This window comes from Sceloporus occidentalis, unplaced genomic scaffold, assembly GCF_023333645.1.
Source record: "Sceloporus occidentalis isolate IW3139 unplaced genomic scaffold, rSceOcc1.0.p SCAF_4, whole genome shotgun sequence".
Classification (NCBI taxonomy): Eukaryota; Metazoa; Chordata; class Lepidosauria; order Squamata; family Phrynosomatidae; genus Sceloporus; species Sceloporus occidentalis.
The window spans coordinates 78,941,471-79,063,366 of record NW_028316984.1 but is presented as its reverse complement, the minus strand read 5'-3'; the positions used below and the strand labels follow the sequence as shown (position 1 = coordinate 79,063,366).

The 121,896-nt window shown below is 43.2% G+C and overlaps 1 protein-coding gene and 1 pseudogene across 1 annotated transcript; both read right to left on the bottom strand.

Annotated features, from left to right (window-relative positions):
- Window positions 1-4,162: 4,162 nt before the first annotated feature.
- LOC149314052 (protein Wnt-6-like) lies at window positions 4,163-62,139 on the bottom strand. The gene is made up of 4 exons (XM_089523366.1): window positions 61,969-62,139; window positions 18,122-18,342; window positions 8,194-8,495; window positions 4,163-5,402 (listed from the first exon to the last, which is right to left on the bottom strand). The coding sequence occupies exons 1-4, from the start codon at window positions 62,043-62,045 to the stop codon at window positions 4,941-4,943; spliced, it is 1,062 nt and encodes a 353-aa protein (XP_089379492.1). The 5' UTR covers window positions 62,046-62,139; the 3' UTR covers window positions 4,163-4,940.
- A 47,375-nt stretch (window positions 62,140-109,514) lies between these two features.
- Window positions 109,515-111,107, bottom strand: LOC149314051 (A-kinase anchor protein 4 pseudogene; annotated as a pseudogene).
- Between the last annotated feature and the right edge of the window lie 10,789 nt (window positions 111,108-121,896).

Genomic DNA, 121,896 nt, shown 5'->3' with positions numbered 1-121,896 from the left:
AGCCCCAATCTGGCTCTGTAAGGGTTGGCTGCAGCCACCCTTTAGGGGCAGTCTGTACAGCCCCTTACTTAGGGGAAAAAGTTCAAATAAGGATATGGCAAAATTTGATGAAAATGCTTTCTCACACTGCATTGGTGATAACAGGACTCAATGCTGTGAAACCTTCCTTTCCAGATTTTTCTTCCTTAGAGCTTTTACAGCTCCAAGATTGTCAGTCAATGTTCTTTGGGTACTTGGAGAGACTACCAGTTATGCTGTGTCAGGAAAATAAGCTAATTTTCAGGCAAATAAGCTAATTTTCATTGTATTTTGAGATGTTCCATTCATGCCTTCACGAGATTCAAAATTTTGTCCCAATGGTTAGAATTAAAAAAATTATCATTTACTGGAAGTTCAAATATGCATCATCCATCATATTGTTTCATTTGCTATAGCAGCACAGAAACCTAAATATTGAGAAGTCCCATGAAGACTTGATATTTTGACTGTTAAATCTGTATGTTACCATTTGCACTAATATTGTTTTATACTCTTGTTTTATGTTTTTAACAACTTATGGTTAGAAAAACAAATAAGCCTGTTTTCAGGGTGACACAAAGAAAGACACTATAACTATCCAGGGTCATCTTTGACATAATTCTAAGTTTTTAAAAACAAGCTACCCAGTGTGGTGCCATCAGCATAGGACTCTGGGGACAGAAATCCTGGGATGCACTTGACAGACTCATGAGGAAGGCCTTCAAATGCAGCTTGGATGGTCTATCACATTTTGAAGTAATATAAACAAGCATCTAAAAAGATGCTCTGTAAGACTTAATGATCTAAACACCACCCCTCAAAGGTCAACATTATCTAATGGCATTACTGATACCAATAAGAAACTGCCTTCAAGAGCTAGGGAAGGTGCTTTTGCTTAGGGTGGGGAATGATCCTGCATCTGGAGTAAGAGGATTGGTTTGGGACCTTAGCTGCAGTGGCTAAAAGAGATGAACTGGAACAGTCGATAATTAAAAACCGTTGTAAGGGGAACTGGGACAAGCATTGACACTGAAAAAAGATGCCTTGGAGCAACTGTATTGGGAGTGCCTTTGAGCAGGTTGTCCTATAGATGTGGGCAGGGATGTATCCCTGAAAACCCCAAAACCAGCTGTCAGCTTTCTGCTGTCTCTGTGTGTACCCTCCTGCCCTGTTTTAGGGAGTGGTCTGAAAGCCACAATCTAAGATGGGTGACGATGATGGTAGGGAAGGTCCAGCATGACCTGCAGTGACCCCCTCCAGTTATGCCTGGGGCAACAGGGCCCATAGGAATCCCCTTCTGCTGCTCCCACCAGGCTGGCAGAAACCTCTCATTATCTGCTTGTGTTGTGGTCAGGTTGACACATGGCTTCACTTTGGGAGAATCAGAGGTTCCTATCCTTGTCATGGTACACTGAACTGTCCCCCTCTGTGCAGCCCGGTTGTAGCACAAGAGAAGCAGTGAACCAACAGAGGCCAAGGAGAGGTCTGTGCATGTGTGCCTGCAGGCATGTACATATTCATGTGCAATCCCTTCTGTGCAGTCATGTATAAATGTATGTCTCACATGAGGGCAGTCACTGCCTCCCATGATCTAATTACCAGCCATTCAATACTAAGGCATGGGAGGGCAGCTTTATTTTTCTTTCTTTCTTGAAACACCACAAATACACTGTGTTTACCTGTTGTTGCTGAAATTCTCTGAGGCTGCATCTACACTGCAGAATTAATGTAGTTTGATACCGCTTTAACTGTCATAGCTGAATGCTATGGAAGTCTAGGATTTGTAGATTTTTTTTAGATATCTCACAAATATCAGTCAGAGAACTCTGGTGCCTCAACAAACTACAAGTCCCAGGATTTCATAGGATGGAGCCATGACACTTAAAGCAGTGTCAAACCAGGGACGTAGCCGGGGGGGGGGGGATCTTGGGGTCTGGACCCCTCCTTCCATTAGAAAAATGAATGGTGTGTGCTGCTGTGCCGCTGCACTCAAGCCCCATTATAATGGTGGCACTTAGTCTGGACCCCCCCTTCCTAAAACCCTGGCTACGTCCCTGGTCAAACTGCATTAATTCTGCAGCGTGGAAGCAGCCTGAGGCTACTGAACAAACCAATATGCTCTCACACATGTCTCTGAAAGCCTATGGTGCAGTGAAATGAAAGTGAATAGAGTTCTCATAGGCATTTGCATTCATATTCTGTAATCTTAAATCTCCCCACAGTAAGGCTCCCTAAAGTAAAGTTGGGATAGCCCTGGCTGGTCTCAACTTCCCAACGAGCTTTCTCCGCAATGGCTCCTAAATTGTGGAACAGCCTTCCAGAGGAGATCTGTCTGGCTGCCTCCTTGGAGGTTTTCAGGGGGGCAGTCAAGATGGAACTCTTCTGATGAGCCTACCCACCCCACCTCATTTAAGATATACAGTCCCACCCTACCTAAGATTGGAACAATTCTACTCCACCGTTGCTCTGATAGAACTAGTTTAATTGGCTCTGAAGAAGCTTATTGCCTCTTATTGTATTATACTGTATTTTATTGATGAGTTTTGTATATTTTTATCCGGTTTTACTCTTGCTTTGATCCACCTGGGAGAAGCAGGAAAATATAAATAAAATTATTATTATTATTATTACTATTATTATGCCTTTATAGCAAGTTGGGCCCATGGGGCATGATCACTCTGAATTACCAGGGCCAGCATAACATTACAGAAACATAGAAAGAGCACTTGAAGAAGAAGAATTTAGCAAAAGTGCAAGGGAGGTTTGACCACATTTAAGGAGAGCTCTTCAGCTGATATAGCACAGTACAGGCATCCAAGAGCAACAAAAAGCCATCTACTGGTCTCATCAGAAACAACACAAAGACTTTTAAGTCCATCCCTTTGCCAGATTCCAGGAATAAGGAAAGATGTAGTACCTTTGTATATGTGATGAAGAATACCGTCAATCAGGACAGAACTCTTGCAAGTGTCCAGCTAAGGCATCTCTTATATTTCAGATGGAACTAGGGGGTGGCTGTAGAAGATATCAAATAATACATATGATTGCATGCATGTATTCCTTCTGCATTCCCTTGGCACACACACCTGGGAATTTACCACAATAGAGATGCCTCTGGCTCAGCAATCGAGTTGTACTCTTTTCAGCCACATGCCATGTTACATTAAACCCCTTGCGCCCTCTGGTGGGGCAAAGGGCTCATCAAAAAGAGTGAGAGTAAGAAACAGAGTAGGAGACAGAATGAGATTCTGAGGTCTGGTGTTCATTTTTATTCTTATGAAGGAAATTACTAGGGGGGGGGGGCAAGATTAATCAAGGAGAGATGACCCCAAGCTGACACTCTAAGAAGCAGGCTGCTTTAAGACTAGGATTCCTTAATATGCGTGTATGAATTTGGGCATGTTGTTTCTCTAGTGGAGATGTTTCCAGATGAAACTTTTTCTGTGAAATTATATTGTTTCATTCATGGAGGTATGCAGGAGGTTCAGATAGTGTTTTCTTCAATTTGTAATCCCCCTGTGTTTCCTCTTCATTTCTGGCATCTTTTTTTTTTTGGGGGGGGGGGTTAAATCAGAGCAAAGCTGTTAAAAATAAAAGATGGAACACTTGCACAATGCCTTTTCACTGCAAGCACTAGGAACCATCCACTTGTAGCTCCTACTCAACATCTAGAGTTTCTTCACAGTTTATTGTGAACTGACTGTTGATACTCAAGGGCACTGTGTTGAGTTTAGCTTCAGAGGAGAAAACACGTTGCTTTAAACATACACGCAAGTACTTGTCTCTTTCTGCTGTACTAATTTTAAGGACACAATCTTATCGGATTTATGGTAGAAGTACAATTTAAGTGTAAACAACAAATCTTATAAAATGAGAACTTCCTTTTTGAATGACAACTAGTCATCCAAAATGGCCTCTTGTCATGGCCACTTTAATCTAAAAAACAAATAATAATAATTAAAAATGCTTCCAAGCTCTATATCAAAGGTACAGGATTTACCATTAAGACTAAATTACTCCAAACCCTATACAGGCTTTCTTGGCACTAAACACATCACCATTCAACCCCAGTGTCTGTAGCTCCATAGGAGTTATTTTTTATTCTCAACTGATTTGCAATAAACACTATTATCCTAGTCACGAACAGAGATTAGGATCATTTCCCCACACTTTACGACATGCTCCCATGTTGTTGTTTTTCAAATGAAGATGCTGCAATGCTAGAAAAACCCCACCTTCATATCACTCATTGAGTAATTAAGTTACTAATGTGTATTTAATGCACTTGTTAACACTACATTTTTCAACATTGGATAAAAAGCACTGACAGTTTTAAATAACTTTATTAATATAGAGAGAAATGGCAGCCCCAGCTGATAGGAAGCATGTTAGCCATAGGAGTGACTATTCTGGAAATCTCTGCTCTTCTCTCACAGTAAAGGTCCATTAATAAGTGAGGCTCAACACATCTCTCCAAGCAATCTGTGCATGCACCATGGGCAGGGAAAACCCACAAAGGGCCAGACTTCATGAGCTGGTGATGATAGAACATAGCTGACACAGTTTCCATGTTTTTTTTTTCAGGAGTCCAGGCAAGCAGGCAGGTTGGGAGTGTGGGCACCTTTGGGAGCCCTTAGCTTGACACTGAATGCCAAGGACCTGCATACAAGAGGCTATAACCCAGTGCTGGGAAGGATTTGGAGACAATCTGTGCTGAGGTTTCAAGATGGCCTACATCTGGGATCAGTTTCTGGGCTCTCTTCCAGGCTGCCCTCTGACTCCAGGCTAGACCAGTTTTATTCCCCTCGTCCCCATAAGGGCTTTATTAGACTTGGCTGTCTCTGCAGTTTTGTGGCAGGTGGAATACATTCCTCTTCTGTGTGCTCTGTGCCATCCCTGTCCAGTGTCCTTTACTTGGTCCCTCAAATGCACAGGCTGAGTTCTTTGCGCACCGTGCATTTCCGACATTGCACGACACAGCACCAGTGAAAGCGGCAAAGGCAATTCTCTTCTAGGAGTAGTGTGTCATCCCGATGACCACGTCCACAGCACAGCAGGTCACATCCGCTCATGTCCAGGGCAGTGCTGTTACACACTCGCCCACGTGTGCCCAGTGAACCTGTCTTGCGGTTTGCAACACAGAAGTCAGGTGAGTCAGCAGAGTAGATGAGATCCTGCCGGTCTGGTGGCTTGATGTTCCGGCCCACAGGGATGAGCGTTTTGCCATCATTGCCACCCATTACTTTAAAAGCCCCATTGAAGCGTTCAAGCAGGCGATCACCCACCTCCCGGAAAGGGGGCATCTTCTTCCAACAGGTACGTAGGGCACAGGAACCTGAAAGGCCATGGCACTTGCACTCTGTCCTCATGTGGTCCTTCACTGCCTGCAAAGAGGAAAAGGGACAGCCACTGAAGAAATCCATTCATATCTCCAATAATGCTCTGCAATAGAGTGATTGTTGAAACCAAGGCCAGCTTTCGATGCAACCAGTTAGAACAGAAGTGAGAGCAGATTGACAGAAAGTCTAAAAGAAAGAGTTTGGGGACATTCTCCTCCAAAGTGTCAAGATCCAGTATCTGTTTAACACCACTGCCAAGAGTCATGTAAGTGCAGCAAAGAAACATTTATAAGAGCACAAGAAGAGCTGCACTAATGTGACCAGATCAAAGGCCTATCCAGTCTAGCATTTTGTTCACAGTAGGGCTATTCAGTTGCTTATGGGAAACCCACAGCAACATGAATGTCACACACACACACACGTGCTGTTATGGCTGTTGAGACTGGATATGTCTAAAGGGCCAAGAAGGACTCTAAAGAAATACATCCAAATGGATTCCCTACTAACACTTCTGGCATCTATTGTCTTAGACCAGGATGACTAACTGGCATCCCTCAAAAGAGCTCCTTCCCCCAGGACAATTTTCTGTTGTCCATACCAAATCTTAATCATATGTAATTTTTTCCCAATTGCTTAGTTTCACTTTGAAGAAAAAAGACAGCTATGGGTATGCTTTAATATTGTATAAACAGATGATTATTGTATTGCAATCTCAACTGTGTTTCAATAAAACAAAAGGTCACATTTTATAAAGCACATGTATTCCTTGGCTTCCTGAACTGACAAATGTCTACTTTCAAGCCATTTTTAAGCCTTAGAGGAGAACACCAGCAGGCAATCTGTGAGAGAAATCAGATAATTCTGGTCTTCAGAGCAGTGTATGGGGAATATTGATTTGCCAAAAAGTGCTCTCTCTCTCTCTGTATTGATAGCATCATGCTTCTGAAATTAGATGATCAAGGGGTTCATATTAGAAATGAAAGAGATGTCACACCCATGCAGGTTGTGATAATCTAGAAACTGTAGCCCAAAATAACAACAACAGCAACAACAACTTCTCCAAACTCTGAGATATCTCAGATCACCATCCTCTGTCATCTGACATGGACCAAAGAACTCTGTTTGTGTTAATCTCTTCTGGAATGAACCTGCCATTAATGTGTTGCCTTCAAGGCTAATAAAGATGGGACCATGAGAAATAACAATAAAATATAGCATTTATGTAGCACTAAACTCTGTAATGTAAATCAGTGCTATTACAGTATTTTCATATCGCAACAATAGACTTAAATTTAAGCCACTTGGCCAAATCCACCTAGACAGTCTGTTGTTCATATTTCTGTGATATCCTCCCCACTGTTGAGTTCTCTATGCATGTAATCATGTACATCTATGTGGGGTATCTGTTCCTACACTTACTATCCCCTCTGGCCTCATTTATTTATCTGCATTGTTATCTATTGATGAAATAGAAATGGTTGTTCTGCTGGGGATCGTGGACTCTCCCTGTTTTGTCTGCAAATACACTGTTTAGTGGCATATTCAGGATGAGTGCCAGGCTTGATTGTAGGTATGACAGGGGTAAGAGTGAGAGCCTACCTGACAATGCATCACAGAAAACTTCCGGTGGTAGCAATGCAAGCAAATTGGGGCAAGTGCCCAGCCTATCAAAATAATATGGTTTAGTTCTGGGTCATTCAGGGATGAACAAGGCAGTTAGAATATGCAAGTCTGGAAGCAGGAGTAACCAAGAGAGAAATAGCTTCATACATAAAACCAGGGTGGCACAGAGATACTTTAATCTCTTCCAGCATTTTTGAGCCATTAAATATTATGAACAAATAAAGGTGAGGCACGATAGCCAAAATCAGTTTTAGAAGGTGAAATGACAGATTAGATGACAACAGGGGTAAAGGATGACCCAAAAGCACCTAGGAAGTTAGCACATGTGTTCAAGGGACATAGTCTAGCTCAGTAGTAACTGTATGTAGAAAGTATCCCACTACCTTCCACACTTGTGTCAAATGACATCATAGCAAACCAAAGAATACATAACAGGGTACTGGGGAAATAGATTTGGCTAACTGGACATGGATTTGAGTGAGTACCACTGGGGTGAGGTCAGAATGACCAAATTGTTGCAGTGACATCCTCTGCAATCCTCACCCTGTTTTTGTCACTCATTTCCCTGCAATGATGTCCTCTTTCTGGTGACCCTGCTTTGTTTATATGCCACATGAGCCTTTACAAAAAATATGTGCATGTGCAGCCTTAGCAAAGAACATGGTAGCAGAAGGAATGAAGCTGGTGGACAAGAGACAGTGCAGGAGCAGAGGCAGGTGGCAATGGTGACGCTATGTTCTCCCCTTTTATTGTACAGAAATGTACACAGCTACCTGCACAGGATTAACAGGCAGTGCTCTCAATATTGATGGCTGGGATTTGAATGATGCTCCAGTTACTGTTGGACTGCAACACGCACCAATCCCTCACCAGTAACTATGTTGGCTACAGCTGATGTGTGCTGCAGCCTGGAAATAGCTAGAGGATCCTATCCCTGCAGTAAAGCTTAGCCCAAGAACTGGGTCTGGGATCAAGACTCCAGCTGTGTGTGAGCTCTGTTAGGTTGGGCACATTACCCTGAACACATGAAGTTGTCTGGAAACAAAAAGATGTTATCAGTGGAAAGGGAGGGAAGATGAGGCAGGCAGCAAAGCAAGTCCGAGACAGACAGATCCAGAACAACTAACGGTTTATCTATAAGGAACAGGTGGGATTGCCTATAGGGAAAGCATTCTTGATACTCAACAGGAAGTAGCTGGGAGGCTACCCTTACCAGACGTCCTGCTTCATTGTTGTGCAGGTCAATAAGTGTTCGAATGTCGCTCTTGCCACGCTTGCGCTTGGCGTCCATGAATTGGCGGGACTTCTCATAGCCAAAGTCCACATCATCCCCACAGCCGCCCCATTCCCAAGCAGAGCCTTCTGACCCTGTCAGGGCAGGGGGCAGAGGAGGTGCTCGGCTCCGGGTTGCCTCACAACCACACTGCAGCAGCTCACCCATGCTGCAGGCCTGGGTCACTGCATGGCTCACACCAGCGGCTGTGATGGCATAGACAAAGGCTGTCTCACGGATATCTGTGCAAGACAGTGAGAGGGAATAAGAGACAGAGAGACTGTGCATCAGAATAAGACAGGTTTTTAAACAACCATCACATCCTAAGCCATAACTACATTTAACAAGAAATAAGGACAGGATGTGCCAAATTAGCCAGTTTTTCCCTAGCAAATTTCCACGTGAATTGCATCTGCTTCATTTTGTAACAAGGGTAGAATGGGCAGGAGAATATCCTATTTTTTGGTAGCACCAAATAGAATAGATTCCACTCTTCATCTGCTCTGGCAGAAAGGAAGCCCAGTCCTTCAGCCTTGATTTTGTTCATTTGTTGGGCATTTAGCCACATTTATTTATTTATCCAGAATTTCAAAATCTGAAATGCTCCAAAATCCAAAGTTATCCACATGAGTGACTGGGAGAATTTCACCATGGTTTTCTGATTGTTCAGTGTTCACAAACTTTGTTTCATGTACAAAATTATTTAAAATATTATGCATAAAATTACCTTCAGGCTATGTGTATTACGTGTATATGGAACATAAATGAATTTCATGTTTAGACTTGGATCCCGTCTTCAAGATACGCCATTATGTATATGCAAATATTCCAAAATCTGAAAAAAATATGAAATCCAAAACACTTCTGGCCCCAAGTGTTTTGGATAAGGGAGACTCAACTGGTATGTATTGGTTCACGGTGTACAAAGGAAATAGTAAAGTCTTACAAATAGATTCAACTGTGGGTGTGATGGTTTGAGTTTTGGACTATGACTCTGCAGACTAGAGTTCAAATCCCACCATGGCCATGGAAACTGAGTGCCCTTGGGAAGGTCACACTCTCCCAGTCTCAGAGGATGGCAATAGCAATCCCTCAGTGAAGAAACTTGCCAAGAAAACTCCAAGATAGATTTGCCTATCATGAGCAGGGATCTGAGAGCCAGTGTAGTATAGTGATTTGAGCATTGGATTACAACTCTGGAGACCAGGGTTTAATTCCCTGCTCGACCATAAAAAGCCCTGGATGACCTTGGACATGGAGCAATGGATGCAAACCACATGTAAAGAGATTCCACCTTAGGGAATTCCACCTTTGATTCCAGCCTAGGGAGTGCTGGGTATGTTTAGCCTGGAGAAGAGAAGGTTAAGAGGTGACATGATGGCCCTTTTTAAATGTTTGAAAGGGTGTCATATTGAGGATGGAGCAAGCTTATTTTCTGCTACTCCAAAAACTAGGACAGGGAGCAATGGATGCAAGCTACAGAAAAAGAGATTCCACCTCAATATTAGGAAGAACTTTCTGGCAGTAAGAACTGTTTGAAAGTGGAACACATTCCCCTGGAGTGTGGTGGAGTCTCTTTCTTTGGAGGTTTTCAAACAGAGGCTGAATGGCTTTGATTGCAAGTTCCTTCATTGCAGAAGGGGCTTGGACTGGATGATTCTTGTGCTTGCTTCCAACTCTAGGATCCTATTCCAAGTCACACTCTCTCAGCCTCAGGGCAAGGCAGCTATGGCACAAAGCTTGCTAATAAAATAAAATAAATAAATACCGCACTGGCAGGTAAAAACATTTCTCTGCAGGCAGGCTTTTTAAAATCATGCAAGCCTGGTTTTATTTCATTTATTGGGAGGCGGGGGTGTTGTAGTTTTTTAAATTATGTATGGTGAAATTTTAACTTGGTAGTGTTTCAATTAGGTTATTTTAATAGGTTTTTTTTTTAATTGCTTTAATGTGTTTTTTATATTGTCTCTCTTTTGGGAGAAAGCTGGCATCCCTCCAGTCTATCTGCCATGGTCCAGGCCTCAGAGGGAAAGAAGAACCACTGGACTTGATCCTCTTCCCCATCACCATTCCCTTCTCCTTTTGTCTCATGTCTTTTTAGATTGTAAGCCTGAGGGCAGGGAACCCGCTGTGCTGAGAGCCTTTAAGGCTGAAGAGCAGGGTATAAATACTGCAAATAATAATAATAATAATAATAATAATAATAATAATATCAATAGAAATAAATTAATAAAATTAATAAACAAATAACATAATAAATAAAGTAAAATAATAATAAATAATAAAATGAAATAAAATGAAATGAATAAAAAAGTGGTCAAGACGTATCTCTTCTGGCAGGCTTTTCCAGATAGCCTCTCAGTGGCCTCCCATCAATTTCTCCCCCAATTGTCCCTGTTTAGTTTATAATTAAAATGTATTTTTATTGTGAACGGGAGGGTTTATGGGTTATGATGTTTTACTGTATTTTAATGTTGCTTTATTATTGTTAGCTGCCTGAATCTGCTTGGAGAAGCGAGATATAAATACATTTTAATAATAATAATAATAATAAGTTAAGTTAAATTAAATTAAATTAAATTAGCTTACAGTTGTGAACTGCTTAGAGGCTGCTTGCTTAGGTGGCATGAGGCGGTATATAAATGAAGCTGCTATTGCTATTGCTAGAAGTAAAATACAATACAACAAATAAAACCCCATGGTTGGGTCAGAAACGAGGTGAAGGCCCCCAGCAAGAAGAGCCAGGGACTGGAGCCCTGTTCCCTAGAGTGCCAGTCCCCAAGGCTCCAGCCCCTGCAACCCCTGGGAGCGAGAAGAGGGAGACTGGCGAGGAAGGAATCCCTCTGGCAAGGCAGGCAGCCCACCCTGGCCCTTGCCTGCCTCCTCCTCCTCCTCCTCCCATCGGGAGCCGGGGGTCGGAATGCACTCCTTGGGCGCCAGCCTCCCTCCGCCGCGGGAGACGAGTTCCAGGCATCCCTGGCCCTGCTGGGACCTGCCAGCGCCCAAGGGGCATTCTCCCCTCCCTGCCTCCCTGCCGAGGAGCATCCCTTTGCAGCAGCAGCACTCGCCAGGCTCCAAGCTGGGCACCTGGCTTTGCTGGTGGGGCTGCATCCCCAGAGGAAGGCTGGAAGGGGTGGGAGGTAGGATGGGGGGCAGGTAGGTCCTCCTTTCCCAGGACACAGCCCTCCACTGCAGCCTTGGGTCCAGCAGGAACTGGTAGCAACATGGACAGCCAAATAGGAAAAAGAAAGAAGACCCATGGATCATCATGCACAGTGGGAAAGGACGATGGTGTCCCCCTTCTCTAAAAAGGGGGTTTTGCTTTTTGGAATATACACACACACACATACATACACACACTCCTCCCTTCATATTTGCGGCTTAGATAGATAGATAGATAGATAGATAGATAGATATGATTGTTCATGGATTGGATTAATATGTTCTTTCTAGGAATATCTAGGTCCTCCACTGCAACTCTACGGTCAACTTTAACTAAAAGTTGCACTGAAAGACCTAGACATTCCTACTAGGCCTTTGTAGCTCCTCCAGCACAGTTCTATGGTCAGTGTCTGTCAGACATTGACCACAGAGTTGGACTGGAGGACCTAGAGATTCCTAGAGAGGTATCCTCTCAGGTAAAAATATGGTGTTTTTGTTATTTGCAGTTTTTCCATATTCACAGAAGTCTTGTGCCTCTAACCCTAGCGAATATGGAGGGACAAGTGTGTGTGTGTGTATATGTGTGTGTGTGTGTTTTCAAGCCATGGATGCATGAATCTATGAAGATAAGATCCCTGGACACAGAGAGCTGACTGTATAGTACAGGCATGAGTCTGAAGCAGCATGGTTCTAAACATTTTATTCAGTGTTTTTATCTTTTTCATTTGATCATGTCCTATATTAATCTCCGGGCACAATACAAGGTGTTGGTTATAACCTTTAAAGCCCTACATGGCTTGGGCCCAACCTATTTGAGGGATCGCCTACTCCCACATAATCCGCTCCGCACCCTCAGGTCCTCTGGGAGGAATCTATTGCAGCCTTTAAAAACCAGACTAACTGCTACCTCCCAGAGGGCCTTCTCTGCAATTGCTCCCAAACTATGGAACGGTCTGCCAGACAAGATCCATCAAACTACCAGCTTAGACAGCTTTAAAAAAGCTGTCAAGACGGATCTCTTCCGGCAGGTCTTTCCTGAATAAAGTGCCCGGCCACAGAATCACTGCCCCCCGCATCATGTATCAGCCCACCGCTCTGTCCTCGCTGTATTTTATTGTGTTTTTAATAGATGTTTTAACTGTAACTTGTTTAATCCTGTTGTGAGGGGGGGGGGGAATTTGGGACATAAATTTGTAAATGTGGATTTTAACGTGTTGTAAGCCGCTTTGATTGTCCTGTCACAGAAAAGCAGGATATAAATAAAAGTTTTATTTATTTATTATTTATACATTTTGTGGTGCCTTGGCCTCTTTTGCAATTAGGACATTTGGTCACCCTGTTTTCAGGACATGTCTTACATTTCAGGAGAAATTTCAAAAATATCCTCCATTTTGTGTATGATTTTTAAGAAGCATGCACTTACGTTTCAAAGGGGTTTATCACATGAAAGAGATCAGGAGTTTATCCTGTGAATAAATACAATGGCCTAGTAAAATGGTGTCTCTTATATAAAATGGCAAAATCAAGTATTGCTTATTGGAATTTATATATAATTTAAAATATTTTCAAGCTGTGGACGCTTGAATCTGTGGCTAAAAAATCTGTGGATACAGAGAGCTGACTGTGTAGTGCAGGCATGGATGGACTCGCATGTGACTGGCCTCTCACTTTTCTGTCTGCCCAACTACCTCAGTTCATCTTTATTGGTGAGGGAGCCTTGGCGTCTTCCACCGGCTTGGCCCTTCTGCACTTGTTCACCAGAGCTGTGTTGGGTGGCAGGTTGAAAATAACCACTAGGAAATACTGAAAGGTGTCAAGACCATTATGTTATCATCCTAGTAAATCATGAGATCTTGGTGGAACCATCCACAGTTCTGTGTGTTTTGTACATTAGTAAAAGTTATGAAGATTGGTTTCCTCCAGATTGCTGTTCAAAATGTCTGGGGATAGTTTTCTCTTACATACCAGTATTTAAAAATTTTATTTTAATTTATTTTATTCCTGAAGGAGACTCAAGGTGGCTCACTCCATGCCCACAAAGAGACTTTTGCTGTTACAGTGGGCCCTAGGTATCCACTGGCATTTGGTTCCATGACTCCCTGTGGATACCAAAATGCTCAAGTCCCATTAAATACAATGGCGGAGTAAAACAGTCTCCCATATATAAGATGGCAAAATCAAGCTTTGTTTTTTAGAAAATGTATATTGGTGTGTGTGTGTGTGTGTGTGTGTGTATTCTGAAGGCGTAGATGGTTGAATCTGAAGAAATGAAGGACTGACTGTGCCTTCAAGTTAATTCCATCTTATGTCTGTTCCATCATAGGGTTTTCTTGGAAAGATGTATTCAGAGGTTTGCCATTCCCTTCCTCTTTGAGGTCAAAGGGGGTTTACATGGCCAAGTCGTGATTTGAACCCTGGTCATCTGGAATCCTAGTCCAGAGCTCAAACCACTATCCCATGCTGTATAGCATTCACCATACCTATACTGAGTCCCCTGGCACAAGGGCAACATAGAAGAAAGATTCCCTGGCCACTTTGACCTGTCTTTTCCCTCCTGTTTGGGACATAACTGTGGGGGAGGAGGTACTGCCATTCAGTATTATGGCAAGGGGCCTCTCTGTATTATTTATTGCCCAGCTCAACTCTTGTCAGGTTGCTGGGGAGCCTGGAGGAAACTATAAGGACATGTAGAAGCACAGTCTATGGGGAGGATAGGTGGGGGCAGCAGTAAATCACTCCCAGACAGGGATACATTCTTTGGCTTTATTAAAAGCTGCTGTGTTGTCTGGGAGCATCCATAATTGCTTCATTACAAGGACAAGGAGACATGTCACAGCAGTAAACCTTTGGCCTGTAGCAATAACCCGTGTCTCCCCATGGACCCAGCAATCCCTCTACCTTACACTGGAGCAGCATTGGCCCTGCCCTCTGAGAGAAACAATGAAAACCTGTTCAGAAGGTCCGTCAGTTTTCCTCCCTGCTAGCATAAAAAGTATAGAGGTAATTAAAAAGCATGGCCCTTCAGATATTGTGGCTGGATTGCAACTCTCATCAGACCTAGGTAAGTAGGTAGAATTCCCAGTGGTGACAGATCATGGGAATTGCAGTCCAGGATGTGGAAGGCCACATGTTGCTCGCCCCTGTCTAAAGTATGGCCAAGCAATGATTCCCACACATGTGATTTCTCATCCCCACTGGCTTTTCCCAACTGTTGCTCTATTGCACCCCCAGCAATATCTACCAACATCCCCAAAAGAGCCAGCATGGTCTAGTGGTTTGAGTGTTGGACTACAACTCTAGAGACCAGGGTCTGATTCTGTGCTCAATCATGGAAACCCACTGGGTCACCTTGGACAAGTCACAAACTCTCAGCCTCAGAAAAGCCTGTTACCTTAGGGTACACCCTCCACCCCATATTGGAATCTGAGTATGTTCATTTCCTCATGTCTGCATGTTGTCACTGCCCTATTTTATTAAATCTATTACATTTACATTTTGCTCTTTGCTCTATGACAAGAGTGGGCAACTGAGCCAGGACAGGGGGATAGTTTTCTAAGGGCTAAGAGCAGCTAAACATTTCAGAAAACTAAACAAAAATGAAAAACCAGAAGTGACCAGGAGTCCTCTTCTGGTTTTGAAAAGCAGTACTGCAACTATAAGAAAGATGATGTACCTCTCTCAGGAAATCCAAGGGCAGGCAATTTACACTTTCTTTCTTTCTTTCTTTCTTTCTTTCTTTCTTTCTTTCTTTTTGGTTGGAAAAAGGGTGGTATGGAAAGTCTTGGGGAATTGAAAGGCTGTAAAAACCTTGAGGGGCCCCCAGACTATACTTTGCCTTAGTTCTACTTTGTGAATGTCAAGATAGCCTCTGTTTTCCCACCCTAGAATATTAATTTTCCACAAAAGCCCTGTGAGGTAGATTAAGCTGAGAGGTAGTGGTTGGCGCAAGGTCATCCACTGCATTTCATGGCTGCGGAGGAGGATTTCCCCACCCTACTACAACTCCAAAAGAAGCCAGGAGGCTATGGGAGCTACAGTCTAAAACACTGTACCAGATTAGGGGAAATGCTACTGTAATCACTACAGTGACTACATGATACTACCTGTTCCATTGTGGTAACAAAAGGTGTGGTGTCCCCCACAGTCCTTTTGCCTTCTCTTCATATAGAGAAAGAAGAGGGAAAGTAACACCCAGTTTTATGGATTTAAAAGAGAGTGGTCACCACACTGAAGCAGTTCTAATGGCTTAATTATAAGCTTTAATTATTCCTTAACTACTCAGCTACTTTGTTGTTGTGTGCCTTCAAGTCATTTCAGACTTATGGCAACCCTAAGGCAAGCCTATCACAGTGTTTTCTAGAGGCTGAGAGTGTGCGACTCAACCAAGGTCACCCAATGAGTTTCCATGACCAAGTGGGGAATCAAAACCTGGTCTGCAGAATCGTAGCTCAATACTCAAACCACTACACCATACTGTCTTACATACATTTGCATAGGAGTGAAATGACAATTGTACAAGATAGTATTTTTGTTTTAGATGATCCAGGCCTGACTCACATCAGGATTACCTTAAAAGGGCCATTTCTCCTATGGTATGAGAGATGGGGAAATGCTTCTAAGAACCTGCTACTGTGGTTTTCATAAGTACATTGAATTAAAAAATTATAATTTCATTTGAAAATCAGATGCCCAGAGGAACTTTTTCAATGGATCAAAAGGTTTAAAAGCAATTAATCACTTAAATGTTGCAGCCTTTAATTCTGATAAAAGTTCATCTTTCCCTAGATATGACCTAGTACTTTGAGGTATGGGATGTGGGCACAGCAAAGCTTATTCCTGCAATTTGTTTAATGGAAATCATTGCAAGAAATGAGCTTAAACCTCCCTGTAGTTCATTGTATGTAAACATTGTACAGATATGTACATTTTAGGACAGCATACATATACAGCTAAAATGAGTACCCAGACTGTTGGGGGCAAATTAGCTTACTTGCCAGACTATTAACTGGAGCAAGTTATATCACTCCCTTGTCACAATAGCTACAGTCTAGTTTGTGGGTACAATTCAAAGTTCTGGTTATAATTTATAAAATCTTATAGCTTTATACAACTTTCAGGGGTGTAGCTACAGGGTAGCAAAATGATATCATTGCCACACAGATAAGAATTCTGTCCCACAAATGAAATCGTCTGACAGTTCCCAGACTTTCAGTGTTGCAGCAACTTCAAACTTCAGTTGAGCATACAGCATTGCAGTTTGGGCATTCTAAGGACTTTATCACATGGGACGGGTCCCGTGCAGAAACTGGATTTAAAGTGAAAACAACCCACAAAACTGGGTTGTTTTTCACATGACGTTTGGGGTTAACCCAAACAAAGTAAAAATAACCCGCAAAAGCGTGTAGTTTTTCAGATGACGTTGACATCAATGGGAAATAACACAACATTAATCGACAAGGAAAGTTGACAAAACCCGCTCCTTTTTACTTTCGGGGAATTTCCGAAAGTAAAAAGGAGGGGGTCTTGTCGACTTTCCATTCGGGTTAATGTTGCATTATTTCACATTGACATTAATGCGTCTGAAAAACAACCCGCTTTTGTGGGCATTTTGCAGACTTTTAAATCCCGTTTCTGCACGGGATTTAACCAATTTGCCCCCAATTTGTCTGTGTGTGATAAAGTCCTAAGAAAAGGAAAAGGTAAATTTCCCAAAAGAATGTGAACACAGTACATGTCAGTGTTCTGTTTGAGAACAAATTTCAGTGTCTCACTTTCCATAATGCTAAAATTGAGGGCTGAAAGAAAATATGATTTGTGGGGATAGAATTCTTATTTGGTGAGAGCATCTTTGTTTAACCCCCTGTCCCCATAGCTACCCATCAAGTCTGCAGGCACTCCTAGTGCAAAAAAGAAAAAAGAAAAAAAAGAGGGTCTTCTTGGTGGCTGCACCCAGGCTCTGAAACTCCCTCCCTGAGCTGATTTCATGTTATCAAAGCTGTTCAGATTGGTGATTTACTCTTACTTCAGCACTAGAGAGAGGCCTGTATCTTTCAATGCTTCTGAAAGATAGTGGAGTGAATGCAGGGAAGCCAAATGGCACCCACAGCTCTGACCACTAACATCTCATTGCCACTGCCAGCAACTACCACTTGAGGCAACTGCCTTACCAGAACTAATGACAAGGTTGGCTCTGATTTTTTTTAAAAAACCTTTTCATCCTAGAGAAGTCAGAGAGAACTATGAAATGGTAGTATACTCTCTTATCTAATAAGCAGTTATGAAAGGATTTCTTGCCCCAGTTCAGAACAAACTTTAATATGACACTGTCTTGCATATTAAATAAAACTGAGATTTTCCCAGAGGCACCAAAACAATGTTACAGCTATCCTACAGCCCAGCAATATGTATATGAATGAAGGATCTGATTAGTGAGCAATTTTCATTCCTCCACCCTGTCTTGATATCCTGATAACTGAGAAGAGTCTTATGGAATTCGGTCTTCCACCTCATTGGTGTTGACATTTCTGGAAGTCTTTCCTCTCATGCACACTTGGTTCTCTTGAAGGATATCCCTTTTCTTTCTGGTTATGCAGACAAAGAGATTTCCATAAATTCTTAAGGGAAATGTCTCTCTTCCCTCTCCTTTCTGTGGGAGAACCTTCAAGACAGAATTTGCTTCCCAAGCAATAGAGATAGCTCCACTCACCTTGTTGTAAGATCTTGCCAAAATATTTGCTGTGACTGGTGCAGTTCCAGCGGCGAAAGCGGAACTGGTACTGGCACTCCCGCACACCCAGCCTGGCACCCTTGGCCACTTCCTGTACAATCTCAGGCTCCGTCTGACAGAGTTCAGCTTGTTTCCCAGCCAGCCGCTTGGTCTTCCGGCAGATGCTGTTGGGATCCATGACCAATGGGCTTCCCACTGCCCTGGAGAGGATGGAACAAAAAGGCAAGGAAACACTCTAGGTGAAGTGAAAGGCTTAGGTCTAAAAGAAACCGCATTGTGTCCAAAGGCTTTTACTCTGAGTTTCATTCCAAACTTTAAAGAAGTCCAATGTACTGAATCTAATTGGAATATCATTCAGGACCTTGGGCAATTTCTAGAATAAACTCAACGTGGTTACACTGTACCCTGAGATGGAAGCTACCAACCACTGCTGGCTCTACATATATTTTCAGGAAGATTCAATTTGAAAAACATTCAGCTGCTCAGTGAACCTCTTGTATCTCATATAGGCCATGGAATTTGCAGGAGCAAGATATGCATGTTATGCTGGCAAGGTGCTGCAGCATTCAGAACACAAATGATACCCCTCCTCATTATTGTGTATGTGTGTTATGTTGCCTTTAAGAGGCTTAGATTCTTCTCCAGATACAGGCAACTGCCAGCAGGTCAAAGGGGCATTTTTCTGCCCCGACACACTCCAGGGATGAATGGGCTGCCAAAATAAACCAAACTAACCGGGGGGGGGGGGATTGAACTTAATAACAAAAAAAGGAGGAGGATAGAATTCCACTTATATATATTTTTAATGTTTTTATGTTAAACAGTGAAGTGGATAGGCCCAGCAATCTATTTAAAAGTGAATTGCTGCTCTTGGAAACTTTCAGGAAAGGCAATTGATTCTTTTTGTGATGGTGGAGGAGGGAGAGAAAGGGCAGCCTAGCACATCTAGAGAAGTTGAACACCCCAAAAACAGATTAGGAAGACTCCAAGGCCCAAGTGTGCCCAGTTCTGTCCTACCTCTTTCAGATCAGCATGGAGGCTTGGCAATTTTGGCTGAATGCAGAGAAGTCTGGGATAGCCAGAAGCAGGCCAGGGACATTGAGCACTGTCTACAAAGGGTCACCAGCTTCTGACTCCAAACAGGACATGATCTAGTACAGTACTATTACTTATCAGCTAGCATTAAAGGTTGGTGCCTCCCACTGGAAGATTTTTCAGAGATAGCTACTGAAGGAATGGAGGAGTCTTGTGGTACTTTTAAGACTAATCTAATTATTTTAGCATAACCTTTCATGGACAAGAGTCTTCTTCTTTGGGTACATCTGAAGAAGTGCCTTTGAAAAAGCTGACTCTAATCCAAGAACATTTATGCTGAAATAAACTGCTTATTCTTAAAAGTGTCACAAGACTCCTTCTTGTTTTATAATGAAAGATGTAATTGAAGACTACTAGTCACGTAATATGTATGAACATATTCGAGTAAAAATTTGTATGCCACCATGATGTTATGCAGCTGGTAAATGTGCCCTGAACCCACAGTGCAAAAGTGCAGTTTGACTGAATGGAGACCAAAAAATGTGCTTTATTGGAGCTCTTGTTCCTCCTTGCAGGATCTCTCCCCCCCCCCCTTTGACCCTTGAGTTTGTAGTAAGTTTAACTCCCTCACCAAATTAGTGAGCCCTCTCTTCTTTTTGTTTTCCTCATTTAAAAATGATACAAAAACTTTGAGATCCAGTTGCCCATAGTTTTTGCTGCAACATGCATGTGTTAAAGCTACAAGAAAAAATTTACAGTAGAACTGGGGTCTTTGTTAGAGAGCCTTTCTCCCAAAGTAACTATTTCTGACTACTTGTGTTTTCACTGTTGGCCAAGTAGAGGCCCACATGGTCCCTCTGCCTGAGCCATCTTTATTCATAATAATTCAGGAGTTCACCAGCACCTCTGCTTGATCTTCAGGAAGAATTCAATCCACAGAGAGAAGTGGGTAAGAAATCATCGTCATTATCATAATCGTTCTGGCCCCATCTTCTGGGGATCTTTCCTCTGCATGCCATAACTTGCACCTCTTTTACCCACTTGTGTGAATATTGAGAGAAATTCATTCTGAAAAACGGTATGAGCTGCCACAATTGCCCTGCCCCCCCTCCCCTTTGCCATAGCAATCCAATGCAGGTCCTAACTTGCATGTTAGCTATTTTTGAATACTCTCCCATATTTTAATGTATGTAATAAACTTGAGCAGAGGGTTATACTAAATCCTTTCTCTTGACATGTGCACTCTCACTCACTTCTTGTTTTAATGTGGGATAGCATTTTTTTAAAAAAACAATGTCTCCACCTGCAATCTACAATGGATAGTCCGAGAAGTAGTTCTTCTCATTCCTCACTATCACTACTATCTTATTTTGTGCAACCTTGTCCCCAGACATAAACATTTCCATGGAATATTCTGGGAATCTTGCCCCTTTGTAACTTTGGTGAAAAACAGCTCAACACAGAATAGAAAAACAGGGGAAGCTACTTTGTGAGAGAATCACTGACTGACCTTGGAAAATGATAAAGACCAGTACACAAGCTCTGGGCCTATGCCAGCTTTCCTCCCTAGCTTCTAGATGCCTCTCAGTGCAGGAGGAGTTTCACCCTTTGGTTACTTGACTAAAAAAGAGATTAGCCCCAGGCTGCATCTTCTAAAACTAGAATCCAAGCACTGTTTTTGGAAAGCTATGATACTCACAAAATGGAATTTTACCTCTCTATTCATTATAATACAGAATCACATATATAGCATCCAAGTAATTGGATTTCTGAAAAGGATAGGATGGGTTTTTTATTGTTATTTTGCCTCAGTGTTTACGGGAAAAGTCTGAAAGCAAGTAATCTGTGTCTGCTAAATTTCAAAGACTAGAGAAAGTTTTTTTGTACACTTTCCTGTGCCCAGTGAAAGAACCCTGTACCAACTGTATGCATCCTTGCAAGAAATCCACCCTTTAACCTCTACTTCCATCAGAATTATGGCTCTCCTGAGATCCATGCAACTTTTCCATTTTGCAATCCTGACCCCTGTCCATATGTTGCACACTTTGGAAACAACTCAGTTTAGATGTGGTTGAAAGCAGGTGGACCAATAATCAACCTAAGAAAGAAATAAGTCTACATGAGTATGCTGTACCTGCTTTGCTGTTATTTTCCACTTCCTATTTGGTGGAAGAATTATACATTACAGGTTGAGTCTCCCTTATCTAGAATTCTGAAATATTCCAAATTCCAAATTTGTCCTTATGGGTGGCTGAGATAGTGACACCTTTGCTTTCTGATGGTTCAGTGTACACAAACTTTGTTTCACACACAAAATTATTAAAAAATACTGGCGGGATACATACCGCCATTTAGTACGTATAGGATACGTACTAGGGTTAGGAAGGGGCGGTGCTTCCGCACCCCCCTAACCCTAGTACGTATCCTATACGTACAAGATGGCGGTGCCCCTTCCACATGGGCGCCGCCATCTTTACGTATCGGACGCTGAGCGTCCGTACGTGTCGCAGCCTTTATGACGTAGCGAGTGCGCCCCTGGCGCCTCACTACGTCACAAACGCAACTGAAAAAGAAGCTCCATTTTGGAGCTTCTTTTTCGGTCCGCGCAGGAGCCACGCCGTCTGAAGGCTCCGGCTCCCCCACGGATCTACCGGCGGCGGCGGCAGACCGCCGCAAAGCGGCGGTTTGTACCCCGCCACTGTGTATAAAATTACCTTCAGGCTAAGGTGTATATGAAATTTAAATGAATTTCATGGTTAGACTTGGGTCCCATCTCCAAGACAGCTCATTATGTATATGCAAATATTCCAAAGTCTGAAAAACTCTGAAATCCCAAACACTTCTGATCCCAAGCATTTTGAGTAACGAAGACTCAAGATGTATTAGCAGATTATTATTGCAAGGAAAACCTCACCATGGCAACTCTTAAAATCTTGATGGCAGTCAAATTATTCTGATGCCCAGGGGGTAGATGATAAAGGTTCTGAGCTATGAAGTTTTTCCCCTCCACTTTGATCTCTGCTCATCTTGTTGAGTGATTGGCCATAGAATGGCTCCTTACTGCTTGCCAACAGAAGCTACAGGCAATGAGAACTCTTCTTCCAGCATTCCCAGAACGTTTGGGAGCAATCAAAACAAATCAGATGAATCACTACAGACAATGAGCCAGGGGATTCCCAGCAAATGTTCAGCCCAGCATTGAATGCCATAACACAAAGACCCAGAGTGAGTTTGGAACCACAGTTGGAGGAGAAAGTATGTATAGATGTGCTTATGGGATGATCTCTGTGCCTGTGATTGAAATGGATGAGAATTTAGTTTTCAGTTTACTAACATTCTTAATTTTCTACATGGGTAGGATGCAAAGAATTTTATAAAACATTTGAAGCTGAGAGAAAGTGAAACTGATAGATGAATCCATCCAGGGCCAATGTGCTGTGTGTATAACTCTTAAAAGTCTCTTTGAGTCCCTGTGTATACACATTATTTATGGTTGCTACCCTCCTTTACCCTCATCATCAGAGGTCCCTCATCTTTAACCACTATAAAGGCATGCAGATCAATATGGCTTCTTCCACAACCAAGCCTTGTGAAACTGGCTAGTGTAGATGGGGAAGAATGTTGTTTTAGTTGGGGTTTTTTAATAAGATCTTTCCAAAATTCAGGAAGATCATATTCTGTATAGAAGGAATTGAAAAGAGATTTAAAGTAATACAAACATACTCAAGAAACATGAAAAGCAACATAATGCATAAATATAAACATTAAAACCACTAACTGTGAAGTTTATGTGGTTACATATATTCATTGATTCCAATTATTGACTTGGGCACAGTATATTTTCTCATACAGTTGAAGCCAATATCCTCCTTTTAAATAACATCATTGCATTTCACTACTGTTTATACAACTGTTAATTCTTTCATTGCTTTTACACTTATACATTAAAAATTCCAAAAGCATGAGAAAGAGAAATTGACAGACCTTCCCATTCCTATATTGTGGACTTCCACGGATCCTTGCAGACAGAGTTTCACTTTTTATCTGCCCTATCTATCTGGACCATGCATGTTCCGATCTGCATTCTTCTAACAATGACTGTACTGGGAGGCATTACGTGAGATGCTGGACATGGTACAAAAATATGACCTGATGGATCAAAATAAACTCCACCTAGTTCAGTTTCCCACAGAGGTCAGCCAGATTCTTCTAGGAAACCAAGGAGCAGGGGATAAAGGGCATAATTTTTTCCCTGTTGTAGAAGTTATTTTGAGACATTTTGCTTGCCTAGCCCCACACTTAAAGGACATATAATTTAAATGAGTAAAATGTAGACGCAAGCTGAGAGATTCACTTAGTGCAGCACCACACATTCCAAATGGAATAATCACATGGCACAGTTCAGTTGAGACTATGCTGTTTTGGATTATAGATAGAGAGCAGGGATGAGGAAGCACTTGTTGACTCAGTCCAAGGACTAGTAGAATCATCCCCGAGGGTCTTGAAAGTTCAGTTAGAGCATCTTCCATCAAAGATGAGCAAAGGGAGGTTGTCATGGGCATATGGGAGTGACAGTTACCCAATGGCAGAGCTTCAATTTGATATCTCCCTATTAGAGTCATAGAAAGATGCAGCCACGCAAACATGCCTGGGCATCACAAGAATTAGTAAACCAATCTCATATCCCGTTCATGTTCCTACAGCAATTAGTCACCACAGTGAAGCCCAGTCCGCTGAAGATATAAAAGGTAATGCAGATCACATTGAAGGTCAAGAAAACCCAGGAACTAATTATCAGTTAACTCTTAAGCAGGAGCCCAATACACCTCCAAAGCAAACATCTATGCTAGATGTTTGCTTTGTGAGAGAAGAAGGGCCATTGGCTGCATGCCCTCTCCTCCACACATGACTAACATCTGTGCAATAAAAATAAAAATAAAATAAAATGAGAATTTGAATTCTGTACCAAAGACACCAAGAATATTGAATATAAATCATATGATCATCGTAAGCTGTGGCTTGATAGCAGAATTTGAAAGAGCAAGGCTGTGTTGCAATGAAGAAAATGAGTCATGAAGTACAGAAAACTAGGGGGAAAGAAACTAAATAAGCACCATGGAGAGAGGCATCCACCTGTTCAGGGCACTGAAGCTGCACTTCTGGAGGACTTGATGTATAGCCCAGCTGCCCCTGTAAATTTGAGACACCTCTGGAACAAAACTGTGCAAACACTTCCTAAATGTTTTTGTGAGTTTTCCGGGCTATGTGGCTGTGTTCTGGAAGAGTTTGTTCCTGACGTTTCACAAGCATCTGTGGCTCCAGCAATGCCAGCCACAGATGCTTGTGAAACATCAGGAATAAATGCTTCCAGAACATGGCCACATAGCCCAGAAACCCACAAAAACTATGGATGCTGGCCATGGAAGCTTGTGACTTCCTAAATGCTTTCTCTATGATCATAAGGACCAGAAAACACTATGGTGGAAATTCTTTACCATGGTGTACAGTGGGACCTTGGTATCTGCTGGGGTTTGATTTCAAGACCTGCTGTGGATAACAAAATCCATGGGTGCTCAAGTTCCATTACCAGTAAATACAATGGCATAGTAAAATGGTGTCCTTTATATAAAATGGGAAAGTCAAGGTTTGCTTTTTGGAATTTATATCTTTTTAGAATGTTTTCAAAACATGAATGCATGAATCTGTGCATAAGAAATCCATATATATGGAGGGTTGAATTTCTTTACTTAACTACAGAAGCACTAAGAAATCCTTTAATGAATTGCAAAGATGCATAGTGGGACACTGGCAAGTGTGCCCAATGTGCATCAGGCTCTACCAGTGCACATCAGCACTCCCTAGGTGGTATCTTCATGCACAATAGGACTCATACACAAAGCAATGATGCACATTGATCCCAATGTACATTGGTCATTTTGTTGGCCACCCTACATAATGACATAACAGAAGCCTTTTTATTAGATATGGATGTTACAGAACTGCCCGGTTCTAATTCCTGCAGATGTAAGTGCACTAACAAAGATGTAAGTCCTGAACATAATTCTGATCTATATATTTTCTATATAATGTTCCTTTGAGATTTTAGGTAAAAATATAGGGTTGTTGATGTTGTTGTATGCAACTCAATTTTGATTTATGGCAATCCTATCCTAGGGTTTTCTTGGCAAGATTTATTTAGAGGAAGTTTGCCATTGTCTTACTCTAATGGTGAGAGATTATGACTTGCCCAAGGCCACCCAGTAGGCCTCCGTTTTTCAGTGGGGATTCAAACCCTGGGTTTCCTATAGTCCCAAGCCCAAACTACAACATGCTGACTCTCAAATGTGTAGGTACTTCTTTCCAAATACAATATAAACCATAGACTTTGCTACTCAGTGGAACAAAGGAGGAAATAGATATAACATTTAAACAGACACTGGACATGGATGTTGTTTATACGTTATAGCATCAGTATGAGAGCTGCTAATTTGGAGTTCAGTCTCACATTCTGCTGTAATATTTAAAGCCCTTATTATTATATGCCTTCAAGTAATTTCTCACTTATGGTGAACCTATCTCAGGTTTCCTTGGCAGAATTTTTTCAGAGGGGTTTGCTGTTGCCATCCTATGCGGCTGAGAGTGTGACATGCCCAAGATTCCCAGTGGGTTTCTATGTGTGAGCAGTGATACAGACCTTGATTTCCCAGTGTCCTAGTTCAACACTCAAATCACTACACTATGTGGGATCTCATATTTAAAGGCCTAGCATTACATTAGTGCAGCCAGCTGTGTAGGTCAACTTTCCCTAACTGAGTGTGCTTCAGACATTTTGGACTACAATTCACTCACAGCCAACATGGTGGTACAACACAGATGTAGGGGACCAGTATAGCGAAGTCTGAGGTAAGTTTCCAGTTATGACAATCCAAATAATTTTTTTCTTCTCTTATCCAGCTGCCGAACAATTGTATCCCACTCATCCCCACTTCGTGATTGCTCTTGCCCAAGTGACACTAAGCCTTTAAAATGTTAAAGAAGCAGCATAGTCTAGTGCCAGTGCTTCTGCCATAACATACAAAGTGCATCACAGAAGAAGAAGAAGAAAAGGAGGAGGAGATAAACAGGGATAGGTATCGAAAAACATGATGAAACTGCCTATGAAAATACCACAGCATCTCATTAGATAATAGTGAAGTCACTACAAAAATGGAACAATGGCTAAAATGGTGGCATGCATCCTTTCGCTAAGCCTAACCAGAATAATTTGCTGCTTAGTAAGTCAATACTTTTATGTTTTATAATTTATATGCAGAACATGCCATATGTGAAACAGGATTAGGCTCAGAGGAAGTGGGCATGAAAACTGGAGGAACATCAACAATTTAAGATACACACATGACATCACATTACTTCTAGAAAACAGCAAAGATTTGAAATAACTACTGATGAAAATTAAGATTACAGTTGAATATTAAGAAGACAAAATAATGACCATAGATGATTTACATAATTTTAAAGTAAGTAATGAGCAATGAAGACATTGAAATAGGTAAAGACTTTATGTACATTGGCTTAGTTATTAATTAAAATGGAGACCTTAGTCAAGAAGCTGGAATACTAAGGCTTGAAAGGGGATCTATGAAGGAACTAGATAGGATCCTCAAGTGTAACGATACATACTTAAATACTAAAATAAGAATAATCCAGGACACAGTTTTTCCAATTTCTATATATGGATGTGAAAGTTGAACAATGAAGAAAACTGACAGGAAGAGAAACAACTCATTTGAAATGTGGTGCTGGAGGAGAATTCTGTAGATACTGTAGGCATTTAAAAAGATAAATAAATGAGTATTAAGCAAATCAAGCCTGAACTCTCACTAAAAGCAAGGATAGCTAAACTGAGGTGGTAGTACTTTGGATATATCTTGAAATGATGTGACTAATTAGAAAAGACAATAACTGGTGCAGGCAACAGCGTAAAGAAAGTTGGATTAAGGGACAGCCTGCAGCCACCTCCATCTTCACCACATCAGGGCTGCGGCCACGACCCTGATCTGACCTTTCTGCAGAGCAGCTCCTTTCTGCACCCTGGAAAGGGTGCCATGACCATTGGTGCCGCCGCTTTATGGTGCTCCTTTGGTGCTGTGTCATCTAAACACAGCGCCAGAGTGCTGTGACACCGCGCACTGTGTGGTGCGGCACATGGTGTCACACTGCTATGGGGGCAGAGTTGGGGCATGCGTTGTATGGATGCCACACCCCAACTCCAGCCCCAGGCCAGGCTTAATGGCTGGTCTGCACAGGCCTTAAGTGGTCATCTGAGGGAAGGTAATTTCAGATATGTGGAACAAGGTTACCACACTCTCACCTGTGAGATAAAATCACTTTGTACCTTGTTTCTCCTACCCCAATTTCATTTTTCCAACACCGTGTGATAAATTGACTGAGATTGCTTCATGGCTGCAGGTACATTTGTGGATTTTGAATACAACCCTTCACTCTTAGCCACTACATATAGCTTCAGTGTTACAAAGTCCATTTTACCAGCCTTGAGTGTTTCACCAGCTGTGACCATGCTGGATGGGGGAGGGCTGGCTATGGTGACTGATTAATTTCAAATATTTTAAGCCACTTCTTTGGGGGTGAAGTGGCCCTCTTGAAGTGCAGTACAAAAATAAGTGATGACCAAGGGACCATTGAAAGACAATAGCATCAGAACAGATATCTACAGTTGTTCTGTGGAGCTGTTCTGTTGACATGAGCTATGGTATCAACCAAAGGCTGCCGTCAAGAAGAAATTCTCCGAGGCTTGTCTAAATGCTAGAATATTCACCACTGAGAAGGCTTCATCTCCAGTGTGTGCCATTCCTCCCCAAGTAGCAAAGACTCTGGTCCATCACTAAAAAGTTCCCGTATCTATAGAATGTGCCTCACTGATCTTAATGGGAGGCAGTAGACACTGGGTCTCCAATATACGCCCAAGCAGTATACACATTTTCCCAAGTAGTAGCTCTTAGCATATGTATGGGATTGTAAGGGTGAAGGTAGTTGATACTTTAAATATTACATTTGCTAATATTAACTTTAAAGGGGACTTGGAAAATAGTAGTACCAAATACAAGTGGAGTTGTGTTCAGATTTTTCTGGCACTCACCAATAGGTGGGTGACCATTTGTTCCTTCTGGACTGTTTGCAAATGCAGCCCTACCTAAAGTATATTACAATACTACAGGTTGAAGGTTACCACAGCACGATTAACAAGGCTGGTTTGCCAGTTGCAACTATGCCAGAGATCATTTGGCCAGAGAAATCAAATGTCTTTATCTTCCTGGTTGGATTACTGCTACATTATATTTGGAGCTGGCCTGATAGATGAATCAGGAGCTCCACCCTGTGAAGAATTCAACTGCCAGAACTTTAAACTGGACTGCCAAACTGGTTCACATGATAGCCAATCTTAAATCAACTGTACTGCTTGCCTGTTGAGTTCTGGACCCAATTCAAAATTGCAGTGCATTTTCAGCTCCAAATGGCCTGGGACCCAAACATCTAGAGTGCCTCCTCCCATACCAGCCTGCCCATGGCTTAATGTCTGCCTCCAGGGCATCACTCCAAGTGCCTTCCTTATCAGAAGTGTGCCCTATAGTGACAAAGGAGAAAACATTCTCTATGGGCAGGACTCAATCCCTAAAGAGGTACACTTGTTGTCTAATTTACATGGATCTATTTATTCAGGTATTCCAAAGTGTCAGAGTCTGCCCCTACCCCTCACCCCCTCCATGTCTTTTATGCATCCTGGTCCTTGTGTGTGTGGGGGGGAGACGATACAAATATAATGGATGATCATCATAATCATTGTGGATATTAGTTCTATTCTATTATTATACTAGATTTTAAAAGAATGTATTACAGTCACCCCCTCCTAACTCACGGATCTGAGTTAGGAGAGGGTGACTGAATGGATAACCATTCGCCTATAGAGCCCGGTCCAAGTGCTTCAGTTCATCTTCCAAGAAATGGGGTTCGCAGATGCGTTTTGCATCTTGCTATTGGTTTTGCTATGGATGCCTCCTGTGGGATTCTGGGGTTTGTAGTGTAGTGAGAATTCCAAATGCCCCTCCATGAACTACAAATTCCAGGATTAATTAAGTTTTTCCTGCCCAAGTGCTCCCCATCTCCTGAGCCTAATATCTTCATATTATTCTACCCTCCAAAATTGTAACTCTTCCTGTGTAAGTAAACCACCTTCCTTTTTTACTGAAACCTTTTGTGCAAATATTTTCTGTATTGCTTCAAAATCATTCCTCTGCATTATTCCTTTTTAAAACCTTCATTTCACATGTTAAATTATCACTGATTGCCATTTGCCGTATTTCTTTATGCCAATCTTTTATTTTTTTAAAGAACATTTGGCAATCCGTGTTTAAAGAGATTAAAAGAAATAACAGAAACTGAGTTAGAAATATGCCCAAAGGTAGCATTCTTGTCTATATACGATGAGATCAACTGCACCTAGGCTATGAAGGACTTAATTACAAATCTATTAACAGCAGCAAGGCTAATTATAGCAAAAAAATGGAAAGATCAGGGAGATTTGCAAATACAAGTCATAGCAGTTAAAGTGGAATAATATAGCGCTATCACAGCGTAGTGTGATCATGTCCCATGCAGGGACGTAGGGAAGGGGGGGTTGGGCAGGGAAGTAGCTAGGATTTTAGGAAGGGGGGGGGTCCAGACTAAGTGCCACCATTATAATGGGGCTTGAGTGCGGCGGCGCAGCAGCACACACCATTCATTTTTCTAATGGAAGGGGGGGGGTCCGGACCTCCAGAACCCCCCCCGGCTACGTCCCTGGGTTGGGGGTCTGGACCCCCCCCTTCAGGCCCTGGGGGCCTTCAAGCTCCTTCCTCCCCCCTCCTCCCCTCCATCAAAACCACTGAGAACTCAGAGAGGGAAAAGGGGAAAGACAAAAGTTGCAAGCTCAGAGAGAGAGAGAGAGAGAGAGAGGAGGGGGAGGGAGGGGGTCCTTGTGATTTCTTTCTCTTTCGTTTCCATCGGAGTCCGGCTTCCACTCCTCCGCCTCCTCCCCCCTCCTCCCTTGTGCTTTTGCCAGAATAAAAGTCTCTAGAAGGGAAGGAAGGGGAAAAAGGAAGGAAGAATGATAGGGAGGGAGGGAGGGAGAACTGAAGAAAAGAAGGAAAAGAAAGGGAGGAAGAGGAAGGGGAGAAAGGAAGAAAGAAAAAGGAAGGAAGGAAGCTTCTAAAGGGAAATATAAAAGAAAGAAAAGGTGACTTTTAACTTTCCTTTCAGCAGTTATATCCATATACAATATAGTAAAATAATAATAATAATAATAACAATAATAATAATACCCCTTACCCAAAATGCTGAGGACTAGATGTATTTTGGATTCTGGAGTTTTTCAGAGTTTGGTATATTTTTATATAGTATGTCTAATGGAATATAATGGGAGATGGGATCCATGTATGTCTCATATGCATCTCATAGACATAGACTGAAGGTAATTTAATGCACAATATTTTAAAAATAATGTTGTGCTTCTGTACACTGATCTGTCAGCAAAACCCTGAGACCACTATTCCTTGTATGATTCAATAATTCAGTAATTGATCTAAACCTTCAGGATTCCCAAGTTTCCTTGAGTTGGGGTCAGACCAGATGCTCTCAGGGTCAGTTTTGGGTTTTGGAATAATTTAGGTTTCAGAAGTCCAGAGAAAGGAGACTCAGACTCTACTCTGGACATTTCTTCTGATCATGAACTCAGGTTTTCAAAAACAGTCATTCTGGATTTTGCAACATCAAAAAAGAGGAGGGTCTGTGATACAAAAAGGCAAGAGGCTTCCTTCCAGCCTTCTTTTTTCTCTTTTTTAAAAGACAAAGAGAATAAATTATAAAATACAGTTAGCTGGCCCTTTTTAGCATGTCAGTGGGGATGCTTTGATGGAGAGTTCCTGCATGGCAGAATGGGGTTGGACTGGATGGCCCTTCTTGGGGTCTCTTCCAACTCTATGATTTTATGATTAATTAATTAATATATGGCATCAATCTAAGATGATGAATCGGGGCTGTGGAGTCCTATGGCCCTGCTCCAGGCAATGCTAGACTGCAGACCTCATCATCCAGCAGCACCACAGACTGCTGGGAACTGCAGTCTAATAAGGCTGCACACTGCAGAAATAATCCAGTTTGACACTACTTTAATGCTATGGAAAATCCTGGGATTTGTAGTATGTTGTGCCACCAGAGCTCTCTGACAAAGAATGCTAAATGTCTCACAAAACTACAATACCCAGATGTTGTTGTTGTTATTTTCTTATATCCCGCCTTTCTCCCAATATACGGACTCAAGGTGGTGATTTTCCATAGCATTAATCTATAGTATATCTTTCTACAATGTAGATGGACACTTCCATTACATAATTTGTTGGGGATGCTTTGATTGGGAGTTCCTGCATGGCAGAATGGGGTTGGACTGGATGGCCCTTCTAGGGGTCTCTTCTAACTCTATGATTCCATGATTCTGTAGCACTCTGAGCCTACTGTGATTTTAATTGTTTTTAAATGTATAAAGGTATAAAGTCTTATAATGCAAGCCATGCACTGATGGACTATTGCACTATAATTTTTTATTGATTGATTTTATACCCTCCCAAAATAGGATTCTCTTAAAGGGGTTTGTTTTTCATAAAAAGAAAGGAAGGTATAATGTCTTGGAATTTAAAATTATGATAGATAGATAGATAGATAGATAGATAGAGTCTTGGAATTAAAAATCGTGTGTGTATATGTATGTCTTGGAATTAAAAATCCCTCTTGGAAGTGGGAATGAAATGTTGTGTGGATGCAGCCTGGGTTCTTAGCTCAGCTCAGAAGTTGGAATGCAGTGTCTCAAAGCATGAACAGAGTGTCTCTGAGCATGAACAGAGTGGCTGCCGCTCATTGCGTGAGCAGCTGCACTTTGCTTTATCGAGCTGAATTTATCTGATGTAAACACTTTCAGAGGAAGGACTCAGTTTGCATCTGCACTGAAAAAATAATCCAGTTTGATGCCACTTTAACTGCCCTTGGCTCCATGTTGTGAAATGCTGGGATTTGTAGTTTGTTGTGGCACCTGACAGATGACTCAACAGGTCCTCAAAACTACAGATCCCAAGATTCCATAGCATGAAGCCATAACAGAAGTTAAAGTGGTGCCATCGAGGTGTCGAGGGTAAACGCTCGACCCTCTTTTTGTGTCTTGGGGGGGCTCTTAGCCTCTCAAAATGGTGGCACTTAGTCTTGACCCCCCCTTCCCAAAATCCTGGCTACATCCCTGTCCCATGTCCACACGTAGCTGTAGGAGCGGCGTAGGCTGGGGCTGGGAGGCTGGCCATGGCTTGACTGATCCCCTCCTCGCCCACCTTTTGGCCAGAGAACAGAAGGCTATCATTAAGGAGGGACAATTTGTCCTCCTTTAATCCTAACTCTCAGGCCCTGAGGCAGAGCATCAAAGGCTGAACTAGGCTTCACCTCTGCCAGATCCACCAAGAAGAGCCCCCTGTCCTCCCACCTGCTCTGATCTTTTCCAAAGGGCAAGGACCTCCTCTTCTCTCTGATGACCCCCCATGACCAAATGTCCTCAATGAAGAGGAGGACAAGGCACTGTCAGATGGAGGACAGCCAAGAAAAATGGAGGCTGCAAAAAGAGGCTCCATCTGGGCAGAAACAATCCTCTCTGACACCACTGCAACCGCCATGGCTCCATGCTATGGGACTCTGGGATTTTTAGTTTGTTTTCAACTCAAACTACAAAACCCAGAATTCCACAGCATTGAGCAGAGGCAGTTGCAGCGGTGTCAGAGAGGATTGTTTCTGCCCAGATGGAGCCTCTTTTTGCAGCCTCCATTTTTCTTGGCTGTGCTCCATCTGACAGTGCCAGTGTCAGACTGGATTGTTGTTGTTGTTGTTATATGTTCTTGTATCCTGCCATTATTACAGTATTATTATTTTTAAACTTTATTTATAAAGTGCTGTAAGTTTACACAGTAATGTACATGAAATAAATAGAATAAAATGAAATGAACCTGCCAGTGGCACACATTCTAGAAAATAGAATATAATACAAAATTGATTCGCAATATCGTTCAACAAAAATATACAAACAGCCAATTAAAATAAACCTCAAATAACGATCTGGAGACCCGACTCAGGGCGGCTAAGGGCAAATTCAAAACAATGTCATTTAAAAACAGTTCAACCACCTTCAAATGTGGAAAGATGATGATTTTTTTAAAAAAAACCAAACACGTTAAAAAAATCAAAACAGCTCTGAACTGAAATGTGGCACGTTAAAAAAGGGGGGCAGAGCTTTAAAATTTCCGCAGCAGCGGCTGCAACCTAAACCTGGAAACGCTCCTAGAAAGGTAGAGAGATGTATGTAGCCCCTTTGAGACTTTGGCTGAAAGGGAGACGTTGGCAAGGTCTCTACCTAACAGGGCTCTAATCTATGAATTCTGTTCCTAGAAAGGTAGACGCCTGCTTCAAATGGAGGACATTGGGGGATTCCTCCTGGCTAAGAAAGGCATGTCCGGGAAAAGGAGGACACCTGGTCAGCCTGGCTCTCGTCACCCACCCAATCAATCCGTTTTGCCCAGGCTGCAGTCGAGACCCCAGGAAGCTCCCCACTTGCCTCCTCCCTAGCGCTAGCCCTGGGGAAGGAGGCGACAGCAGGGGGAGAAAAATGCTGCCAAACTGCTAGAGCTTTGCGATCGGGGGAAAGCTGAGCTCCTGCCTGGGCCTGTCCCCAGCACAGACCTCGCCCAGGCTGGCAATTCCCGCACCCAGGGATCCTGCTGTCTCTTTGATCGAGGGGGCAGGCAGAGGGAACCGAACCAGGCGCCTCCTCCTCCTCCTCCTCCTCCTCCAGGATATGATATGAGGCAGCTGGAAAGGCCAATAGGATTCTAGGCTGCATCAGTAAAAGTGTAGGGCCTAGATCAAGGGAAGTCACAGTGCCACTGTATTCTGCTTTGGTCAGACCCCACCTGGAATAATGTGTCCAGTTTTGGGCACCACAATTCGAAAAGGATGTTGAAAAGCTGGAACCCTCAAAAGGGTGAAGGGTCTGGAAACCTTGCCCTATGAGGAACAACTCAGGGAGCTGGGGATGTTTAGCCTGGAGAAGAGAAGGTTAAGAGGTGATATGATAGCCCTGTTTAAATACTTGAAGGAATGTCATATTGAGGAGGGAGCAAGCTTGTTTTCTGCTGCTCCAGAGAACAGGACCCAGAACAATGGATGCAAGCTACAGCAAAAGAGATTCCACTTCAACTTTAGGAGGAACGTCCTGACAGTAAGAGCTATTCAACAGTGGAATGCACTCCCTCAGAGTGGTGGAGTCTCTTTCCTTAGAGGTCGTTAAGCAGAGGCTGGATGGCCATTTGTCAGGGATGCTTCAATTGTGATTTCCTACATGGCAGAATGGGGTTGGACTGGATGGCCCTTGCGGTCTCTTCCAGCTCTATGATTCTATGATTCGATGTCCTACACTGCAGCCTTCCGTCCAGGAGGAATTCCCCAATGTGCTCCCAGTTTGAGCATCACCAAAAAGCAGGAGTTGACATTTCTAGGAGTGTTTTGAGTTTTGTATTTGGCCCTGTCCTCCCTTTCTCTTGAAGGTCTTCCATTGTGTGGTGCCTTGTCCTCCTTTGTGATGAGGACATCTGTTCAACTTGGATCGGGTTCCCTTCCCTCTAGGTGGCTTTTCAAGGCAAGCATCCCTCTGGTTTTGGCCCTCTTCTTTGAGAGCCTCCCCAATCCTAAGCCAAGGTGACCAGATGTCATAATCACAAAGGAAAGGACAAGGCACTGCAAGATGTGGGGCGTTCAAGAAGAATGTAGGACGTTACAGCATAAAAGCTAAAAGCATCATTATCAGTACAAATTCATTTCATATTGTTTATGTACAGCTATATTACATATGTTGTTGTTGCTATTGTTGTTGAGCACCTAAATCTGCAGGACCTAAGCAGAGCAGTGGAGGACAGCCAACTAGGGGTCTTGGAGATGTCTCATCCATAGGATCACCATGAGTTGGGATCGACTCAGGGGCAGCTAACAACAACATCATGCTTTATTTGTGTAAAGCCAGTTTGAGCAAGTGTGATTCTGGAGATTACAGTTCGATTCCCTGCTCAGACATAGAAACCTCTTGGGCAATCTCTTGCAGCCTCAGCCTCAGAAAACCATCTGACAGGTTCACCTTAGGGCCACCATAAGTCCAAAACAACTTGAAGGCACAAGAAGAGTGAGTGTTTCAGGGGCCTTTTCACACCACACAGTTATAGCATTATGATTCTACGTCAACTGCCATGGCTGCGTTCTATGGAATTCTGGGATTTATTATTTGATCAAAGGCATCCAAGGTGCTCTTTGGCTGAGAATTTTATATACCCTCCCTCAGCTACAAATCCCAGAATTCCATAGAATGTTGCCATGGCAATTAAAGTGGAGTTATAGCACTAGAACTGCATGGCATGAAAGGGTCCCAAGATTAGAAGACCAGACTTCATATCCTTTCTTGAACCTTTGCTCATGATGAAAACAACAATGCCTTTTCACGTATTCTAAAGCTAAACCTTATACATTGATTACGTTTTAATTTCACTTTTCCTCAAAGGAATTCATCTCTTCAAAATGCAGTAAAACAAGACTACAAGATTTTCAGATCCCTAGTCCAGCAGCATTCTGTTTTCAGATGCATTCAGCCTAGAGCTTGGGAAAGATACCCTTTGACTTACAACTCCTACAATCTCCCAGCCATTGGTTAGGGCTCAAAGGTATGTGTAGACAGAAATATTTATACATTCAAAAACAATGTGTACTAAAATGCATACATTTGGAAAAGAAATTGTGCATTTTTGGAATAATATTATAAGGAATCAGCATAGAACAAATCTGGCAGTGGAAAAACTAGAATCCCTACAAGATCAAGTTTGACAGATCTTCCCATCCCTAGTAAAAATATACTGTCCTTCCCAATGCTACCTTGGAAAGATATATGTCCTTACTCAAAGTTTCTGCCAGTCAGTTTCACTGGGAGATTCTGGCCTAGATCTAATGGTCAGTCCTAACCAGGAACCCTTTCAAATTACATAGTTGTAGCACTATGATTCCACTTTAACGACCATGGCAACATACTATGAAATTCTGGGATTTGTAGTTTGGTGAATTACTAGAGCCCTCTGGCTGAGAATTCTAACTAATCCCCCCAAAACTGCCAATGGGAACTTGCTGCCTCAAGGCTTATAGAAGTTGCATTGACTGAGTGGGTCTAACCTTAGTGGGGTCTAACAACTAGATTATGAGTTTAGAAGAAAAATGTCTCTACAACATTTATGACTTTGTAAAGGTTCTACTGCCTTTCTGATTTCTGTCTATGGTTATGACAACTAGACAGTGGTTTGAGTGTTGGACTACAACTCAAGAGATTAGGGTTCAATTCCCAGCTCAGCCATGAAACCCACTGGGTGACTTTGGGCAAGTCACATGCTCTCAGCCTCAGAGGAGAGCAATGGCAAACCTCTGAACAAATCTTTCCAAGAAAACCCCATAATTGGTTTGCCATAGGTTTGCCATAAGTTGGAAATGGCTTGAAGGCACACCACCACAACAAAGAAAGCTGACAGGAAGAGAATTGATTAATTTGAAATCTGGTCCTGGAAAAGAGTTCTATGGCTGCCCTGGACTGCCAAAAACAAATAAATGAGTCTGAAGATAAATCTAGCCTGATAGCTCCCTTAATGGCTAAATGAGGCTATCATATTTTGGACATATCATGAGATGACATGGCATTGGAAATGATAATCAGTAAAGTGGAAGGCAGTAGGAAAAAAGGAAGACCACAGTTTGGATAGACTCAGTCAAGGAAGCCAAGAATTGAGTTTGCAGGATCTGAGCAGGGCTGTTGATGACGGGGTGTCTAAAGGAGTTTATCAGACAAGGGAAATTGGAAGTATAATCCAATGGCAATCCGAATGCAATCATGGGGTTTAACGTTATTGCGTGATAACCCACTACACACAAATTTGGGCAATGGGAAATCAGTCCGAGTGCAATCATGGGGTTTCATGTTATTGCGTGATAGACTACCACATGCAATTTCGGGCAATGGCAAGCTATTTTCAGGCAATGGGAAGTCAGTTCAAACACAATTTGAATTCACATAAATTTGCTGAACTAGCCCCACTTTCTGGCCCCACTTTCTATTCATTCGAAATTAAGAGAAATTCCTATCATGTGATAAACTCCTGAAGTGTCTCTCATTCATAGAGTTGCCATAAATTGAAGGTGGCTTGACTGCAGTTAACAACAACAAGAAAGGTGTATTCTTATGTACTGTTACACAGAATATATCTTATATGAGTGTGTCTGAAATTAGAGCCTCAGAGGAGGCCCAGTTGCATGTCCCAACAGCTTGTAGGGATAACTTGGTATGCACACACAGCAGGGCTTTCTCTGTAGCAACTCCCTGCCAAAGGAAGTCAGGCAGGCTCCATCTCTTTCAAGGTTCTGGCAAGCAGCCAAAAAACATTTGTCCTGTATAGACTTTGATATTTGAAACTACTCTGTTTTGTTTTTTTAAATTATATTTTGGCTTATATTTAGGCTGGGTTTTTCAAAACAAGTTGTAAAAGAGTATTTCAATTTTTTGAACTCTTTGTACTGTTTTAATTGCTTTTATTTGTTGGATGCCCTTGTGGGCCAGGGGGCAATATATAACTATTCTCAACAAACTAACTACCTAACTGTACACAACTCTACCATCCAGTGCAAATTACATGTGAATGAACATGCAAAAATTGGAATATAAAACTCAGTCCTGCCCTTCCTAACAACCTGAATCCGTGCAGGTTTACTTGGAAGTAAGCACTGAGTTCAAAAGATAGTATTCCCAAAGTAAATGACTATAGTTTAATTCTCTGTGAGATCCAGCATGGTGTAGTGGTTTCAATGTTGGAATAGGACACTGGGAAATCACGGTTCAGATCCCCATTCAGCCATGCAAACCCACTGGGTGATCTTTGGCAAGTCACACTCTCTCAGTCTCAGAGGATGAAAAGGACAAACCTCTGAACAACTTATGCCCAGAAAACCCTGTGATATGGTCACCTTAGGGTTGCTGTAAATCAGAAATGATTTGAAGGCACGTAACATGGATTTGTGATTGGTTGACCAGCCAAACCCATAGGGTGCTCAAAAATGCTCCTTTTCTTCCTGGAGAGAAGTGACCAGTGGGGTCCCACAGGGCTATTCAACATTTTCATCAGTGACTTGGATGACAGAATTGGGGGAATACTTATCAAATTTGCAGATGACACCAAATTAGGAAGAGTAGCTAATTACCCCAGAGGACAGGATCAAAATTCAGAATGACTTTGATAGATTGGAAAGCTGGTCCAAAGCTAACAAAATGAATTTCAACACAGAGAAATGTAAGGTTCTGTACTTAGGGCGAAAAAATGAAATGCACAGATATAGGATGGGGGACACCTGGCTGAATGAGACTACATGTGAAAGGGATCTGGGAGTCCAAGTAGACCACAAATTGAACATGAGTCAACAGTGCGATGCAGCTGCTAACAAGGTCAATGCGATTTTAGGCTGCATCAATAGAAGTATAGTGTCTAGATCAAGGGAAGTAATAATGCCATTCTATTCTGCTCTGGTCAGGCCCCACCTGGATTATTGTTTCCAGTTCTGGGCACCACAATTTAAAAAGGAGGTTGAGAAACTGGAGCATGTCCAAAGGAGGGCGACCAAAATGGTGAAGGGCCTGGAAAGCATGTCCTATGAGGAAAGACTTAGGGAGCTGGGGATGTTTAGCCTGGAGAAGAGAAGATTAAGAGGTGATATCATAGCCCTGTTTAAATATTTGAAGGGATGTCATATTGAGGAGGGAGCAAGCTTGTTTTCTGCTGCTCCAAAGAACAGGACCTGGAACAATGGATGGAAGCTACTGGAAAAGACAAAGGCTTTCATGGCTGGCTTTGGAACTCTACTGGGTGACCTTGGACAAGTCACACACTCTCAGGCAAACTCCCCCTCCCCTGAACAAATTTAGTCAAGAAAACACCGTGATAAGTTCTCCTTAAGGTCATCATAAGTTGGAGAGGGCCTGAAAGCACACAACAACAAGAACAAAACTCGACACAGAGCTGTTAATGAGATGTGGTCTTTTGGAGGTCTCTCATCAGGAGCCAGTTTGATGGCTCATGACAAGAATGAAGCTCAATTCTTCTTCTCTCTTCCCCCTCCGAAATCCCTGGACAATCATTACAACCTGGATGTGGAGATCTTTTTAATGAGAAAGGTGTTGGGCTTATTGAGAGGTACACCTTTGAAGTACAGCTACAGTCCTATTTAGGCCTGTTTGAAAATAAATCCTTGTTGAATTCCATGAGAAAAACTTTCAGGCAAGCCTGCCCTGCTCCATTAATTTCTGTCTTGGCCCATCCTTTTGTAGATACAAAAGCAAAGCAAAGCAAATTAAAACAAAAACACACCCAACGCTCCCTTGTTTTGTCAGGCCAACAAAATACCCACAATCCCATGAGACCAGTTGCTGGAAGAAGATGCCAGCTTGACTATGTTGTGTAAATAAGTTTCCAACAGAGTCTGGAGAATGCTGGGAGCTGGCTGGGGGATGCTGGAAGTTACAGTCCCCCAAGTAATGCTTCTAAGCTGTGATCCCAGTATATCCAGTCTGACTTGAGCTCCTGGGACAAAGTTGAAGCAAGCTGAGTGGCCTGAATTACTTGGAGGTCAGCAACGTGTGTGTGTGTGTGTGGGTGTTCAAATCACTTGTTCAATTATGACAACCTCAGAGGCAAAGGGCAAGATGACACCCTTTCTTCATTCCACATACAGAAGCAAACTGAACTGGTAGTTGAATCTAACTTTAGGTATGGCCTTTATCACCCCTGAGGACAGCAGGGTAATTGTGCATGGAGAACAGGTTGTGTGGGATGCAGGCAGCCCTGAAGTTCAAGAGAGGCACCAGTTTCTCTCTGATTTTGGAAACTAAATAGGGTCAGACTTGATTAGTACCACCAAGGAATACCAGGTGCTGTAGGCTCTATTTCAGGGGTAGGCAACCTGCGGCCCGCGGGCCGGATGCGGCCCGACAAGGCCTTGGGACCAGCCCCAGCCCGGTCCTGCCGCCAATTGCTGCTGGAGCCTTTGGCCTCTTGCGTGAGGGCGTGGGGCCTTTGGCCTATCAGGAGGAGGCAGGCAACGGGGGACAAGCGGTGGGCAAGGGGGGCAATTGTCTATAGAAGCCTCCGAAACATGCATTTATATTAACATTTTTTTAAAAATCAGCAAAAAATTTTGTGTGTCCTCCATTTTTTTAAAAAAGTGTCCTCCATTTGAAAATTTTGTCCCACATTTGTCCTGGTTTATTTATTTATGTAATTTTTTAAAAAAATATTTAATTATTTATTTTTTTGGCTTCGGCCCTCCAGTTGTCTGAGGGACAGCAACCCGGCCCTGGCTCAAAAAGGTTGCCTACCCCTGCTCTATTTCATAGGAAGGCAGTGGCAAGCCATCTCTGAGTGTTCCTTGACTAGTGGTCTGTCTACACTGTAGAAATAATGCAGCGTCCTGACACAACTTTAAGTGCTGTAGCTCCATCCTGTGGAATGAGATTAGTAGTTTAACAACGTCTTTAGCCTTCTCTGTTAAAGAGTGCTGGTGCCTCACAGAACTACACATCCCAGGATTTTGTAGGATGCAGCCATAGCAGTTAAAGTAGTATGAAACTGCATTATTTCTAGAGTGTAGATGCACTCTAAGAAACTGAACCTACATCTGCATGCAGAAACTGAGAAAAGCACTTTGTTTCCTGCTTGCCTTTGTGTCTCATTTTGTCCAACATGCCTCTCAAGAGCAGAAGGGTCTCGGGCCCAGGCTTTGCATGTAAATAGGTCAGTAAGCAATACAGGGAGAGCATTAGACTGACATGAGAAGTGGAAAGAAAAATGCTCTGTGACAGTATTTTTTAAAATATTCAAGCAACTTTTAAAAGTTTTTGCACAATGGGCTGTTATTACTCTAAACATTGTGCCCAGAGATCTCTGCTTAGCACTAGGAAGAAATAATAGTCCCACCCCAGGAAGATGAGGGGCTCCTGGGCACTGAAAAATGACTGGGAGGCCTCCATGTTTGCATGTTCTGACCATGACTGTGAGTGTGATATATTTTCATTGGATGGGATTATGCAATTAAGGACCGGGCATGCCATCAAAAAAGCTGAGCTAAGGTTACTTGTTGCAAATTCGACTTTAGTACTTGCTCCCTTGAGTGCTACCTTAATAAAGCATGCGGATATGTGTGTGTGTGTACTGCATACAATTAAGGAGTGGGGAAAATCCAAATGTAATGTGAGTTGGGTGGAAGGAAAACAAACAGAACTTTCCAGATTTCATATAAAATATAGGAAGACTTGCAGCCTTTCAGGATCTTGAGAGGCTAAAAGCAGTACACACACACACCCACACACACACACCCATATTTCAGATGGTTAGACTATTTATAGCTGTGGATTATGAAAGACAGAGCCAGTTCTATCACTGGGCAAACCAAAGCACTGTTGCGGGTAGCAGATACCAAGGGCAACCATCCTTCCACTTGCCTTTCTTGGAAGTCAGAGCTGAATGCATCCCACATAACCTGTACTCCACTCATAACAACCCTGCTGCCCTCAGGGGCAGTGGTGGCCAGAGCTAAAGCAAGATTCAACTATCAGTCCAGTTTGCTTCTGTATGTGGAATGAGGAAGAAGTATCATCTTGTCCTTTGCCTCTGGCAACAAGTGTCTTGCACTGGTCCTAATGGGAGTCATAGTTCAGCTTGAGGCCACCAGACTGGAAAAGGCTGAGCTGCAAACGTTTTGCCATGGCATGCAAGAGATGCAGGTAAGGGATATCACTGAGGTAAACAATAGTATGGCTGGATTTCAAGATGAACAAATAATAGACATCTCACATAAATCTATGATTTAGGGTGGGGTTTCCTGATGTGGTATATTTAAAGCCAACAAACAAGCTGGCCGATCTCGCTCACACATTTATTTCATGCAGTATGTATCTAAACTGTGGAAATGTATTGCAGGCCGAATATTGATGACAACCAGAAAGCAAAACACTGAAAGACCAAAGTATCAATCGTCCCCTACTGCAGCTTTCAGTTGCTACAAGTAAGTCCAAAGATTAACATTGGATCATTGCAAGGGCTTTGACCATATTGTGAGAAGTCATGACTCATTAGAAAAGGCTGGGAAGGTAGAGGGTAGTAGAAAGAGAGGAAAACCACATGCCAGATGGATAGACTCGGTCAGGAGCCCGCAGGCCTGAGCCTACAGGACCTGAGCAGAGAGGTAGGGTGGTGGTGGTGGGGCTTGGAGATGTCTCATTCACAGGGTCGCCATAAGTAAAGGTTGACTCAAAGGCAGTTAACAACAACAACAATAACGGCTGTTTTGTTTTTAAAATATCAGACAAACGTTGGTTAAGCATCCTTGCAGCAAACCGGCATTCTTTTTATAAGGCTTATAAGAAGTGCCTGGTTGGAATGTTACCCACAGGCCATAGTTTCTCCACCTGTTTAATGGCATTTAAACTAGCAGCCATGACCATAACATGTGACAGCACAGAATCATAGCGTTGGAAGAGACCACAAGGGCCATGCAGTCCAATCCCCTGCCATGCAGGAATACACAATCAAAGCATCGCCAACAGATGGCCATCCAGCCTCAGTTTTAAAATCTCCAAAGAAGATTTTTGGAAAGTGTGTTCCACTGTCATTCCACAGTTCCATAATTCCCATAGTTTATGAGGTTACTATCCTGAGTTTCTGTGCTGGCTGCAGAAGGGGAGAAACGTCCTTTCCCACAGCCAGAATGAAAACAGGGAAGCATAAAAACAGGGGGGAAATTACTAGTTTTTCTAAATAATACATTTTGGGCTAGTAGAGGTAGGATGGGGCTACAGTAGCCAAATATAACTGGCCTTCCATATCCACAGATTTTTTTTTATCCACAGATTCAAGCATCCACGGTTTGAAAATTTTCAAAATATCCTCCCTTTTTGGGAGAAAGGCAGGATAGAAAATAAATAAATAAATAAATAAATAAATAAATAAATAAATAAATAAATAAATAAATAAATTGCAAAGAAGAAACCTTCCTTAAGGGACACCATTTTACAATGTCATTGTATTTAACAGGACTTGAGCATCCATGGATTTTGGCATCCATGGGGGATCCTGGAACCAAACTCCAGCAGATACCAAGGGCCCACTGTACTTGCCAAGATTCCTTAATCTACTTAACTGTTAAAAGCACAGGAAGTTTCGCCTTTTTTCTTTTCTTTTTTGCATCTAGCTATTATAACAGATGTAAATGGAAGGAAAAAATGGAGAAGTATCTTTAATATTTATTTAGATTAAGGGATTTTAACAAGGTTATGTTCCCCTAGCCTAGAAGCTATACCTGTTAAAATTGCCCCTACCACAGAACTATTAAAGGTGCAAGAGTTCTGTCCTCTTTTGAAGGGTCAAATACCCTAAAGGCACCAGATCCCATCTAATCTTGGAAGCTAAATAAGGTGAGCCGTGGTTAATACTTGGATGGGAGTCCACCAATGAATACCAAGTACTGTAGGCTATATTTCAGAGGAAGGAACTGGCAAAACCACCTCTGAGTATTCCTTGGCTAAGGAAACCCTATGAAATTTATGGGGTCACCATAAGCTGACAGGTGACTTTAAGGCATGCAAACACACACTATAAAAGAGATGGGCTTTCATTCCTCTGCAGTAAGCATGGGAATCAAACACACCAGTGAAGGAGAGTCAGGCTTCTCTATTAAATCAGTCCATTTAACTTGCCCCAATGGAATATCTCATTAGCTGTGGCCACTAAGCAAACTGTTTAACAGAAGGTCATATAAATACATGGATCTGAATCCAATTGGTAGTCCCACCTAGACCAGACCATTGGATCCATGGGATTTACATACATTTTGACTTACAATTCAGCTATAGATTCAATGAGCCCTTTTAACAGTTGTATGAGGAGCAGAAATTCAACATGTGGCTTTCTTCATCAGGGTACCCATTCATGCTAGAAGACAGTCTTTTAATTTCTGCTTATTGAGGAGAAATGTTCATGAGAGGCTAGCCATTTTGATTTAATCTCACAAAACCATGTCTCCCAATGTCTTCTTTCCAGCCAACAGTTCCACCTTGGATCAATGAATTAATTGTTACTTTTCTTCATGTTTGTTTTACCTTTCCACTAGAAACAGATGCTTGCAATACAATACAAGAAAACAATAGCAAAATTCATCAGTCAGAAGAGAATAAATCAAATAGATTCAAAATTCAGAATGACAAGCAGAAACACAGAGCAAAAATGCAGAATGCTCAAGGATCATTAAAGCCTTGGTGGAAGAGATTATTTTCGCTAATTGCCAAAAATGAACAACAGATTGGACCAAAAGAATTTCCCTGGGGGAGAATTCTATAATAGTAGTGAATCTTACCCTCAAACCTGTTTGTCCTGAAGCTTACTCTTAGACTCAACGTTTGGAGTTTGGAAAAGTTACTTATTTATGCTACAGCTTCCAGAGCCTCACAGTCAACCTGTTTACTTCTGGGAGCTGTAAGCCAAAAAGTAATTTTACCAAAATCTATGCCTTCCACAAATAGTCAATATCCACTGCTGCTCAGATTTTGTTGAATATAATCCACCCTTGCTTCTTTCTGAGATCTGATTTACTCCAGGTTTGAGTCTGCCAAAGGCCCTGATCATATATAAAGTTGCCAATGCCTGCTATAAACAGCATTTTTAAAATCCAAACCAACCATTCACACTACATTGTTATAGTGCTATTATTCCACTTAGCTGATAAGACTGCCTTCTGTGGAATCCTGGGATTTGTAGTTTAGGGAGGGGCATTCAGAATTCTCAACCAGACTACAAACTCTAGAATTCCACAGGAGGCAGCCATCACTGCTAAAATGGAAGAATAGCACTATAACAGTGGCATTGTCCCTAGTTTTATGGCCAGTCAATTTAGTTCTGAAGAAGCAGAATCTGTCAAAAACTGAATGTTTATTATAATTCTGTACTGCATCTGAAGGAGTGGATTTATATCCACAAAAGTTAAATAAATAAAAGCCAATTAATCTTAAGGTGCTGCCACATTTATTTTTCTTTTCTTTTTTCCCTCTCCCTCCCTCCCTTCCTTCCTCTTTTTTATGCTGCAAGAGACTAACATGGCTACTTCTTTGAAAACTGTCAAAACCATGAATGTAACTCAAGTAGGCTTGATCTTATTTTCTCAATCTCAATGAACTTTGAATGACTTTGAATAATTACATAGTTCTCCATCACTAATATGTAACTTGCAGACAAACACTTTGCTGATACTGGAGGTTCTCAGAATAGCCATTACAGTGTCAGAATTGGTTTAAGACATTTGATTCATTTTCCAGAGGGGATAATCTGTGACAGCAAACACAAAAAGGTGCCAAAGCCTGTGTGTGTGTGTTTAACAATGAGGGAGAGACTCACTTTGTGAGTTTCAGGCACAGATGTAAAGCAACAAAATGATGTTTGAGTTTATGTAGAACCTTAAATTCAAACTTTGTTTTGATTCATTTGAAAGAGAAATATGCAGAAGCTTTTAGCAGATAATTACAGGTGTGGGAAATTTGTAGCTTTGCCAATGCTCTTGTCCCATCATCGCTGACTCTTGGGTGTATTGTGCGGGGGTGACAGAAGTTGGAGTCCACCATTTGAAAGACTGTGGCTTCTCCATTGTTGAATTACATCAAAAAAAGGGAAGGATCTGTTAGGTTTTATAAGCCAGTATGAGATGTTTACTCAGTGAATTATTAAACTGTTTGTTTTATATGTGTGAAATGGACTTTCCAGAAACAACATAAGAAAAAAAATACTGGAAAGCAGCTTATACAACTGAAGAATTCTTCTACAGTATTGGAGCAGAATAATTATGGATGCAGAACATTTTCTAAATCTAAAATACAACTGAATAATAACGTTGTTGTTACCATTCATGCTCTGTTCTTTGCTAAACTTTCAAAATTAGTACAATGAAGGCAGAAATTCAACAGAGACATGTTTTGCTTGCTTGAAGATTCAGTGATAGGTTTTGAAATGTCACCTATTGCTTTGAAAAATGACAGGTAAAGTTTTACTTGCAGAAGTGGTTAATGCTAAGTGGGAAGTAAAGGCACAGAAGCCCTGACAGAAAACAATTTGTTGACTAGGAAAAAACAATGAAATTAGACATTTTTTCCTTGCATGGTTTAGTAGATCTCTTCTAGCTATGATAAAGTATAGTCCAACCTTGGAAATGTTACTTTCAGGGGACTACAGTAGGGCTGGGGGAGTTCTTGGGGTTACAGTTTTAAAAGTACCTTTTCTAATCTTTGCACAGAATGCTTATAGAAAATGAGATGCACTTTCTGAATATTATTGAATCTGACCCCCTCGCTCTCTTTTTCTCCCCCAATCTCAGTGGGGGAAAGGCCTGTTCATGTTCAGCATCACTATGCCCTGGTTCTTGTCTTGCTTGCAACCAAGGGTTAGCCTTACCCTTAGGTAGAGTGAGAATTTTTCTCAAATGGCAGGTAACTGGAAGGCAGCAAGAATGACCCAGAGGAGACAACTGTGTGCCAAACAGCAAGCCCTACACCCCCTTAGTTGACCTATTGCCTTTCATGTACTGTGGAGGAGACAGTTCCATTACCAATGCTACTAGTGCAGCCACATTTTGTACCTGGAATGGTGTGGGAGTGTGTGCCACCTTGTTGTTCACTTCAGGCAGCCAATGGTCATAGGCTAGGCCTTAACCTTATGTTTTAATAATCAGCTATTAGGCACAGGCAACAAGGAATTGCACAAAGGTAAGGCATGATGGAAACAAAGACACATCAATGCTTGTATAAAGTGATTAGTGCGAGGAAAGTCTCACTTGTATAAAGTGATTAGTGAGAGGGAGCATGCCTGTCCTTTTGTTTCACCTCTCTGTTTCTTTCTTTGATCTATGTAGTCAGGCCTTTCCCCTTCCTTTCCCTTTCTTCCAAAAAGTTAGCCTTTGGTCTCCGTTTGCCTAGGAAAGGGAGCATCCAGAAGGCTCCTACCTCAGGATGACTTATATCCACACATGAGAACCAGCTTTAGAGGCTCTTCTACTGAAATCTAGGTAATCCTCTTTTTCTCTATCTCCTTCCCTATCCCAAGATGGATTTCCTGAAACAGTAAATGTAAGTTTCCTTCATTGCCTTACTAGAGCACCCTGAGTATTTCCCCCGTTTCCTACCACAAGCCCACATTGTACAGTATGCTGCACTCTGCTTGATATAGATACCAAACAGATACAGAACAAGTATGAAGGCAACTGATTAGGTTGGTGGAGGATGGTGTCATTCTCTCTCCCTCTTCTGTCAGAAGAAGGAAGCCCTTCCTGTGCTCCTAGCTATAGGGTGCAACTAAAGGCAAGAGACAGCTCTCCAACCCAACTCTGTTTAGTCCGCATTAGATTAGCCTCACTTCTTGCAGTTTAGTAACTTTCGAGGAATTGTTTACATAGTCATTTTAATTCCTAGTAGCAAGCTGGCTAGTTTATATTCATTGCTCTCTTCAGTGGTATACTCAGCAGCCAATCTACATATTAAAGTAGCTAGCCCAGACTTGAAAGAATAAATTATGACATGCTAACAAGAGTCAGAAAATGCCATCTCATCTTTCTGTGTTTTTGATTATACACCAGGGATGGGGAAAGTGAAATCACAAGTAGCCCACAGCGCCATTTATCTGTATTTGTTTTAGTTTTTGTAAGCCGCCCTGTGTCCCAGTATTGGAGATAATGCTGTATATAAATGAGCAATTACTATTACTATTACTGCTACTGTTTCTAGTAGTTATTATGATTAGTATTACTACTACTACTACTATTTGGTGTCCCCTAAGGAGTTTATCAAATGGGACGGGAGGTTCTCAATTTCGAAAGAGAAGATAGCGAGGTCAATTCAAAAATTCATGCAATTACGTGATTACTTATCACACCTTAAATTCGCTGTAATGGCCTCCCTGAACGCGACCCAGATTCTGTGCAAAGTAAGCCATCACATCGGTGGGTTATTAATTGCGAATTGGCACCCTTGCGCATGCTCAGTGAGACTCCAGATAACTGGAGCATAGCATGTTTAGGCGAGTGAGAGAGAGGAACCAAGGAACTGCATAATTTACAAAAGAAGTTGGGGGGGAGGAATGGTTGAAAGAACATGCTCTATTCACGTTAAAATGAACATATATTCACTCTTGTCACGTTAAAACGTGAATATAATGGTTATCCAATAGCTCTGGGTCCATGCCTCTTAATTAACAGGCAGCAGCCCCCTCTCAGCAATGCTGAAGGACAAGCAGAAGCAAAATTGAAGCGGAATTGCAGTGTGACTTCATGGCAAACCCCCCCTTCTGGATTGGGGGGGGGGACCAGGACCAAAGGAGACATGCACATCACACCAAACAACAGCGCACTGAGTGCGAAGTTGCCTAGGAATAGGGTTTATGACTTTGCTAGTTCACCAAATTTACTTAACTATGGATTGATGCATGATTGTATTTGGAGTGCGTTCAGACTGCCAGCGATCGCATGTGGTAACCTTTCATGCAATAACGTGAATACACATGATTGCATTCAAGATGACACTGGATTATACTTCCAGTTTCAGTCGTGTGATATCATCCTAAGAGACCACCTGAAGCCCCTAGTCCATCCCAATTTTTAAAGCTGATTTTCACACACCTAAGTACCACCCAAACACCCTTAAATGCACAAAAAATAAAGCAGCTTACCTTTTCCTCCCTTTCCTAAATGCTAAGAATCCCCCCCCCCACTGAAAAAAGCCTGAAAAAGAACTGAGATGTACAGTTGGCCCTCTGTGTCCACAGATTTTGCATCCATGGATTGAAATAACCATGGTTCAAAAATATTCACACAAAATAAATTTCAAATGCAAATCTTGATTTTGCCATTTTATATAAGAAGCACCATTTTGCTACACTGCTGTATATAATGGGACTGGAGCATCCGTGGATTTTGGTATCCATGGGGGGACCTGGAACCAAACCTCAGCTAGTCTTGAGGGCCCACTCTAATGTGGCATCATTTCCAGTCTCTCAGGAACACACCAATGCAGCTCACCATGATTCTGTGGGTTGTAAACTGGCATCTGTTTCTGTGCAGTTGCCCATCCCTATTATATACCCTATGGATCTATATAAGGGATGATGAGTAGAGGATATGGTAAACCCAGTATGGGGATCCCACCACTCAAAATAACTTTCCCAGGGCCAGGGATCAACACAGACTCTCTGAAAGGGCATTACCACAAGCAGGGGATCACCATCCACTCTGTGCAAAGCTGTGGGTCTATTTAGGCCCAGGAAGGGAAACATGTCGCTCTGCAGATGCTGTGAGACAGAGTCCATATCCCTAGGATCCTAATCAGCATATTCAGTGGTGAGATATGCTGGTAGTTGCAGTCCATCAGAATTTGGAAAACCCCAGTCATCCACGCTTGATCTAAGCATTAGTATTGTAGCTAGAGATGAGATTTCAAGGTAGCTCTGGTTGTTTCTGGATATGTAGGCTGCCTCATTTAAGACTTGTGTTTGAAAAATACATGGGTAGTCATTGTTATAAACTCATGCATGCAGATTTCCCTTGGAATCAATAATACTGCTTGCCATGAGTTTTTGCCCAAGTCAATCAGTATTTTCAGGATCTGTGTGTAAACGGGGGAGAGGGGGGGAGGAAGGCCAAGTATTTATAATGTGAAAGATGGATGAATAAACACAAGCGGACGGGAAGTGTGTTACTCAAGATCCCCCAGAGAGTTACTGGCTAAGCTGGGAACCAAACCCAGATCTTTCAGCAGCATCTTGGTCTTAGCCACAGGTTTCCCTCATCCCAGACCTTTGCAGTGGAAAGATGGCAAATAAATACACGCAGGAGCCACAAAAGCATTTCAGGTTCTCTTAGGAGAGGGTGGATGACGACTCCTTTCCTTTGCTTGTAGGTGGCATAGGCAAAGTGGCAAAGAAATTTGTGCCTAAAAGATTATTATAATCACAAAACCAGACCCCAGGGCAATGAGCCAGGGCTCCAGGGCTTTGGGTTAAAGAGTTTCCTGAACGTCACTTGTGTGCTTGACTCATACATGGCTTTGCAACAGAGTAATTAACTAGCTTAAATGTTGTACTGATAAAACCTCAGTCCCACGATTCAGCATCCACAATTTGAGGGCAGCAACTTGTACCAAAAAAATTAAAAATAAAAATGCATTAGTCCAGAACAGAACGTGGAAAGGTTACTTGCTTAGACTACAACTTTCAAAATCCTTCAGCCAGCTGTGCTACTGAGAGTTATAGTTTAAAAACCCTAACTTTTCCTAGTTCAATTTTTTGGATGGGTGTGTGTGTGTGTGTGTGTGTGTGTGTGTGTGTGTGATAACATTATCTCCAAAGCCTGTATTCATGTGGTCATCAGGTAAAAATATAGCTGTTCACTAAAGCCTTTGGGGTCTAACTCCAAAATGTTTGTGTTAAATTGGTTCTAAATGGTTTTATCCTTCTCAACCTGTTTTTCATTTGTTAACTTGGTTGAAATGAATTCAATCTATTACAACTATTTTTATGGTTTTAAATTATTTTAAAATGATTATATTGAATTTACTTGTATGTTGGCCCAAGATCTCATGATATAGGGTGGGATATAAATAAAATAAATAAGCCAGCTTTCCCAGGCCAGCACATTCTAGTTGAAATAGATGGTAGCTCCTATCATCCCCAGCCAGTGCTATACTAGTTTGGGATTATTGAGTGTGTAGCCCAATATATTTGGAGTATACTAGATTGAAGAAATCTGCTCTGATTGAAAGCAGAACCTCTTTGGACAATCACTTGGGCAGGGGCCTCTGCTCTTAAACTGGACTGAACTGAGGCTGTCGTATTTGAGGCATATCATGAGAAGAAAGGACTCACTAGAAAATACTATAATGGTTGGAAAGGCTGAGAGCAATAGGAACAAAGGAAGACTGCATTCCAGATGGATAGATATAGTTTGAGAAGCCACAGCCATTAATCTGCAAGAACTGAGCAGGGCTGTTGAGGATAGGGTGACTGAAGGTCTCTCATTCATGGGGTTGCCATAGGTCAAGACTTGAAGAAAATGAACAAGATACTATGTAGACCTCAGTGGGTGGGGCATCAAGAAAGAAGGAGTGGCTTAAATATCACAGGGTTTACAGATTGCAGAAACTCAAAGCAGTGTTAAAGTACCACCCATTATTAATTGTTTCTTTGGCTGCCCTCTGCTGGCTACTTTTCTCCTTTCAAAACATGGTTCTGCAGTGGTGAAAGAAAGAGAACAGACTGCAGGGCCCTTTTCAGGTCCAAAATACAATCTCCTGGGGAAGTGGGCTATTCAGTCTCAGTCTGTGTTTCCCACAAGCCCTAGTGTTGACTGTCCAAGGATTTATCTGTGTTGATAGAAATCCACTCTAACTCAGATCAAGGATGGAGGCCTTCTTTGCCAAGTTGTTTTTGTGGTGGGAATAAGTACATCTCTTTAGATCTGAGATGACGCCATTAGGGCTTTCTGGTCCCCCAAGGAGCAAGATGGTGATAATGTCAAAACCACAAGGATGAGATTAATCAAATGTTGTGCCCAGAGACCATGGTAACAGTGGCCAAACTTTTTATACGTGATTAGATTACTCACAGAAGGACCAGCTCTCAACACCTATCATATCATCGCACCAGCAGACAGTTTGTCCAGTGCTGTGAAAAAGGCTTATATATTTCCCCCCAAACGATATGGTTAAATTAAATATATCCCTCATCAACTTACTTTGTGTATTACTTCCTGGAACACAAAGGACACACAGTGTGTGAGAAAATTGGCCTGGGGCACATACATATACAAGATTATTCAACTCAGATTAAGTTACAGTTTGACATTCTTCGAGTAGATGCCCTAAAATGTGACTGGACAGAAGACAGATCAAGAACTTCTGAGAGATCTCTAGGTGATCTGGAGTAGACTGGCAAGAATTCTTTAAACTTAATCAAAAATGACTCCTTTCCATCAGAGGGCTAAATTTCACTGCTGAAATCAAGGAATGTTGGGATAACTAGGAATGGGAAAGCTATGTGTTCTGTCCATATTTGGTACTCAAAGCAAATACCAAATTAAAACAAACTCAAATCAAATTAGACTTTTAAAATGTCTTTGTGTACCATCCTTGCAACTGTCACTAGGTCTCATAGCGATATTGAACGCAAGGCAGTGTCTGTGTATAAGTTATTGAGCCATGAACAAGGTTTTGTTATTGACATAAAAAGCTAGGATACCCAGAAGATTGCCTGCTGCTATCTGGGCCAAACTGACACTTCAGATTCTTGGCACAAGCCTTATCGGCTGTTCCACATCCAATCTATTGTGTTACAGCATGGTCAATCCTTCTCAGTGGTGGCACCCACCCTCTGGAATATTTTCCCCAATGTGAGCTGAAGACTGTACTGTATTTTGTTTTAAGCACCTACTGCAAATACACCTGTTTATACAGACGGACCTCAGTTTACCATATCTGCTCTATTTTACTGTTGTGATTGGCGTGCTTCTAAGAATTTCTTGTTTTAGAATTGTTTTGCATTTTATATTATATTTATATTATATATTTATAAAATTTATGTTCGATCTGAATTGTGATATCAGCTCTTTAGGGATTTAATTTTGTGAATCAATGAGTCAGTCAGTCAATCAATCAATTGATCCATCCATCCCTAGACTCAGAATTCTTTAATGCTATGTCCCTCTTTCTAGTCTCCAGCTTGCGGATCTTGAGGTATGAGCAAAATCTCAAAGCAGATTCTCTCAGGGGCTCAACAGACCAGCACTTTATGCCAGCCTGGATGCCGACTAGGGTTCAACGTTCACACACTGGAAACCCTTACCGCACCACCACGCCACCATCATGGTGCATGCCTGTCCACACGACAAGCACCATGATGAATCCATGGCACGCAATGTCTAAACGGTGCTGGCCAGAAGGGGGATCATCATGGCGTGCAAGCGCGCCTGGGACACCCCTTCCAGGAAGCTGCTCAGACCAGCTTCTATTAGGGAGTGGGTCGGTGCCGCAGTGTGTGGTTGCTGCGGCACTGACCCGGCACAGGAAAGAGCAGCTTCCAGCCACCCATCTGTACTGCCCCTCAGTCTGTCCAACCCAGCCCTAAAGCTTTATGAAAACATTATATCACTGTATCCAAGGCTGGTGATGACACCCTCCCCATCCTGCCTGGTCCTTTGGTTTGCTGAGAACATTAGTTTTCCTTCAAAATGTTTGCTATTCCCAGATATTTTTTCAAAAATACCCACTATAAGGCTACAAAGTAGGAAGAAATGTTGTCAGTGATGACCCAAGGTACTTTATTGTGTGAGGCAAAGGAGAAAGATAGCATCAATCCCATCACTATTACAATTGCAGGTGTAAACTAGAGTGGCAGTTGATTTGTACTTTAACACTGGTGACAGGAGAATTCCCTCCCTCTGCCTAAGGGTAGGGCTAGCCTTCATAGTTGCTTAGCACTAAAACACATGCCATTTACAGCTCGTGCTACTATACTCATGTCCTGTTTGTGGAGTTTATTATTTATTGCTTTGATGAACTGGTTTCATTTGATTTATGTCCCACTTTTTTCTCCCATAACAGGATCTGAAATTAATGACAAGAATTATCTCTATATATTCATTTTAATATATTAACATAAATATGGACTGAACTTAAGATTCTATACTATAATCAATTAGCAGCTTTTAAAAAAAACACCTGAATCCATGATTAAACAAGATCTACATGCAAAATATGAGTCTAGTGAAACTGTATCACTGTGTATCTTGCTCATTCAGTAGTCTAATCCTTTTCACCACCTCCGGTGAACTTTACCTGTTGTTTGAACCCACAGTATGTTCATGGTACCAATATGGAAGGCCTGCAGTGGATCAACAAATTGCACACTTGTAAAGCGTATATTTATGAATATTGTTCATATTTATGAATAAATAATATTATGTTTATAAATGGCAACCAATACCATAGAGATAGGGGTGTTACCAATCTCTGTAAAGAAAATAAATTCCAAACTACCCTTTCAGCATTGAAATTCAGATAAAATATGCAAAGAAAGCAAACACTTGTGCATTTGACTCTCTAGCATTGTGATTTCTTTCAGTGCTCACAGCTAGCACACCATCGGCTAGCCAAAAAGCTAGTATGCTGTACATCCAATCATTATCTCTTGACCACTGGAAATTCAGCTTCACTCTCTTCTGAGTCCTTCATCACCACCATCACCAATGGCTACTTAGTCATTAGTTCACTTGAACTTTTTTGGGTTTCCTGAAATTCTGAAACATGAGTGCATACAACCAACACTGACAAGGAAAATACCAAAGTTCTAAGTGCAATCCAGAGCTCAGGAGATGTTCCTCTTGGGGAGGGGGAGTTTGGGGGTCAGGTACAACTCCCAGAATCCCCCAGTTATGACTATGCTGGATGGGACTTCTGGAAGCTGCAGTAAAAAAAGGGAATATGACCAAGAGCTGTTCTTTTGGATGAAATGAGCCTTTCCATTCTACCACTGAGCTCAACAGGCAGAGCCTGGATAGGCTGTTTGTACAGTGTGTGTGTTTGTGTGTGTAGACGGGGGTTTGTTTTCCTCACTGCTTTGCAGCTGGGTTATTTTAAAAAATTAATTTTAAAGAAAAGCCAAGAAGAAGCCAACTCATGCTGAACCTCTGCCCTTTTCTGCATTATCCCTTAAGCTTCCAGCTCCAGCTCTGCCAATGCACACAAGGTAATCACAGTCTCTCCTCCAGATGACGCTCTGGTCATCTTTTGCCATCCAAGATCCCAATGGCTTTAATTCTAAATATCCTACTTAAATTAGAGCTTTGTGTATCTCTACCATATCCTTGTTGTACCTAAGTGTCCACTTCACCCTTCAGTGACCAAATATTCTACAAACAACTTCCAAATACACCCTAGAAACAGCTGCAACTTCACAGCTAGTCTTTTCATGTGTCAGTGCATGTGTTAAAAGAGCAGATATTAATATTTTGATATTAAAGCAAGAGAAGAGAAGTTATAAGCCAAGCTCAGAAGGGTTTTGGACTTTGCTTGTTGTTGTTGTTTTGTTTACTTTCAATGGACTGCAAATCCCCAAAACCCACACATAAGTTGACCAAGGGTTGAGCTGGGTGGACATTTCTGCACATTGTATTTCAAAGATGTTAACTTTTCTGAGCACTGCTGTATTGTTTGCAGTAAAACTTCCAACTTGTCAGTCACTGAGAGAAAGCTTAGCTCCAGGGAGTTAACATTGTGCCTTGTACTGACATACACAGAGGAATATACACATAACTTCCCATTCTCTTCACTGACACAAACCCTCCCATGCCAAAAAATGAAATCCCAGTGTGATCCCCTTGATGTGTATTAATTTTGAAATTCATTCAGAAATCTCCCACAGCAGGAGGTCCTCAGTCTTTGCTGTCAAGAACCTGCCCTAAGTCAAGAAAACAACAGCCCAAGCCTCCCCAAGCAGAACGAAGGGCCACTTCTCACGAGATGACCACCGGGCTCGGCTGCAGAGACTGCGTAATGCTGACTACACACAGCACTTTTGGATCTTTTCACCCGCACTAGGTCAACCCTTTACCAATATGCTTGCCTGCCTACTGCCACTGGGTGCTGCAGGGTAGTAGGCCTAGTGGGGCAAACAGAGCTTGAAGAAATTACTTTTGGGGCTTTAGCTCCCAGAATTCCCAGTGCTGACTTGGAGATAGAATCCTTCTAAAATAGTGTTTCTTTCTGTGGGACAGAGTGGTCTTTTTCGGGAGATACAGAGGGCCCTTGGTATCATTTGGAGCCTTCTCCCCATGGATACCAAAATCTGTGGATGCTCATCCCATTAAATACAGCAGCATAGATAAATGGTGTCCCTTACATAAAATGGCAAAATCAAAATCAAAATGAATGAATATTTTCAAGCTGCAAATGGTTGGGTCTGTGGATACAGAATCCATAGATATTCTGTACTATGAGGATGGGGAGGGGCAGAAGAAGGCAAAAACTGGTGACAGAATGATGTAGTAAGACTTTTTGGGATGTTGGTCATCACCAGTTTGGGACAGGTACCATTTGGACTCTGTTTTGGCCAGAAAAAAGTTCTGAAGAGGGGCTGACTAGCAACATGAAGACAGTTCCTGCACAAGAAGGTGGAGTGAAACTGTGTTTTGGGGATGGTTTTCTATTCAGATGGCAAAGTATTAGCCACTTTAGTCTGTTGTTAAGAGGAATGAGAGGAGGAAACTAAAGAATGTCAAGTCTGGGGGAGCACATGGCCAGGTTCCCTCTTGCCCCCCAGGAATTTAGATTCATAGGCTGCAGGATGTCCCTGCAGTGTTTAACCTGTAAAATAATCCAACATTTTTTCAAAACCAGGAGTTTATTTGGTCATTTCTATCTTTAAAGGGGGGCGGGGGGAATTTGGCAGTCCATGGGGTTCCTAGAGTCTCCCGGATCAGAAGATTGACTCAGGCCAATCAGAGGTACCTACTCCTACTCCAGAGCAGAAGGGCAAGGCTAGTGAGGATTGCTAAGATTTCTCCTCAGTCTTTTTACTGATCACAGTTTGGAGAGGGCAGATGAATAAGCATGGAAGTAGCAGCTGGGAAAGACAGAAGACTCCAGAGTCAGAAATGGGCCCTTCATTGATATGTGGGCCTCAGCAGCTGCCTGACAATACCAACTTCTTGTACCAGTCTTGCACCAGTATTTTACAAGTTTTTCTTAGGGCGGTAAAAACAGGAGGCATAAATTGGCAGGAGTAGGGCCAGTCCTACCATTAGGAAAAACTATACAAGTCCTTCGGTCAGCATATTTTGAATACATTAAAGAAAAACAAATGATTTGTTATAAATGGATTTTCAATTTTTTATTATAGTTATACTACTAGGGATGTGGGCAGAGGAGTTTGTGTAATTTTCTGCCTCAGGTGCCAAAGAAATTTGATTGGCTTTGGGTACTATGCACCATGACTGAGGCCTGTGTGCATGCCATTTGCTGCTCAACTCCAGGCAGAAAAATATTTAGGGGGCAGGACTGGGAATCAAATTAATGAAGAGGGGCTTTCGCCCTATGTGCCAAGAGTGTAGGATGATATAATATTTCTACCCCCATACTGGCTGCCAAGGTTTTGAGACTAAAGAAGACATTCTTCATTGAGCTAGGTCTCAAAGCATTAGCTGTCTTAATCTGTTGCAGCAAAAACAATTTTAAAAATCCTCAAGTACTTTAAAGACTGATTAATTTTGTGTGGCACAAGCTATTATAGAGTACAACCCACTTTATCAGTTGCATCAAGTGTTATCAAGAATTCCAAGTGCACACACATATATATATCTAAGTATAAAGCCGGTGTGGTGTAGTGGTTTGAGTTTTGGATGATGACTCTGGAGACCAGAGTTTGAATCCAGGCTCAGCCATATAAACTCATTGGTTGACCTTGGGCAAGTCACACTCTCTCAGCCTCAAAGGGTAGCAATGGCAAACCCCCTTTGAAGAAACTTGCCAAGAAAGCCCCATGATAGGTTCACCTTAGGGACACCATAAGTTGGAAATGACTTGAAGGCACACAACAATACACACACACACACACACACACACATACACACTGTTTGCAAAGGGAGCAGGAATATGGCATCTTCTAGGAGCTAGAGCCCAGTGAAAACAAAGGGAAAGTAAATAACAAAGAAACAATAATACTAAGAGTGACAATTACATTCTTAACATCGCTCACCTTTTGTGACCGTTAAAGCAAACATCCCAGCACCATTCAAATTACTGACACATGTACAGTGGTAGAAAACATTCATCCTAGTTTAGACCTCTGGAGATAGACTAAAACCTCCTAATGAATCAGAACTGTGTGACTGAAAAAGTTAGGTCTTCACAAATTCCTCTCTACACCTCCATGGATTCACAAAAAATATATTTTTTGTATAAGTGACAAAGCCACCAATGATCAAAGGGACACATCTGAATAAGCAAGTTTGCATATGTGGAGAGGCCAGACACAAAGAGAAGGTTCCTATGGCTTGACCTGTCATTACTTGAAATGCTGCACTTTCCAATGGGGTCAGTCCATTCACATTCTCAACTGCCAGTCACTGGGTCATGAGGAACATGCATGTGTAAAATCAGCCTGATGTGTGTGGCAAGCACCAGGGCAAGTCTACTCTCTGTCTTCTGGATGGACTGAAAGTCATACTGGGAGTGGCAGGGGTGGTGTTGGTGGTGTAGGATTGATCAGGAAATTGTTAAGTTACAGTCAGGAGACCAGACAGCCCCCCTTTCCAGGAGATGTCCTATATTTCAACTTTGTCTCCAGGAAGGATTCCAGAATGTCCTCCATTTTGATCATGACCATGTTTACTGTTCCCCTTTGAGAAATTGTCAACTAGTAGGATAGGCTAGAATGATTCTTCTAAGTTCTTTCCTCCTAGGAGCAGCAGCAGACAAGACTTGTCCTCAGAGCTCTGGGTGTGTTTGGTGCGGTACACACTGCCAGTAAGCGGCATACCAGCACCGATACTAGGGTTAGGGATCACGTGGCAACTGCACGGTCCCTAACCCTAGTACATAGGGGCAGCACAAGTAGGGCGCTTATGTCACAAGTGCACCAATGGCGCACTTGCGACGTCACTGTGGCGCCGCAGAAAGAACCGCAGTGACAGTGTGCTGTTTGGAGGCTGTGCTGTCCATGTGGAGAAAAAATGGGTGCCGGCAGGCCGCCATTTCTTGGCAGTCTGTCCCGGGCTTTTGTTTCGCAGAGGGGGAACGGACTGCAAACATGTTAGGCAATGGGCTGCTTGCAGACACAATGTAAGTGTTGAGAGGGTTCTTTCCCCTTAATTTCAGCACAGTGGGCAAATGAAAGGAATAATTTAAATGTTGTACATAATAAAATACAGCATATATACAATAGCTGTCTATGGGATGCAGTAGCTTAGTGGTTAAGACACCAATTCTGATGACTGGAAGAGTGGAAGGTGCAGTCATGCTGGCCACATGACCACCAGAACACTCTTCAGACAATGCTGGCTCTTCATGTCAAGGGACTACCTTTCTCTTTTACTATAGCTGTAAAGAAACCATATGAAATGGATTTATATTTAAATGAGTTCTTTTGGCTTTTATTGGGTAATGGCCTACATTTCTCTGGAATGTCCTCCATTTTGTGGTGCCTTGCCCTTCTTTGCAGTTATGACATCTGGTCACCCTGGTTATACCTTCTTAAAGAGACCCACTGTCCTCATCACCTAACTCACAAAAGGCTAGACAGTGACTCTCCCTGGCTTTCTCTGGAAGAACTGGAGAGGGTGAGGGGAGGGGCTGGTCTATTTTGCTTTGGTCAGGCTGCACCAGGAATCTGTGACCAGTTCTGGGCACCACAATTCAAAGAAGCTGGAGTGTGTCCAAAGGAGGGCGACTAAAATGGTGAAGGGTCTGGAAACCAGGCCTTATGAGCAGAGACTTAGGGAGCTGGGTAGCTTGGAGAAGAGGTGATATGATAGCCCTGTTTAAGTATTTGAAGGGATGTCATATTGAGGATAGAGCAAGTTTATTTTCTGCTGCTCCAGAGAATGGGACCCGAGGCCAATGGATTCAAACTACAGGAAAAGAGATCCCACCTAAACATTAGGAGGAACTTCCTGACAGTAGCTATTGGACAGCTGCATACGTGCTGGAGCCTCCTTCTTTGGAGGTCTTTAAGCAGAGGCTGGGTGGCCATGTGTTGGGGATGCTTTGGTTGTGAGTTCCTGCATGTCAGAAAGAAGTTGGATTGGCATGCCCTTGAGGTTTCTTCCAGCTCTATGATTCTATGCCTTGCCTTCGACCAAAGGCCCCGCTGTCCTGGGGGAGTTGCCTCCTCCTTGGGCACAGCCATGGACCATGCCTTGCGGAGGGGCGAGTGGAGGGGAGTCCCCCTATATTTCAGGCATATGGGGCGGGGTGGGGCCTTGCTGCAAGGGCTGCTTTTGGGGACCATCCGGAGGTGGGTGGGCGAAAGAGGCATGGCAAGGGTCGGCCCGGGCTTGATCGGGGAGACACAAGGGCTGAGATGAATCACCTTCTAGCTAATGAATTATTATGGCCCGGATGGCAGGGAAGGAAGGGAGCCTGGGGAAAGGAAGGGAAGGGAAAGGGGAAAAAGCACTTAAAAAGGGATCAGGACAGGTTGGGTGAAATTCTTAATAGATTTAAATAGGTCATGTTTCGACAGATACCTGGGCTTTTTTTCCGAGGCTGGGTCTCGTTGGTGTAATGAACTCCGCACAAGGCAAAGGGGCGCAGGAGAGGGGGAGAACACCTTCGCCTTGCCCCGATCTTCTCTTTCCCCCATTAAAGCTGAATTAAAGTACCCCCTCCTGCCTCCCTACACAGAGCCCCCCCCCCCCAGCGCCCTCCTTCCTTGGCCTTCGCAGAGGAATGTCGCCCGGGGACAGACCCGCGTTCCTCGTCCCCCTCGCCTGGCTTTCCCTGGCCATCCCCGGGGGCTTGGGACGGGGCGGGAGAGGGACCGGAGGGGGGCGGGCTGGGGGCTTTCCCAGATTTCCCTCCGCTAGCACTATGGCCCTCGTGTCTTGGGATGCATCCACACTGGAGAAATAACCTGGTTTGGCTCCGCTTTAACTCTTTCTGGTTCTTTGTTGGAGTTTGTTGTGGACCCAGAGCGGGCTGCTCGACGAGGCGGGACGGGAAGTCCTGATTTCAGGGAGCTGTGGCTGCATCCGCACGGCAGAAACAATCCAGTTTGATACCACTTTACCTGCCCTGGCTCCATGCTGTGGAATTCTGGCATCTGTCGTCCGTCGTGGCCCCAAAGGTCTCCGACAGAGAGGGCTAAAAGTCTCACAAAGCTATCCTTCCCAGAACTCCCTAGCATTGAAGCTGGACAGTTAAAGTGGCGTTAAACCGGATTATTGCTGCAGTGCGGAGCAGCCTTTGTGCAACCCAAGGAACAAGGCACGTCCTCTTTTTCCCTCTGCCTAAGAGGGATTCCAGAAGGTCCTCCATTTTGAGCGTGGCGAAGAGGGACGGATTCCCTGGAGTGTTTTGAGCTTTGATTTGGGGGTGTCTTGCATTTGTTTGGAAATGGGATGCCCTCCATTTTGCTGCGCCTGGTCCTCCTTTGCGCGCGCTCTCTCCCTCCCTCCCTCCCTCTCTCTCTCTTCTTGCAAAGTTGTGTTCCTTGCGAAGTTTAGTGAGGAACCCTTCGGGCCAGGTTTCAAAGCAGGTGTGTGTGTGTGTGTGTGTGTGTGTGTGTGTGTGTGTGTGTGTGGTGCGTCAGGTAAAGGAGAGCCAGCGTGGCCTAGCTGTTGGAGCGCTGGACCACGACTTTGGAGACCAGGGTTCGAATCGTGGCCACGGAAACCCACCGGGTGGCCTTGGTCAAGTCCCACTCTCTCAGCCTCGAGGGAAGGCAAAGGCAAGCCTCCTCCGGAGCATCGAGGCTCTGCTGGAGGGCTTCCCCTTCGGTCCCTGCCTGCGGGCCCTTACTCACCACCAGAGCCCGATGATGTTGGCGGGGCAGAGCAAGATGAAGAAGAGCCCCATCTGGGTCCGGGAGGGGGGCAGCATCCTGAAGCGGGGAGAGAGTGGCCAAGGGACCCAAGCCGGGATCGGGGCCCGAAGAGCGTCCTTCCTTCTCCAGCGCGGGGCCCGGGGCGGCGTCGGGGGCGTGGAGCAGGGAAGCCTCGGAGGGGCCCAGCGGGCTCTTGGGCGGCGGGTGGGCCAGGGCCGAGGGCTGCCGCTGCTCTCCGTCCCGGGGAAAGGAGGAGGCCGACAAGGCAGGCGGAGAGGGAGGGAGGGAGGGAGGGAGGGGGAGGGAGGGAGGCGGCGGCTGCTGCTTCCCCCTGAGAGGCAAAGCGGAGCACATGGGGAGGAGAGGGGAGGGGAGGGCCAGAGGAGACCCAGGGAGAGGAGGGAAGGGGAAGGGGAAGGGGCTGAGCCAGGGCCAAGCGCCGCATTCCGAGCGCACCGCGATTGCCATCTCCCTCCGGCGGCCCGACAGAAGGGAGGGGGACAAAGGCAGAGATGGGGGGGAGGCAGAGAAGCTAGGCTGGCAGCCCTGAGGAGACGAGGGACCCCACCGCAAGCGAGCCCCTTGCTCCCCAGCCCCCGCAGGGTCTGGCTGGTGTGTGCCTTCCAGTCATTTCCGACTTACGGAGATCTCATGGGGCTTTCTGGGCAAGTTTCTTCAGAGGAGGGTTGTCCATCCCATTCTCTGAGGCTGAGAGAGTGTCCAAGATCCACGTTGTTGCTGCTGTTGTTGTTGCTGCAGTGTGCCTTCAATGCGTTTCCGACTTATGGCGGACCCTAGCACCTTTCTTCAGAGAGTGGGCTTTGCCATGGCCATCCTCTCTGCGAGTGAGAGAGTGTGACTTGCCCAAGCTTTGCCTGGAGGAGGTTCGCCCTTGCATTCCCCTGAGGAGGCTGAGAGAGTGTGCCTCACCCAGGACGTAGCCAAGGGTGGGGGGGGGTTCTTGTGGTCCGGAACCCACCCCCCCTTCCGTTAGATAAAATGAATGGTGGGTGCTGCCGCGCCGCCGTACCCAGCCTCATTATAATGGTGGCACTTAGTCTGGACCCCCCCTTCCCAAAATCCTGGCTACTGCAGGGCAGCTGGAAAAGGCCAGGCTGTCTCTCCTTTGCCTGAGGCACCTGACTCCTTCCCCCCTGCCCTCCGCCCTGCTCTCAACCCCGTCACTAAGCATCGCCGGGACAGCTCTCGATCCCCTTCCCTTCCAGATTGGGGCTTCAGCGAGCAAAGCGGCGGCTTCTGGCCGCCCACCTGGACTGGAAGAATTTGCACCCAGCTCCGGCGGCTAAAAAGAGCCTCGCGGGCGGAGGGATGGCCCTCGGGAAAAAGTGGTCGCGGGCCAGCCGGTTTCCCCCACTCGGTCCCCCGAAAGAGCCTCCTCCTGCTCCGGCTGCGGCCGCTCCCTTTCCTCGCCCGGCCTTTGGAAGCAGCGAGCGATGCCCCGCCGGCACTCGGGGCGTTTTCGGAGGCCTTCCTCTCTGGCTTCCTTCGGCAGCAAAGGCTTGGGGTTCTTCCCTGTCGTGTTCAGGCATTGCTGGCGTCGGGGACGTCTAGCATTTGAACCTCGGGATTCAACCGAACCGTGCTCCTGCACCTCTTTTCTATCCTAAGACTGGGACATTTTGAACCGATGTGTAAACAGTGCTCTGAGCATGGGCAGAGTGCGTCCTTGTGTAACTGAGGAAAACCACTCACTGTTATCCGAAACACACACACACATAGGGGCGTCCATCCTCTGTCTCCACCAGTCCGGTGCTTGCCAGATGTGTGTTGGACTACAACTCCCCTCAAACCCAGCCACTACGCAAAGCACCAAGCTGGGGAAGACATGTACTGTACACGGACAGTGTTGTTGTCCACTCCGTTTCTTGCTGTTGTCTGTCTTCAAGTCGTTTCTGACTTATGGAGACCCTAAAGCAAACCTGTCACGGGGTTTACTGGGGTTGAGAGTGTGTGGCTCACCCAAGGTCACCCAGTGGGTTTCCATAATGATCAAGCCACTATCCCTTCTCTTCTTTACTCCTCCCTTATCTGTTGGAGCCCTACAGAATCCGGAGTGATTCGCTCCCTACCCACAAAAACCCACCAAACTCAGGCTTGGTCTGAGAGAACTACTCAGCTAGTAGGTAAATTTTTTAATTGGAAGACTGTTCTGCATTCCTCCAGTACTTCCAACCACAGAGTGACCGGATGTCCGCCTTTCCCAGGACATGTCCTCCATTTCAGCCTCTGTTTTGAGCATGACTAAGAAGCATGAATTCATATTTCTATGAGTGCTTTTAGCTTTTAGTTTGCAAGGCCCTACATTTTTTTCTTGAATGTCCTCCATTTTGCGGTCCCTCGTCCTCCTTTTCACTTATGACATCTGGTCCCCCTGTCCAACCACTGCTTGGAAAGCTTACTTGTTTGGCACGACAGTTCCCAGAATCCCCTATGCTTGGTGGCAAAACGGCCAAGAAAACTCCGCCATCCGTCGGCACAATGCAACCATTTCAGAAATGGTATATTTGTCCCTCCGAAACAGTCTCTGGTTATTTACTTCAGTGCCCTCAATGTGTACTGTGTAAACGGGGAAAGATGTGGAGAAAATGTCCAGTGTGTGGGGAGGAAAAATGCTGGAAAAGTCTCTCTTTAGGCTAAGTGTTGAAGTCCTTCAAAAAGGGGAACGGAGGGCATGGCAGCAATCCTGCTGCCCAGGACTCAGTGTTCATCAGCGGGCAGGGAGGGTTTCATATGTCCTCTGTGTGTGTGTGTGTGTGTGTGTGTGTGTGAGAGAGAGAGAGAGATACCTTGCTTTTTGTGCCAGCTGAGGCGGGAAAGCTTCAAAGAAGACAAATGGAGATGGGTTGATTGACAAAAATATGCTCCCTGCAAAGAGGGATTAAGCGCTGCACTTGAACCCGGGAGACCTGCCTTCCTCTGCCAGCTCATCGCCCAGGCCTGGTTTGAGCAAATCAGCATCTCAAAAGTAGGGAGGGAAGGTTGCCCTGTCTCTGCAAAATGGGGACAGCAATGGCCTACCTAGCAGGCAGTGACTGCAAGGCGTGAGGAAAGAATTCCCAGTCGGTTGCGTATCTTCCACAAAGACAGGCACCTGAGCCATTTCATGTTAAGTATCTCCGCGTTTATTATTATTATTATTATTAACCTTTATTTATATAGCGCTGTAAATTTATTGAGGTTTATCGCCAAGAAAGGGCATGGGACTATCCTTCCTAGGCATGCTTACTGAGCCTAATATAAGTTGGCTTACACCCTGGCAAGCATGTGTAGGATCACAGCTTTCACTGATATATATGTGTGTGTGTGAGTGCATATGTACATGCTTCATGCTGATGTAAATGCCCCGTTTAGCATGATGTACCCATAAACAAAAACAAGGCAAAATATTGCTGCATTTTCGTGAACTTCTCTTAGCACTCTAGCGGCAATAGTTGTCAGATCTGGGTCCACCATTTATCTATTCCTTTAACAAAAATTATAATAAAAAACATACACACGTTTACTCTAGATAACATTGTAGGAAGGGAATCCTGAGAAAAGCTGCTTCATTACTTATCGTTTGTTTCATACTTGCAGAAATGCAAGAGGGTAGTAAGTACACTGGTGGAGGAGGTGGGATTCCTCATGGATTTGACAAGCTGAAAGGCACAGTGGGCCAGGAAATAAACTCCACCAGTTTAGGGGACATGGAAACTAGGGAGGCTGTCCCCAGTAAGGGATGGATGTCCTCTCAGGATGGTGGAATGTGGCCTTACCCGTTTAGAAGCAAAGACTTGTTTGGATGACCACTCCCAGAATCCTGCTGCCAAGCATAGGGGATTCTGGGAACTGTAAGTTTTCCAAGCAGTGGTTAGACAGGTGACCTAATGGCATAACTGCAAAGGAGGACAAGGGTCCACAAAATCGAGGGCATTCAAGAAAAATGTGGGTCCTTGCTCCAAATGGAAGACATTTGAGAATTCCCCTTGGATACGAGGTTGAAACTTAAGCCATGTGCTGGAAACAGGGTGAGCAGATGTCCTCACCGCCAAGGAGGACCAGGCATCGCAAAATGGAGGACATCCCAGGGGGAAAACGTAGGGCACGACCAAAGAAAAGCTCAAAAGACGCATAGAAATGTAGACTCATGCTTCTTAACCGTGCTCAAAATGGAGGACATTTTAGAATTCCTCTAGGACAGAAGGTTGGAATGTAGGACAGAGGGGACGTCTGGTCACCCTGACTATATAGCCACCTGTCTAATGTCCTACATAATGGAGGGCTAGCCAAAAACGCTCATATAATTAAAAGCTAAAACCCTATAAATGCATGTTCTCTACCCTTGCTCCAAACGGAGGACACTTTGAAATTCCTCCTGGACTAGAGGGTGGAAATGTAGGACACAGGCTGGAGGAAAAGGAGGACGTGTCTGATCCCCTCCCCAGCCCGGGGCGCGCTCCCGCGGTGCCGGGGCCTGAGGAAGGCGCGCCCCCGCCTCCCCCCGCCCGCCTGGCTCTGGCCCGGGGCCCTCGGGGCAGGTGAAGCCCCTTTATCTGATTTCCTAACTGTCCAAAAATCCCTTTGATGCCCTGGGTCCCGGGGAGTTCAAAGAGGGAAGCCAACGCAACTCCCTTTGAGGCGGCAGCAGGTGCGCCCGACGGCGGAGCTCCATTCATCATCGCCATCCCGGCTCCTCCTCCTCCTCCTCCTCCTGCTGCTGCTGCTGCTGCTGCCGCCGAGGGAAGGAGGGATGGCGGGGAATTTTGGGGGGAGGCTGGCTGGCTGGCTGGTTGTCTGGTTGGCTAGTGAGCCGGCTTTTCGGCCAGCCCTGGTGCTCTGCAGCCGAGGACACGGCTCAGCGGATCCTTGCCCACCACAACGGCTTCAGACCCTCCGCCCGCCTTCATAAATCCCACTGTTGTTGTTGTGTGCCTTCAAGTCGGGGTTTTCTGGGGGGCTGAGAGAGTGTGGCTGGCGCCCAAGGTCACCCAGGTCACGGAAACGGAGGGGAAGGAGGACAGAGCCAAACTCTGTCGCTGGCGGAGCCTTAGGGCCGCCCTCAGAGACCTTTTTGTGTGGGACGTCTTTGTGCAAAACCTTATCCGATGAATATGCCAAAACTGTAATTGTTGCTGCTGCTGTTATTGCTATATGCCTTCGAGTCGTTTCCGACATATGGCGATCCTATTATGTTTTTTTCTAGGCAAGATTTGTCCCGAGGTGGATTGCCGTCGCCTTCCCCTGAGGCTGAGAGAGAGTGACTTGGGCAAGGTCACCCAGTGGGCTTCCATGCTGTTGTTGCTGTGTGCCTTCAAGTCGTTTCCGACTTAGGGCGACCCTAAGGCGAAGCTGTAACGGGCAAGATTTGTTCAGAGGAGGAAGTTTGCCATTGCCTTCCACTGAGGCTGTGTGTGACTTGCGCAAGGTCAGCCAGTGGGTTTCATGGCCGAGTTGGGAATCCAACCACGATCTCCAGAGCCCTACGCTGAAACCAATGTCCAGGCTGGCTCTCAAATACCATTAAGACGCTTTCCTCTCCCCCCCCCCCCCCTTTGCAAATTTGGGAGTGTGTGTCTTCCTCGATGCCCTTTTTCTTGGCCCCGTGAGATTGGCAGGATTCTTTGGCGTTGGTGGCTGCGTGCGTCCTTCTCTCTTAGTCCCCCCTTGGAACAAGGGGTGGTCCGGGCAGGAGAAGGATGGAAAGGGACGGCATGCTGAGGACTGGGGGGGGGGGGGACTCGCCCAAGGCCACCCAGGCAGGTTTCATGCTGGCAAGGAAGGCTTTCTGGAATAGCTGAGCTCAGCTTCCCCCTCTTCTCCCTCCCCCCCACACACAAGGCATACAGCAACAAAAATAACTGCAATGGCAACAAAGGGAGGAACCTGGCACGCGTCCTCCCCCATCCTCAGACCAGAGGGTGGCACTACTAGGTGGGCTTCCGGGCAGATCTCGCCAAAAACGTGACTAACCCAAATGACGCTAGGCAAGGGGACCTTGTAGCACCTTTGAGTGAGACATAAACACCGCGCCACACTCTTACAGTGATGCTATTCCACTTTTACTGCTCTGGGATTTGCAGTGGGTGAGACATCTCCAAGACTCCCCGTTTTCCACTGCTCTGCTTAGATGCTGTAAATTCATACCCTTAATAGAATCCATCCATCTAGCATGAGGTCTTCCTCTCTTTCTACATCCTTCTACCTTCTCTAGCATTATGGTCTTTCCTAGTAAGTCATTCCTTCTCATGATGTGGCCAAAGTACGACAGCCTCAATTTGGTCTTCTTGGCTTCCAGGGAGATGTCTGTCTTGATCCGATCTAGGACCCATTTGTTTGTCTTTCTGTCTGTCCACAGAATCCTTAGCACTCTTCTCCATCCAGTACTACATCTCCAATGAATTTACTTTCCTCCTACCTCCCTTCCTCACTGTCCAGCTCTCCCATCCGTACATGGTGATGGGGAATACAATGGCTTGTACAATTCTGATTTTTGTGCTTAGCTGGTAGTCCTTACATTTTAGGATGTTTTCTTTCCTCGCTGCCCTCCCCTGGTCTTCTTCTTATTTCTTGACTGCTGTCCCCATTCCGACCAGTGTTTGGTCCAAAGGTATGGGAACTTGCCATTAGGCATTCTCAGGCCTCACTAAACTACAAACCCCAGAATGCCACAGGAGGCAGTCAGAGCAGTTAAAGTGGTAGAGCAGCACTATAAGAGTATCCTGCAGTAATCTTCTAACTGTGGGAAAGGAGTTGTAACATAAGCTTTCGTAGACTTGGTCTGCTTTCTCAGATGCATATACTGTGTAGACTAGGATACCAGAAAATATGGCTGGCAAGAGGGTTCAAAGAGGTAACTGGCCAAAAGAGTGACATGTCTCTTAAGAAAAAGAGAAGGAGATACTCTTTCTGTCCATCCTAAAAAAACCCAAAACCTTCTTCTCTGGCATTCCACGACTTTGTTGTTTTCTCTCCTCCTAGTTATTCTTTGCTTATTTCCAGTATCCTTCCATCTTTTCAGTTATTACAAGTAATAAAAAACTGGGTGTTTTCCACCCTTACATTCTATGGAAGCAGGGATTAATTTGATTAATTTGAAACAAATTAATTGGGATTAATTTGAAACAAAGACCACATCCACACTGCAGCAATAGTTGCAGCAGAATTTGACACCACTTTAACTGCCATGGCTTCACTCTAATGGAATTCTGGGAAATGTAGTTTCTTGTGTGGCCCCAGAGCAGAGAAATGACCATCCCCAGAATTCCATAGCATGGAGCCATGAGAGTTAAATTTGCTGTCAAATTGCATTATTGCTGCAGTGTGGATGAAGCCAAAGGTTCCCCAAACCAGGAATCTCAGTCCCAGCATGTTTATGATTCCATCAGTTCACAGCTATGATAAATTGGCAAGTGTGAACACAGTTTGAGCAGAATGCATGTCTCCTTCCTCAACACCAAGAAAGTATAAAAGCTAAGGAGTTGTGTATACACACACACACACACACACACACACTTAAATTTGGAAGCAGGGCATTCAGTCAGAGTTGAGCACAGCACTCCTTGGTAGAAGTCAAGCATAGCCCTGCAGGTATGTAAACTGCTGTCAAGAGTGAGTTTTTGTATTTCTCCATCACCCTTGGAGAAAAATCTTGGTTCACCCACTCAAAAGAAATGCTGACGCCTGCATTTCCTTAATTCTGGACACAATCTAAAGTAGTTGCGTAACTAATCTACATTTTACAGGCTGTATTTTATGGGGAGGGGGGGTATATCCAGACCCTCCCTAGCAGGCCTCTGTGCCCACAGCTGTATTGTGACCTGAGAACAGCTATGTCAGATCAGATTTAAAAATCTGTTTATTATATCATCCCTTCCCCCCCAAATGCCCAGTTATGTTTTGGGGAAGCAAGCAGAAGGCCAATTGTCCTTCCTTTCAGTAGCTTTTATTCGTTGCCTCTGAGCAAGGAAGTCCCATTAAATTGCCATGGATCGTGGGCATACACGTTCTCTATCAGTTTGGCCAATTCCAGGGTGGGGTGAGAATTGTGCCTTCGAGTTGTTTCTGACTTCTGGTGACCCTAAAGGCGACACTATCCTGGGGTTTTCTTGGCAAGTTTTGCTCAGAGGAGGTTTGCCATGGCCTTCCCCTGAGGCTGAGATTGTGTGATGGGCGCAAAATCACCCAATGTGTGCCAGCACCTTCCGCCTTTCCATCCATCCTCTTTTCCTCCCTTTCCAGGCGTCCTCCTTTTCCAGGACATGCCCTCCATTTCATCCTTCTGTCCAGGAGGAATTCCCAAATGTCCTCCCTTTGGAGCAGAACAAAGCAGTACGAATTCACAATTCTATGACTGAGGTTTTTTTTTGGCTTTTATTTAGTCATGTCCTCCATTCCCCCTGGGATGTCCTCCATTTTGCGGTGCTTGGTCCTCCTTTGTAGTGAGGACACATCTGGCCACCCTGTTTCCTGTCCTCCATTCCAGACTTCTTAGCTTTCCTTGGGTCATGTCCTCAATTTCCCCCCTGGGATGTCCTCCCTTTTGTGGTGCCTTGTGTTCCTTGGCGGTGAGGACACACCTTCTCACCTGTTTCCAGGACATGTCCTAAAAGTTTCAACCTGCTGTCCAAGAGGAATCCCCAAATGTCTTCCATTTGGAGCAGGACAAAGAAGCATGGATTGACATCCCTGTGAATGCTTTAAATCTTGTCTTGGCTCCATTTTTTGTCCTCCTTTTTTGCGGTGCCTGGTCCTCCTTTGAGGTGAGGACAGTTGGTCAGCTTGCCTATAGTTCTGCCTTCTTTCCAGGAGGAAGGCCCAAAAGTGGAGCCTGACTTAAGCACGAATTTACAAGTCTGGGAGTGGTATTTTGAGCTCTTCTTGGCTCATGTCCTCCCTATTTCCCCCCTCTGGGATGTCCTCCATTCTTTGCAGTGCAAGACCCTAAAGTCCTCCCTCTGGAACCTGACTTAAGCACGGATTTGCAAGTCTAGGAGTGGTGTTTTGAGCTTTTTTGGGGGGGGGGGAGTCATGTTCTCCATATATATATATATGTGTGTGTGTGTCCCTCTGGAATGTCCTCCATTTTTTGCAGTGCCTGCTCGTCCTTGGCGGTGTCCGGGACACTGTTGCCTGTCTTTCCAGGCTTTCTCTCGGGCCCTTCCTTCCCTTGCAGCCTCCTTCCTCTGCCCGGCGGGGCTCTTCTCCCGCCCTGTTTGCAGCAGCAGCAGCGGCAGCAGCAGCAGCAGCAGCAGGCTTTTGGCTCTTCTCGGCGCCTCCTCTGCTGCGGTTGTTGACCGAAGCCGGTCCTCCTCGTCCTTCCCCGCCGTCCGCCGCTGCGGGGAGCGCGCTGCCTCGGCCTCCAAGGCAAACAGGCCGCCCGCCGCCGCCGCATACTTTCCCAGCCCTCCGCCGCCTGCGCCGCAGTGGAGGGATGGATGGAGGGGCCCCTGCCGTGAGGTCACCCAGGCATGTTTGTGACATCCCAGGCGTCTCCAGGCAACGGGCCGTGACGTCATCAGCCCAAGGGCTGGGCGGGAGGGGGATGGAGGGCCCAAGTACTTTCGCATCTGCCTTCGGGAGGACCGCACGCCTCCTCCTCCTCCTCCTCCTCCTCCTCCTCCTCCACCGTAGGGCATCTCCTGGAAACAGGGTGGCCAGGTGGGTCCTCACGGCAAAAGGAGGACCGGGCACTGCAAAATGGAGGACTGGCCACAGGCAAAAGGGAGGACGGGACCAAAGAAGACGTTCCAAACCTATATAATGGATGCAAAAATGCATGCTTTTTAGTGATGCTCCAAAGGGAGGACATGCGGGGATTCCTCTTTAAAAGGAGATTGAAGCGTAGGGTGACTAGATGGGTCCTCAGGGCAAAGGAGGACCAGGCACCGCAAAATGGAGGACAGGCCAGAGGGAAAACGGAGGATGGCACTAACGTCCCCAGGGATGCAAAAAGGCATGCTTTGTAGTGATGCTTCAAAGGGAGGACATGTGGGGATTCCTCCTTCAAAGGAGGTTAAAATGTAGGACATCTCCTGGAAATAGGGTGACTAGATGGGTCCTCAGGGCAAAGGAGGACCAGGCACCGCAAAATGGAGGACAGGCCAGAGGGAAAAGGGAGGACGGGACCAAATAAAAGCTCAGAACACTCCTATCTCTGTAAATCCGTGCTTCTTCGTCCTGTTCTAAAGGGAGGCTATTTGAGGATTCCTCTGGGCAAGGAGGTTGAAAAGTAGGACATGCCCTGGAAACAGTGACCAGATGGGTCCTCGTGGCAAAGGAGGACCAGGCACTGCAAAATGGAGGACATTCCAGGGAAAAAAGGGAGGACAGGACAGAATAAAAGCTAAAAGTGGAAATCTGTGCTCCTTAGCCATGCTCCCAAGGGAGGACATTTGTGAATTCCTCCAGAACAGAAGGTTGACATGTAGGACATGTCCTGAAAAAGGAGGACATCTGATCAGCCTAGTTGCAAGGAGGAGGAGGACGCAGGTTGACCTGATGGAGGAATAGGGTGGGTTTGCGTTCATGGGGACCAGACGTCCTGACTGCAAAGGAGGGCAAGGTACCACAAAATGAAGGACATTCCAGAAAAAAGGGAGGACATGACCAAATACAAAGCTCAAAATGCTCATAGAAATGTAAGTCCATGCTTCTTAGTCATGCTCCAAATGGAGGACATTTGGGAATTCCTTCTGGACAGAAGGTTGACATGTACTTGACCCTTCTGGGTTTGAGGACCACCTCCACTATCCCTCCACTATCCATGGGGACATTCTGGGCTCTCTGTGTGTGTCTGCTGTGTGCTTTGAAGTCATTTCCAATTTATGGCACTCTTAAGATGACCCTGTCATGGAGTTTTCTTAGCAAGATTTGTTCAGAGGAGGTTTGCCATTGCCTTCCCCTGAGGCTGAGAGTCTGTGACTTGTCCAAGGTCACCCAGTGGGTTTCATGGCTGAGCTGGGAATCAGACCCTGGTCTCAAGAACAGGGAACTATTAAGTCATTTTGCTGTGAATAAGCAGTCGCTGCAGATCCAATACCCCCACTTTAGACCAGTCTTCTCCAACCTGGGGGCCGTCCCCATATTTATGATGATGATGATGATGATTAATTTGTATTCTGCTTAATCTCAAGGAATCCAAGTGGATTACAGCAGTAAAACAAGGTACAATTAAAAGAGAAATGCATTAAAAATTGCAAGATCCCCATGCCTCTCCCTGTCATAAAAACATAAACACTAAAAAGAGATTAAACTGAGACAAAAAGTAAAAAAAAACATTAGTGTACAATAAAAATTAAAATGAAATTAAAAAAAAATTCAAGCAGAGTCCAGGCAGAGTAAAAGATAAAGATGGAGGATAATGGGAGAGAAAAAAAAAGAGGGTGGGGGGGGGGGAGGTCAACAAGGATGTTCTAGTCTGGAAAGGCCTTCCAGAAGAGATCTGTCTTAATAGCCTACTTAAAGGTTTCCAAGGTGGTAATCTGACAGATCTTGTCTGGCAGGCCGTTCCAGAGTCTAGGAGTCTATTATAACTCCCATCATCCATTACCACTGGTCTTGTTAACTGGGGGTGATGGAAGTTATAGTCTAGCACACCTGAAGGGCTGAAATAGACATGGATGGCATGCCTCCCATGTTGTACTGCTTACTGACCCTCACAATGCTTGCTTTGGCTTCCTGTTGCTGGAAGTGAAGCACAGCTGTTGAAGGAGTTGGCTCTCTTCCCACTTTCTCCTACCAATTTTGTTTGGGAGAGGAATATCACAGAGGTGCAGCATGTCTCTCTTCCCAAGCCTGTCTCCCCCGAACATTGTCAAAACAGAACAATGGGAGGTTTTCCAATGGGAGGAGGGCTGTTCAGAGATAGGGGATCTGTATGAGAAGGATTCAAGGAATAAAGGGGGAAAGCAAAGGGAATGTGCCAAAAGAGAGGGGAGTTGGTAGTTGCTTTGGACAATAAACAGTGAATAAACAGTTCTTCACCTTGCCAAGCTGAGCTATTTATAGAAGACTGTCAGAGCACATGGCGGCAGCATGGCGGCAGCATACCGATTCACTAACCAACACTGTCTGGAACAAAACCAGAAAAAATGAAGAACCAGAAAAGGTCTACCAGGAGACACTTCAGCCTACCAAGAAGGTGAGCAGAGGCCTACATCTCTGGCAGGGTGGCAAAGGCTGTGTTTTCACTCCGGCAGTTGCCTTTCTAATGTCCAGTCCCCAGATATATATACAATCCCCATGGAGTAGCCTAAATAGAGGCATAGATTTGAGTTGTTCCAGATCGCCTCATAGTTAAACCACTGTATTTATTCAGGTAGAGCAACAAAGTTTCTGAGAAAGACAATACAATGATGGAACGAACAGTTTGAAAGTAATTTGATTGGGAAACTCCACATGAGTCATGAACAGGCAATATTTAATTAATGTGTAGAAAATGAAAAAGCACCTTGAGGACTTCATTATCTCCATCTATTCATTGCCCTAATACTATAAATTGCATGATTAAATGGTCCATGACAGAACTGTTGAGGAGATTAGAGCTCTCAAGGTATGTGAAAACCTGCAATTGCATGGGAGAGTGTGGTTACTTTGAAAAGAATTGCCACAAGATTAAGGCAACATGCAAGTGTTATGAGATGACAAAAGTGTTATGAGATGACATTGCAAAAACATTAGAATAATAGAATCATAGAGTTGGAAGAGACCACAAGGGCCATCCAGTGCAACCCCATTCTGCCATGCAGGACCTCTCAATCAAAGCATCCCTGACAGATGGCCATCCAGCCTCTGTTTAAAGACCTCCAGGGAAGGAGACCTCCACTATCCTCAAAGGGAGTGTGTTGCACTGTCAAACAGTCCTCACTGTCAGGAAGTTCTTCCTGATGTTGAGGTTACTCTTCAGGTGGATGATCAGAGGGCATGTCCTGTTTAAAGCTAGTGAATACTCTGCTTTCAGGGAAAGCCAGATCAGTCCCAAAGCATACATGTGGTGACAGACGGAAGCATGGTCAAGGCAGTCTAAGGTTCATAGGGAGAAAGCAGTCCTGAGCAGAGTCCAAAGCCAGGAGGGGATTGCCAGAATGATTAGTCCAGAAATGCATACTGAAGGCCAGAAAGCCAGGAAGCCAGAGATGCAGAGAGGGTTGCAGGTGGTTCAGGGGCTGTTGCTCTGCAGCCACAGAATGTCCTGAGCTGATGACCTCATTAGCTCAGAATCTTTATGTAAAATGGAGCAGGATGATACCTGAACATTGCACTTTAATTTGCATTACTCGAGATGGTAAAGTGCCTCTTCCACTTTCTCCTCATCTGTAGCCTGGGACTGACCATGGCAGAACTGCCAACCTCCTCCAGCTCTGGTCATCATGGTTCTTCTCTTCTTAATCTGAGGAGTCCTCCTCCAGATAGGACACGACAGAGACAGCAGTGACAGTTGAAAAGATGGATAAAAAACAAGGAAGAAAAGTACCAGGCATGTACTGGACAAAAATCAAGGGCATTACTGCATGAGTCTCATTCTCCCTGCAACTGAGTCAGTTTCTTAAAAATGGAAATCTACTGGTTTCAGAGCAGCCATTATTGTATTTCTTGTCAATGGCACAATTGGAGCTGCTTCTCCCATTGGGCTGCCATCTGCATTCCCCCTTAGCCCCACCTCCCTGCCCTGTGCCCTATATCCAGCATACCCTTACGTTTCGTTTTTTTCATGCAGTTCTGGAGCTCTGCTACTACAAGTTAAGGTCTTCTTTTAAAAAAGAAACAGTGAAAAATGAAAGACAATTAGCCTGCTTGGCAATAGCAAGGGAGGGGAGCAGGGAAGGTGGAAACATAGACACTATAAGACTGCCAATAGAACAACTGCCCTGGCGGTGATGTTTTGCACCTGAAGACTAAACTCATTGACAGGTTTCCTCCATCAATGAAAAGGGACACCCCAACCAACTTTTGAGGTTGTAGTAACTATGGGTCAAAAGTGCTGTTGTGCAATAAGTATAGCCAAAGTTGCTTTTTTTCTGTCTGCAATCATCAGTTAAACTCTTGCACTCCTGTATGCCCCTGGCTTCCACTCCACCATAAGCATCTGAAGAAGTAGGCTAAAGTCTATGAAAGCTCATGCTACAGACTTCTTTCTTTTTTTCTTTTTTTCAGTTAGTCTCAAAGGCGCTACAAAATCTCTATATAGGTACAAACTAAAGTTACTTCATAGAATCATAGTATCATAGAATTGTAGAGTTGGAAGAGACCATAAGGGCCATCCAGTCCAACCCCATTCTGCCATGCAGGAAATCTAAATCAAAGCATCCCTGAGAGATGGCCGTCCAGCCTCTGTTTAAAGACCTCTAAGGAAGGAGACTCCACCAAAATCTCTGAGGGAGTGTATTCCCCTGTTGGACAGCCCTTACTGTCAGGAAGTTCCTCCTAATGTCAAGATGCAATCTCTTTTCCTGTAGCTTGCATCCATTGCTCCAGGTCCTAGTTTCTGGAGCAGCAGAAAACAAACTTGCTCCCTCCTCAATATGACACCCCTTCACATATTTAAACAGGGCTATCATATCACCTCTTAACCTTCTTTTCTCCAGGCTAAACATCCCCAGCTCCCTAAGTCCTTCCTCATACTTCAGTTAGTTTGCTTGGATCTTGTGACAGGACAGGAAAAAAAGCAAGTTGAATGGACATCCAATAGAACTTAATCTAGACTGTGGATCAAATTTCAGAACTATTCTACAGATTGTATTTAGATTACACTTCAAGTAAAGATTACTGAAGATAAGAACCAAAAGAGCCATTGGGAAAATGTATAGGTACAGTGGAGAAGTTCATTGCAGTTATGTAATATAATAGCAATTTTTTTCAGAAAAAATATTTATGTGTTAAAGAGGCATAAAATACCTGTGATAGGATTTAGTGCATGTGAGTATCCAGAGCTGATTAAAGTCCCAGCACCCATAGTAGCAAACATTATCTCAGCAGCTAACCACCTAAAACTCTTCTGAAGTATAGACCAAATAGAAACAGTGCATGACATTATATTGAAAATAGATGATACGTACATTAAGTTTCTCAGATGATTGCCAATTCCACTTCTCAATAAAGATGAGAAAAAGCTCGAAAGAATGACTGAAACTGAAGTTACTGAATCAGTGGGAGAGCCCACACAGTAGTGTGTTCCAATGGTCATCACAACAAAACCAAATGGGAAAGTATGTATCTATCTTGAGTTGACCCAGCCAATCATGGAGCACTTAGGCAAAACCACATGCATTTCCAAATTAGATGCTAACAGTGGAATTTTGCAAATACTGTTGACTGACAGTCCATGAAGCTAATTATGTTTGTAATCTCCCTTTGAGTGCTTGTTGTTGTTGTTAACTGCCCTCAAATTGACCACGACTCATAGCAACCCTGTGGATGAGACATCTCCAAGACCCCCTGTCCTCAATTTCTCTGCTCAGCTCCTAAAAACCCAGGCCAGTGTCCTCCCTGATCAAATCTAACCATCTTGAATGTGGTCTTCCTCTTTTTCTACAGACTTCCACCTTTCCTAGCATCATTGCCTTTTCTAATGATTCATTCCTTCTCACGATGTGGCCAAAGTATGACAGTCTCATGATATTATACTTACAGGAGCCACTATGTAACAGCACAGTCATTGACTGCATTAGGTCCACAGTGTGTTTTTCCTGGGACATGTGGCTGATGGAGAGAATATCCATCCTGATGTAGATGTAAAAGTGAACACAGATGAACATTGTTAGACCTTTAATGAATTTTGGATGGTGTCTCTCGGATCTTACAAGTCCACTGAATTAACTGTTGATGTCAAACAAGAAGTTTGTTTGGGATCCAAGTCAGGACAAGCCTTTTGGGAGACCAAAACTATTCTGTCATCAACTGACACTGTCAGTTGCAAAAAATCACTATGTGCAGCAAAAAAAAAAAAAAAGAACTCCTGGTAATCACATCAGCATGTGAATGTTTTCAAGGTTGTATAACTGGCACAACTAAAACACCGTAACACAAAATACCAACTGACACCACACTGATTCCATTTTTCACTACCACAAAGTTGGATAATCTGCCATGTAGACTGTAATACTTACAAATACAGATGATGCAATAGCTATTCAAACTATCTATGCACCTGGTAAAGACCAGAAGGTTGGTGATGCCCTTTCTAAGCAGTCTCTTCTAGAATACAGAAATGGAATTTTAGAACAGGAACATACAACCCACATCCAAGTCCACTGTTTCTGGCCTTACAGAATTACAGGATGACAAATTGGAAGTAATCTGAGTCAATCAACAAAGGGACACAATTCTTCATAGGACTGCAGAAGGTTTGGCAAATACATCAAGAGATTGCTGTTCAGGATGGATTGGTGATGAGAGGGAACTGCCTAACCATCCCAGCCAAAATGAATCAGAAGGGTCTTTCCTGCATTCATAGTAGATGGCAGGGAATCACGAAGTGCTGGGTATGGGCAAGGTAATCTATGTGGCAGCCCAGAATTGTAAACAAAATAGAAGAAATGATAAAGAGATGCCTGGTATGTATTTCAGAACCCGATGCTCACCACAAACAAATACAGTCAGCCCTTCCTATACACGGATTTTTTATACACGGATTCAAGCATACACGATTTGAAAATGTTTTTAAAAAGTGTAAATTTCAAATATCAAACCTTGATTTTCCATTTTTTATAAGTGACACCATTTTGCTATGTCATTATATTTAATGAGACTTGAGCATACACGGATTTTGTTATACACGGGGGATCTTGGAACCAAATCCCAGCGTATAACAAGGGTCCACTGTATTGCCATCAGAATTCCCTGATAGACCATGGAGGAAGTTAGTATTAGACCTCTTTTATCTCTCTGAGTCCCATCATCATGTGATCACAGATAATCCCTCCTGTTTCTCTGAAATTATCAGATTAGGGAATGCAAATGCCAATACAGCAATCATACATTGCAAATCCATGCTTGCCAGACATGGCATCCCCGAGCTTGTCAAAGAATGACAATGGACTTGTTTCTACCTCTGAAAACACTGGGATACCAGAGATTTTCAAGCAGATTTCACCAGCAAATGTCTAACTGTCAGTTCCTTTAGGGCAATAGTTTTGTGGAGGTAGCTATCAAAATACTAAACATTGCAAATGGAGAGGAATGCAGATCTGCACAAAGACCTAAAGGACCACAAAATGTATAATGGATCAGCCCTGCAGATTTACTCATCAGACACAATGTCTGAATACTTCTGCTGCTGTCCTTGTGTCAATTCCTTCCCCAGTAAGTAGAACTGATGAATCAGGTTAGACAGGGAAACCATCTAACAGGGAAACAAAAGCAAAATAATGATTGCCATCATGATCCCCAGTTATGGACAAAGTAAAAGTCCAGAGAGTTGTGGTGAGTTTATGACAAAAGAGAATGGAAACCATTAGTGAAAAGATGCATGTGGCTTACTCTTGTTGGGTGGTTATTCTAGAATGGAAACTTAGATGAAACAGTTTCCATTTTGTCTATTGAGATGACACACCACTGGAAAATGAAAGTAGACCCATATCAAGTGGAGCCATGGGTGGGGGGTACCAATTAGGAGAAAGGACTGCAGAAAGGGGGAAACAGGGCCCTCTTTTTCATCATATAAAACAGTAACCATCCACCACAGAGACTGGACTTGTAGAGTTGTAATAAAACAGCATTTCATGTTAGAAAAACCTCAAGAGGATGAGGGGGGTTAAAGAAGGGGATATGAGAGAAGTTTGCATGTTAAAGGGAAAAAATCAAGAGGGTAGGAATCAAGGGGGGAGTGATAGTTGTTTTCTATAGACAGTTGATAAGTTGTTCTTCACTGTGCCAAGTTGCCCAAGTTCTAAGGCACTCAAAAGTTTTGAGTAAAACATACTTTGCTCCTATAGGCCAACAGTCACCTGTACTGATTACCATGGTTCTGTACCTGGATCAGTAGAGAGCATAGACTTTTAACACCTCTGTACTCAGGGTAAAAAACAGAATGAAGAATTTTTATTTAGATGTGCAGCACAAGTGTGAAGAGAGCCATGCCATGTCCAAATGCCCTTCTCACCTACCAGTCTCCTCAGGACAACTCTTGTGCTACCTGTACTTTTCACACTTTTGTGCACCTTCTTCATATCTCTTAACTGTATATTTGCTAGGCAAATTGTGGAGACCTATATCTCCCAGTCCTAAGGGAATGAGCTTCTAGAACAGTTACAAGTACACTGCTCCAGTGTTGACTACTTCTAAATACTAAAGAGTCTTCTAATGGCAATCTCCTGAGCTGCAAGGAGAACTGTCACTCAGTGGATCAGTTCCAGGCACCACATCCCACCATTCTACCTGCTCTCTTACTTCACAGCAAGCTGTCAGTTCATCATCATGATATAAAAGGCAAGGTGGCTACCTCAGATAGCAGAATTGGTGAACCAGTAAAGGGCAACAAACTGAAACTGGTTTCAGTTTCAGTGTGTTATTGACTGGAGTTTTGTAGCATCCAGCATGGCTCCTCTGATGCCTCTGACCCAACTACAGTCCCCAGGATCCTACAGGATGATGTTATGGCAGTTAAAGTGGAATATAGCTCTGTGTAGTGTGAATAGGCCCTCGGATTATATTTTAGAATCTAGAAATCTGTGTGGTATCATCAGATAATGTGGCACGCTTCAGGCAGTGTCACTTTTTGAAATTGTGTTATTATGATCTTATCCATGGTGATTTCATTTTGTCAGTCCATTTGGAATTGCTCCCAGAGCACCTATCACCACTCATGATACTGTTGTTGTTGTTGTTGTTGTTATAGTTGTTGCTTTTGTATTTCCATGGGAAACAAAACATATAGTCCTTTTCCCCGGTACCAAAATATTTGGACTGGCCCTGATGACTGAAATAGATTCACACTCAAGTCTTAGCATGAATGAAAGGGAAGCCTACACAATTTTATAACTGGTACACATCCCTACCCTTCTCTTTGCTCCCAGTAATAATGATCTTCATGACACATTTGCATTCGCATAGTTACTTAAGTCACCATGCCTGTGGCTAATAGTATTTTTCCTGCATCTTTGTGCCCTGGGGATGAAACTCAGAACCAGCCTTCATGTTTTAATAATACCAATAATGTTCATACTAATGAACATTTTTGACTGTTCAAAGCATTTAATCTTACTGTGTGCATATTTTTACTGTAATCCTTACATAGATCATGCAAAGTGGTCAAATGTAATTACCACTGCAGAGGGAGAAAACATGGGGGGAGGCTCTTATTTTCTTTTTTAATTTTATTGGTAAAAAAAGCACATAAAATTCAACACATACACATACACATGATAACATATATTACATATTCACATACACTTAATTATCTACCTACAATCATACCACCATACATACAAAAAAGAGTTATGTAATGTTCTATTTATTCCTTAATAATGTAAACAACTACTAACTTTTCTCTATCTTGTCTTTTCTTTTCTATATCTTCTCTTCTTAAATTTCTTTTCTTTCTCTACTTTATCTATTTACCTATCTTCTTCTTCATCTTGCTAACTCTAACTCTATTCTCCTGTTACACATGTACAACCATTCTTGACACTCATTCAAATGGTCTACAGTTTAACTTCCTATTTTTCCCTCCGATACATCAATAAATATTGGATACTTGTACTTTCTTATAATAGTAGAAAGTTCCCATAAGAGTTGTCTCTAAATATAATACAGTGGAACCTTGCCATACGCACGTGCGCCATACGCGGCCTTGAGCATACGCGCTCAAGCCGCGGCGCACGCGCGGGGCGGAAGGGGCAGCGCATCCCATTCAATTGAATGGACGCGCATGCCCGTTGTGCTCCGCCGCGCTGCCGCGCACGAGTCCCATTGTTTACAATGGGGCTCGAGCATAGGCAGAAATCGCCATACGCGGCGGGATCCGGAACAGATCCCCCGCGTATGGCGAGGTTCCACTGTATATAGATTATTTATCTTTTTATTGTACATTGAGAATCGCAATCCTTCCCCAATAAGTGTTGAAAAAATGTATTAGTTTTCCCCAATCTTCTAAGAACCTGTCTTCTAAATTATTTCTTAACAATTGAGTAAGTTTATCCATTTCCATCCCTTCATAAAGTTTTATTAACCAATCGTCTTTTGTTGGAATATTGTCGCTTTTCCATGTTTGAGCAAGACAAATGCGAGCCATTGTAACCATATAGAATAGTACTTTGCCATATTTTCTTTCTAGTGTCTCATCAAACATTCCTAGTAGGTAAAATTCTGGTTTAAGTTGTATTCTTTCCTCTAAAATATCACCAATTGTATCATTAATCATTTTCCAATAATCTTTGACCATGTTGCAGGACCACCAACAGTGATAAAAAGAACCATATTCCCTTTTACATTGGGGGAGGCTCTTATTAAGGATGAGTGGTTTGTGGAGGACTAAGTGGTGAGTTCACCACAAATGCAAGACCAGAACTACTAGCTTTTTGGTCCATTGCTTAGCCTCTTAGCTCCAATAGTAGGGTCACCATTTCAGTTGCTGGCACAGATTGAGTTATGTGAGGGCATCATTTGTGCAACAGGGCATTTCTGTGGGAATGAATATAAAAAGCCATCCACATTTGCAGCTTTGGCTTTTGTGAATTTGATTATTCATGGATTAGATTAATATGTTATCTCTAGAAATCTTTAGGTCCTTCAGCATAGCTCTATGGGTAATGTCCATTAGATGTTGTGCTATAGGGCCTAAAGATTTCTAAAGAGAACCCTTCTCTGGGCATCTGTAGGTCCTCCAGAGCAATTGTATGGTCAACGTATGGCAGATGTTGATCACAACAGAGTTGGAAGACATAGAGATTCCTAGAGAGGTGTTCTCTCCAGTAAAAAAAAATAGTGTTTTTTTATTTTTGTGGTTTCCCCACTTTCATGGGGATCGTGTGCTCCTAACATCAGCGAAAGTGGAGGGGACATTGTATTTGCACAAGGTCAGGCTGCACTGGGCAGAGTGAGAAGGAGGACTCAGGCAGCTAGGGTCATATTCCACTTCATGAAATCAGACACCAAATTTGTATATTATGCAAATTAATACAATTTGCATTGTGATTCTGCAAATTAAGCACATTAATTATTGCATTTTCATTGCTCTCACCATATATTAAACTTCCTATCAATTTTTTCACAGTTATAAGTGATCTGAGAAAGCCAATACAGAATCATGTTTACAGTGCTGGAATTAATCTTGTGACTAGAGAGCACCACTATCTCTCAATAAATCTGTTTTGCAGGGTTACTGTGGAGATTAACAAGGAGAGGGAAGCCATATAAAGTGCACATGTACATTCCTAGTGTAGTACAAATAAAAGAACAACTTTAATATTAACATTTTCCCATGTGTAGACATTTCTAGTGGTGTTCTCATCATATTACCTTTTTTTCTGATCAATTTTTCAATTTCTCAGAAGCTAATATCTATGAAAATACCACTAGAAGCCCATGAGAGAGACTGCTATCTGATTCACAGGGCAAAATGAAGAGAAAATTAGGGACAAATAAAGGTACCAGATCCCATCTAACCTTGAAAGTTAAATAGGGTCAGTCCTGGTTAGTATCTGGATGGGAGACTGCCAATGCATATCAGATGCTGTATACTCTATTTCAGAGGAAGGAACTGGCAAAACCACCTCTGAGTACTCCTTGCCTCAGAAAATCCTATGAGATTCATTGGGTTGCCATAAGTTTTCAGATGACTTGAAGGTATATACATACACAAAGAGAGAACATTAGTTGAGGGAGAAATCATAGTTTCATTTTCTTTGGAGATATAGAATAAATATTATAATATAAGTAGAAAACCTCAACTTTAACTGGCTTTCAGCTATTTGACTTTTCTTCAAAATGTACATGATAAGCAGCTCGTCTACTTTAGGATATCTGTGCTCCCATCCCATTATTGTTTGGTAACAAGCTAAATAATGATACATGCTTGTAATTTTTACATTTCTAATCTGTCTAATCTCACTAATTGCATGCCCCACATATGTCTATAAATATCTATCAGTTGAAGCAACACTCCATACAATTAATGAAGTGGGATGCAGTATGCAAAAACTTATTTCAAATTAAACTTGTTAATATTTAAAGGTAAATACTGTTGAGTAGATAAGGGTAGATACTAGATCCAGAGTTGATGTGCAGGAAGGAAAAATACATCTCCAATAAGATTAAAAAACAGATAAACCAGTCTCACTAGGCATCAGCATGAAAGGCTTTGGCTCAGATAAAGCTGCTGTAAAGCAGCTCCTCCACTGCTAGTCCTTACCACCAGCCCATGATATTTTGCTGTGTAAAGCAAAGTACAAGATGGTGCTCCCTCCAGTGCAAAACCTCTCTGCAGTCCAGACCTTCTGTGACTGTACTAGCAGCTGATGAGAGGACATCCTCTATAAAAGGGGTGGGAAACTACATGGGGGCCAGAGGCCAATATCCTACCCAATTTATAACCCACTCATGGGCAGCCATCCCCACCAAACTCACAGCAAGCTCAAATACTTCCATTTTCTTCTTAAATTCTTCTCAAAATGGCAATAGGAAGTGATGACGAGAGGCAATGGCATCACTTCCTATTGCCATTTTGAGAAGAATTTAAGAAGAAAATTGAAGTATTTGGGGGTCCTGAGGCACTTGTGAGGTGGGAAACATAATCACATGTATTCATGCATTGTGTGATTTTGGGGGCAAAACTGCTTGAGAAATTGTGCCAGATTTTTTTTTTAATTAAAGGTGTACAACATTTAAAAGAGTCTGTAAGATCTAAGGCAAGAAGCCAGATTATGTGACTAATAATAGGTAATCTGACATGCAATGTTTTGTTCTTTAATGGAAGGGTACATTGAGAAAGTCAGGAGGAACATCCCAGGAGGAACAAGCCACTTCTGTCCTCTAGAATCTGTGGCCTGAAGTACTTCCTTCACTTTGCCAAATGACAGAGTTGCCTTGCCAGTCCCACACATCAACAAGCGTTTACATCAGCAGAGATTTTCACACTTCTAGCAGCTCTTTCTCAGGAGCCTCTCCGCTGATAATCTGGCTTCAGTGCTATGGACTGTGCAATCTGGACAAAGCAACCATGGAGGGGAGGGGGCGCAGCTCTGCCGCAGCTGGGAGCTTATCGAGAAGCAAGAGGCCCTTTCATGTCCTGCCGGCCCAGACAGGCAGATGAGCTGCTAGTAGGAGGGAAGGAGGCTGCTTGCTGAGCCAAAGCCTGTCCACAGATCATTGAAGGCTCTCTGTACTTGAGAGGCTCTTACATCAGACAAGGCTGTTGCATGGGCAGCAGATTCTCCTTTGAAGCAGCTTCATCTCCCCCTGCTTAGCTTGTTTGTTTTTCAGCTAGTCTGAGAGCTTGTGGTGGGATGGAGGAATGTTGCAGAAGGCGGTATCAGCTGCAGAGAAGCTTTCTTTAAAAGGAAATACCTTGGATTAATCTGTTTTTAAATTTAATTACACACATAGACTGTGAAACCAAACCAAATGTGTCTTCATAAAGTTTTAGGTGGGATTGCTGTCTGCCTTCAGTGAGAAATAGTTCTATGTTTTAATAAAGAAAAACTCTCTGTTACTGCCCAGCTTTAGGACGGTTACTCTGGCCATGCTGGTAGATATAGAGATCAGGGACTGGTCATTTTGGAGAACTGCAACATTCATTCTAAGGCTGCCTTAATGTGGTGGCTCAGGTTTTCAGGTTCCTCTATGACATGTCAATTGGGACCTGTCTCAGTTAATATCCAGCTCAGTGTATGTCATAATACATATCTGGTTTTCTGTGCTGGACTAGGGGATAGTGAACTGTGATTGCAGGATCCAGTAATAATTCTCTTAGCATGGATAATTCATTACCCAGTCAGTTTTGACCTTTACTATTCCTGTGAAGGTCTTCAGGGGCGATGGACCAAAAAACTAGGGACAAATGAATCCAGGTGGCTCACTGAGGTCTGTTAGAGATTTTCCTCTAGGTTTAGACAGAGGTCTTGCCAAGGCTCTGGTCTCCACTTAGAATAAGAGGATGTCCCAAGCTCATTATATGATCATTCTCACATGTCCTCAACTCACTTGTAGAACAACATTAGCACCCTGGTTGTGTGGAGAATCGAAAACAAAGAGATGCCAAGTTGACAGCTAGAGCAAGCAGTAATAGCAAAACATTCATGAGTAAGGCCAAACATAGTTAAGATTAACCTGCTATAGATCTTACCCTGTGGAAGACAGTCTGCTTCACAGCTACACTTGTTATTTGCTCAGTGTTTTCTTGGTGGAGACCTTGTAGATAATAAAAAGTACATAGCTCTGGAAAACAAAAATTGGGGCCAATTTACTGGACATTTTAAAGATAAACTTATTTGTACCTGTGTTGATTTAGACATCTTTGTTTTAATAAAGCAAGAAAGAGATGTAAAAAAAAAAAGAGTGCTGTCTGATTATGATATTATGGATATCTTTCCGCTTGCACCACATCAGGATCTGGACAAACTGTTAAGGGAGTGCTGTTCCATCACTTATTCTGTGGACCTGAGCCCATTCTGGTTTGTGAAATCAGCCAGACCTCAGCTGAGTAAATGGATTGCAAGAAGAGATTAAAGCCTCCTCAGGGGACATCTTGAAGGGGGCAGTGATGAGACCATTGTTGAAGAAACGTAGCTTAGATCCAATCATTCTTGATGAGATCCAATCATTCCTGATTATTATAAGTCAGTATGAAGTTTGACCTTCTTGGCCAAGATTTTGGAGAATGAGATGGCTTCTTAGCTCCAGACAGTATTTAATGATACTGATTATTTGGATCTCTTCCAACCCAACTTCAAATCTGGTATGGGACAGAAATAGCTTTAGTTGGCTTAGTAGATATTACACTGGGGAATGGACAGGCGGACTGCAAAGTTGTTGATTCTCTCAGATCTTGAAGTGAGTTTTGAAACCATTGCCCTTGTTATCCTTTTGGATCATTTGTCTAATAACGACATGGGGGTTATGGTGTTACAATAATTGTTCCTGTCCTTTCTTCCTGGTTTCAGAAAGCAGTACTTGGGTAATTCAATTCAACTTCATCGCGATTGGGTAGCAAAATGCTGCAGTGTTCCATCTCCTTTGCTTTTCAACACTTGCATGAAACCACTGGGAGAAACCATTTGGTGTTTTGGCCTAAAGTGCCACCTATATACAGAAGACACTTGGCTCTATTTCATTTTGTATTACTTTCAATCTAATGATTCTAGAATGAAGGTTGAATTTGTAAACTTATGTCAGGAGGTGGCTTTGGGATGGATGACTGCAAACGAGCTAAGGCTTAATCCAGACAAGATAAATGTACGGGGGGGGGGGGGGGGACAGACCAGTCTAGATAATGAAATACATCTGATCTAGATAGAGATGCATTCCCCCTGCAAGATTGCTCCTGGACTTTGTCTGCACTGGAGGAGCTCCATGGTGGTGGTGGTGGCGGTGGTGGCAGTGGCGGCGGCCAGGAGTACTTTTTAATGGTTTAGACTGGTATGCCTATGGTGACCTGGAGAGAGCAGATCTTGCCTCCTTTATTTATGCTCTGGTGATATCCATGTTGGACTACAGTAATGCACCCTATGTGGGGCTATCTTTAAAAACTGTTCAGAAATTTCAGATGGTGAAGAATACCACCAATGATATTTGATGGGGTCTGGACAATCCACACATTTGATACCAAGACTGTGCCACCTGTATTGGCTCCCAGTGCATTTCTGAGCCTAGCAGTTTAAAGTGCTGGTGAACAACTGTGGGCAAATTTAGCCTTCTAGATTTGTAGGGCCTAAAACAGTGCCTTGCATGCCAAGTGTTTTGGGGTGGGAAACTTTTTAAAACATAATTTTATTTTCAAATGTAAAAAGGAAAGCAGTGAGGTATGCATACAAATAGCTGCCTGGCATCAGAACAGAAGGCCCCAGGTAACAGGGGGATGTTGGGACAGCTCTGGGGTCATGATACTCTGGGCTGCTCCCAGAATATTTTGGCCCATACAGACACTACCTCAGAGTGCTTTTCAGTGATTCCCAAAACATCTGACATTGCTTTCCACTACAAATTTATCAAGCCCCTTCCTTTGAGGTCACAACACCAGGTAAGATCTGGAATTCCACTTGTTCTTTCCATAGCTTTGTAAGATGATGTGACATGTTCAGTTTTAACAATGGTTGTTGGGGGACAAAGGTAGGTGGAAGGATGTTGCCTAAAGCAAAGGCCTAAAGTCAGGCTTTTATTTGCCTGCAGACAGTTTCCCAATCTCACTTACTTACCTACAGGAGGACACACTACAGGTATGACAATGGGTACAAGACCTTGCCACAAACCCAGATATGAACTCTGCACATACATCTATTCAGGAAATGTCATCCCAGGACCTAATGGCTTCATCCATAATATCAGAGGAACTTTCACTTGCTCATTCTCTAATGTGATACAGTGTGCCCACGCCATACACGAGCGCACTATACACAGCTTTTAGCTTATACTGAAGCTGCGCCACAACACAAACAACGGTGCGCATGCGTGTGGCACGCGCACGCTGCTGTGCCACCATGCCATCAAGCCCGAGCCCCATTATATTCAGTGGGGCTTGAGCATATGCATGATTTGCCTTACATGGTGGTGGGGAGTCCAGAACAGATCCCCCGAGTAAGGTAAGGGTCCACTGTGTATGCCATCCTGTGTCCACAGTACCCTTCAGCAATCTACATTGGGCAAACAGGCGACTTTCTGCACCAGAGGATAAATGGAGATAAATCAGACATTAGGAATGGGAATACACAAAAACTGGTTGCAGAACACTTCAGTCACCCTAGCCATTCCATCATGGACCTCAGAACAGCAGTCCTTGAATTAAACAGAGGACTATTGAAAAGAGAAATAGAAGAACTGGAATGTATCCACAGACTCCAGTTCATGAGCAGTGGGTTGAACAGAGATGATCGTTTCCTGGCACAGTGCACACATTGTAACACAACCTAACCATCCAGCCTCATGAGGGCTCCCTTGACCGTTCATTACATCTCCTCTCTGGTTTCAACGCTACATTCCAATACTCATTCATACAGTTATCTACTTTCCTTGGCTTTAAGCAACATCCTTCCTCCTGCCTTTGTCTCACAATGACTGTTAAAACTGAACTTGTCACCTCATATCCATATCCAGGAAGTTTTCATTTCAATTGACATTCTGACACACAGTCTATTTGTATGGGTCTGCCCCTGGACTCTCCACTCCATCCCATGGAGAGAGAGGGAGAGAGAGAGAGGGGGGGGGGGTCTATGAAAGCTCCTTCTACTAGCTTCTTTCTTTCAAAGGTGCTCCAAGATCCCTTAGCATACTGATTTTCTAGACTAACATGGCTATGTCTTAAGATACATAAGGTATGCCACTTTGATTATCTTAAGGTACGCCACTTTGATTGTCTCGACAAAAAGCGGGATAGAAATAAAAGTTTTATTTATTTTAAGATATAATTACCCACATTCACACATACACCTGGTCAGTGTAGGATCTAAAATATATACATATAACAACCTCTAAAATTATCAGTAACTGAAACAGCAGTTAAGTAAGCAGAAATTTTAAAATTTTCAAGAGCTGATTTGCTTTGAATAAGCTAAGCTCTACCTCCAATTCCAACCCCAATGAGAGTAGATCTATTGAACAAGTGAGATTTGCATAACTGTTTACTTACCATTTAGCAATTGATTTAATAAGTGTCCTCTTACCAAAACTAGCAATTGGATTTTGGCCTAATAAAGCTGAATTGTGCAAACCAGGGCATTTGTGGATTCCATGAATGCAGGGCTGCTGCTGAGAATGTCCTGCTGTTGGTGCCTGTCATTCTAGCATCTCTTAATGATGGACCTGAGAACAGGATGTCAGATGGTAGTGTCTATTGGTGCAACAGACAGCCCTTTAAGAGCTAGTATAGAGCCAGCATGGTGCAGTGCTTTGAGCACTGGACTATGACTCTGAAGAACAGGGTTCAAATCCTGGTTGGCCATATAAATCCACTGTGTGACCTTGGGCAATTCACACTCTCTCAGCCTCAGAGGAAAGCAAGGGCAAAACCCCTCTGAACAAATCTTGCCAAGAAAATCCCATAATAGGTTCAATTTAGGGTCCCCATAAGTCAGAAATGACTGGAAAGCAAATAAATACAGCCCCAACCTATCTGGGGCTCTGCAGTCCAGGGACAGCCCCTTCTTTAAACAGGGGGAGCTGAGCCCCTCAAGTAGGGGTTACTGAGGGAAATGGCAATAACAGCATCCCTCCCCAGCTATTTGCTCATGACCCATCAGCAAGTCCCCACTGTTTTAGCTTTGTATGTCCTGGGTTTCCTAAACTAGCTTGATAGCCTCAGGTGTGCTGGAGGAAACCATCTCTTCAACAGAATTGATGCCTATTGTTGTATACAAAATGGGAAGGAGGGTGCTTTTTTGTCCAAAATGCTTTTGTCCAGTCTTTCAAGACTGCTGTCTTGTCTTCTCCTAAACTTCTCAAGCAAAAAGGATACTTTGGAAGGAGAGCAAACAGTGAGGGCTTCAAGTTTATCAGTGTCTCTGTGTGGAGGTGGGGGGTGGGGGGTTTACCCTCCAACACAGGGCTTTCTTAGGCAATCATGCTTAGAAGTATCATCAAGTGAGCTGAGCGTCTTTCCCAGTTCAGAATATGAAATCAGTCCTTGCCCTCCAACATCTCACAGCTTAAAACCAGGACACATGTGCCCAAGCAGCAACAGAGTGTGGTCAAGATGGAAAAAAATTATTATTGAGGAAGAACATACAGGCTAGGAGAGGCTATAACAGTTTGCTTTTGCCTGAGCCCTCAAGAAGGGCAAGATTCTATCTCCATCTCTCTTTTCCCCACTGCTGAATTAACTGAGTTTGCTGTTGCTATTGCTGTATGCAAGTCATTTCCAACTTATGGCAACCCAACGGCAAACCTATCATGGGGTTTTCTTGGCAAGATTTGTTCAGAGGAGGTTTGCCATTGCCTTTCTAAGGCTGTGACTTGCCCAAGGTCACCCAGTGGGTTTCATGGCTGAGCTGGATATTAAACCCTGCTCTCCAGAGTCATAGTCCAGCACTCAAACCACTACGCCATGGTGGCTCAATGAATTGAGCACAAACTACTTTTGGACTTTGAACTCACTTTGCAGTGATTGAAGGAAGCTGAATATGAAGGAAGAAAGTGGGAGGAGGAAAAAAAACTGGGACATTTTAAAAGCAGCTGAACAAGTTGGACAACAGAAGATTAATTAGGACTGGCCCTGCCCACTTGGGACAGGAGTGTTGGAGTGTTTTGGAGTGATCATGGCTCCAGCTAGCATTGTTGAAAGAGAGCAAGTGTGGCTTCTGAAGTCTGTAATTCCTTTGGGTGTGGCTATTGAAAGTCAGATATGAAGTGGTATGAGGAAAGTAATCATGTAGAGAGCCATGGGAGTAGGGGTAGAATATGTGTCAGGAGTCTGAGGGACCATCAGTGAGTAAATAACGAAAGCAGTGAATCACAGCCTGGCCAAAATATTTGGGCAGCTGAGGCACAAAATCATTGCCTCTCCAGGTTAAAGATGCAAAAGAAAGAAAAAGGAAGAGGAGGAGGAAACAACCTGTTAACCTTTCATGGACCCCAAATCAGCTCCCTGAAGCAGCTGCCTCAATTTGTTTAATAGCAGGGCCTTTTACCTTGCTTCTTCCCTACTCCCACAGGTTTCTCTTCACCTCTTTTCTATATCCCTCTTTTCTTCTTCACCCAGTCTCTTTCTTTTTCTTCATCTCCCTCTCATCTTCACTCCTCCTCACTGAAATCCATTGGTAATAAACACACACACACACAGAGAGAGAGAGAGAGAGAGAGAGAGAGAGAGAGAGAGAGAGAGAGCTTTCTCTCTCCAAGCAACACATATTCTGAGGCAATCTGGCTGGATGCATCAGGCTGCAAAACTGGTGCCAACTCTCCCTAGTGTGAATCCAGGAAGAGGAGGAGCCACATTCCTCTATCCCCCATCCCAACGCTTGATGGGCCTGTGGGGGCCGCAGATGTTCCCGCAAAGGGAAGAGAATGGGTCACAGGGGGAACAAAAGTAGGTGTTTGGAATCCCCCCAGGGGCACGGCACTCGGCCCACACATATTATGTTGTGCTTATTTTATGATCCTCAGAAATTCAATCTCCAAAGTATTAAAGAGGATGGCCAGGGCATAATCCTTTTGCTAAGAGTGTCCCAACCCATAAGACTTTGGGAGCTGGAAATGATCTGCTTAAATTGGACTCCTTTGCTACTGCCCTGCACTACAGGCATACAAGAAAACAGATGATGCAGCAGACACTCTTTACCCTAAATCAGCCTCCTTCCAACCTGGAGCTCTCCAGATGTGTTGGACTCAGGGCTTGGAAAAGTTCCCTCTTGGATTACAGTTCCAGAATCCTTCAGTGAGGTTGGGGAATTTGGAAACTTGTATTACAAAAACAAAGGAATTCTCCCAAGCTGGGATTGGACTATAACTCCTATCATCTCCAGCTACCATGGGTGGACTGTGAATAAAGGAAATCATGGCCCAGCTGACATCTGGAGGATGCAAAGTTGGAAGAGGCTGCTCCTAAACACACGAGCTCATTTTTGACAGGTGGAAGGCATTTCTGTGTCACTGACTGCATGCAGGCATCTGTAGAACAATGACAGGATGCACACTTAGCCTGGGTGGAGAAGTCTCACAAAAAGAGCCTCAAAGGGGGCCATTTCTTTCAGATGCTTGGGGATATTATTGTTATCCCTCCATTAGGCCTTGAATACATCATTAGGAAAAAGCACTTATGAGTCCCCAACAGGAATGATTGAAAGTCCCAAAGATTGCTAGGTCTTCTTCTCCCTGTAAAGAAATCATAGCCTTTCCTTTCCAGCTAAGTGAAAATATTGGGGTGCAGGGAGAGTGGGAGCTGCAATGGTATGTGGGTGGCATTGTTGTCCAATGGATGGAGCCCGTCAAAAGGTCAAGAGATGTGACTAAGTGTTCAGCTCTGTTGAGAGACCTCTCTTCTCTTACCCTGTTTCTGGATTATTCAACCAAGGCTTGCCCCTGTGGCTGTCTTCTCACTTGGCCAAAGTAAAAAGAACCTGATGAGGGGAGCCACCTCCTCCTCGTCTCTTTCAACGGTGCAAATGTCCAGGCAGTAAAGCTTACAAACCATCCACACAGCTTCCCCCTGTCCCCATTGTAATTTGACAATTACAAGCCTCCTCCTCGTCTGCGTAGGAGGCATCTAGCAAGGGAAGGCAGCCAACTCTTACTGGAGACGGAGATAAAAATCAGGTTTGCTTAGGGCTGGAAGGCAAGCAGCCATATGCAATAGGGGCAGGGATGCTGCTTCTGCCTCCTTGGCTCAGAACATTAGCTCCTCCTAACCCCCCTGCCCAGAGGGTTTTATTTTTCCCAAAAGAACAAACTAGAAAATTCTTCTGTAGGATGAAGAAAAATCCTCCCTCCCCAGAGCCATATGGAATGAGTGTCAGAGGAGGGAGAGCAGGGAGATGGGAGTGCATGATTCTCCACTCATCAGACTGGACAGCTCTGTCTAGGGGTCAAGAGGCTGGTCCCACTTGCTGGGAGCAGCAGTTGCTCTGTGACTAGGCATATTGCCTTTTCGCTTTCTGGGAAATGCCTTCCTCTTTGATAATTGCTTGAAAGCACTTTAAGCCCTAATCGGTCCACTTGAAAGGGAGACACAGAACTCTTGGGGACTGGACCTTATCATGGCCAGTACTGCCCAATGAGGACTATGCTAGCCTTCCCATAACCTAGTGCCCTCCCAAGAATCCTACAGCCAACACTTTCAGTAAACCCATCCACCTAGCTTCTTCCTGTGCTTGATTGTATCTCCAGTTGCATAGCTGTCCATGGGATTCTGGTCACTATAGTCCAATATATCTGATTGGAGAAGACTGGGTTAGGCTAGGAGTTCTCAACTTTGGGCCCTCAGATGCTGTTGAATCTCAGAGTTCAGAATTTCTAGTCTGCATAGCCAATGGCCAGGGGTTCTGGGAGTTGTAGTTCAAAACATGGTCAAAGGTTGACAACTACTTGGCCTCCATGGTCCTTGTCCCACCCACACATTAGAAGAATGAGGGATGTCCTCAGCAGGATCTTTATACTTCTTGCCCCTAAGTATCAATGAAGAAGGAGGACAGAATGATACAAACAAAAGTCCAGAGTTGATTATAGAGTTCAGAGCATTGATCCTGAGCTTGTTATCTTGTCCACTCCAGCAACAGCAAGATAGGCAGAAGCCTGAGGACAATAATCTGAGATATTTCTGGCAGGAGGTCACCAGCCAGCACTGTTTAACAGCCTTAAATCCACAGAGGAGCAGCTGCAGACTGCCATGGTTGTGGAGTATTCATTCTCTCCTTCTTTCACATGGACTCTCTAGCCTACTCCCCCCCCCCACCCGCTCTTGTCTTTGAAAGTGCTCTGTATTACAATAGGGGTCAGAATAAAAACAGTAGAGGGGAAACCAGAAGTTAAAGTCTGTACCCAGTTCCTTATTGGTACATAATGACTTGCAGTGCCTACAGCTTATTTGTTGCTGCTGCTGATAGGGTGTTGAAGGTTGTTGATAGCATGCTAACTCATTCATAGGGTTGCCATAAGTCAACGTCATGGTATAATGGTTTGAGGATTGGACTATGACTCTGTAGACCAGGGTTTAAATCTTCAGCCATGAAAACCCACTGGATTACCTTGGGCACGTCACACTCTCTCAGTCTAAGAGGAAGGCAAAGGCAAACCTCCTCTGAAAAAATATTGCCAAGAAAAACCTGTGATAGGTTTGCCATAAATCAGAAATGGCAACAACGACCCTACAACAAACATGGCTAATGTACTGCCTCTGAACAGAGGGAAAGTGGAATAAGTGAGAAAGAAGAATACAATGTGTGGTGGACTGTGATAGGGTCAATGACTTGAAGGCACACAACAAGAAGTTGAATTTGATTTGATGGCAGTTAACAACAGCAGATTATTTGGGAAATGTAAAACTCTAGTTTCTTACTCGTTTGTACGATTTTTTTTCTCTCATTAGCATGGGACACTGCATTTGACCACATTGCCCTTTGTCTGAATATTTTGTACTTATCAAGAGGGCACTCTGCTGGAAGCATGAGTATATCATTTATAGTGGTCCAAAGCTTATTCTGAGGTACACAGATCCAGTTATCTGTAAATATCATCTAGTGTTATCATGTAATTATATGGGTTGAATGAAAAAGACCACCAGCACCACCACCTTGAAGGAGACAATATCCCAGTCATGGAAATATATAATAAGAGGTGGTTCTCTTAGTTTACAGTTCAGGAGCAGGTAAATATCAAATCCTTGTTCAGTTGTGCTGACTGAGCTGTATTCTGAAGTTTTGCACAAATAAGGAACAGGGAACCGAGAAACCAAATTTGGCATCAATTTGCAATCAATTGGCATAAAATTGACATTGCAGTCAATGGCATAAAATGTGTAGTTCTCTGTTTCCCTCTAGTGGTTATTGCTAGGAGAAAGAGAAGCTGTAGTCATCTGCCCTACTCTTGGACCTTGATAGGACTGGGCCTCTGACTGGACCTCAGTTTGACCTAAGATCAATTCAATAAGCAGTAATGCTACCATACATATATCATGGGAAAAGTAGGAAACGATTTCCCAAATGTATGCTGGGGGCAAAAGGTGATCTCTAACAGGGTTCCTTAATTTCAGCTGGGCCCCAAGGCGGTGAATCAGCTCTTCATCATCACTCAATTTCTTCATCGTCACTGCTTGGGAAAGCAATCGATTCAAAGAACTGGAGCACTGCTATAATTCAAGACTGCCCTAGAGAAATATGTCTCAAGTGTTGTGATATGGTAGACAGGTGATCCTCCTCTTAATGTGCCTGGGACCAGTACTATATTTGTGTGAAATTATTATTGTTTAGGGGAATTATTTCCATAATTCCCTTAAAACTCATCCAGGGCCAACAGGGAATGGCTTGTGGACTACAACTGGTCTCTGGACCTTCACTTTGTGTAACAATGTTCTGGAGCATGGGTGAGTAGATGCTCCATCTGGATCCACTGGCAAATCCCACAGTGATTTTCAGTAGATTGCCAAATACAGTACTTCTGCCTCCTATGGTTTAACAATGGGAAAACTACTACCAAATGACACACATGGACATTATATACCCATTAGAACTCCTAAAGTACACTGCTGTACTTTATACTCAGGGTAAGGAATGGATTTTTCCTGGCACTGAAACCACAATTAAATTTGTTTTGCATTCCAGGAAAAACCCATTCCTTATATATCTTTTGCCCCAGGCTCTGGCTGGTGGATTTCAGGGCTCTAGTTAAAAATAAAGCAGATCTTGCAGGTCTGAATCATCTCCTCATCCCTGGATTAAAGCACAACTGAAAATTATACAGTACAGTTGGCCCTCCGTTTTCACAGGGGATCCATTCCAGACCCCCCCCCCCCCCCCCGTGAAAATGGAGGCTTCTGCATATTCAAACCCCATAGGCTTGAATGGGGCATGTCCCCAGGCACACACACCATTGAAAATAGTGGAGGGCACCCCTCCATGATATTCAAGGTCAGATCTGAGTGTTAGGAGGGGCGACTTTTCTGTTTCTTCTAGCATTTGTGACTGTACCATGACTGTCAAGTTCGTAAATGATCCTGAAGCCCATCTTAAAAGCCAGTCAGTGATTCCAAGTGACCAGCTCCCTCCAGCCAGCAAGCAAAGCTGCTATGAATAATTGCTTCTGTCCCTCACAGCATCACTCACTAGTGGGAAGGGGCTAGTCACATCATCCTGTAACACCCTGATTACCATCAGCACATAATTCTATCACTTGGGATGACTGCTGGCTTTTCAGTTGGGTTTCAGCAGTGATATGGGGAGATAAAGCACAGGTATGACATCATAGCCACATGCTTGATGCAGCATCCCATCCCAAATGGATTAAAAGCTGTACAAAAATAGCATGCATATACTCTCTCACACACACATAATGTAAAGTTAAAGCAAATTAAAATAATTAAATGTCCATATTTAAAAACCAACAACTTTCTTATCAAGATATCCCTTTTTTGTTCCATTCCCTGGCAGCCTGAAATAGCACAGTCCAGGAGCAGAGTCCCTGCCCCCAAGAAAATTAGTCCAAAAGTTTCATTGTGGAAGGTCTTCAAAGCATGGGATTGACATCATTTTATACCATTGGAGAAAAATGAGTGCTGTACTGATCTGATATGCAGGGATTTTTGTCACTGTCTTTTTCACTGTTTTAATATTTTAATGGTACTGCAAAGTCTTTGATGCTGTTTTCAATTCTTTTTTGGGGTGTTTAATGTGCTTTGTGATTGGCTCTGAAAGCCCAGTTGGGCATAAGAAGCAGGGTATTAACTGAAGACATTGAAACAAAACAGCAGCAGCAGCAGCAGCAGCAGCAGCAGCAACAATAACAAACACTCTCTCCGGCCTCATACAGATAGGCCAAAATAAAGCTGCTTCGGGTCACCCCAGAGGCATGCTCTTTAAATGTCACATGCGTCCCAAGAGTCCGGAAGCTGCGCCAAAGCCACGACCCAGTCCTAAGGACTGGAACGCAGCTTTGGCGCAGCCTCTGGACTCTCATGCATCACCCAAACAGCACACCTCCAAAGTGACCTGAAGCAGCCCCAATTTGGCAGTCTGTATGGGGCCTCAGTAAAGCTCCCAGTAGTTTAGCTTGCAGGGCCAAACAACATGTGAAGCATGCAATACAGCAAGTGTTTTAGGCAGCAGCTTCATTTTCCTTCTATGTATTTGTTTTCTGATTTTTTTTTAAAAAAATGAGTTCTATTTCAAAGGAGAGGTGGAAATGCCATTTTCACATTCATTTCTTGTGAAAAAAGTCTAAAGTCTGTACTCATGCCATGCATGTGTGCACCACCAAATGATAACACACATATTTGCATATTGCAAAGTATATGTATAGATGGATGTGTAGGATGCATATATAATTTGAAGAGAAACACAAGGCATCTCACCATAGTGGGGGAGACTGCAGGCAGGTAAGATATGGATGCTCAGTCTGCTCTACATGTGCAAAGCATTGATGGGCAACTTCAGGGCCTATGAGCCACCTCCTTACACTTCTTTATCTTTAAACAAATGAGAAAGCTCTTAGGCTGTCAAGGGTTGTTAAAGAGAGCATTGTTGTGTGTAGAGAATGTGGTAATCCAAGCACCACTTGGACCCTGGCTTAGATCCAGACTATTAGGTCCAGACCATGGCTTTCTGTTGGTCCTGCCACCATCAGAGGCTCACTTTCACTGAGGGCATGAGAGAGAGTCTTCTCAATGGCTGCTCTCACCCTCTGGAACTCCCTTCCAAGGGAGGCTAGCCTGGCCCCCTCCCTGCCTTCTTTTCACCAGCAGGCAAAAAACATTCTTATTTAAGCAAGCTTTTTGATGCTTAAGCAGGGAAGATTTTTTTTCATGTAGATGTATGCTTTATTTGTTTTTAACTTTTGTATATTTTAAAATTAGTTTTATAGTGTTTTGTAGTGTTTTAACGTAGTGGTTTTTAAAATTTGTCTTAAACTTTTTGTAAATGTTTTAAATGTGTTATGGAAGCCACCTTGGGTCCTGGCCTGGGAGAAAGGTGGCATATAAATAAAGTAAATGGATAATTAAAAGGCTGACCATATTTCTTTGAGACAAAAATGGGACATGGGAATGGCAAAACTGGGACGGGGTTATGTAATATTCCATATCATGAAAAAAATAAGATGATAACAAAGGTTTTGTTACATAAACATATTGAGCTAACAATTATTCTTCAGTGACAGAACTCAAACAAAAATTAGGCAGACACAGAGGGGAACTGTATTTCACCATGATAATACCATGAATATTACTTCAAGGAAGTAATCTTATACATCAAATTTCTTTTTTTTTTACATCTTATCATAAAACTTTTCACACTCTATGACACTTTTTTTTTTGACAACCACAATTTCAAGCAGGGATTTTCAAACCATTTTTGCAACATAACAGGGCATTTTTCTTGAAAATGGCACAAAATTGACATTTATATTAAAATGAAGGACGGTCTGTAAATATGAAAAAAAATAGTACTGCCCTGTTTAAAATGGTATGTATAGTCAGTCTATAAATAAATAATATAAAACACTGTTAACAGCAGCAGCGGCTTTCATTTCCCTCCAAAATATACAATGCATTGCTACTGCCCTCTTGTGGGTGTCCCTTGACTTTGTACATTAGATAACATTCCTTCTGTTCTCTCTCTCTCTCTCTCTCTCTCTCTCTCTCTCTCTCTCTCTCTGTGTGTGTGTACATGCCTTCAAGTTGCTGTTCAGCTGTGGCAATCCCATGAATTTCATAGGATTTTCTTGGGCAACCATGCTTGAACGTATTCATGCAGATGATCTGCAGCAGTATTTGCCCTTCTTATCCGAGAATGATAATGCTAGAGCAGTGGATACAAAACGGGGACTGGATTTGGAGCAATAAATTGAAGCTGAATGACTGGCACTAATTTCAGTGGAGCAATATCTTCAGTAGCCTGTAATTCTCATTCACAGAATGGGAGCAACTACCTTTGGTTCATCACAGAAGGAACGCTTTGTGGCATCACCCTACTGTCCAAACCTGGATCGTTTTTTCCCTTATTAGCACACACATATTGTTATATACATACATTTATTACATACCTTAATATACATACATTGCATACATTACACCATCATATACACAATGGATTCCTGTTAGTACTGGGGTGCAACTGTGTCCACACGCAGAAGATTGCCAGCCAGGAAGATAAACACCACTGCCAAGTCTGGAAGTGGTCCACAACTGCTCTAGGTATTTGGCCACCCTAGGCAAGAAATATTTTGGCACCCCCTGTCGCCCCTCATAATTATTTTCACCACTTGATTTCCACTGTTTCGTTTGTTAAAGCTAAACATGACATAAAACTTAGGTTCCAGTCTCTTGTCACAGTATTGAGAATCAGTCAGAAAGCCAATTAGGTTTTTACAGGTTAAAGACTTTTTTTATTGGTGTGACATTTGGAATGGAATTTCAATAAAAAACACAGAAACACAGGAAAATAGTGTTTTTAATGCAAAACCATAAAAAAAAATATATCAACAAGTGGTTATTACCCCTAAAAATTATTTTTACCAGTAACTGAGCAATAAGGCTTAAAACCCTAATGGTGCTTTTGCTTGCGTGCCTAGAGCAGGGTTTCTCAACCAGGGTTCCTTAGAACCTCAGGGTTTTGAAAGAGGCCGCTGGGGGTTCCATGAGAGATGGTGACTGGGGGAAAACAAACACACACATTTTAAACCACTAGATATAATTTTTATGCAAGGGTTCCCTGAAACCTGGAAATTATTTTAAGGGTTCCTGCAGGGTAAAAAAAAAAGGTTGAAAAAAGCTCAACTAGAGGGTGCGGGTGAGACCCAAAGGCAGATGCTAACTAGTCCCACACCTAACCCTGAAGGGATGGAAACAGGAGTGTCCTTGCCACGCCTCCTTTCATACACTAACGGCCACTTGGCGAGACCCAGGGCCGCAGCATGGCATACTCAATATCTAGTGAAATAGTCTGTCCCTTACTAATTCAAAAGCTAACAAGTTCAGTTAAAAACATGAGTGTCCTGTAATAGGTAATGAAAAACTCACTGTTCAGGAACTGCATGGTGTGAAATAACAACAGTGTGTGTTGTGCCATTTGATGTATTTATTATTAGAAGCATATAAACCTATTGCTCTTCATACACAGGGATGTGCCCTACAGGCAACACAGGGCAAAGAAGCACCTTCTCAGCAGCCCAGAAAAGGGAAGGGGAAAGGGAATGGAAAGAAAGGGGAAGGAAAAGGGGAGGGGAAAAGGAAGGAAGGGAAAGGAAGGAAGGGAAGAGAAAGCAAAAGAAAGGGAAGGGATAGAAAGGGTGGGAAAGGAATGGAAGGATGGGAAAGAAAAGGAAGGGAAGAGAAAGGAAGGAAAGGGAAGGAAAGTGAAGGGGAGGGGAGGAGAGTATATGGACGAGTCGGACCTACAACTGCTGAGGTTTTTCTGAAGAGGCTTTTAATCTCAGTTGCAGCAAATATTTACAATCATGATACAGCAATATTTACACAAACCAGCATAATGCTCCACCATCAACCAACATCCACACCACCACACTGTGTACTGGAGCATTCATTCTTGTATACACAAACACAGCTAGGATTCTGATCCAACCTCCTGCTAGTGTTTCATCAGCTTCCTGTCATGTAGCCACAGTGACAGTGCAGCTTTGACCTGCTGTGACTCATCTCGATGCTCAAGTTGCATCAGCTTCCTCAGCATTTCCTCTTTAACCCATTTTATGCACTTGAGACATTTTATTCAGCCTGGGGCAAAAATATACTGACAATTCCAGTGTTGAGTCTAAACAAGATTATGTAGCCAGCACTAACAAACTAAGAAAAAACCCTTTCCATGCCAAAAAATGTTAGGAAGTTCAAGATAACAATATACAAAACAAACCTTGTTTGCTAACAAATGTAAAAGCAGAAATAATCAATGGAGTAAGCATGAGCAAGAATGGCTTCTGCCATATTATTTTATCATCCACATACTTTAGGTTGTTGATATTCCTTCCTCCTGTTTTCATTCCTCCTGATTCTAGCTTTGCTCTTCTTATGATGTTTTTGGCATATAAGTTGAACAAGTAGGGTGACAGAATGCAGCCTTGCCTGACCCTTTTGCCTATTGGGAACCACTCTGTTTATTTGAATTTACTTCTGACAGTGGCCTCTGGTTCTTGGTACAGATTTCTCATCTAGACTATCAAATATGGTGGCACTCTCATGTCTTTAAGTGCATTCCATAGCTTTTCATGATCTGTACAGTCAAATGCTTTGCTGTAGTCAATAAAACTCATGCTATTTTTAAAAAAAATTATTTGGTGTGCTCCATTAGGCATCATTTGTTTGCAATGTAATTCCTGGTGCCTCTTCCTTTCCTGAATCCCATTTGCACCTCTGGAATTTCTCTCTCCGTATATGGTTGGATCCTATGTTGCAGACATTTGAGCATAAATTTGTTTGCATGTGAGATTAATACTATGGTCCTATAATTGCTGCAATCTTTTGTATCTCCTTTCTTGTCTATTGGGGTATATATCAATCATTTCCAGTTTGTCAGCCATCTCTTTGCTTTCTATATTTGTTGGCATATTTTAGTTAACACTAGAGTTGCTGTATGCATTGTAGCAGTTCAATGGAATTTTTCATCCATTCTTGGTGAATTATTTTTCCTATTTCTCTTACTGCATCTTCCACTTCACTTTTTAGAATTTGGGGTTTGTCTTCCTATGGCTTTTCATGCTAGGTTTCATTCATTTTCCTCATCTCATTTGTATAACTCTTCTGTGTATTGTTGCCATCATTTTTTAAATTTCCTCTTGCTTCTGTATTATGTTCTTTTCCTTGTCACAGAGCATCCCAGCCTATGGTTTGAACGTCCTTTTGATTTCCTGGGTTTTTTTTAATAGGTCTCTCATTCTCCCTTTTTTTTTGGGGGGGGGGGGTATCTTCCATTTCTCTGCATTGGTCATTATAGTAGTTCTTTTTATCCTTGCACACTAGATGTTGCACAGTTGCATTCATAGATCTGATTTTGTTCCTATCTCTCTTTAGTTCTGCCTCTCTTCTTTGTTTAGTCTGTCATCCATTGTTTCTTCTCTTTCTTTTTGGCCACTGTTAGTGTATTCTTGCATTCTTCTTTGATTCTGACCTTTGATTCTGACCATAGTTCTTCAGGTTCTCTGTCAATTATATTTAATAGTGCAAATGTATTTCCTACTACATTGTCTATGAATTCTTCTGGGATATTGTTCAGATTATATTTTGGTACACTGACTATTTCTATTTTCTTCTTCAGTCTTGCTCTGATTTTTGTTATGAGTAGTTCATGGTCTGTGGGACAATCAACTCCTGGTCTGGTTTTAGCCATGAGAAAGAGCTTCTCCATCTTCTGTTTCTGATTATGTAGTCAATCTGGGTTTTGTGTTGGTTATCTGATGATGTCCATGTGGATAGTCTCCGGTCTGGTTGTATAAGCAGGTATTTGCAATGAATCAGTTATTGGCATTGCAAAATTCTATCAGACATTCTCCTGCTTTGTTTCTCATACTTTGTTCATATCTTGCATTATTTTTTATTCTTCTTTGCTGCTGCTTTTAGTGTTTCAGTTGCCAAGAACTAGCTTAAGATATTGTGTTGGTGTGTTATTACTTTCTTCATTCTCTGAAGATGCCAGCCACAAATGCTGCTGCTAGAACATGGCCACATAGCCCGAAAAACCCACAAAAAACTATCCTTTGACTGCTTTTGCTATATCTTTCCTTAATATGAAAGCCACCCCATTTCTTTTTGGTTTTTTCCCCCTTTCTTGAGTAGATTACTGTTTAGTTGTCTGATTCAAAGTGTCCCATTCCTGTCCATTTTAACTTGTACACTACAGTACTGCTATGTTCATGTGTTCCATTTCTTTTTTACTGTATCTAGTTTTTCTTGGCTTATGCTTCTCACATTCCATGTTCCTATTACCTGTGGAGTTGCTTCTAACTGTATTTACCTTGTTGACCATGCCTGCTATTTGCTCTCTCTTTCCTTGTGTCTTATTAGCTGTCTTGTCTAAGGGTTTTCTTGGTGAAATGGTCTTGCAAGGAGAGTTACCTTTTGCTTCTCTTTGCACAGTGCTGGGATTGCCAGCTCTGGTGTCACTGCTGTTTTTTCTGTGAGAGTTACCATCAGTGTCACCCATCACTACTACTACTGCCCAGTAGCTGTTCATGTTTCTATCATGTTTTCAATTATTCCCTTCTCCTCTCCCCAGTTCTATTTCTTCTCCTTCCCCTTCTCCAACTTTAGTTCTCTTCAGTCATTTCTCTTCTTCCTCTTCTCTACATGTCCTTCTCCCCTTTTGTTTATGCTTCAGGCTGATGTTAGTAGCCTTCTTTCCTGGCAAAGGTGGTTTTGTGCAACGACAGCAGTCTCATGGTCTGAGCTGGAGGGGTTCTGATGGTCCTCCATCTTCCCTCCTTGCTACCCACTTGCCTGATCTCACCACATCTCTATTAGAGTTCATCGAATAACATTATTTTACTGTACCCCACATCTTTGTCAAGAAGGAATATTTATGGCACTTGGTTGTGTCCTCCTGATTCAGTTCCTTGGACCAGAATGGAAATACGAAAGAATAGAAATCAGCTGTTATGTGCAAAATTTTGTCATACTTAATATTCAAAGTTTATGACCCATCTGGCTATGAACAGAAACAAGAGAAATGACTGACTTGAGGCAAATTCCCCAGTTAATGTGAACTTGATCAGATGCATCTCTGTCTATCTGCTTACACTTCAGTGCAATGATGGCCCTCCCAGGCACTTGTGGACACGTGAACAAGTTTGCACAAATCTGTGTTCACTTGCACTTTATACAAGCCCACTTTTTCACTGGTATGCCTTTATGTGGCCACTTTTGGAGTCAGAATGGCAGATGATCAATGGAGTGAGCCAACATGGCAAGTTTTGTATAGTTCAGTGTTTATACTTGTGCATGCATTCTTCTCTTCCTGTTCTGGTGTGTGTATATACGTGTCTGGGTACCCCCCCCCCCCGGTGTGTCATTCATGTCTCAAGGCCCCAGCTCACTCTGATGGAATCTCTAGCCGCCAGGCTCTGTTCTAGATGAATACACTTGAAAGCATTTTTTCTGTCTTACCTACCACATTTCCCGGGAAGAAGAAAAGAGTTGGCTCACTTTATCTTCATTAGTGTCCAGGAGCCTCTCCAGGCTGCATTTGCTGAAGCACCATCCCTCCCAGCCTCTTTCTTGGACCCTGCCTCCTGATTCATATCATACTTTCCATCATTTCACAGATGAAAGCTGGGACATATGTGACCAAATAACACCAGAGTGTGGACATAATAGCAAAAGGTTATTAATGAGAAAGAACACACAAGCTAGGAAAGGCTATAGCAGTTTGCTTTAGGCTGAGCTACTGGGAAGGGCAATATTCTTCTCCTCCCTGCTGAGTTTATTTAAGGTAAACCAGTTTTGCACTTTGAATTCACTTTTCAGTAATCAAAGTAAGCTGAGGACAAAGGGGGAAAGTTGGGGAGGAGAGAGAAATTGGGACATTTTAAAAGCAGATGAAAAAATGGTATGACAGAGGATTAATCTGGACTGTCCTTGCCAAATCAGAGCAGCTGTAGGGTATGTCATTGGCCTTTTATTTATAGGCAGTGTGCTAGGGATAAGCAGCTTACTGGCCTTGGTGTATCCCATGCTCCAACAGATCACCCCCTTTTAAGTTCAAAAGGTACAATGGTAAATATCAAGGCTGCTGATTCAGCCTTCTTGCATACTAAAGCAGAGATGGGCAGACATTGACGTCTCCTTTTACTTCTGAGTGATTTGCAATATATCTCTTAAGTGTCTCTTTGAATCCCTTTGTTTAGCAACAGCAACAACAAATCACACCCTCCCCACAAAGCATTTTAGTGAAATAAAGAAAGTTGGGGTTATCCAGGTGTACATTTGTGTATGGAAGGACAGTAAGCTCAGTTAACTTTTCAAATGCAATACAAATTCCTGGGCTCAGATTTCCCTCATTCTAAGAGAATGTCTTTTCTACTAAGCTCCACCTGAGTGATCTCAGGGTTGAGGTGAAAAAACAAAGTAGATCCAGCAAGCTACCTAGCTCATCTTAACCTAAACCATTCCTTCTTGTTGCATAATATAATCAGGAGTGCAGTTAGTCATTCACCACAGTCAGGTTAATGCAAGTGGAAGTGCACTCTCCCATTCCAACCCTTCATCATAGAAGTGAATGGCAGCCATTCATTTTCATAGCAGCAGCAAAACCAGAGTACAATACTATCTGTGAGGGCTAATTCCATAGTCTAAGTGGCAGACCAGGGTTTGCTCCCTTCCACCTGGTAGGCCATTTATGTTGTCTGATCACCAAAGTAATAAGAATGGAACAGGCTTAAACCCACTGCAATCTACATAGATATTTTCCTTCTGTCTTTTTTCTGAATAATTCTGCCCTATACCATACGAAAAATAGATTTCTATTAATTGCACAGGAGCCTTGGCATGTCCTCATATGCTTTCCATGAACATGATTTCCTATGTGAGAAAGGACCATTGAATTCTACAAATAATGAAGAGTAGGAGCACTATATAAAATACTTGCAAAACAGCTGGAGGAAGGTCGAGTTTAGATCAGTGCCAGTGAGAAGAGTTAAGTACCCCTTCATTCCCTGGTGGCGCAGTGGTTAAATGCCTGTACTGCAGCCATTCACTTGAAACCACAAGGTTGCGAGTTCAAGACCAGCAAAAGGGCCCAAGCTCAACTCAGGCTTGCATCCTTCCGAGGTCGCTAAAATGAGTACCCAGATTGTTGGGGGCAAATTAGCTTACTTGCTAATTAGCTTACTTGCTGTTCACCGCTATGATCTTTGGAATAGCGGTATATAAATAAAACAAATTATTATTATTATTATTCCAGTGTGGTTGCTCCAAACAAGTTCAAAATTGCTCTCCAGGGGTTCAATGCTACTTTTTTTAAAAAAGCACCAGGAATTAGATCATGAATCTTCCATGTCTGGTGTAGTGTAGTCCTTAGCCTTTCATTGCTTTATTGCCAAAATAGTAATACATTCCCAGGATGTCACTGGAATAGCATATCCTTTTACATGTAGTGCCTGAAGGTAACTAATGGGAAGGACTTGACATTAAGGAAAAGATGTAAGTAAAAGGGTATGGCTCTGGCCTGCAGCAAAAATGTCATGGACCAGCCCAGTATTAAGATCAAGATGGAGTCAGTCAGAGCACTGGACTTGGACTGGGAGACCTAGTTTCAAATCTGCTCTGTCTGTCACGAAGTTCATTGGATGATTTTGGGCCTGTCACCAGATAACAGTATGGAGGATTGTTATGAGGGTAAAGAGAGTGGGAAGAGATCTTTGCATTGGTTGATTTGCCTGTGACCGTGAGTATTTTGACTGAAGGGTAGAGATAAACATTGATTTAATCTGAGCTGTGGGCAAAAAGCAGCAATTGTGGTATATTGAAGGAACTATACCTTTACCTTTATATTGAATCACATTGCTCTTAGAGAATTTTAAAAACACTAAACATAGGCTCCTTCTTTTAAGATGTTTAATGTACTTAAATCATTGGGTAGTCATTAGCCTCGTTCTATTTTAACAGAACTGTGCATATCAAAGTTCTATTATACATATAAAAACCTATTAGTATTTAATAATATAATAGTATTATTTAATAATATTAAATGATAATAATTAATAATATGCTGAGGAAGGATTCATCAATTTCTTATGTTGGAATGTTCATGTGCAGAGAATTTGCATACTTGCAGCTGTAATCCTACACACAGGCTACCTAAATCTTACTGTAAGGCCATACAGTTTAAACAAAACAATAGTCTTCAATAGCCTTATGTAAGGCTTAAGTGGTGTAAATTTATGGGTCTGCCTCTGAAGAGTGTTTGAAAACTGCAGCTGGTCATTTTAAGATGTATAAATTATTGGATTTGTATTAGAAGCTTTTTAAAAATGTTATAAGCTTCCTTGAATCTCCATCCAGGGAGAAAGGAGAGATAAATAAATGAACCCTAATCATTTCAAATGATAATGTGTACCAACTTTGAGACTGGAGTTATCACCTTTGGTTCTTGGTGCATTTCTTGCACCAGACTTTTTGTCTATTGTACGTTGCAATAAACCATTGAACATCTAATGTGTCTCATAATGTTTTTTGTCTTTTTACATGCCATTGACTGAGGTCTCCATCATACATACATCTCGATTTCTGCAATGCAGTCTACATGGGGCTACATTCGGAAGATTCAATTAGTTCAAAACATGGCAGCCAGACTGGTCACAGGAAAATCAAGATTTGACCAAATAACACCTATCCTGAAATCCTTACCCTGGCTGCCTATTAGCTTCTGGGCACCGTACAATGTGTTGGTTATTACCTATAAAGCCCTACATGGCTTGGGACCAGCTTACTTGTGGGAGCGCCTCCTCCCATATATTCCTCCCTGCACACTCAGGTCCTCTGGGAAGAACCTACTGCAGGCACAGAAAACCAGATGCTGGCGACTTCCCAGAGGACCTTTTCAATTGCTGTTCCCAAAATTTGGAATGACCTGCTGGAGGAGATTCACCTTATTACATCTCTAGACACCTTTAAGGAGGAGATTAAAACGGATCTCTTCTGGCAGGCCTTCCCAAACTGACCTCTGATTAGTTTGAGACTACCTGCCCACTCAAATTAGTCCCCCTCCACTACTACTTTTATTGCCATTTTAATTATTTTAAATAATGTTATTGGGGATTGTATGGTATTAATTTATGTTACTTTATATGTGCAGGGGGAAGAGATGGAGGGTTGGGGGATTGAGGGAATGTTTTGTATAATTGTATTTGAATCCTACTGTTACCTGCCTCGATCCTCAGGGAGAGGTGGGCTACAAACAAACAAACAAATAAATAAATAAATAAACAAATAAATAAAATTACATCCATACTGAGCTCTGGGCAGCCCTAGAAAAAGTTAGTTTTTTGGATTACAACTCCCAGAACCTACTAGCTTTTGTGGCTATAGGGGAAGTAGTTCCCACATGGCTCAAGTAGTGTGTGGGAGAAGAAGAGTGTGTACTCTAAATATACTTATTGCATATTCAGAGTTCTTGTAATGTTTAGGCTGGTACTTGAAGCTATAATGCAAAATAAAACATTAACCTGTTTGGGATTCAAAAAGCAGTTCTGGAAGGTTTAAGAAAATGCACTTTGTTTCACTTTGATCTCCTCCTAGAGAAGAGCTAAGATGGGCTGACTGGAAACATGGCTCTACCAAGACTTTATAGGATAGGGATGATGAGATAATATACAGTCTGTCCTATCTCACCTGCTAGATGAAGTCTATCAATCACTATTGTTCTTTTGGCATAATAATAATCTAGTTGCTTGTTTCACCTGGCTGTTTGTTACACTCTGATGAAGCAATTAAAAACATAGCCTCTCTCCTCTTCTTATTTTTTAATGTTTGCTTTTTAATTGATGATCTTGCCCATCTACCATTCGATCAACCATTGGTAGTTCACTCTATTACTGCTTGCAGTGGGGGCTGTGATGATGGCATAATTAGGTAAAACCAGAGGAAATGCCGTTTGTTATGAATAAAGAGATCCTTTTCACCACAGAGGTTACCAAATGGTTAATAAATGTGCTTGTCCATTTGCTCCATATTGTCATACAGATCTAGTGATCTAGTGGGTCCACTTCAGAAGGTTCTTTCTATGCCAAGACCTCTGCTTCTATCTCTGGTTTTTGTCATGGCTGTCTAGATTTAAACCAGCCTCACGTAGGATCTTCTGGACCATGGACAATATCAGGCCTCCTTTATCTCTTAGGCAGTCAGAGATTTCTGCTCTTCCTTCGTGTGGCCTGGTGGAATAAATTGGGCCACGGTTCCCACCATCATGGTCATGACTGGTGTTCTGATGTATGTAGCCAAATGAAGAGGCACTGGATTCATGGTTCCTGGCCTCTCTGGTTTTTTCTAATAGGTGCTGCTGAATCTGTGTCAGAGCTGCTATAATGAGCTCTTTTGCATACAGGTCCATTGATGCTTTATCCGACTTTCTGCTTTCTGTTGGAAGCCACTTTCCCTGCCCACTTGGCTGGTCTCTCCCCTGACTATGAGATTCACGTTTCAAGGATGCAAACTGCATGTTCTGAGTTCTTTGGTTATCCCCTGCTTTATAAGAGGCAAAAGCTAGACTTTGAGATCTAGTCTGCTTATCTTCCGCAGCAAGGAGTTTAAACAACCTTTTCACCATTGCGTCCAAAACCTCTGATGTCTTCTGAGTTCCCACATTGTACAGATTCTTCTTCAGACCATAAACAAAATCAGAGTCTGTCATGAGGGCCCCTGTAATATTGTGTAGATTTTTCATTGAGGAATCTATTAGGTCTGAGACAATTTCCTTAGTGTGCCTCATAAGCACCTCTTTTAAAACAGAACATGCAGGTGGAGGGCGCCGGCCTTTTTGGACTTTCATGGTCTTCAGGAATGATAACATCATGTCCGAAGCAACCTGGTTTGCATACACCATCATCCCTCTGCTTACAGAAGTAGCATCCTCCTGCTTCTTCGCTTTGTCTGAATAGGTTGCTTCTTGCTCCTTATAGACATTTTGGCTAGTTGTTTCACTGGGGAGGGAATCATCAATCTTGACAGACCTCCCTGGCTTCCTGTTGACTTCGACCCCTTCGGTGGCAGGAGATTTGGTCCCAGCACTATAGGGACTAATGGTGTGACGTGTACACTTTCCAGAATTTTCCCATTTTTCTTTGATCTCCTTCCGTGTCATATCAAGAACTAAGGAGCAGAGCTTATTGGCATAATAGGCAAGATCCTCAGAGTTTGGTCTTTCACTACCAGATCTGCTTGGAGCAGTATTGTTGTTGTTCTGGGATACTGTGTCAATCAGGTTGGGTTTGCGAGGCTTTCCCAAAGGGATCAGTGCATGCTGGAACCCCAGTGCATACTTCTGAAGGTCATTACTGAGCCAACTGACCATACTGGTGTCTTCGGAGGAGCCTTGCTTAAAAAGACAGACTGCTCCCTCTGTATTCACATTATCACTTTGCTCATTGTCCTTGATGATGACGACCTCCTTCTCTTCCAGATTCAAGTTCCCTGGCAAGTCAAATTCCCTAGTAGGAGAAGAAATGTTTCTGGAATGGCCAGTAGCTATGTTTAATTTGGGAAATGTGTCCTTTATGTTGGCAACATCAACAAAGCAAATCACCTTACGTTCCTTATCTTTCTGTCCATCAGGGCTGTAGAAGTTGATCTTGCACATACCAGCCTGACTGTTTAGCCAGTTGATTTCATGAGCCATCTTTGTTGGTTAAAAGCAGAAGCATATGGAGACCTGTACTGTGTTCTCCTTTTAGCTGAGCAGCTTGGATGACCCGGCCAGACCTGGGATGTTGTCTCCTCTTAGTCTCCCATGCTCTTCCTTCCTACAAGTGGTGTTCTCACTTGGGTGGACACATGGCAGCAGTGACTTCACAAAGCATCACTGTTCCCCACCAACCAGCAATGAGTTGCCAACACTTTAACAAGAAAGTGCTTTCCCCTCCTTGTTGTACCCAGAGCTGTCTTCCTTTTCAGCTGGACAACCTCAGTGATGAACCTGCCAGTTTCAAGATGTTGTCTGCCTCAGCTTTCCATGCTCTTCTGCCAGCAAGGGACATTTTGCCTGGTGTGGACATATAAGCATCAATGACATCACAAAGCAACAGAATCGCCCACCAACCAGTCAGCTGTCAATGTTTTAGCAAGAAATGTATTTGCAATTTTATTCTTTCAACCAGTAATAAATATTTGAAAGCATTAAGATAGCCCTTTTGATTTGGCAGTTTAACAAGCATGGGAATAAATGATATCCAGTGAACCTCTGAGCAGGTAAGAGAGGACTGCTAGAAGGCAGGATGAAATGATAACTTTGGCGGATCTGAAATTCATGTTTGCCTGGTTTTATTGAGGTCATTTTCTCCAATGATTATCTTAGAGGTAAGGTGTTAGAAGTAACCCAATTATCTTTAACAAGTTGTGTTAGAGTTCTCAAAATAATTATAACACAATCATATTTCAAAAGTCATTAATAGGATTGAAAGGTGACAAAATGTTACTCATTACACCAATGAATAATGAGTAATATTTTCTAGTTACTGTAAATAGTTCCCCTTTTAAAGGTACCCAGTGTTTGTTGGCTGTCTCCCATCTAGTACTAACTAGGGATGACCTTGCTTAGCTTCCAGGATAAGACAGGATCTAGTACTTTTAGCATATCTGGGCTATTAGTGAGTGGGCCATATATATTCTTAAATGTAGGGATATAAGAAGAGCTCTGCTGGATCAGAATAAAGGACTACTCAATGTAGTATTCTGTTGCCACAGTGGTCAAGCAAGTGCTTCATAGGAAGCAGGACATGAATGCAAATGCACTCCCACTAATACTCTCCAGCTGATTGTACTGAGAGTCATATGGCTTCCAAAATTAGTCATCATGACTAGTAATACTTTTCAACAGCTTTCTCCTTCACAAATTTCTCTAGCATTAAGTCTACAAAAGCTCATGCTGCCAACTTCTTTCTTTCAGTTAGTCTCAAAGATACTACAAGATCTCTCTACATACTGATTCTACAGAATAAATTGCTATATCTTTAAATGCTAGCTACTGTTGTGTGCCTTCAAGTCATTTCTGACTTAAGATGACACTATCAATGGGTTTTATTGGCAAGATTTGTTTAGAGGGGGTTTGCCATTGCATTCCTCTGAAGCTGAGAGGTCACCTGATGGGTTTCCAAGGCTGACTGAGGATTCAAACTCTGGTCTCCCAGATTTCTAATCCAACATGCAAACCACTACCTCACACTGGCTTACTATTTTTTAAAAAAACTCTTCTTCCTCCCTGTTAAAACCCTCCAAACTGTGGACCAGGTGTCTGGGGTGGTTGCTGTTATTTAGTGGCAGACAAACATTCAAAGGCACTGTGGAGTCGAAGGCTTTCATGGCCTGCATCCATCGTTTTTTGTGGGGGTTTTGGGCTATGTGGCCATGTTCTAGAAGAGTCTAGAAACGTCAGGAAGAAACTCTTCTAGAACATGGCCACATAGTCCAAAAACCCCACAAAAATCTATTCAAAGGCACTCTTCTTATGCTTTAAGGAACTCTGCAACAACCCATCCTCTCCAAAACTGAGCTGCAGCTTTGGGTAAGCTGATTTGTGGTTTGAACTCCGACACTATAATGAATTTCTAAGGCCCGTTACAGACGGGCATAAAAGTACGGACTGGGTCCGTATTAGGGTTAGAAAAGGGCGTCACTTCCTGACGCCCCTAATCCTAGTACAGACCCAGTCCATACAAAATGGTGGCGCCCGTTCTACACGGGGGGTGCCATTACGACGTCACGACTGTGCCGCCTCTAAACAGGGTGGCGTGGTTGTGACGTAGTGGGGCCACGTGAAGGCGCCTAGAGCGCCCTTTCTGCGGCCCCGGAAGGAGCTCCATTTTGGAGCTCCTTCCAGCTTTGTGTCGCTGGGCGCAGCTTTTCTCCTCCTCCTCCCCACTGCCATTGGGTGTCTTTGGGGCTTGAAGCCCCAAGGACACCCCTTTCCAGGCCGCGGGGAAGCAGCCTTTTGCAGCTTCCCCGCGACCTGGAAAGCGGCGGATCAGGGCCTTGGAGGCTGCCGTTGTGGCAGCTGAGGCCCCGATCCAGTGGGGAAAGGGCCAGTTACAGGCCGCCCCAAACGGGCGGTCTGTAATGCGCCTATGAGTGGGAAGGGAAGCCTCAATTCTCAGCCACCTGAACCCTAGATTATCATGTACCCTTGCCAGTCATAGTGGAGAGGTCACTGGCAGAACCCCCCAGCTAGTATGTCCAGCAGCTATGCTATCTGGGGAGCCTGGGAGTTGTAGTGCAAAACAAGTAACTGTGCTAATCTATGGTCACCAGTCAGCCTCTCCTTTTGTATTCCATGAACCTAAACCCCAGTTAAGCTGCAGGTGTAGAAGTGTAGGGCGGGGCATTCTCGCACTGACAGGACAGAAGGCTTTGATGGCAAGAGCTGGTGGGGTGGGGGAGACAATGATGGCAACCCAAGGCCAGAATTCCTTTCCCAGGGCTTGCAGTATCTTTTTATACCCACATCTTCCATCTCTTCCCATGACATACTTTGCATTTCTCCCTCTTTCTCTCTTATCTTGCTCTTTTTCTGCTCTTTCTGCTTTTCCCAGTCCCCCCCCCCCCCACACACACATACCGCCCCTGTTGTTTTCTGGTCCTCAGCCCTGAGCTGCAGCTGGTTCTCCACCTGTGCCCTCCCACCCATTACCCCAACCATCATGCTGAAGGAGGAGATGGCAGTCCACCTTGATAACAGGCAGACAAAACAAAGACCTTTTGTGTCATGACCAGCCAGGGAGACGGAGAGGGAACATCTTGTACACACTAGACAAAGATAACAGGATCAGTGGATTTTTTTGTGTTTGTGTGTGTGAGTGCATGTGTATTCAAAAAAGAGATTTTGCAAGTAGATTGCTAAAATTCTGTGCCATCACGTCTGGAGCTGACATACTGGGTTGGCCCTAGGAAGACTTCATTTCCTATCTTCCTCAATTTCTCTTCTGTTAATTTAGGATGAGGTCCTCTCTTGTGCAAACAGATGGAGGCATCCCTCAACACAAAACTACTGCAATGTGTCAGAAATCAATGCAAGTGGACTTAACTAGTTCTTAAAACAACAAAGACTCCAGTAACACCTTACAGGCTAATAAACGTATTTCAGAATGAGCTTTTGTCTGTTACAAAATCTCATTCCCTGCCATACACAACATGCATGTATATTTGGGGCTGTAATATTGTACTCCATGCATCCAAAGAAGAGTATTATAATTCAAAATACATTTTACTAAAATAAATCTATTAGCTTTAAACGTCCTACAAAACTGTTTGTTGGTTTTGGCTTGGACAGATTAGCACAACTACTCCTTTGGAAGCTAGCTATTCTGTAGATATTTTATTGTGTTGCTTTGCATTTCCAAGATAACCAAGACTAGCCTTGGAAGCAGAACAATGGTCCTGGGAAAGTTAACTACTGACTGATGTTACCCTCAAAACAAAAATATTCTCTAGACAAATCCCCAAACCCTCTTCCCAGAGATCAGTTACACATGATGAAAAATGTATCTGAACCAGACCACAGCAAATCTTTGAACAGAGTTCCAAAATACGGTCTGCTTGGGTGATAAAACTTCCTCTCTCCCCCCTTCCTTTGCCATTCCTTCTTCTCTACAATGTTTAATATTACTTGCAATGACAGATTCTTCTTTTTATTCACTCCATGTTCTGGCCAATAATTTAATCTCAGAACAAGTGGCAATTATTTCCAGCCCAGCTGTCTGAAGGTAGCGGCCTTGCTGTGGATGCCAGCAGAGAAATACCAGAGCATTCTTCAGGCCTGGCCTTTTCCTTACCCAGTAACTTTTGCAAAACAGCAATGTGAGGGTGGTTCCCTCACATCCTTTCCTTGGGTGTCTTTCCTGTTCTCCACCCCATGGCCCCATCCCCACCCCTTTCCCTTTCTCCTATTCCAAAGTCCACAGTTCTCCCTTCTCCCTTCTGGGCAATTATCTTTTTCCTTTCTCATATTTATAAAATGGAAAAATCAAGGTTGCCTTTTTGCAATTGTGGCTGGTGGAATCCATTGATGCAAAATCCATTAATATCTTTTACAGTAAAACAGTCACACAAAATCAGGTGCTCTTCAGTTTTATCCTCTGTCTACCATTCAGCCATACTACAAACCTAGCAGTCATATGGGGCTGCCTCATGCAGGGACGTACCCAAGGGAGGGTCCTTGGGGTCCAGACCCCCCCCTTCCATTAGAAAAATGAATGGTGTGTGCTGCTGTGCCGCCGTGCCCAAGCCCCATTATAATGGTGGCACTTAGTCTGGCCCCCTCCCTTCCTAAAATCCTGGTTACGTCCCTGCCTCATGGTATCACACAGAGAGCAATGGGGCACACACAAAAGGACAGTATGGATAGAATCTGGACAAGTCTGATGCTCTACTGCATCAACAGGTTTCTCAGTTAAAATACATGGAAGAATGGCAGAAACAGAGAGATTTTACCTAAATAGCAATATTCAAAAAAGTGGGGAAAACACCAGTAATAATAAATATCTGTATTTCTATGGGGGAATGTGTGTTTTGACACTTGATGCTCATACAGGCTTCCCCTTCCTGACTTGCAAGACTGAGGTAGAGGTTTGAACAGAGAAAAGAACAGACTGATGCACCCCCCACCATCCAAGTTGTTGGAAATGGGTGGGAGGGAACTTTTTCATGCTTGTTACCTGCTAAATCAGAAACCCCTCCTTGGGACAATGTTTTACCCCTGGACAGTTGACCATTATGCAGATTTATCCTTCCACTCTCCTTTGAACTCTCATTGTATTGCGCAAACCTACATAGCAGTGCAGTCTGCATCTCAGACCAGGTGATGTATGGAATCATGGAATCATAAAGTTGGAATAGACCACAAGGGCCATCCAGTCCAACCCCATTCTGCCATGCAGGGACTCTCAATCAAAGCATCCCTGACAGATGGCCATCCAGCCTCTGTTTAAAGACCTCCAGGGAAGGAGACTCCACCACTCTCTGAGGAAGAGTGTTCCACTGTTGAATAGCCCTTACTGTCAGGAAGTTCCTCCTAATGTTGAGGTGGAATCTCTTTTCTTATAGCTTGCATCCATTGTTCTGGGCCCTAGTCTCTGGAGCAGCAGAAAACAAGCTTGCTCCCTCCTCAATGTGACATCCCTTCAAGTATTTAAACAGGGTTATCATATAATATAATAATAATAATAAAATTTTATTTATATACCGCCTTTCCAAAGATCAAGGCGGTTTAACAACATGATTAAAACATCCACAATACAATAAAAACCGACAATAAAAACAGGATAAAACACAATTACATTCCCCCCCCCCCCAAAAAAAAAATCTCAAGCCAGCTTCCAATGCTGTTGAGAGGGGAGTACTTCAGGGGTCAGGGGTATGCCTGCTGGAACAAGTATGTCTTCAACCCCTTCTTCAACTTCTTAACCATCTCTTCTCCAGGCTAAACATCATCAGCTCCCCAAATCGTTCCTCATAGGGCATGGTTTCCAGACCCTTCACCATTTTAGTTGCCCTCCTTTGGACACGCTCCAGTTTCTCAACATCCTTTTTTAACTGTGGTGCCCAGAACTGGACACAATATTATTCCAAGTGGGGCCTGACCAAAGCAGAATAGGTGGTAAGCCTGTTCCAAAATCTCTTGCTTCCATGCTTATCCTTCTTCATCATCATATAGTCCAAGAACCTCTTGTCCTCCTTATTATTATTATTATTATTATTATTATTAACCTTTATTTATGAAGCGCTGTAAATTTACACAGCGCTGTACATGCAATCTTTTTAGTTAGACAGTTCCCTGCCCTCGGGCTTACAATCTTGGGAATGTGCAATCAATTGGTCAATACTGTCATCATATTCTTATGTGGTTCCCCCTCACCCACCCCATATTCAGGCAAGCAGACTGCTGAAGGAAGTACAGATGCTGGAGAAACAGCAGGAATAAACTTCTAGAAACCAATGTGAAAAATAGGGCAAAAAGAACAATTGAAGCAACAGCATGGTTTTACTTTACTGGATTAGTGGCGAGGGGGAGGGCATGATCTTATATTGTGAAAGGAAGGGCAGGGATGTGATGGTGGTCTCAGTGTTCAAGTGATCATCAGCACGAACATGCATGAGTAAATATGTGGAATGATAAAGATATATAAAAGAAGAAGTGTGAGTGGATGGAAGGGAAAATGAAGAATATATTGAAGAAGGACAAATGAAGTAAGGGGAAGGATGGAGATGTATATGTGTAGGTCTTTAAGAAGGAAGAAGAAAATAAGTGAAGAAAGAGATAGAAATAATAAGTTTGAATATGATGGTATATATGTATATATAATATATATATGTATAGGTATGAATGTGTGTATATGTATTTTATGTAAGTATGTTTAGTAGAGTATTGATAATGTGTATTTCAGGTTTTATATTTAATAAAACAACGACCCAAAACCCACCCACCCAGTTTTACCCTAAACCTGTCTAGCAGCATGAGGCCAACATTTTAAAAAAGCAGGAAAATGTGGCTTTTCCAGGTCACTATGAAGTAAAGAGGGCTTTCTTTCTTTCTTTCTTTCTTTCTTTTCTTTTCTTTTCTTTTCTTTTCTTTTTTTTTTAAAAAAAATCACACTGAAGCCCCAGGCATTAAAAAAACAGCTTTCAGTTCAAAATCGGAAAAGCATTGTGTGTTCTAACAAGTCTGGCATCAAAGTAAGGTGGAATTGCTTCCCTGGTATGGTTGCAGCCTCAGAGGTGGTTTTGCCTCAAGTATTCCAGTTTGAAGAATGATGAGATAGCAGCGCCACCTATTGGCCATGCTGAATTTCGTGCTGGTCCTACAGCAAAGTAAAACAAAATCTAAAATCCACAAAAGAGCAATATTTTTAAGGGCCAACCATCATGCACAAACCCCATCATGCAAGCTTTCGAAGCTCCATTGGCTTCTTCAGCAGGCAAAAGGTGTTAAAAATCACACAGGAGAGGAAAACAAAAGTGGTGGTACTGGAGTTATTATATCAGACGTTGTTTCTGTTGCAGTTCAATTGGAGGTTATTCAGACAGTGAAAATAATCCTGGTAGAATGTGGGTTCAATCATTGTTGCTCACATGCATTTTGAATGCACTTCAGTAAGTCTGGAGAGGGGGCTGCCCCAAAACCCACTTAACCTGGGATAAATGATCTCAGGTTTTTCACTGAGTTTTTCTTTAAAAATTGCATTGTAAGCTGTGTGAATAACTGATATGAATAGACCCAGGATAAACCGGGATAAAATCCTGCATGCCTTGAATGTGTTTCAAATACATCCGCACCAACGACTCCGTCTTTATTTAAGTGCTGACACATGTGAGCAACAGAACTTGCAGAGATGCACATAGATGCGGTTCCAATAAAAAAAATAGTGTGAAAAATAAAACTGGAACTCATGACTGAGATTATTTAGATAGTCATGCTAAAAAAAACCAACATTTGAATAACCCTTAGGTTTGGAGGGATCTCAGTGCAGGCAGGAGTCACTCCCTTCTTAGCCATGTGGGAACTGAGATAAAAAGCAGTAAAATTTAAACTCCATTCGCAGCAGTAAAATAACTCCTCTAGGGATCCAGTTACTTGGATCTTGGGAGGAGTTACTACTGGTTTTGAATTTCATTAGTATACCATTTGATGACATATAACTCAATGGAAGAAAGGAGGCACTAAGAGCTATGCAAAACCTTCAATTATTTGGACTACAGAAAGAGTTCCATTCACATAGAACATGGGGATTAATATATGGAGCAAGCCAAGAGGTTTTTCTACCCATGCTTCCCATCATCCCATATCATGTACAGATTCAGAATAGACTGCAACAGAACACGTGACTGTACTGGGGTTGACCTATTTTGTGTATTGTACTTGCCACATGGTATACATGTGTGGAGGAGAGTTGTGGAGGCTGTTGAGCAGATCCTTGCAACACTGCCCTAGTTGTTAGTCCCACCAGTTGTGGTTAATGTTGCTGTTTCTCCTTCTTACCCCTGCTATGGCCCTTCTCTGCTTATCTTGGAGTTGGGGAGAGGCCTGAAATCATTCAGCTTTGATTGCTGGAGGATTTAATCTAAGACAGCCACTCAGAACCAGGGTGACCTCCTTTTCCCGGACATGTCTACATTTCAACCTTCTGTCCAGGAGGAATTACAAAAAGTCATCCATTTTGAGCATGACTAAGAACCATGAATTTATATTTATATGAGTGTTTTTTATTATTATTTTGCAATATCCTACATTTTTCTTGAACATCCTATATTTTGCAATGCCTTGTCCTCCACTGAGGCTAGAACATCTGGTCATTCTGATTCAGGGCATTTTGCTCCAGTGCTGCAACACTACAGTCTTACGCTGGGGCATAATTACTTTGGACCATGCCCAGCTTATTACATGCTAGTGGAGGAATGCACAACTGCTGCAAGGGGCTAATCCAATGTCTCTGAGGGACAGAACTGTATATGCACACAACACACACACACGTATATAACTCAAAGACATAGCCATGTTACTCTGGATCAGTATGCAAAGGGATATTGTAGTATGTTTGAGACTAACTGAGATAAAAATATTTGTAGCATAACCTTTCATAGACTCAGGGGTCCATCTACACTGTAGAAATAATGCAGTTTGACACCACTTCAGCTGCCATGGCTCCATCCTACAGAATGCTGGGATGTGTAGTTTTGTGAGACACCAGGATTCTTTGGCAGAGGAGGCTAAAGACTTTGTAAAACTACAAATTCCATAATTCCATAGAATGGAGCTACAGCACCTAAAGAGGTGTCAAACTGCATTATTTCTACAGTGTAGATGCATCCTGAGTCTCCTGCAGCTGATGAAGTATTCTTAGTCTATGCAAGCTTATGACATTTTTTTCTCTCTTGGTCAGTCTTAAAGGTGCTATAATATCCATTTCCACACACATGTGCACATGCAGATGCATGTGTGTGTGTGCGCACGCACACACACACATATATGCATAGATGCATGTATGCACTCCCATGCACATACACATACATCTCAGAGCCCAGTTGTGGACAGATATTAATTCTCCCTCCCTACTGGGTGAGATATAGGGGTTGAAAGAGGCTGATGAAAGCACCAGCTTCTCTAATTCTCACCAGTGATCTCCAGTGATATTTCCATTTTCTAGCAATGCTAGGAGTGGAGAAAGAGTGACTTTGGAAACTAAGGAACAGCATCCTCTATCCATAACTCATCTGTTTTGCTGGGTGGTGGGGAAAATGTGGGTGGAGTCTGACTCCACCTACATTTTCCCCACCACCCAGCAAAACAGATGAGGGCCACACAGAAACTGCCAAAGGGGCATGTGCATTCTTAGGACCACAGGTTGTGTGCACCCCTGTGCTATAGCACACTGCTAGCTCATTTATGGCAAGGGAACACAGAAGAATCTCCTGTGTCTCTCTTCAAGCAAGCATCAGTGTTGGTTACATGGAAATATTCTGGCATGCTTCAGACTATTTTATAAATATGCATGGCAATACCCTCTTGTGCCAATAAAAATGACTTTCCATGTCCTATTTGCTTTGCCCAATTAATTATGCTCACATTGCCCCTGCTCCAGGCCTCTCAGGTATGGATGCATCATCATGAAACGGCTTTCTTCTGGCAGGGTCATTCACTGTCTGGATCTCTCTGTCTTCACTTTCCTTGCTCACCCCACCCTCCAGAAATGAGAAAATGCTGTTTACTGCTGTCTTCCACAAATCCTTTCTTTTGGACAAGTGCACAGCAATGCTACTGGTTACAAAATACATTGGAAAGCAGCCAAGAACACTGAGTGCTAAGTGGCAGGCAAGGACAAGGGCTAAGAGGGGCTGGTGTGGCACAGGAGTGAAAGGGCCACCCCCATCCTCACTCTCATCCTCCACATGTGCTAGATTCTGAGGTCACTTTGAGCATCCTACAGAAAGCCAAATCTTTAACCATTATTGGAACACCTCTATATTCTTAGGGCTTCCCACGAAGAGTCAATGGCCTGATACAGACTGCCAAAATAAAGCTGCTTCGGGTCTCTTTGGTGATATGCTATTTAAATGATGCATGGGTCCTAAGAGTCCAGAGGTCGCGCCAAAGCCACACTCCATTTCTAAACACTGGAGTGCAGCTTTGGTGCAGCTTCCGGATTCTTAGGACCCATGCATCATTTAAATAGCATATCTCTAAAGAGACCCGAAGCAGCTTTATTTTGGCAGTCTGTAACAGGTCTAGGATATCCTAGATGTAGCACATTTTTGAACAGAGAAGATGAAGAAACAGTAGCAAAGCACCAAGAGGGAACTTCACGGGATCTGTTGTCCTCTGCTGGGTGATCAGGTGTCCTCCTTTTCCAGGATGGGTCCTACATTTCAACCTTCTGTCCAGGAAGATTGAATTCTAAAATGTCCTCCATTTTGAGCATGAGTAA

Bases quoted from the DNA above. Each gene is read 5' to 3' on its own strand.
- LOC149314052 (XM_089523366.1), bottom strand. From the start codon at position 62,045: ATGCTGCCCCCCTCCCGGACCCAGATGGGGCTCTTCTTCATCTTGCTC. The intron at 18,343-61,968 runs GTGAGTAAGGGC...CATCCTCTCCAG, and splicing joins AACATCATCGGGCTCTGGTG to GGCAGTGGGAAGCCCATTGG. The intron at 5,403-8,193 runs GTAAGGGTAGCC...TCCTCTTTGCAG, and splicing joins ACAATGAAGCAGGACGTCTG to GCAGTGAAGGACCACATGAG.